The following is a 135,070-nucleotide window of genomic DNA, read 5'->3' as shown; positions in this document are numbered from 1 at the left end:
GAGGGCGCGAGGACTGGGCCAGAACTGGAACGAGGCAGGAAGGCCGAGTTTACACTGTGAGAGGCTTTGAATATCATAATAATAAGGATTTTACACTTTTTTTTTTTTTAATTTTTTTTTCAATGTTTTTTATTTATTTTTGGGACAGAGAGAGACAGAGCATGAAAGGGGGAGGGGCAGAGAGAGAGGGAGACACAGAATCGGAAACAGGCTCCAGGCTCTGAGCCATCAGCCCAGAGCCCGACGCGGGGCTCGAACTCACGGACCGCGAGATCGTGACCTGGCTGAAGTCGGAGGCTTAACCGACTGCGCCACCCAGGCGCCCCAGGATTTTACACTTTAATAGACGATTGGCAATAGGGAGCTACCAAAAAGTTGTTAAGCGAGTAGGTAACCTGATGTGATTTGTGTTTTAGGAAGATAACTTGGTGGCAGAATGGGAAGGAGACGGGAAGGGAGAGAGACCAAAGTCTGGGAGGCAATAGGAGGCTGTCATAACAGACAGTCCAGGCAAGGATAACGCGGCAAGAGCCGAGGGCGGGGCTGGGAGGATGCCGAGGAAGAAACAGATGGGAGAAGATACTTCCCATCTAGAAAGGATCACTGCCTTTTTTTTTTTTTAATGAAAATATTCAAACACATACAAGAGTACAGGAAATAGTTTAACAAACCCCCATCTACCGTCACCCAGCTCTAATCGTTCTCTGCACGTGGCCAATGTCGCTTCATCAATGCCCCAGACCCTGCTTCCCTCCACTATATGGGATTAAAGCAAATCCTAATCGCCAGAAATCTGTAATTTCTTCTGTATGTGTTCTAAAAGATAAATACTCTTGGGGTTCAGTCAGTCGAGTGTTTGACTTCAGCTCAGGTCATTCACAGCTCATGAGGCTCGTGAGTTCGAGCCCCACATCGGGCTCTGTGTAGACAGTTCAGAGCCTGGAGCCTACTTCAGATTCTATGTCTCTCTCTCTCTCTCTCTCTCTCTTTCTCTCTGCCCCTCCCCTACTCATGCTCTCTCTCTCTCTGTCAAAAATAAATAAGCATTAAAATGTTTTCAATAAAAAAAATGTAAACAATACTTTTTTAACCATAACCACAATATCATTATCACACCTAAAAAATTAACAGCAATTCCGTAACATTATCAAATATCCAGCCATTCACATAATTTCCTAATGGTCTCTTATTTTTTCCCAGTTGGTTTGTTTGAATCAGGATCCAAACAGGGTCCACACATTCCATGTGGTTCTCCCTCTTTCTCTGTCTTGTCACATACTAGTTGAAGATTCTGGATCATCTCTCCTCTGGAATTTCCCAAATTCTAGATTTTACCATTGGTATCCCCCTGCTATCATCTGACATGTTTGTCTTCCTCCTGCATTTCCTGTGAACTGCCTGGATCTGAAACTTCCCTTCTTTGAACAGAAACAGAGAGAGGACAAGGGAGGGGGAAGGTGGTCATTATTTATACACCATCTACTATATGCCAGGCACTGTGTGAATTTTTTTTTTTTTAAGTAGGCTCCACATCCAGCGTGGTGCCCAGCATGGGGCTTGAACCCACAACCCTGAGATCAAGACTGGAGCTGAGATCAAGAGTTGGATGCTTGGGGCACCTGGGTGGCTCAGTCAGCTAAGCATCCAACTTCAGTTCAGGTCATGCTCTCGTGGTTCATGAGTTTGAGCCCCACGTTGGGCTCTGTGCTGACTGCTCAGAGCCTGGAGCCTGCTTCGGATTCTGTGTCTCCTTCTCTATCTGCCTCTTCCCTACTCACACTCTCTCTCTCTCAAATAAATAAACATTAATTTTTTTTAACGTTTATTTATTTTTGAGACAGAGAGAGACAGAGCATGAACAGAGGAGGGGCAGAGAGAGAGGGAGACACAGAATCTGAAACAGGCTCCAGGCTCTGAGCTGTCAGCACAGAGCCCAACGCGGGGCTCAAACTCACGGACCATGAGATCATGACCTGAGCCGAAGTCGGACGCTTAACCGACCGAGCCACCCAGGCACCCCTCAAATAAATAAACATTAAAAAAAAATTTTTAAAGAGTTATATGCTTAACTACACCACGCAGGCACCCCTGTGTGGATTCTTTATAAAAATTATCTCATCTAATACTCACCACAACTCTTTGATGTGAGTGCTTATTATCACTGTGTTGTCAGATGAGGAAACCAGGATCAAGGAGGTTAAGCAACCTACCCATGTTCACAAAGCCAGAAAATGGTGGAGCTGGGGCTGGAACATGGCTCTGTCTGACCCCAAAGAACCTTCCCTTTCCACTGCTCCACGGGGGAGAAGGGACTTAACCCATGAGGGGCAATGCCAAGAAGGAAGCCTTGCTATTCTGACTCCAGTGACAACTTCACTATTAATAATAGACATTGTGGGGCACCTGGGAGGCTCAGTCGGTTGAGAGCCCCACTTCGGCTCAGGTCATGATCTCATGGTTCGTGGGTTTGAGCCCCACATGGGGCTCTGTGCTAACAGCTCAGAGCCTGGAGCCTGCTTCCGATTCTGTGTCTCCCTCTCTCTCTGCCCCTCCCCTGCTCATGCGCTCTCTCTCTCTCTCTCTCTCTCTCTCTCTCTCTCTCAAATAAACATTAAAAAAAATTTTTTTTTAAATAATAGACGTTGCAACTTCATATGTGGCAGGTACCTTACATACATCACAAGGACAATAAATGATGCATCATTATCCCCAATTTACAGGTGGGGAAACCAAAGTCCCAAAAGGGTAAGCAGTTTGCCCTGGGGACTACAGCTGGTGCACAGAGCCGGGATGAACCCCCAGGTTCGTGTGATGGCGAAGCCCATGCCTTGCACCACTGCCCTCCGTGGCCTCTCCTAGTGGATGGTTCCAATCTTCCTGGTGGCCATGGGGGGATGGAATTGGGTACAGAAATGGGAGTTAGCAGGCTGGCTTCTCTGGCTGAAGTCTGGGAAATGAGCTCTTGCTGTCGGCCCAGAGTGGATCTACTTCTTTCTACCACATTCCCCAACCGAAGACTGCATATACTCAGCTCAGAGCAGGGAGATGGTGGGGGAGGGCCAGCCCACGCCCAGCCCCATCAATCTTGGTGGCATGGACTCCCTCCTAGAGCTTTCTCAAGAGGCCGCACTCCCTGCTGCCACGGGGCAAGAATCCAGGAGGACCCCACTCAAAGGGGAGACAGAAGCAACGCTCTCCACATTAGGAAGCCCTTCTTCCTCAGAGCCGCGTGGACAATCGCAGAGAAAAACCAGGACATTTCCCCCCTACCAGGATATTTTGTATGCTTTGCACTTGCTGCTGTGTTTCCTTCATCTAAAAGCTCTAAAATTTCAAATAAAAAGGTACAATGAAAGCAGCAGCAGGATAAATAGCCCCAGTGATCTGAGCCGAAACCCTGGAAGCTTTATTCACATCTTTAGAAAAACTCTGAAGGCTCCTAGTAGCAGCTGCAGTACAAAGCCTCACACTTTAATTCTAAGGCTGCCAGAAATAGGTCTGTCAGGCCTGAAATATCACTGCATTTCATTACTCTTAAATGTGCATTACCATCTCTGCCTCATTACCAGCTGGGGGGGGGGGGGGGTGTATTCTCCAGACCAGCTCCAGAGAGAACCTGGGGCCTGTGGGGAAGGGGAGAGTGCTGAGGTGGGGCCAGAACATGGGGATGGGAGGGGAGACGGGAAAGCTCACCAGGACCGGGACTAGAGGGAGGCCCACAGAAGTGGGGGATCCTGTTATTAGCATGTCCCCAACAGACAGGCACTCAGGAGAGTCTGATGTCACCAGCTTGGGCGGTGAAGCCAGGAGGAGACGGGGGAAGAGGCAGGACGGCTGAGGTGGCGGTGAGGACAGTCCAGGAGCAAAGAATGGGGCCTGAAGAAGCCGAGGCTAAAGGGCACGGAGGCCTTCATTGCCTGGCGTCAGGTAGGAACCAGTCAAAGGCAAATTAGGCCGGCAAGACCTGGGGAGTCTAGAATCACAGGCACAAAGCAGCCAGTGAAAAATCCTGGAGGGAGCCGGTGCTGGAGGGTTGGAAGTTTGGAGCCCGGAGCAATCTGCATGTTTATAATAAAACTGACACTCAGGGCAGCGCTGAATAATTCAGTAGGCGCTGTGATCTCCTTACAGTGCGTGTCCCTGGGGTACAAAGGGAAGGGGCTGGCTCGCCCAGGCCGGCTGCCTTCGCCTGGCTCTCTGAAAGGGCGTGACAGATGGGCCAGTGCTGGCCACCACCCAGTCACGCTTTGCACGGTGATTGGTTTTCAAAGGAGGACAGGGTTTGTGAATGGAGCCAGCTTGTTGCTTGCTGCCTTCAAATGGACGCTGCTGGGTCGCGTGGCCAGCTTGGGCCCCCTTGTGAATGGGGCATCGCCAGTGGGTGGTGAACAAGCCAGAGGTGACTCCCCATTCCCTCCCCCTGTCACTGCCGAGGCTGAGGCGAGGGGAAGGGGGAAAAGTGCCCCTGACCCTTCTCTCTGCTGACAGGTTTAACCCTCCCTTAAACCATCCTCCTCTGTGCTAGCCCTGTTACCAGTTAGAATCAAATTTGGCTGTATAAACCAAAAAAAAAAAAAAAATTAAAACAAGATGGAAGTTTATTCTTCTCTCGCCTAAAGAAATCTGAAGATAATCAGCACAGACCTAGTTTGTGGGTTCCAAAACCATCAGAGACCCAGGCTTCTTTCATCTCGCTGCCATCCTTAGTCCTTACACGCCACTCCTGGCCCAACATGGCTGCTCACACTCCAGCATCATGTCCACATTCCAGCCATCAGGAAAAAAGATGGGAAGAAGGAGCCCGGGGAACATGCCAGCCATCTTTTGCAGTTTCCCTGAAGCTGCCACACCAAAGCTCACGCTTAATAGACCATGACTTAGATGGTTACACCTAGGTGCAAGAGAGGCTGGGAAATGTATCATTTGCTTTCTATGGCCATGTGTTTGCCGGCAGACTGTTCTCCACGGTTCTATTCCATTTCTTTATGTCTTAGAAGTGAAACACTGACTGTCCTTTGTTCCTGACTATCATTTCCAGGATAGTGAACACCCATAGAAGGTATATAGTGCCTTCCTCCAGAGCAAAGGACAGGCATGCTGCCCATTCTAAAAGATTTCATATCCCCAAGTTTGCCTTCCTCTCCTGAAATGCAACCCACGCGTGTCCAGGCATCACCTGGCCCTCTTTGTGAGGCCCTGTGGGAATTGAGGCTGACCCTGTTCTACTGCTATTGCTGTGAACAATAACATGTCCTCATCTCTGACCCAGGAGCCTCAGCTCCTGGGTCATATATATGTGGAGATATACATGTACATACATATATATATATATATATATATATATATACATACATATATATATATATATATATATATATATATATATATATATATACACACATACACACACACACACATGCACACACCTGCCAGCAGCTATGACATGGGCCAATTTGTTAGCTTCTAAATAGGATAAAATTGCAGATATTCATAATTTTTGACAGTGCCCAGCTAAGAATCAAGGTTTCTGCAGGGATGGTTACTAAAACTCTGCCACAAGTCCTTTCCTAGCTACTTGAACTATCCACATAGGTGCTTGGTTTTGTTTCGTTTTTTAATTAAGTATTTATTTAAGTAATCTCTATACCCATTGTGGGGTTTGAACTCACAACCCCGAGACCAAGAGGCACATGCTGCTCTTTACTGAGCCAGCCAAGCACCCCCACAGTGGTGTTTTCAGATGCCTCTGGCCCTTCCACAACCAGAGGGAGCAGTCTTCAGGTGAACTTCAGCCACTTCCAGAATTCCAGCAGGCCCTGAAATGCCCAAAGACAGGGGAGCCGCTGCACCTGCTAACCTCCTCAGCTCTGAGTGTTCTCTCGGGGCCCCGTGGACCACCTGGTCCCATCTAGTCAGTGCCCAGATTAGGGGAGGGCGCTGAGGCCTCCTCTGGCTTCTGAATCCGGAATGACTAGGTTTCCCGAACCAAACTGCTCCCCTTCTCATTCCCCACCCCATCTTCTCCAGACCCTGGCCTCCCCACTCCCCACTTCTCCACCAATGTCTCCCAGGCCAGTTCCCCCTAGAAATACAACCCTCACTTGCCTGTCCTGCAACTGCCTTCCTGCCCTAAGACCGTCCTCTGGGTGAGCAGGCTGGGGCCCAGCCACACCACGTGCACAATACCCATCCTCGCCCCTTCTCAGGATGCTCATGCGTGTGTAGAGAAAACAACTCTAGCTCACTCCACTTCCCCCTCAGTCTCTCTCCTCTTCATCCTCCAAATCAGAACTCCAAAGTCACCCTATCTCCTCTTACCCGTGACCCCACTCCACTATCCAATCACTAGGCCCTGCGTCTGAGTTTCTCTGGTGTCTGTCCCCTCTGCCCCAACCCCACCGCCCTGTTTCAGACCCCATTACTTCTCACCCGGAGCCCAGGCTCCCCCATCGGCTGAACACAGTTTAAACTCCTTTCTGTGGAACCTAAGACCTGACCAGTCTACTTATCCAGCACCGTCTCCCTCCCGCCATCTCCCACACGCCCCCAAGTCCCAGCCACACTGGGCCACCCTCCAGTTCCCCTAAATGCTCTGCTCTCAGATGTGCCTGCACTTTCACACCTGGTTTCCCTTCTGCTGGGAGAGCCCTCCTTCTCTCTTCTCCCTGCCCCCTTCCTGGGCACTTACCACTTCCTATCCATCTTTCAAGACCCAACTCAAGCATGACTTCAGGAGCTGTCCCAATGTTCCTCCACAGCCCAAACAAGCGGGCTCTGCCCCTTTGTGCTGCCACACAAGTGTGTGCCCACATTATCTCTATTAAAGGCTGTCCCCTGATTATTCGTTCACATTACCTGCCTCTTCCTCCACACGGTAAGACCTTGGAGAGCAAGGATCAGAATTGTTCGACTTTGTGACCCAAACAGGCTCAATAAATCCTCGCCAATTGCATAAGCAGGCTGTCCCTTACTTCACTCATCTCCACTCAATCCCAAGGCTAGCTCAATGGTGCGCTGTGAGCAAGTAACATCGCCCGAAATAGAAGTTGCTTCCCTGAGGATTTCAGGTTGGAGGATGATTCCAGAATGGAGTAAACAGAGAGTGAGGCAGGGGAGACGTGAATGGGGTTTGTCCCTTATGAAGATGAAGGAATGGGTGCCAGGTGATGAGGGGCACAGAGAAGAGTCAGGTCCCAAAGGAAATGCAGACCTGGGTCAGATCACCCGCAACGTCATATCCATCCCATTTCCAGTATAGGCATAGTGAGGGTACCAGGGCAGGGAGGGGAGACCCAGTGTCGGCCTCAGGGTCTGGATTCGTACCAGATGCTACCAGAACCAGTGAGCAGACCCAGGAGTGATCCCTTGATATCACTCTCAGGAGATCCAGGGCTCAAGGTGTTTCCCAGGCCCCCAGGACAGGAAGCTCAGTCCAGTGCCAGGGGCACCGCCTCCTGCGTCGCTGCCAATGACAGAGACTTTACACAGTGAGATCTGGATTACATATTAAAAGGCTTCCAGCCCTAAATGCAAGGAGATATCCCAGATCGGTCTCAGAACGGAAAAAAAGATACGAGTGGAAAAACAGGAAATCCAAATAAAGGGTGTCGTTTGGTTAATAGTATTGCACCAATGTTATTTCTTCATTTTGACAAATGTACCACAGTGACGTGACCTAAGATATTAACTTTGGGGGAAGCTGGGTGAGGAGTATGTGGAGACTCTCTATACTGTGTTTTCAACTTTTCCGTAAGTCTAAAATTATTCCAAATTAACTAAAAGAAAACACACAGAGCCTTTAAAACCTTTAGCTCAAGATTTAAAAGGCAGGAAGAGAAGGAAAGCATAAGTTTAAAGGTAAGGTAAAAGGGCAAGAGGAATTCTTAGGAATCTGAAGACCTGGACTATGGTCATTCATCCACTCAACAAATATTTATTGAGCATCTATTATGGGCCAAGCATTGTTTTCAGAGCCAAAGATAACCGCAGTAAACAAATGGCCAAATCCCTGCCCTCCTGGAGTTTATATTTTAGTGGGTAGACAGCTTGATATTATCTAATCCCACTCCACCCTCCTGGCCCCAGCACTCAGCTCCTGAGTGGAACAAGTGCGGCCAGTTCCCAGGCCCATGAGGGTGCAGGAAGGTCAGGAGACCTGAGGAGGCTCCAGGGAGGGTGCTCCCCGTTGGCCTGACTCCTTCTTGGCTCCTGGCTAGACATGGAACTACATGCCTGGGCTTTCCAGTTCCTGAAATAAGGGAAAGAGTAAGAAATCAACTTTATCCCTCCAGAGATACGTTGAAGTTCACTAGGCATGAGAGTGTATTTCAAGTGCCTGTATTAATATGATTGCTGTAAATATTTACATTCCGGCCAAGAACTGGGTTAGGAGCTCTCTTCTGTAGTTACTACAAACCCTCCTCCTTCCGCCGTCAAAGAATCCTCAGAAGGTGGAGCAGAACATCGAAGCAAACTTTGCATGCTCACCCCGCGCGGGCCACCAGACCGGGCGGGCAGCGGGGACCGCCAGCTCCACGATCAAGGCCAGGGTCAGGCCCACTCCCCCACCCGGGCGCTCGGGCAATCCGGCCACGGCCGCGGGGAGCTCGGCGCGGCACCACGGCCTCGCCCCCCGCCCCGCGGCGGCCTCGGCTCCCAGGGCAGGGAGTCGAGGCCGCGCTGCGCCGCGCTGCGCTCGCACCCGACCCGCGCGCTGGGGGTGCCGCCGGAGGAACCGAGGCCCGGGCCGCGCCCCTCCTGGCCCCGGCCCAGCCGCCCTCGGAGGGAAAGTTGTTGCTCAACCCTGAGGAATGCGGAGCCACAGCGGCGGCGGGAGGAAGCAGCGGGAGATTACGACGACAGCCGCCGGGGACCGCGCCGGGGCGGCGCGCGGCGAACTTCGCCCGAACGTAAACAGCGGCCCAGGCCCGGGAAGCGGCGCCGCCCGAGGCCCCCGCGGACCCGCAGCCTGGAGGTGACAACCACGGCGGGGGGGGGGGGGGAGGGGGCGGCGGCGGAAGACGGCCAAAGCCAGCACACCCCCCCCACCCCACCCCACCCCCGCCCGGCCGTTCGGGAATGCGGGGCAGAGGCAGGGCCCAAGGACCAGGCAAGAACCGCCCACCGAAAACAGGCGGCAGGGATTTTTGTCTTTTCTGTTCACGATTAATCTCCCACGCCAAACAGTGCCTTGTGAACATAGTAGGCCCTCAACAAACGTTTCCGAAAAGAGTGGCCTAACCCCATCCCCACGCCTGGCCTCAGTTTCCTCCCAGGTACAAGGAAAGGTTTGATCTCTGAGGCCCCTGGCAACTCTGAAACTCTAGGATGCTGAGATTAAATCCCATGTGTACTGCTGTGGTTTTGCTTTTAGTTTTTCAGGGACATTTTTAGTGCTACCCTTTATGATGTGCCAGGAGTGAATTTGACACCAGATGGCTTTTTTTTTTTTTTTTTTTTTTTTTTTTTTTAAATAAGAAAGAAGACAAAGGGAGGGAGAAAAATATTTTCCAACTGGCAGTGCTGACAGCATTTTGGAAGAGAATCCAGGGAGGCAAAGAGGAGCTGTTTCAGCTTGATTTTTTCCTCCTCCAGCGCACTCTGCCCCCCTGGCCTCCACCATAAATGGGGTAGATCATACTGGAGCTTTTTATAGACAGGCAAAGGGAACGTCATCACAGGAAACTCCACCCCGACTTGGGAGTTGCTTTGTCCTCCCTGGCTCTCAGGGAGGACTGGCCCCAGAGCTACAGGGTTATGGATTCCAGCTATAGGGAGGCTCTGACTAAAGGCGGACTCTGGTGTTAATTAGAAGAACAGACAGACACCTGGCAAATCAAAAGTTAGCGCTCCCTGCCTGGGGAACATGAGGGAAAAAATAGCCAAAATGGCAGTGTCTTTCCCGGAATTCCTCTTCTCTTGGATCCCAAAGCCCTCTCTTCGCGTTGCTCAGAATGGCCTCTAGCTCAGTTCTTAATGTTGTGGCAAGAAGGGAAATTCCTAGAATAAGCCAATTTGGCAGCGAGCACAATGGCGTCAACTCGGGATGCTTCAGTCAGACTGCTGGGGTTCAGATCTTGGCTGCATCACTTACTAGTTGTTTGACCAGGACAGGTGACTCTACCTCTCTGTAAAGTGGAATAAAGTCCTCACCTTGTAGGGCTGTTGTGTGGATATAATCAGATAATACAAGAAAAATGCTAGTGGCCTGCCTCTTCGACATACCGATATGGTAAGGAGTCAACATTTTCCTTATTTGTTCAGCTACAGGACCCCAAAACTAGGACCTTGTGCCGGGTAAGCCCACTGTGGCAATGTCACCTCTAGGCGAAGGAGTCCTAGTCCAGCTGACTGGCCCTCCCTCCTCCTCCTTCACATCCCCAGGAGACTGGAGGAAGGCATCACAGAATGAGCAGAAGTCATGCGTCGGGCTCTAACTTGATGAATTACTCTTAAAGGGATCTGGGAGGTTCAGTAAGACACAGGCGACCCTTAGCCCTAGGGGAAGAAGGGACCCGTGGGCTAGGAGAGGGCTATTGGTGCTAGGTTGGGAGGTTGTGACCAATGCAGTGACCAATGCAGTGAGAACGGCTTGTAATGGCCACCCATGGTCTCTAACCCTGTGGGGTGTCCTTGGGTTTTTTTTGCGGATAATTGTTTCAGATGCAGTACTCTTGAATCCTTGACCAGCAAGCTCCTTGAGGTCGGGTCTTATCTTTGTATCCACCCTACACAAACTCTGAGCAGAAGCCACACAAAAAGCCAACACTCTGGAGGTGCTTACTGATTTGGTTGAGCTGGGTTTTTTTGGACCGAATGTTTGTGTCCCCACAAGATTCATATGTTGAGATCCTAACCCCCAATGTGATGGTATTAGGAAGTTGGGACTTTGGGAGAAGTGATGAGGCCATGAGGCCTCATGAATGGAATGGAATGCTCTTATAAAAGAGACCCCAGAGCTCTCTTGTTCCTTCTTCTATGTGAGGACATGGCCAGAAGACAGCCATCTATGAACCAGGAAGCAAGACCTCACAAGACACTGAAGCTGCCAGCACCTTGATCTTGGACTTCCCAGCCTGCAGAACTGTGAGAAATATATTTCTCACCTAGTCTGTGGCATTCTGTTATAGCAGCCCACATCAAGACATGTTAAAACAGGGGAACAGGTTGGAAGTCCAGACTGGATGAGCAAGGGGAGACAGGAAGTAGCTGGGCACTCAGACACCAGAGGGTCATCTGCTGGCCCCAAGTGTCTTTCTTTCAACCCACAGGCTCTCCCTCCAAATACTCCATTCAAACTTTTCCAGCCTCTAGAAAGTCAATGACACTTAGCCTGTCCTGCCAGAGGGAGGTCTCCAGCTACTCGGTCACCCCTGGCCTGCCTGAGCCTCCAAGGCCAGCTTTGTTACCACCTCTTTCCCTTTCTGGAATGAGCACTGGACTCCCAGCCAGGACAGAGCCAACTTCTGCCCTGAGACATTTTGGGGGAATCTCCGTGTTGTTATTCACATGGCTGGCTCATTCTCCCTTTGGGTCTCTCAGAGGGGACTTCCTTGACTACCATCTACCAAAATTAACCACTCCCCTAAAATGACCTTCCATTATCTTATCCTGTTTATTTTGTTACTTGCATGCTCAATGTCTCCCCAACCCAGCCGGACTGAAAGTTCCAGGGAGCAGGGATCTTGTCTTCTGTCATCATTATGTCTTCGCCCCCTTCACAGTGCCTGGTATACAGCAAGTGTCTACTTAATGAATGGTGAGCTCCTCCCCGAGTTTTCCTCTTCTCGCTAGCATTTTCAGTCAATTATTATCTATGAGGTAATTCTTGTGTCTCCAAAAGATGCATCAGCCTCCTTTATTTTGAAATCTTATTAATGCTACCCTTTCAGCCGTCAGCTTATTTTCCCCTCCATCGCCCCACCAACCACCCACGGAAGATACTTGGCATTTATGTGATAGTTTCAACCTCTTGGTTGAAAGCAATAGAAAGCCAACTAAATGTGGCTTAAACAATCAGCAAGTATATCATTTTTTAAAAATTTTTTAAAATGTATTTATTTTTGAGAGAGAGAGAGAGCAGAAGAGAGGCAGAGAGAGAGGGAGACACAGAACCTGAAGCAGACTCCAGACTCTGAGCTGTCAGCACAGAGCCCGACACGGGGCTCGAACCCACAAACCGTGAGATGGTGACCTGAGCTGAAGTCGGAGGCTTAATGGACTGAGCCACCCAGGCGCCCCAGTATATCATTTTTCAGAGGCAAAGAGGGTTAATTCCGCCTTCAATAAAGTCGAGGCTCCACTCAAACTTCCAGGCAGCTTGTGACTGTGTCAGGATCCCTGGCCTAGTGGGCTTCCCCCGTGTCTCATTGGCTAGAGTAGCATCACATGTCTGGGCCTGAACCAGCTGCTGGCCAAGAGGCAGAAACACCCTGACTGGCTGCGTAGACTTATCAGCATTCCTCTCCTGTGGCCTGGATAGAGGACAGGTACTTTCAGGAATAAAATCAAAGCGTACCAGCACAGGACAAAAGGCAGGGAGTGCCGTCGCATCCATGAGCTGTCTGATAACCTTCCAATCAATTGTTTTCCTGCTTAAGTTAGCCAGCGTTAGTTTCTGCGGCCTGTAACCACAGAATTCTGGGGCAGCTGCAGATCTGGGGTTATGCAGTGAGGAGTGACAGGAGCAGCAAGCACGGCTAGGACAGCACATGTCCATGAGATGGAAGATGTGAAACAGCCCTAAAACCCGAGAAAATGTCTGGTGGGTTTTGAAAGCTAGGTCATCAGAGCTCAGAGTCAGAGGCTGTATGTTTCAGGCAACCTCACTATGACTGTACCCCGAGGCTCTGTGACCTGGGGAAGGTGCTTCAGTACCTTCAGTAGTTCAGTAGATACTGAAGTAGACTAAAGTGAGCACCCTCCCTTTTAAAAAACTTTTTTTTTTTTAATGTTTATTTATTTTCAAGACAGGGAGAGAGACAGAGTGTAAAGCGGGGGAGAGCCAGGGAGAGAGAGGGAGACACAGAATCCGAAGCAGGCTCCAGACTCTGAGCTGTCAGCACAGAGCCCGACGCGGGGGGTCGAACTCACAAACCACGAGATCATGATCTGAGTCAAAGTGGGACGCTCAACCGACTGAGCCACCCAGGCGCCCTGACCACCCTCCCTTTTAAAATTCTATCCTTCCTTGGTGTGCAGGGGGCCATGCATCTAGATGACCGGCCTGTCCCACCCGTTGCCTTCCCTTCAGAAGACTTGAGCGAGTGCACTGCCCTTTCCCCCACCTCCTCTTTCACTCTCTGCACAGACATGGCGGACACACATGCTGCTCTGTGCTTCTGTTCTTGAGCAGCAATCCCCCCTCTGGACATAAGACTCCTTCATCACTTCATCACTCCTGCCCCACCCTCCAATCTGAGAGTCAGACCTTCCTGCTGGGACCTTAAAACTCCTTCCCTTCCTCCTGTCCATTCCCTCCTCCCACCGTCCCCACCACTGAGCCTGCTTTGAAGAACTTGGTCCAGTTCCTGGCACACAACCAACATCTGACTAGTGGTTGTCGATCTCGTCTTATCCTCTTCTGCCTCACGGTGAATAGTCTGCCTCAAAGCCAGCCCCTTTGCTGCCCCTTTATCTTCTTCTAGAATGTCCCCCACCCTTCTCACTCTCTTCTTCTGAGCTGAGGCTTACTCCCCACTGCTCACTACCTCCATCCTTGTTCCATGCTGTCTCACCACTGATTCTCACTGTCTCACCTCAGCTAGACCTCCCTGACGCCCAGTAATCCTTGTCATCTCTGGGAGGTTTCCAGTCAAGTTCCTGAAGCAGCTCTCCTAAGCTCCTGAACCTCCCCTCCTCTCCCTGCCCGCCCTTCTCCTATAAATAACCCACGCCCTCTTTGTCAGCAGGAGCAAGAGTGTTGGGCACAGACATCACTATTATCTACCTCAAGAAGACATTCAGACCTCTGGTCACAAGATGGCGGAGTAAAGCTCTTTCCATCACCTTTTTCCTTCAAAAATCACCCCCTGGGGCACCTGGGTGGCTCAGTTGATTAAGCATCCGACTTCAGCTCAGGTCATGATCTCACGGTTCATGGGTTCGAGCCCTGCGTCAGGCTCTGTGCTGACAGCTCAAAGCCTGGAGCCTGTTTCAGATTCAGTGTTTCCTTCTCTCTGTGCCCCTCCCCTGCTGGCTCTCTCTCTCTCTCCTCCTCTCTCTCTCTCTCTCTCAAAAATAAATAAACATTTAAAAAAAGTTTTAAGTCTTAAAAAAAAAATCACCCCCCCAAATGACAAGGAGAATAAGAAATAGAAATCCAAACTCCATCTTTAACTAAACTAGGAGACATTTAAAATCCTGGACCACATCATATGGAAACAGTAAGTAGATGGGAAAGTGACAAATGACTAAGAAAGGCAGGCCCAAAACATCCAGAGTCATATACCTATAAGAAGCAAGCCAACTCTTCCCCCAGAACCCTAGAGAAGCTCGGGAATTGGAAGTTGCAGGTAAACTAGACGACAGGGGTCCAAAACCTGGGGGCCTGTTCCAAGATCTATTTAAAGAGCAATTCGATAGTCAGGAAAGTCAGCTGTACCCAACACAACCAAATGACTTATTGTGTCCCCTTCCCCACTCACGCAGGAAACAGGAAGATGGATCCTGGAGATACTGAACTTTCCTGGGGGAGGAGGTGGAGAAGGAGTGGGAACAAACACTGAGCGAAAGTCAGCATTCTGAATTGTGTTCCTCAGCCCGCTTGCCACATGCCGCTCCCCACTTCCAATGCTACACCCAGCTCTAGAACTCCGGGCAGGTGGTGGGCTTCCAGCTGGAGACTAGACTCAAGGACCTTTCCAGAAAAAAACCAAGCTTGCGCCATCGATACTGACCTTTGGGGCTCCCCAGTGAAAGAGTCCAGCCAGCCACCTAACTGCCCTACCGTAAGCCCACACGGAGCACTTCCAGATCCATCCAGTGCCTCCTTCTCAAATACGAAAGGACGGCCGAGGCAGACCAGACATCTGTGGAAAGGCTCCAGTGAGATACAAATCAAAACAGCAGAAAATGGGAAATCAGAGGAAACTGAGACAATATAGAGAGAAGAACAAATTAATATCCTCGGAGAGAGGGTACTGCACGTATCGAGAGAACCAAGAACAGGAAACCACGCAAAAAAGAAAAGAAGAGAAAAACCAGGGAACATGAAAGCACTCTTGAGAATTAAAAGAAAAGAAAAGGATTCGTGACAACATACTTAGTAAATGGATTGGAATATAGCATGGAGGAAATCTCCCAGAAAATAGAAAAAAGAGATGGCCAATAAGAGAGAAACAATAAGAAAATCAGAGGATCAATCCAAGAGGTCCAGTATCCAAATAGCAGGAGTTACAGACATTCCAAAGAAATAACAAAGAAATTCCCAGAACTAAAAGGCCTACCCTGTTAAAACAGAGGTTCTTAAACTTTAATATGCACAAAAATACCTGGAGGGATTGTTAAAACCCAGATTATATATATCACCTATCATGTATAAGTATATATTAATATATGATATTAATATAAAATATATAAACTATTCAGCCAATTCAACACATAGAGAGGGAAATCTTGCCATTTGTGACAACAGGGATGCACTCTGAGAGCATTATGCTAAGTAAAATAAGTCAGACAGAGAAAGACACACACTGTATGATCTCACTTATATGTGGAATCTAAACAACAAACAAAACACCAAGCTCAGAGACACAGAGGACAGACTGGTGGTTGCCAGAGGCAGGGGGTGGAGGTGAACAAAGTGCGGAAAGGGAGTCAAGAGAGACAAACTTCCAGTTGTAAAATAAATAAGTTGCAGGGGCACAATGTGCAGCATGGTGACTACAGTTAATAATACTGTACTGTATATTCGAAAGCTGCTAAGAGAGTAGATCTTAAGAGTTCACATCATAAGAGGAAAATGTGTAACTATGTAAGGTGGCAAATGTTAACTAGACATATTGGGGTGATCATTTCGCAGCATATACAAATATCAGATCATTACGTTGTACGCCTGAAACTAATACAATGTTCTATGTCGGTCATCTCTCAATAAAACAACAACAGCACAGATTGCTGGGACCTAACCAGAGTTTCTATTCACTAGATGGGGGGTGGGGCTCACAAGGTGCATAGCTAACATGTTCCCTCCCACGTGTGGTATTGATGCTGCTGGTCTGGGGACCACACTTTGAAAACCACTGTTCCATTAAAAAGGCCTATCAAGTGCCATGAAACATGACCCATGTCAATACATCATGATGTTTTCAAGTTTGTTTGTTTGTTTATTTGGAGGGAGACAGAAACAGTGTGAGTGGGGGAGGGGCAGAGAAAGAGAGAGAGAGGAAGAGAGAGAATCCCAAGCAGACTACTCCTGCCAGCACAGAGCCCGAAGTGGGGCCCGAACCCACGAAACCATGAAATCATGACCTGAGCGGAAACCAAGAGCCGGAGGCTTAACCAACTGAGCCACCCAGGTGCCCCTGTGATGTTTTAATGTATCAGGGATGAAAGAGAAAATCTGAGAAGGCAGGGTGGGGGAGGGAGATGAATTCAAAGTCTCAGGAATCAAAATAACCTGAGTCTTCTCAAATGCAACATTTTACTGATTTATTTTTTAATTTTTTTTTTCAACTGCAACATTTAGAAACTGCAAGACAAAGGAGCAAGGCCTTCAAAATTCTGATGGAAAACAATTTTCAACCTAAAATTCTATACCCAGCCAAAAATATTAATCAAAAATGAGGGTGAGTAAAACCATTTGACGTATGCAAAAGGCTCTAAAATATTATACCTCCCAGGCACTCTCTCAAGAAGCTACTGGAATATCTGGAAGATGTGTTTCATCCAAACAAGGAAGTAAACAGAGAAAGAGAAAGACATTGAGTCCCTGAAAGAGGAAAAGGGCAAAGGGAAGTCCAAGGGTGACAGATGTGCCACAGACCTGCAGAGCAATGCATCCAGAGAGAAGCGGAAGGATGGCGTGCCCCAGGACAAATGTCTCCAAGGAAAAACAAAACAGAACCGGTAAGATTATATGACAGCCTTGGCCATATGCAAAATTGTACTGAGAAGGCGTTTCACAGAACTGTTGAAGGGTGTGGGAAGACAGAGCCAGAGATTCAAAGAAAACCACGCGAAGAAAAAAATGAGGCAATTAACTCCAGGAAAAACAAAAAAGTTGTACAAGAAAGGAAATGTAAACACAGCATACAACAAAAAGTGATATTAGAAGAGGAAATGTAACCAGAATACTTGCCTCAAAAGTAAATAATATCTACAAACTCAATAATGAAATCACTGAACATGGATTTAACCATAAATTATGATATAAACATAAAGGGGGTGGGGTGGGAGCAGGGGAAGAGAAGACTTTAAGAGAATCAAAATCCTCATCTACCAAAACAAGAAGTCAACAAATTAGATAGATGAATCCAGAATGGCAGTGCGTATATTATTTAGAAATAAGGAAGGAAATAGCAGAAGAAACAGCTAAAACAGTTGACAGTGGTTGCCCCTAGGCGTAGGATAAAGATTGGGAAAAAGGCCAGGGGACTTCTGTTTTCGTACAGCCCTTTAGAACTATTTGATTTTTAAAGCTATGTGTATGTAGCATCTTGATAAAAATAAATATTGATTTCAGAAAGCAACTATAAAAGGAGGGCGTCACATCCTCCCCTACAGTATTCCTGCAGCACCCTGCGTGGACTCCAAGGACCATCTTCGCAGGTGGCATTATTTACCAGCTCAGCCCTCCTCCTCTCCCAGATGCAATCTCTCCATCTCCTCCTGTTCTGTCAGCCATCACCCAAGTGGCTGGCTGTATGCCAACCCTACTTAACTGGCAATTTCCAGAATGTGCCTCTGGGACTTTGCATGCGCTGTGCCTTTCTACCTGGAAGGCTATTCTTTCCTTCCCTACTCTCAGCCCAACAGATTAAAGATGGTTTATACTTCAGGCCTCAGTTTAGATAACACTTTCTCTTTAGGGAGCCTCCTCCCCCACCTAATCTGGGTGAAGTGTTCCTCTTCTACACAACCCTGCTCCTACGATGCTCCCAGCTCCAGAGAATGCCCCTCTCTTGCCTGCCTTTCCCACTGGACTGTAAGCTCTATGGGGACAGGAATCCTGTCTTACTCACAGTAGCCCCAGGACGGATTGCTGATTATGCAAGTCAATGATTTTGCAAATGATTGAATACATGACTCACATTTAGTAAGGGCTCAGTAAATAGTCGAATGAGTGAATTAATGATTCAAAAAATGCAGCCCTCTCCCTCCACCCAAAATATGCCTCCCTTTCTGCCATGTCCACTCTACCATCTACTCTCCTTCCTACAAGGTCATACGTCTCCAGCAGGTTGGCTGTGGCCAGTGCCCCACCTTCCAATCCACTCACTCCCCTCTCAACCTCAAAAGAAGCCAAGGTGCCTTGGTGTGACCAGGGTCAGCTCCAGTATAGGGCTTTCTATCTGAGTTGGCACTAGAATAGAGTGAACAGTTTAGGGACTATCTGCCCAGCCCATAAGGAAAGCCATCCCCTCTTAGTGTCCCTGTCCCCGGACCCAAAGGACAGCTCTCAGAGGTCTGGAACCCAGGCTAACCAGAGGGAACATGGTGAGCTCTTGACTTCGGCCTGCCTAACAAGGATAGAGAGTGCCCTAAACTCGGCGACTGGCTCGACCCAGCCTTCCTGCCTCCCTGTCCACTTTGCAGGCCAAGAGCTGAGACTCTAGCCCTTTGAGCTGGCTTCCCTTGGCGATTGCCTGCTAGTGTCTTCCAGTAGTAAAGATATGCGGCCAATGCCTGGGGTGCAGGGAGGGCTGGAGGTAAGAAACCTGAGTGCTCAGTGTGGCCCAGACACACAGTACACGCTGGAGGGTAAAAACCCGCCGTGCATCACTCACCGGGCTCTAGAAGCCAAAGCAAATCTGGCCTACGCTAGGTCCAGGGAGAAGGGACCAGAATCTGCAGCACTGGAAAGCCTCTAGGTCGCCGGGTTAGGGGCGTCCTGCCGCCCCACCCCCACTGCGCCACGTGACCTCAAAGGGCCGCCCGGGGTTTGGAATGTGGCGACCCTAGCTGTGCCCCCAGAGGGGCCGACCGAGGGACGGTGGAGGGAGGGGCGGTCCTCGGGCCGGAACGAGTGGAGGGGTGGGGGTGGGGCACAGGAGGGGCCCCTTCTTTCCTTTCCCCACCGCGCCAGGCGGGCTTGGGGCGGGGGGGGGGGGGGGGGGGGGGCCGAGTCGGGGGAGCAGCGAGGGAAGGAGGAGGTTTGGCTTCGTCTAGGGAACCTGTAAATGCGGGCCGAGAAACTCGATCTGCTTCAGTCCCTTCCCTATTTAGGAGGTCTGGAGCCAGGCGATCCGTGGCTGCTGGGGGCGCAGGTCACGTGGCCACCTAGGACTGAGTGATGGGGAAGGATGGGGGGAGGCTGTGCTCGGGAGGAACCTGGATTGAAGGAGGCGGGTGTCCAGGCTTGGCCGGCCCGCCCCCACCCCAAAGAGTACCATTTGTCTTTATTTTACACTCTTGCACACTGACCGTGGGGTGGGGAGGCCTAGGATCTGCCCTGCGGCAGGTCCGCCCACCCAACGAGCCCTTTTCCACTGCCTGGGCCAGGTGTGTCTGTCAGTCTCACCAAGCCTCCAGTTTTCAAATCCCGGGGCAAATAGGACTCCGAAGTCCTAGGCTCTTGTGTCTGTGCTGGTGGTCAGGCTCCCGGGCTCCACTCTGGGTCCGGGACTCCCACTTCCTGGGTGGTAGAGAAAGAGCCTAGGAGGCTAGCACCCTGCCTCCCCGCCTTCCTGGCTCAGTGCCCCAGGAGATAAGCAGTGCCCAAGGAGGAAGATGCCTACTGGCACTGGTTTGCCACCTAGCTTACTGTGGGCCAGGCTCAGTGAGAGTCATTAGGAGTGTAGAGGGGAAAAAAAAAAGACAGTACCTGCCCTCAAGGAACCTATACTGGAGGGGATGGGGGTGGGGGTGGGGGGACAATCCAGGATACCAGAATGGAAATATAGGAGCACAGAGAAGCATCTAGGACAGAACTGGGAGGATTTGGGGAAGCAAGGCATCTAGGCAGAGAGCTGCCCATGCAAAGGTATGGGGCAAAAGGTGTCACAAGTGTTTAGTTCCTCTGGACACAAGCACGAGTGGGTGTGTGGAAGGTGTAGGAGATGGGGTAGGAAAGCCACCAGGAGCCAGATCTTGAAGACCATTTGGAAGTGGCTTGTAGACAGGATGAGATTTGCATCTTCTAGCAGTGCTAGGGTTCAAATTTGGAACCGAGAGAGTTTGATTAGGAGCCTGTTGTCGGCCACGCTTGAGGTACCAGCAGGGAATGTAAGGAAGGCCTGGGGGGCCTGGTGGCTCAGTCGGTTAAGTGTCGAACTTCAGCTCAGGTCATGATCTTATAGTTGGTGGGTTGAAGCCCCGTGTCAGGCTCTGTGCTGACAGCTCAGAACCTGGAGCCTGCTTTGGATTCTGTGTCTCCCTCTCTCTCTGTCAAAAATAAATAAACGTTAAAAAAAAAAAACAAACTTTTTTGGGGCGCCTGGGTGGCTCAGTTGGTTGAGCATCCAACTTCAGCTCAGGTCATGATCTCGCGGTCCATGGGTTCGAGCCCCACATCGGGCTCTGTGCGAACAGCTCAGAGCCCGGAGCCTGCTTTAGATTCTGTCTCCCTCTCTCTCTGCCCCTCCCCTGCTAATGCTCTGTCTCTGTCTCAAGAATAAATAAAAGCATTAAAAAAATTAAAAAAAAAAACTTTTTTAATGTTTATTTATTATTGAGAGACAGAGAGAGGCAGAACATGAGCATGGGAGGGGCAGAGAGGGGGAGATGCAGAACCCAAAGCAGGCTCCAGGCTCTGAACTGTCAGTACAGAGTCCAATGCGGGGCTCGAACTCACAAAGCGTGAGATCATGACTTGAGCTGAAGTCGGACACTCAACCAACTGAGCCACCCAGGCACCCTAAAAAAATTTTTTAAACGAATCCTGACAAATACTTGGGAAGGGAAGAGTCACTGGTCCTCAGGACTGATTGGCGGGGACATGAATCCGGAGGAAGAGGCATGGGTGACGTCAGGTTTCTGGCTCGGGGAACTGGGCAGATGCAGGAGGAACAGTTCTGGAGGAAAGGTGGATGATGGTGAGAGTAATATTAAGCACTTCTAGTGTTTCAGGCACTAACACTTCACATATTATCTCATTTAATTTTCACAATGACCTATGAAGTAGGTACTACTGTTAGCCGCATTTTAATATGAGGAAGGTAGTCAAAAGTTTAAGTAACTAGGTGGTAGGGTTGGGATGTGAGCATGCCTGCACCTTGCAGAATTCATCTTCCCAAATCTGAAGCCCCAGTGAGGGGTCCCAGGTTACTTTGCAGAGAAGCTATGCCCACTACCGTTAGCTCCTCCCCAGCCCCCAGTACCTGGTACCCCCACCAACTGTTCAGTCACGGTAACTGGTTCTCCTTCCTTCATCCCAACCCACCCCACGTCCCCCTCGGGACTTTGCCCTGAGCAGCCAGGACAGGACTAAACAAGCCTTGCGACTGACCAGAGGGCACAGGGCTCTCAAACCCTGGTGCCGAGACCCCACCTTCCTAGTTACAACACAAAATGGAACTGAGACTCTGCGGGAACAGAGAAAACAAGAAAATGGATGTGTTCCGTTTGTAATAAAAATAAACATTTTTTTTTCAATGGAACATTTCGGTGACATCAGAAGGTCATGAAAGGTCTTCCTTGGCCCAATCCTGTGTTTATTTTCTGTGGTGAAGGGGGCAGGGTTCTGAAGCAGCAGGCATCTCCCTGAGAGGAGGCCCCTCCAGCTCTGTTTCCCTTTCCCAAACCTTGGCTCAGGAACACCCAGTCCAGGCCACCAGACAGGGACGGACAGGGACAGCCGCTCCTTGGAGCCCCACCCTCACCATGCCACTGTTCTGGCACTTGCTGGTGGTTGGGGGTGGGGGTGCTTCTGTTTTCACACTGCCTCTCACCAGCCCTCCCGGTGAGGTATAGGGATGGGACAGGTAGGTGAGCTTTCTTTTGGGAGAGCTGTGAGGCCCAGAGAGCCCTGGCTTCAACCCTCAACCTTGAACCTAATTAAACAGCCTACCCAAAGTCACATAGTCAGCAACTGGCCTAGAGGCAAGAGGTTTATTGAAGAGGCTGTTTTAGGCAGAAGTGGGAATGTCCACTTACCCCTCACTTCCCCCACCCCCTTAACAGAGAGCTTTCTGGAGTGGAGACCTATACTCTGGGGGCAGATCAATAAGAGTCCCATGGCCTATTCGTGTTTGGGGTTCCAGGCTCCAGTAAAGCTGGCACTGCCTTTTAGTCTCTGGAGGCACAAAGGTTCCCAGCAGGCCTCTCGGAGACCTTCCCTCATCTATCCCCTCCCCCTCCTCTGGCTTCTGTTTGCATCCTTGTGCCTCTCTCTAGTCTTGGAAGGGTTTCTGTTTTCTTATATATATAAACCTTTCCTTGACCTCATAACAATGGCTACCTGAGCACCATATCCTCTGCATCTATTAGGGACAGTTCAACAGTACACAGAGAAGGCATCTACAACAGACAGAAAATGACAGCAGTGTTGTGCCAACCAAAAGTCACAACCTGGTAGTGGGTCATGAAATCAAATTAGTGGGTCACGGACAGCACCTTAAAAACATGAAATAGAATACAATAGAAAATTGTTTTAGTTATCTTGTAGTATAAAATGTGCTTCTTGCCATGGGTCTCTGAACCCCTGTCCAAAAGAACACGGGTTAAGACATAGAGTAAAGACTCATACAGCAAACACATAAGGCTGCCTGCTCTGTGGCAGGTACTATGCTAGGTACAAGAGACACACTAATAAATAATACATTATTCATGAGTCTCAATTAATCTCAATCCATCTTCTGGGTGGGAAGCCAATAAGCAAACTGCCAGTTGCAAGACAAAATGTTAAGTGCTCGGAGTATGTAGGAAGCTGTAAAACCCTGATGTGAGAGTGGGTATCTGGGAGGACTTCCCAGAGGAGGTGATATAATTAGAGTTCTTAGCAAGAAAAGACAGTGACTAGGTTCTAGTATTTCCTCCATTCTACACATAGGAAATTATAAAAAAAGAAAAAAGAAAAAAAGAGTTTAGTGTTGCCTCCTCTTACTAAGCTTGTGAAAGACCTTGGGTAAGTCAATTAACCTTTCCAGACCCTGTTTCCTCCTCTACAACATGGGCATAAAACTGCTGTCAACCTCAAAGACATGAGAGATTAAAAGAGGCAGTGTCTGTGTGAGTACTTTATAAACTATAAATGAGGGAGGGATTGTCTCTACCGATGAGCAAATTGAAGTCTAGAGAGATGTAGTGTCCTGTCCACCACTACAGAGGTGGGGGTAGCAGGTCCCTCTGAATCCTCAATTCTCCCCTCCTCCCTGCACTCTCCCTCCTCCCATCAACTGAACTAACTTGCAAAGGTGTAGGGGGCAGGGCCCAAAAAGGCCCCATCATAACCTAACTAATGAAGATTTACCTTCGAGAATCCTATTGGTTTAGTGATCTTTTAATAATGATGGGAGATAAATACACAAGAACGCCTCCCTTTCCCCTTCCGTTAACAAATTAAGATCTACCCAAACTCAGTTTTTAAAGTTACATAAGCATCATTCAGATCTTCTGTAACAGCTCTCATTTTGGAAAAACAGCATTTCCATTAAAATAGTGTTATATAAAAAGGTTTTGTCAATGTGTGTGTAGGAACAGAAGAAACAAGCCCACACGAGCACTATTAAGGCACACAGGCTGATACACATCACAACCACACCTGTCCTCATGAAGGAGGGACTGTGGGGGTCAGGTATTTGATGGTACCTGGAGAGTTCAGATATGACCTACTTGTCCTCCACCTCCTAGTGAGACCTGGTGTAAGTTGGGCAATGGGAACTGCAGAGGGAAGGCCATCAGCTGCTCCCAGCTGCCAGAGACCAGAGAAGTCCTTACCTTCTGGAAGCCCCTTCCTTGGTCGGTGAGTTCCATTAAATCAGGTACTATTAGGGTTCGAATAGCTCATAAGTCACCCAGTGCAATCTCACCCTACATCACTCCTGCCAGTGTTGAATGGTTCCCTTCCTCCCAAGGCAGCCCACATCACCTGTGGACAGATGTAGCTCACTGGGAAGGATCTAATATGGAGTTAAAACTTGCTCTTCTGGAGCCTCTTGGGAACAAGTGTGTGTGTGTGTGTCCCTCACCTACAGCCTTGAAAGTCCAGGAGCCATAGCCAAGGGAGGGTGTCTGAGGCCTAAGAGCAAAGAGGGAGGGCAGCATTGAGGTCACTGAGAAAAGCTCTTCCCTTAGAGACCTCTATCCATCTAAACTGAGGCTGGGACTACCGGGTTAGGGGGGGGTGGGGGGAGGAGAGTAAGCCCTGAATGGGAATGAGTGAGGGGCTTTGAGCAAAGCCCTGCAACTCATGTCTCATTTGAAGGGGGGGGGGGGGGGGGGGGGGGGGGCTGAGACCGTCCCGAGATCAGTTCCAGTTCTGATATTCTGGGATCCTGAGTCCGCCTCCCCCTCACCGCCCCCCCCAACACATCCCTTTCGGTATTCAATGGTTGTACTCTTTTATGTGAAACTGAGGGTTCACGATTCGAGGGCCAAGCAGGAAGTAAGAAAACTGCCCCGAACCCTCCCATCCTGACCCAACCTGGGTTAGGCTTCGCGGCTTGCCCTGGTTACCCGAGAAGAGATGCACAGACGTGAACACACAAGCACCGAGTAGGGAAACGTGAGCTTTGGAGTGTCCTTTTAAGTAGTTGGGAAGGGGGTGTGGCCGAGGAGACTGGGAGGCCGCAGCGGGGCGAGGGGGGGAGTGGCCCGGGGGCGTGGCCGCAACGACTGGAATGTTGTTGGGTCCTCGCACCGCATAGTAAGGAGGGGCCACGCCCCTTTTCTCCAGGAGGGCCAATTGGAGCGCCGGAGCGGTTTCAAGTCTCCCCCGCCAGCCTGCCCGCCCGCCACCCCACCCCCCTCGGGGATTCGCTTTTTCCGTGATAAAATAGCAAAGCTCCGGATGTTCCGCAGCCCCAGCAGCTCACAGGTGAAGGGTCCTGGGGCCTAGGACTGTGCTCCGAAGCGGCAGGCACTGGCCGGCCGTGGAGAGGCCGGGTCCGGAGCCAGGAGGCGCGCGGGGGTGGGCGCTGCAGCCGCGGGTTGTTTATCCGGAGTACGGAGGGGAGGGGGGAGCCTGGAAACCGCCCCGTGTCCCATTTCCTCCTCTTGTTTTCGCTCCGGATTCTCCATGTTGGACCCAAACTGAGGAGCCCGGAGCTGCTGCCGGGGGATCGGGGCCGGGGGCAACCGGGGAGCCGCTGCCCGGGCCGCCCGCCCTCCGTACAGGCCGCCTCCCTTCCCGGCCCAGGGAGGGAACGAGAGCAGGGATGTGAACAGCTGTGGGAGTCCGAGTCTCGGGAGCCGGAGCCGGAGCGGGCCCCCGCCCAGGCCCCCCAGCCCAGCCCAGCCTGCGCGCCCGCCGGTCCTCCCGCCCAGCCAGCCCGGGCCCGCGGGATTGTTAGATGGAACACGGCTCCATCATCACCCAGGCGCGGAGGGAAGACGCCCTGGTGCTCACCAAGCAAGGTAGGGGCAGCAACTTCCCAAAACTTTGCGTCGCCCCCGGGCGGGTGGAGGGCTAGCACAAGCCCCGAACCCGAGTCCCGGCCCCTGACCTCCCGGGGATCAGAGCCTTAGATTCCGACCAGACTCCCTAGTCCATCCGCCCCCGCGTCTCTGTCCGCACTCAGACCCCCATGGGGGCGGTGCGGGGCCCGGGCTCCCGGCGCCCGAGGGGGAGGGGCGTCATCCGCGCAGCTGTCACCCCGTCCTGCACCCCCTCCCCCCGTATAGAGAGACTGAGGAGTAGCGCTCGAAGCGCGAGTCACCCGCGTCCGTCCCCTCCTGAGTTGGGAGGTGGGGTCGTCACTTTCCCGCACGACGGCGCGCAGCCGCCCCAGAACGGCGGGGAGAGGGGTGGGAAGGGGGACGGAGGGGTCCCGAGCTGGAATGGAGCCGGAACTGGAGTCCAGCACTTCCCAGCGGCTCCCTAAGCCCGAGGTCGCGGTGGCCGCGGGCGGTGACGGCGTCCTGCGGGACTTGGGACCAAGTTCACCGCCTGGGGGCGGGGGCGGCCGCGGTGGGGGAGGGGCCGAGCCTGCGGGACCTACTGGCCCGCCCGCGGCCCTGCGCTGGGCCCGGGACCTCGGCGGCGCGGCGCTCCGGCTGGGCTGCCTCCTGCCGCGTTTGCTGAGCCTACGAGCCCGACCCCGAGGCCCGGCCAGAGCCCCTCCCTGCCCCGGTGCGCTTCCCCGGGGCCGCCGCTGCACACACAGAGCCGCGTTTGTTTAGCCCGGGAGCGGTGTCCCTGGTTACATAATTCGCCGGATGGCATCAGACCCGGCGTGTTTCTGAATCGCGCAGCGAAAAAGTGCGAGTTCTCCGTGGGCAGCAGCTCGTGGCCCCCGCCTTCCTGAGGGTCAGGTGCAGACGCGAGGGGGTCGCGGGCCCTCTCTGGGGTGGTCTTGGCGATCGGAGCGGGGTAAGGCCTCGGCCTCTCCCGAGGGCGGGGAAAGGTCGGGCCCGAGGGTGGAATCTCTTAGTTCGGTCACTGGAAGCCCCGAAACTCTTTTTTCCCTCCCCCACGTTCCTCCTGGAGCCTTGAGGAATGTGTCTAAAATAGTGGACAGAATTTCTGCCGGGAGTAAGGACTAGCGTCGGTTTTTTGGGGTGTTTGTTTTTTTTGTGGGTTTTTTTTTTGTTTTTGTTTTTTTCTGGAGAACTTCCCGGACTGAGGCCACCTGGCCCTGAGACTGGGGAAAGCACGCTCTTGGTACCAAATCTGAAGCGTTCCTGCCCTTCCTCCGACCCCCCCAGAACAGGACGTGCAGGGCCAGTACTGCAATTGAACATATCGAGGCCTAGACCCTGGTGGGTGGCCAGCTGTGGTGCCTCGGTGTCGCCCACATCCCCCCTATTTGGAAACATTAGTCAGCAGGTCACTTATTCCTGGGGTTCACAGTCCCAAGGAGCTCCCCTAACTTGCCTAGGGGCAAGGGCTGCTAGTGTCAGCCTTTCCCTATTTCCTGGAGTGGAAGGGATTGGGGAGGGGGCACTGTGTGCTTCCTGAATTTCTGGCCTTCTTTAAATTAAGCTTGTCCTGGGGAGGGGGAGAGCTTTGCCTGTTCAGATCCCAACCCCAGAAAAACCCCTGCCTCCCTCTGCCCTGCTCTCCTGGCTGCATCACTAACTAGGCTGTGTGACCCCAGGGGCAACTTCACCTCTGCTGGCCGCCCAGCTGTGCTGAGGCCTGAAGAGTGGAGGCTTTCTGGGTTGAGAACTTGACTCCTGTCTGGTCCCAGTCTCATCCCAGGAGGTAGCCATAAGTGAAGAGCTTAGGCGTGGAAGGATTCCATAGGGGTCTGTGTTAATGACACTTGGGAAGAACCACCCTGTGCTTCCCTGCTCTGGTCCTCCTCTTGCAGAGGCTCTGGAGGGTGGGTGCCTTCCTGGTGAGGGAATCACACCAGGAGTGAGACAGAGCAGGACTGCTGAAGGGGCATCTTACATATCAGCTGGCCGTTTCAGCCACAAGGGCCTGTGTTGGGGAACAGAATAGATGACAGCAGGAAGCGGAGCAGCTGGCTTCTGTACAGTGTTGGGTTGCTGATGTTGGTTGGATTTTCTTGGAGTTACGTTTTTTGTTTTCCTTTTTGTGTGTGGTTTGTCCTTCAGACTTATCCCTGGAGGAATCTGAATTCCCAAGCCAGCAACCATGGGTCTTTCTCCATGTAATTGGACTGCATTCCAGAGAAGACATACTATTTTCCTGGGCTGCCTGGGCACCCAGCAACCAGCAAGCCAACTTTCTGAGTCTCTCCTTATTTACAAATCCTGCATCCCTTTTTTTTTAAGTAGGGGTGGGGAGAAGATGTTTTAATTTTCTCCTTTATGAGTTCCTTGCCCCTTTTCTGCCAGCATCCCATCTCTGTGCCCTCCTGCCTCCTTTGAAAAAAAGGGGAGGGGGTGTAATGCAGTTTATCAATAAGTAAATTTCTAGGAGAAAACTAAATTGCTCTCAGCTTGGGTGGCTTTTTAGTGAGGTTGTTTGCCATTACAGGATTTTAGGTTTGTGTGTGTGTGTGTGTGTGTGTGTGTGTGTGTGTGTGTGTTTTTCCTTTTTAGCATTCTGTTCTTGGAGCTTTAGGGCTGGCTGGGTGTGTTGATGATTCAAAAGTAATTACAGCAAGGGAAGTAGAAAAAAGTTACTGAAAGCATTGATGATAAAAGGACCAAAATTGGATCATCTTCCCAGCCAGATGGGTGAAATGGCTTCCTGGTACAGCAAGGACAGGGTTGTGTGTAACATCAAAAGTAAAAAGGAAAAGTTAATACCAGTTTGGCCAGAGAACAGCCATTTATTACAGCCCCATACGAGAGTGCAGGCCCTGCTGCTGGGAGGTTGTGCCATGGGGCTTTAGAGTTAGATGGGGGAAAAGCCCAGGAAACAGGACCAAACTTGTCACCTCTCCGTGTAAGAGGAGGGAGTGGAGGCAGCCTCTTCCAGGGCTCAAAGTGACCCACAGTTGGGGGGGGGGGGGGGCCAGGGAGGAATCAGGTCCTTTTTTTGTTTTCCATGAGACCTAATGACCCTTCCTCTCAGGGAGAGTGTGGGGATTGTCTTCTCACATGAGAAACTGCACAGGTTCTGGTAGCTGACCATCCCCCAGAATCAGGACGGTGGCACATTTTTCTAGCTCTTGCTTTCTCCCCATAAGGAGGAAATTCTGCCCTATTCTCTCATGAAAAAGCTCAAACACTTCTCATGTCGGAGGCAGGCCCTTCACTTGAAAAGCTCCGAACAAATGTCGTTGGGGCTTTCTTCCTCAGTTTGCTCTTTGTGGGTCCGGGATGCATGTGTCCCCATCCACTCTCAGTCTTGGCCTCTTTGAGGCTCTGAGGCTCCCTTTGGAGTTTTTCCTCCATCTTGGAGTGGGATAGGGGCCTGTGTGGTGACTTAAAGACTGTGTTTGCTCCCTCTGGAATAGCCCAGGAGAGTGCTGCTAACTCCGCAACCAAGTTTGTAAATTTTTAACATCCTGAGGCTGGGAGTTTGCCATTCTGCTGCTGCTTTTGACTGGCATAGCTCTCTGTGGAGAAGGACTTCGGAATTGCTGTGAAACACCCTTCAGAGATGGCACGGGTGGTGGTGTTTCTGTCTCCTCCCTTCTCCGCTATAGGGGTCTTACCGAAACTGGCAGTGGAGATGCTGTTTCGTCCTGTGTGGGAATGGCCACATCTTTTATGATCGTGGGCTTTGTCAAGATGGTGAATACTGTAGAAGTAACGTTTCTAGCCAAGGTGGATTGATGCTCCCAGCCCCTCGGTGGAGAATTAAATAATAGCAGTATTTATAAGAAAGGAAAAGGAAAGACAGACAATATGCAAAAGTATACATATCTATATGCAAATGTATATCCCTGCCTCTTCCTCGTCAGCTTTCTTCCTGCTAACTTTTGGGTCATTTAGGAATAGTGTCTTTTATTCCCATCTTGGGAAGTTTGCTTGTTGTGTTGGGTGAAATGGGAAGGGGTGGAGGGCAGGGGCAGCAAGGTGTTCATTGTTACTTCAAAGAATTGTTGGGGCGCCTGGGTGGCTCAGTTGGCTAAGCGTCCAACTTCAGCTCAGGTCATGATCTCACAGTTAGTGGGTTTGAGCCCTGCGTTGGGCTCTGTGCTGACAGCTCAGAGCCTGGAGCCTGCTTCAGATTCTGTGTCTCCCTCTCTGTCTGCCCCTCCCCTGCTCTCTCACACTCTCTATGTCAAGAATAAACAAACATTTTTTTTTTTTTTATTAAAAAAAAAAAAAAAGAATTGTTCCAGAAGCAGAGTTCCTTGCTTCAGGCCTGGGTGCACATCCCTGCTTTTCTTATTCACAGTGAGACTTAACAAATCACTTTAGTGTTCTGAGTGACTTATCTGTGAAATAGGAATATTGATATTTATACTTCTGTAATGCCTAGTACTTAGGAGATGATTGATAAACATTAATGTCCTTTTTTTTTACACAGCCAGACCACTACTCATTCCTCCTCCATTCCCCCAAGGACAGAGTGCAAACAGCACAGGGTCATGTGAGTTTTATTGTTAAAGACAGGTGGCTGGGGGTCAGAGGGGACACTGATGTGGGGGCTTGGGCCTTCTGGAAGGATCAACCTCTGAGGCTTGCAAACAGCCTTGCTGCATAGACCCCTTCTTTGTGCCTGTGTGACTTGGAATGGGATTTTATCTGCACTAATGCGAGTAGCGTGTGCCTTAGGGCATCTGCCGCTCTGCCTGGCGTCTGGGCATCTGGGGATGGGAGGCCAGGGAGCCATGCCCCTCCTGTGAAGAGTTTCTGAAGTCCAAGCCTTCTGAGCAGTTGCTCAGCCTCTCAGAAATGGATATAATGAACACTTAGGACAACTCTGTGCTGCGTTGTAGGAAGGTTAATGGACGCAGTGAGATTCACATTTCTTTTAGGGAATTCTAGTAACAAGGAGAGAAATAAAAACTGGGATTTCGGAAAGAAATAGATGCTCTTAAGCTGTGTCTTTGCTGCTGTGGTTTGGGGGTACAGCATTGAGAAAGCACAAAAAGCAGCCTTAAATTGCTTTTCATCCTATCTCAGGCCAGCCTGCTCGCAAAGCACAGAATTAACTCACTTGTCTTGGGGTCATGGGATTGGGTGTGGCCCTGACATAATTCCCTCCCTCTTCTGAAATGGAGGCATAGTTCCCAACTGGGAACTATAGATGAGCTTATTAATGTGCAACCCTTATGAAGGAACCAGTAGAAATCAAAGTGGAGACATTGACTTAGAACTAGAAGCCTCTCTGGACCAGAAACCAACTAGAACAGAGTTTCTTTGTCCAGCAAAGGGCCCAGCCCTTTCAGGTCTGTGTGCCTGCATCAGGTCTGTTATTACAGAATGAGTACTCCAGGGAGCACCCAGCCTCCCTCTAGGCAGTAGGTGTGTATGTCCTGTTTTATTGGTCACCTCTTCTAGGGGTCAGCCCTGAACCTGATCTCTGAGTACATCTCCTGACAGTTGCCTTCCCTTTCCAGGTGCCCCTAGTCCTTCTTTTGCCCCCTAAAATTGAGACTTTGCTCATACTCTGTCTTTATTGCTACTCTCGTTTCTTGAGGAACGAATAGCTTTTGCATCCTGTAGAATTTGCTCTTCCCCACCTGCACCGTTCTCGGGGAACAAGTGTAGCCCCATTCCCAGTGAGAGCCAGGCAGATTCATGGGAAGGCTCAAATGGCACAACACAGGCTGTGGGAGTGCCTTCCCAGTGTGGTGAGTCCCAGCTCCTCTGTTTCCATAGCAGAATGGGGTTGGGGCCCCTCCTTCACAGGAACAGGGGTCTGCAAAAAGAGATAGCAGGCTTTTTGACTCCATGATAGAGCAAGTACTCCTAGAGAGGAAAACCAGACCCCACTGGTACAAGTCCTCTGAGATAGCGGAGACACTGAGCCAGTGAGACATGGTGGGAAGAGGGACCAAGGGGCCGCTGGCTGAATCATCCTCCAGTCCTGGAAGGGTTAGTCAAGGACCACTGGCAACCTTTAGGTATTGTCCCTCAGCCAGGGACACACATCAGGATCTCCTGTGACACTTACTAAAAATATAGACCCCACCTGGGTCCTGCCGAATCAGAGCATGAGCAGGTGGGCCAGGCATGTGTGTGTTCCAAATGCTCCCTATGATTCTGACAAGTGTCCCTGGAGAAGAGCCAGGTAAACACAGCAATGGCCCCAACTGCCTGCTTAGCCCTGAGCAGGAAGAGTCCCCCGGAGGGATCCAGTTTTGCTGTTTGTTAAAGATCTGGTGGCTCGTAAAGGGGAATCCTAAAGTTTTCTGAGTGTGAACGGACAGAGTAATGATCCCAGATGAGATTTATAGAGCACTTACCATGGACCAGACACTGTTCCTGGTTTTTTATATCTAGCATCTCACTTAATCCTCACAATGACTTGGGAGATGAGAGATGGGAATTATCTCTACTTCACAGATGAGGAAAACTCCACTGAGAGCTGAAGCACCTTGTCCAAGGACACACAGCTAATGAGTGTCAGCCAGGACCCTGACTCCAGAGCCAAGCCTTAACCATGACCCGCACTGCCTCTCATTTATTTGCATTGTGCATTCCAGTTTCTAAAAGCACAAGCTTCAGGTAATCTGAAGCCACCTTGTAAGGGACCCTGTAGTGTCGACCTTTTCCCATTGACCTGGGAGAAAACTGAGCCAGAGAGGTTGCACCTCAGGCAAGACCACAAAGCTGGTTGAGAAGCGAAGTGGGGCGGGGTTTCTTGACTTCTAGCTCAGTGCTTTCTCAGTTGGACACACCTATACCGGTTGGCTGATCCCAGGTGAAGCCAAGGGGTGTGGTAGGAGCAGGTGAGTTTCCCTGGAGGCGGACAGACTCCCTGGCAGTCCTTCCCTGGCAGACTCCTTCCCGTCTTTCTGCAGAGGCCAAGCGACTAGAGGAAGGAAGGAACTGGTTGGTCAACCTCAGTGAGTGAGTGTGTGTGTGTATGTGAGAGAGACAGAGAGACTGATTGGTTTTTGTGGAGTCCCCAAGAAGGCCACTTCCCAGGCTTGGCCCTGTCACTACCTCTGTGTGACCTCTGGGATGAGAAGAAATCTCTATGGTCTGTGTCAGTGGGAACATTTTGAGATCGAGATTAGGATATGAAAGTGCCTTACCCTGAACGACTAGCAGCTGACACTAGAGCCAGGCCACACCCCAGGCTCCTTACAATTCTCACAGCTCGGTGGAATAGGTAGTTAGTTCCCATCTACAGATGAAGAGACTGAGGCCCAAGGCCACATACCTTATATGTGGTAGAGCCAGGATGTAAACCCAAGTCCGTGGCCCTTTGGGTAACCACTGTCTTTTTCACCCGTCGGAGGAAAGGTGGTTGAGGGTCCCTCGTTTTATCCTGTGCCTTCACTGCTCTTCAGCTCGCTCATGCGTATGTCACGGAAGGTGGGCTTACGGAGCTGGGGGGGAAGAGGCACCAGGTTCTTCGGGGCCTTCCACCAAATCCAGCATTCCAGGAGTCGGCCAGAGAGCCAAGACCAGGGCTGAAACAGCCACCAAGGTGTTTCTGTCCTGCTGGGCAGATTTCTCTTAGCTTCCCAGCCTCCCGCAGGGGCCTGCTCAGCACCTCCACGGGGAGAGAGAGGCTCAAGGTGGGCAAGGGTGGTTTCCAGGCCCCCACGATGACATCTCTGCCCTAGTTGGCATGCGTGGGGCGAGGCCTCCGGCAGAGGCAGGGGCAGAATCCAGCTCTCTGGGTTCTCCCGGATGGTATCTCTTGTCTGTCTCAGCTACCACTGTGGGCCATCGCTCGCTTGTCCACTGAGAGCCCTCTGGTGTGCGGCTGGGGGCTGAGCCTTCCGCTGACACCTATGTGAGGAAACGGCTTCTTCGGCCCTAGTCCAGGACCTGCTGCTGCTTCTGGGAACCCCAGCCCCACCCCAGTGTGGTTTTAAAGTATGTTAGAGCTGCCTAGGTGGGTGTCTTGGCCATGACTTGTATAAAGGTTGCTTGGTAGAGTATCTTGATCATGTTTGAGAAGTTACCAGGAATCCTCTGCTCCTAAGACGGTCTTTCTTGAGGGAGGTCCCTAAAATTGAGGCCCTGTGTTGAGATCGGTGACCAGATTGTTGGGGGTAAAAGGCAGGGGGAAGGGCAGGAGGTGAATAGCTAGTGACCTGTGACCCCCACCCTACAGGTGGCATTAAAGACCTGGGACTGAAAAAAGCTCTTCTTTCTTAGAAGAAACGGAGATACAAGGAGCTGTCCCGCTCAGAGAAGGGGACTAACAGAGACACCACATGAATAAATCAGCCTGGATACGGGAGGGCAGGGAGGGCACCAGCATAGAACATGCTGGTGTGAGCTAAAGAGCCTGGCTAAAACTACTTTTTTTTTTTTTTCTTTTTTAGCCTTTATTTATTTTTGAGACAGAGAGAGACAGAGCATGAACGGGGGAGGGTCAGAGAGAGGGAGACACAGAATCAAACAGGCTCCAGGCTCTGAGCTGTCAGCACAGAGCCCGACGCGGGGCTTGAACCCACGGACCGCGAGATCACGACCTGAGCTGAAGTCGGACACTTAACTGACTGAGCCACCCAGGCACCCCTAAAACAACTTTTAAAAATCTGTGCCGTCACAGTCACAGATGCTCTTTGGAACTTCGGGAGCTGGTGCTGAACTGCGTGAAACCCTGCCTGCCTTGTCACCTGCAGAAAACAGTGTCAGCAATTGACATTGTGAAAACTGGTATACCCTCCCCATTGTTTCCAGTCTTTTCTGTGTGGGGGATGTCTAGGCATCTCTCAGCCTCTTGTTCCCCTGCCGACTCATCTGCTGGTCCAAGGAGCCCTTCCGTCCACCTGGCACTTCAGGGCCTATCCCCAGCCAAGGCCCAGGAGCCCCTTGCTGTGGACCTGGGAGGACTCCTCTCCATGGGGAGCCCCAATCAGACGTGTCTTGGCTGCAGGGCCCAGGCAGCTGGCCAAGAAGGGCCGGAAATGCTCCAAATACTCTCCTTCCTCCAATAGCTAAGGGGAGGGAGGCCCCTCAGAGAGGCCATTTTATAGTGATAGCCAGACTAAATCCTTTGCTTATGGGGGGATGGGAAATGGTGGGGAAGGAAGTACTTCTGAGGGAACCAAGAAAGCATCCTTCTACGTGAATGGGCTTGTTAAAACCCGATTGCCTGAGAGCTTGCCTTCTGCCGACTCCTAGGCGGATGTGTGAGGAGTTCCTTTGCTGGGACACGAAGCTGTGTTGTTGGCAACGGTGATATCTGAACCTGACCTTCAGAAGAGGGTTATAAATAGTGTTGTCCTGGCAAAGCCAATCTTCATCTGTATGTGTGTGTGTGCGTGCGCGTGTGTGTGCGCACAGACCTGTACATGCACAAGCTTCTTAAGAGGCAGAGGCAAATAGTGTCCCCATCTGGTGCTTCTTGGGGGCAGCGGTGGTAGACAGACGGAGAGAGGGCACTGTTTATTTCAAGTGGAGCAGCCTCACCTGCTTTCCTGTTATTTGTAGAATATTAGCCAGGGTGTTTGCAAGCTGGGAAACAACTTTTGTAGTGGATTTGGAAGAAGGTAGGGGCTGTTTAGACTTCGTGAAACCTGCTCACGATCAGAGTCCTTTGGCACCTCGCTCACAAATCTCCTCTGGAGCTTCAGCCACATGCTGGGAGCGGGAGGGCCCCTGGTCCCCTGTTGTTGGTCTCCCGCAGTGAGGTCACAGTGTTGCTCACTAGTGGTCATCTCCCTTTAGATGATTAAAACGAGCACAGCATTGAGTTGTAGAGTTTGCGCGGCACGTTGCCGTGCGAAGGGCAGGTTTTGTTTCTCCCTTCACTCAGGAGGGAGGTCTCGGTGTTATCCCAGGTAGTGGATGAGGAAACTGAGAGTCAAAGAGACTGTACGTCAGAGTCAGTAACTGGCAGGGTCTGGCCTCCAGCCCAGGCGATACTCGGAGTGGGGGTCCCTGCCATACCCCACTTTCTCTTCACACCCTGCCTTGGCAGGAAGCCTTGCACCAGTGAACTGGAGGAGTGGCTTGGCTTCCCTGTTCCCAGCCACCTGCTCGCTTTCTTCTTAAGCCAGAGGTCCTCTCATTAGGTCTGTGCTGGTCCTCTCCGACGCTCAGGCCCGCACCAGATGTTTAGAGCAGGGAGAGCAGATGCGGGTCGGTGGCCGGGCAGGAGAGGAAGGCTGGGTGTCCACAAAGCAGGTAGCAGGAGGAATGAATGAGGGATAGCAGCTAGTTATGGGGCTCCATGGCACCCCCTGGAATCCTGCCCTCCCTGTTTGGGAGACCGTGTGCAATGAAATCCCCAGGGACCTGGAAGTCCTCTCGTGCCCCATCTTCCCGGCCCCGGAAAGGGGTTTAGGGGCCCCTGGCCGTCAGGGGCATAATACTGAGTGCCGGCTGAAAGGAGCTTCTGAAAGACTCTTTGACACAAGTTTCAGATCCCACTCTGATGAGTGTTCCCCCTTACCCTTAAACCCACTGAACAAAGCAGGTCTCAGTCCAGAGGCCCTGTCTCCAGCCCTTACCCTTCTCCCTCTGCCATTGTCCTCTTGATTTCCCAGAGGTATCTGTCAGCGCAGGTGCAGGACTGGGATGGGGGTGAAGCGAGCCCTGGGGTGGAATACCAGAGCCTTGCACCTTTCGTGGCCTGCCCAAGAGGACAGTGAAAGAGGGGCGTGGGCCCCAAACTAATCCTTTACCATCCTAGCCTAGAGAGGAGTAGAACAAACAAGCATCCCTGCTGTCATATGAATAAATGTACACGATGCCCCCTGTCAGGGGCCCTGTGGGGTAGTGGGTAAGAGCTCTGGCACTGGGTTAGCAGATCTAGGTTCAATGGCTCTGCTCTCATACTACCTGTGTAACCTGGAGTAGTTGCTTAACCTCTCTGCTTCAGTCTTGCTTCTGTAAAACGGGGCATTAGTGCCTACAAATGGGTTTGTAGTGAGGATTAAATGAAGTAATGGTGTCAAGTGTCCTAAGAAAGGGCTGGCACGTCATCAGTTCGTGGTAAACATGACTAAGGCACGGAACGACGAACGGGATTGCCTCAGGTGCTCCGCTCCTCCAGTGCCTGCCTCACTGTCCTCACATAGAGAATGCTTTTCTGTTTCTAAGTCTTCCGGGTTGTTGCAAACCAGCGAAGGCTTCCACGGGGCCGGGCTCCGTAGTAGTGACACCCAGGGCCCTGGAGTTCCCGCAGTCGTTCACTGAGCCAGTTACAGTTACTGAGTACCTGCTGTGCTGAGCTCCAGAGGCTGGTGAATGCTCTCGGCCAAGGCCATTACAGGCCCCGTCAGGAGGCAGCCATGTTGAGGGGAGGCTAAAGAGGCCCAGATAGATTCTCAGAGGCAGTGTTGGTAAATATAAGGAGGACAGACAGCCTGGAGAAGGATTGAGGGAGGTAGGGCCCCAACAGAGGGGCATGCAGGGTATTGACCTTGCTGCTGTTGGCCTGGGATACCCTCCCCAGGCGCCACAGCTCTGTGCTCTGCTCCAGGCGCCTGCCCCCGAGGTCAAGGCATTTGTGGTCCCTGAGGCCCAGGGGCTGCCTGGTCACATTGTGTTTTTGAGAAGACCTTCATCCCCTGCTGAGTCCAGATGAAGCTGAGGAGCCCTGCCCCCCACCCCACCAAGCTCTGCGTCTAAGGCCCAAGCGCCTCTGCCTGTTGGGCCTCCCACAGTGGGCACCGACCAGGCCTCTCTGTGGCCCCAGCCAGCTGCCCCTTTCACCCCCCTGCCTCTTAAGATTACTCAGCCTTCACATCGTCTGTCACTAAGATGCTGACTGCGTTCTTGACGGCCTCTCTTCAGGAAAGGCTCGGGCTGTGTGGCCTTTTAAGAAAGGCTCCGTGCCCGGGTTAAGCCTCTGAATGTGGTTCTGCGTGAAGAAACCATAAACCAAAGGAAAAGTGATGGTTCAGCTTTGGTCTTGGAGCTTTGTGTCAGCGTCTGCTGGAGTCCCCGGGCTCGGAATTGAATGTGGGCCATACAGGCAGGTGGAGAAGCCGCCCTTGCCCTCTGATTCCTGCATAGATTATTAAGAGTAGGAAAAAGTCCAAGGAGCCACGCATCCTGCTCTTTAGTACTGGGCTCTGCTCTGAGGTTTGTCTCTTTGATACAGGGGCCTTGGTGGGGGCGTGGTGAGGGGGCCCCAGTGCAATTTCTTCCTTTTATCACAGAATCCCCAGTCCCTGGAAATCTTGCTTTTTCCACTGGGGCCAAGAGCTCAAGAGTGATCCCCGGGTATGTAGGCGAATTGCCAGGGAGGCCTGGTCACTTACTGGAAGGTTTCTAATGATCATACCAGTGTCAGGGGGTCTGGCCTCACCCAGGGAGGGAGAGCGAGCTCTGAAGGGCAGAGATGCCAGCCTGCACCTGCAGGAAGCCCTCTGCTTCTGTTGAGTCGGAGGGAGTAGGTTGGCCGGGGCAGTGCTGGCTGCCACTTGACTGACTGCTGTTCAGCGGCCATTTCCTCACCCTGGGTCATGGGGAATAGAGTTTGGTTTTCTCTCCTCTGCAGGGTTCCAGGCAGCCGCAACTGGGTATTAAATGGCTGTCCCACCGCCTCTCTGCAAGGGCCTCTGTGCTCAGACGACTAACCCCTACCTTGCTTTGGGGTGGGCCCCACCTGCTTGCCTCCCCCTTCCCTTCATAAAGGGAACAGCCAGAGGAGGGTTGTCCTTGGTGCCACATTCTGTTTGCCTTTTTAACCCCCCACAAAGACAAGCGTTTCCAGATTCATTTTGTTTCCTGCACTGTAGTTTGCCCCATGCTTTATGGTGAAGTGGGCTGGGTTTAATCCTCAGCCCCTCCGGCCTAGGTGGAGACCTGTGGCTGGGGACCGGTCTGGCAGCAGTTATGTGGCGCCACCTCCTGGCCACAGGACCCACCGTGTCTTCCTATACTTGCTGAACAGTTGCCAGAATAGTTCCTGTAAAAGCAAGAGGCACTGGAAAGATACCCTGAAGTCCATTTCTGGTTGATCCTGTAATGCCCATAGCTTTTTGTATCAGCTTGGCTTTTCTGGGGCTGCCTTGCTGAGCGTCCTGTTAACATGGCTTTGTATATCCAAAGCCTGAGTTACAAAGGCAAGACTGACGGGCAGCTCTGGTCTAGAAGCAAGGCCGTCAGCTTAGAATACGACACCAGTTGTGTTTCCCAGGGGTCAGCGTGCCTGTGCTTACGGATCAGGCCTCGTGCCTTTGAGGGGAGAGCAGCAGGGACAGTGGCTGGGGCACTGAAGGAGGAGCACAGCTTCTTCCTTGGGCTGCAGCTGCTCTGTTTTCTAGCCTGTTGTTTCCAGTCTGGCCTCAGTCCTGCCACCACTGACCCAGCTTCTAGGGAAGCTGACCCTGAACAGAACCACAGCTCCACGGACTTGCAGGGGCCTAGGTTTCTCCCTCGTGTAGAACGGCTAGTTCTGCGAATTGGGGTTGGTCGAGGAGGATTTTTGTGCTGGTGAATTTTACTCCTGAGGGTTCCTTCAGTGTGCCGCTTCCAGAGTGCAGGACACCTGGACTCGATACCTGGTGCCCCTCCCCGACCAGGGAGTGAAGACCAAATCCTCTGCAGCTCATTTCCTAAACCAGAGAGTGGGGATTCCTGCTGCCTCTGCTTTAGAGAACCGTCAGAATAAGCGTGTGTGTTTCAGTGTTGACTGTATTTGGTGATCTGCCCAGCACGTGGCTTGTGCCCTGGTGGGGCTTCCGGACTGGAGGGGATACGGGCACGGGGCCACCTGTGGACAGAGCCACCCGGTAGCTAATGCCTCATCGTTCCCTCTGCCCTAGGCCTGGTCTCCAAGTCATCTCCTAAGAAACCTCGTGGACGGAACATCTTCAAGGCCTTTTTCTGCTGTTTTCGCGCCCAGCATGTTGGCCAGTCCAGCTCCTCCACTGAGCTCTCCGCATACAAGGAGGAAGCCAACACCATTGCTAAGGTAGCTAGATCAGGGTGGCGGGACGCCAGCAAGGAGGGGACTGCTAGTGGGGGCCCCTGCAGCCGTGGCATGTGGGCAAAGGTAGTCCTCCCTGAAGTCTCAAAGACCTCTGGCTCAGAGGCCCCTCCTCTGGCTTTCCTAGAGTGGCCCATTTTCTTTCTCCTGGCTCCCATTTGCGATGTGGGCCATGCAGATATCCCTGTGGTTTCTGAGAGCCCCTCTGGTCCAGATCCTCCCATGTTCCAGGAACCATACAAGGCGCTTTGCATACACTGTCTCATGTGGTGCAACCGGCAGCCCGGCAGGGAGGGTCACAGGCTCTTCCCACTTACACACCTGGAAACAGAGATCCAGAGGGTCTGTGTAGCCCCCGAAGAGTTAGTGGTTAATAAATAGTAAGTAGTATCAGAGTGCAAGCCCCCATCTCTCTGGCTGTGACACCTGTGTTTGTTGTTGTTGTTGTTTACTATGCAAAGCTGTCTTCCAAGTTACTTGACTTCTTGAAATTCTGCCACACTCCAGCACTCTCACCTGTCTTGGGGGGACATTGGGAAATTCATGGGTGTCTTTGAGCCTCCCAGTGAACAGAAGGTATGTCTGGCATTTCAAGGGTGGGCACAGCCCTGACCAAAAACCCATCTGCCCCCAATGCCATTGGTTACTTCTTTCTGACATAACCAAGGTCTAGCTGTCCCATTCCTCTCTAAAAACCAGGCTGAAGACATGCATCAGTACATTACTCAGTAGGCGGAAGTGCACTTAAATAAAGTGCAACGTGACAGTATTACTTAGCAATTGATTCTTACAAAGTTCACAGTAACACGGAAAAAGTATTGAGTCGCAACATTAAGTCTAAAAGCAGAATGTGAAATTACATATTATGGGGGGAAGGGCTGCTAAAATAGACTTGAAGGAAATACACTAAAATGCCAACGTGAATTTTTTCTAAATGCTAGGATTTTAATGTTGCCTCAAGGTATCACGTTTGACAGTCATAACAACATCTCTATTATTAGCAAAAGGCCAGGGAAGCCTTTCTGACCTTTCTGTACTCCACCCCCCCCCCTCACGTTTCAGGACCCACAGTGTGGGCTCACGTTGGCATACTTGATGTATCCTAGGGGCTCGGCGCCCTCCCCGCACCGTGTGTCACCCCCAGAAGAGAGTATAGAAAACACATGTTCTCAAAGAGAAGCCTGGGTTCCAGGACTCACAAAGACGCTGAACCACCACAGTGAGGAGTTCTGATTTTGGTTCTGTGTCTGATTCCCGTGTCCCTGCATCAGCCACTGAGTTCCCCGTCCCTCGGTTTGTCCAACTGAGACACTGCCTTCTCCATCCTTCATCAGACCTGATGTTGAAAGGCAGCTCTGGCCTTTCCCCTTTCCTGTGCAGCTCTTAAGAAAAGTCACTTTTGGGGCACCTGACTGACTTAGTGGCAGAGCATGTGACTCTTGACCTCAGGGTCATGAATTCAAGCCCCATGATGGGTGTAGAGCTTACTTTAAAAAAAAAAAAAAAGAGGTGCGCCTGGGTGGCTCAGTGGGTCAAGCGTCTGACTCTTAATTTCGGCTCAGGTCATGATCTCACCGTTGGGAGACTGAGCCCCCGGTAGGACTCTGTGCTGGGCGCAGAGTCTGCTTAAGATTCTCTCTCTGCCCCTCCCCCTACTCGTGCACACACTTGTTCTCTCAGAATAAATGGAAAGGGAAGGAAAGAAAAGTCACTTTTGTTATGCCCTACGTTCCAGGGGGCTGGGAACTTGAGGAGAATTTTACCCACCAGGCCTGAGGCAGAAGCAGTGGGCTTCAGGTAGGACGGCATTGGCCGGTCGGTACTGACTGCTTCCTTTCCTCCCACAGTCGGATCTGCTCCACTGTCTCCAGTACCAGTTTTATCAGGTATGGGAATCTGACAGGTACATGCCCAAAAGCCCCAGACCCTGTGATCACATTGGGTGACGCCCTTATTCCTCAGTGCCTGGCTGGCCCCACCCCGGGAAGCCATTTGTCCCAGAGATTTGCTGAGGGCCCACTCTGCAAAGACATTAGCTTTTGGGGGGGACAGCTGACATCCGTCCCACAGCCGCCCTGGCCTGCATCTCAGTGTCCAGATCATTCCATAGTCCAGTGGGAGGCTGGAGCCGAGGAGCTGACTCCATCTCTTTGTGTACTTCTTGGCCTTCAAACGGCACCTCTTCTGGGTCGAACTCGGGGGTCTTCTGTGTTCTCGATGAGCCTGGTTCTTCCCAGAGTTCTGCTGAAGAGAACACTTGGGCTTTCCTGGTGGCAGACCTCGGCAGCCTGGCTCTGGTTTCAGATCCCGGGGACCTGCCTGCTCCCAGAGGTGACAGAGGAAGATCAAGGAAGGATCTGCGTGGTCATCGACTTGGATGAAACCCTTGTGCATAGCTCCTTTAAGGTAACTCTGTATCTGGAGTCCTCCCTACGCCCATCTCGGGCTGTCTTGCCCGTCTAACTGAAGGTGCTCGGAGGCAGCATAAAGTTGATGAGTCAGGGGAGCTGGGTGAGGGATGGGGGCTCTGCCATTTTGGCCACACTGGCATCACACATACTCGGGGGCCACACGGAAGAATGTTGAATAGGAATCCCTGCTCCACCCAGTCACTGCCAACGGGCTTTGTCTGTCACACAGCCCAGAGAGCCACCAGGGCTCTGTACAGGGCAGGCCTACGTAAGAGGGTTTGAATCAGCCTTGGACCTTGCCCCCCCTCCATTTTGTCAGGATGTTCGTTAACTCAAGAAGGTCCTGAAATTCTGTCAGCTCGGGTAAAATTGGGGGTGGTGGCAGTAAGGAAAACCTGGAGGGGATACTGTGCGTGCTTCTTAGTAGGGTGGTGGGAGGAGCTTCCTGGAGTCTCTGAGACCTGTTTCTCCCCGCCCCTCCCAGGGGACAGCGCAGTGGTGCTGTGGCAGGGACCGTGTGCTCATGCGTGTGGGGGTGTGGCCGAGGCTTTTTGTCTCCCTCCTACCATGCTGACCTCATTAACTTTTCTGCTTTCCAGCCAATCAACAACGCCGATTTCATAGTGCCTGTCGAGATTGAGGGGACCACTCACCAGGTGAGCTGCCTGCCAGGCCACAGCCAGCCTAGAGGCCTCAGGGCCCCCACCCCTCTGGTGTGCTCCGTCACTGGTCCCTCTCTTGCAACTTCAGCCTCCTTTCTGTATCGGAACCTCTCACACTCCAGGCTTTCTGATCTTAAAAAAAAAAAATCCGCTTCTCATCTCCATCCAGCTGTCGTCTTTTTTTGCTTTGAAGCCAAGCTGTTTAAAATTAAAGTATCATTTAATAATAGTAATAGCTGTGATCTACTGAATACCACCTCCTGGCCAATGTGGCCAGTGCTATTAAACGATGATACTTCCTCTAATCCTGAAGAGGTGGTGTCTCTGCCTGTTAACAGGCAAGGAAGCCAGTACTAGCTGTTTCCTGTTCTCCCCGGGCCCACCCACTCCTCCTGGCTAAGGAATTTCTTCCTCCCCAGCCCTGGCTTCTCCACTTCCCTCTGTGAAGCTTTTCTACTCCCCCTCCCCTTGGGTCCCTACACTGGATTCTCCCCCAGTAAATGTTATTCAAAGAGCACTTAAATCCAAGTAAGCTTAGGCTCTGGCCCTGCATAGCCTACTCAGTCCAGGATCATGAGGTGTTGATAGCGAAAAAGCATTTACTCCAAATGCTTGCCCAGAAGACCTGCTTGAGCGTCAGGAAGCACCAGGAACAACGCCCGGGTTGCCCTGATACCTGCTCACATGGCCTGGTCAAATAGAAGACTTATGTGTAGAGAAGGAGGGGATTGAGGCTTCCCTGACAAGTCACCACTGTCCTCTGTCCCTTAGAGGCTTTCATCCCTAACACCACCTCTGCCCTTGGACTGGTCAGCCTCTGCCCAGCTACCCTTTACAGTCCATTTGCACGTGTGGAGATGTACAAAACCCACAGAGACCAGACGAAGGCATATTTGCAAACGGGCAGATATGCACTGTGAACTCCTGATTAACAAGAAGCAGCATGAATCGTGAAAAACAGCTGAGATTAAAATTGGCGCGCGGCTACCTGCAGAAGAGGGGCAGGGGGATGCCTGGCTTGATAAACAGCCAGGAAGAGGGAGGGACTTGTTGAAGTTTGAAGAAACGGCAAATCCAGGGGAACCTAGTTGTGGCTGCTCGGAGCCGAGGGTTCCTGTGGCAAAGCCACCAGCGGTGTGGTGAGTCAGTGGCCGGTTCGGGCCACCTCCAAGGAGGGAGAGTCATGGCAGGCACGTGCTCGTTGAGCAGGGAGTGCCGTGGATAACAAGAGCATTGAAGGAATGGTTCTGGTAGCATCAAGGCTAGGGGAGAGGGAGATCCCGGAGGCAGGGAAGCGGTAGATGCAGAGCGATGAGGTACATGTGGCCCATGAGACTTTCAGGCGGAAACGTGCGAGATGATGAAAGGTGGGCATGAGCGTTCAGGGTGGCTGGCTGGAGCAAGCACAGACAGGTGTGGGGCTTGAGCAAGACACAGAGCATCTGACCTGGTCACTGACGGAGAGAAGTCCCTTCTCCCTGGCGCATTTCAGAGAAGCTGTGTGAGGGCGTGTGATTTCAGCCTTGGTTTCCACCAAGGCTCGCATGATGGTGACCTGGACAGAGTGTCCCGCCAGAGCCAAGGACAGGAAGCTCCCACTGAGGCTGTGGCTGGATTCAAGTAATCCAGGATAGGCTGTTTCCGTCTGTGAGGCCTATTCTTGATTACTTGTTTCTGGAGGCAGCTGATGGTTCGCCGCCCGAAACAGAGATGGCTTCTGGGACAGAGGCACGTGCATTTCTTCCTGAGCTGGGTCAAGGTTGGGCCGCTAAGCCCGCAGAAGCCTGGTGAGGAGGTGATACAGTGCCCTTGTGTGTGTGTGGGGGGGGGGGGGGGGGTGGTGGGCAGAAGGTTTCCAGCCAGGTGGCCCCAGAGGTTGGGGCGGAGGGGCCGGACCAGGAATGGTGTGAACCTACCTGCCGGTCTTTGTGGACGTGGTGACGTTGACAGATGAGCAGTGCTTCACCCTCACGGGGCTGCCTCCAACAAGCCTCTCTGCTTTTCCTCAGGTGTATGTGCTCAAGAGGCCTTACGTGGATGAGTTCCTGAGACGAATGGGGGAGCTCTTTGAATGTGTTCTCTTCACTGCCAGCCTGGCCAAGGTAACTGAGGGCGGAAGGGAAGTCAGGCGCCAAGAGCGGCTGTGGCAGCCTCAGGGCGGGGGCGTCCCACAGCCCCTTGCTGGGCCACGGGAAGCCACGGTGGTGGGGGCGGGGGGAGCCAGGACTGCATCTGAGCAAAAGCACCTTCTCTTCTAGTATGCCGACCCAGTGACGGACCTGCTGGACAGGTGCGGGGTGTTCCGGGCCCGCCTGTTCCGGGAGTCCTGTGTGTTCCACCAAGGCTGCTATGTCAAGGACCTCAGCCGCCTGGGAAGGGATCTGAGGAAAACCCTCATTCTGGACAACTCTCCTGCTTCTTACATCTTCCACCCAGAAAACGCAGTGAGTGGTCCGGACACAGCCACACCGCAGGGACTGGGGAGCCCCAGTCCCGGGCAGAGGGGGGAGGGAGTGGGCATCGGAAGCCCGGGCTTCTCCAGAGGAGCATGGCACCCAGGTGCACCCAGCCAGCTTCCTGGGGCTTTGGGGCAAGGGAGGGAGGAACTGGCAGGAGATTTACGCTGCCTCTTCCCTGCCCTAGGTGCCCGTGCAGTCTTGGTTTGATGACATGGCAGACACTGAGTTGCTGAACCTAATCCCAATCTTTGAGGAATTGAGCGGAGCAGAGGATGTCTACACCAGCCTCGGGCAGCTGCGGGCCCCTTAGCCTTCCCTGCTTCCGAGCAATGGCCATCCCAGTAGGGGACTTTCCTACACCGTGCCTTTATGACCAGCCTGACAGAGCGGAAGCTGGAGCATCTCACCAAACGGGGCCTGGGAATAGAAGTGGTTGGAAAGAGCTTTAGGACAGGATAGATGCCAAGCAGGCACGTCCCAGACCGACGGCACTTAGAGCTGCCTGCTCCCTGAGTTGGGCTCCCAGATGTGAGTGTGTGTGTGTCTGTGTCTGTGTGTGTCTGTGTGTATATGTGTGTCTCCCCTTGAACTGCGGCCCCGGGATATAAGTGTTTCACGTTGAGGGAGAAACTGAAAGATGAAGACTCCCGGAGTTAGTCTGTCTCCTGTCTGGTCACCCTGGGAGCCACTGAGCTCGATAGGGATGAAGACGATTGAAGGCTTTTGCTGCCAAACCCAGCGCCTTTCCTCAGTGTTGTAAGGCTCGTGCCAAGGAGAAAGGGAGTCCAAGGCTGCCGTCTGGTGTCCCAGGCACACACCTTTCTGAAACCTTTCTCTAGCCAGCTTTCTGCATACAGAAAGACAACGTTTCTGGAAAGATGAAAGCTTGTTTCCAGAACCGGTAGCCCCAGTGGCCATCACGTCCTGTGGTCCGAGGGCTGCGCTCGCCTCCAGCCAAGTGCCTGGCACGGGCCCTTTCTGTGTCTCCCCAAGGCTCGGGCTCCGGGCCTGCCTTCCTCACCACCCAGCCATAGTCTTGAACCTGTGGGGAAGGAGGTCTTCTCCCTGCCCTGGAAGAGGACAGATAACTGATTTCCGTTCTTTCGACTCTGTTTTAAAATTCTTTCTAAACATGGAGTGTTGGGCCTGTTTTGTTTCTGACAGAGCTGCAGCCCTGGGCCTGTGATGAATGTGGGAGGCTCTGGGGGTGCAGGGAGGAGGAAGACCCCTCCCCCCCCCAAGCATGAATGTGTGTGTCCCCTTGGCTTGTAGATCAGCTGAGTATGGGACTGCGTCCCTAAGTCTGTGCTTCAGGGATTCTCTGCTGGTGCTGGTGCGAGGGCTTGTGTTCCAAAGTCCGGGAAGGGCGCTCCCGGCCCGGCCCCTCCCACTTCTTGGGCAGGGCTCTTTCCCATTGTGTCTTCCCCTGGGCCTGGCCTGTGCCTCTCTCAGTCTACTCCTGTCTTCCTCCCTTCTGGCTGTTGCTTTTTTTCCTCCAGGGCCACAGAGGCACTCCTGCTTTCCCTGGGCTGAGGGGAACGGGCGTTGTCGTCATTTCATTTGCCAACATAATGCACGCGCCGCTCGCCTCTCGTAACAGGTGTGAGTGAGCCCTTGACACACCTGCACTTTGCTTCCCCCCCCCCACCCCCCAGCTTTCAGACTTTCTCAGTAGTGAATGCTTTAAAAGACAAAAAATAGCCACAAAATGGAAGTTTCCTGAGGATGGAAAACAAAAGGGGAAGGAAGTACTGCTGGAATTGGGAGCACAAGGGGTTCCCCTCAGGAGCTGAGCCCCACCTCAGCATCACTGCCTTAATCACGGCCTCCCCTCCCTTCTCCTTCTAGGGCAGGAGGGAGTTCCTCTCCCCTCCCCAGTTCTGTTTTCCCTGGAGGCAGGTGTCACAGAGCCTTTGTGAGTTGCTTCAGGTGTGAGGACACCCCCCCCCCCCCCCCCCCCACTCAGGACTCTTAGCCCTGTTACCCTTTGCAGTGTCCACACTGGATCCACACGGGGTCCGGCCTGAGGAATTGACCAGTTTTGAGCAAAGCAGGCGGTAGGGCAGCAGCTTGGTGTCCTGAGTGGCACTGGGCTGACGAGCGTCTTTCTCCAGCATTGTTTGTTACCACCTCCCCTCCTCGTCCCGAGGCCAAAGGGCCTGGTCTTTCCCTTTGGTGTCACAGAAGTGGAACAGAGGTCCCCAAAGCTCATGTGGCCCTTTCCGTCAGTATCCTTCTCCGGGGCCCCCGGGGTCCTGCAAGCAGGGGAAGAGGGCTCCGGTGCTAGCCAGGGAGGGGTACCTCCTGAAGGAAGATGGGAGCTTCTGATTCTAAGGCCCTGGCTCGGCCTCTACCCTAATGCCTTGGGGTCTCTCTCCCAAGCCCCACCCTAAGTGTTAGCCCCTGGGCCACATCTGCCATCTGGGCCCAGCCAAGCTTTTCTGACTAAATAAGCAATAAGAGGCTCTAAGCTGATCCAGTTCTTCGGTCCCTCTCTGCCCTCCTTTGGGTCTCCCATGTTTCTCCAGGTGAAGGAAGAGCCTGTGCCTCCCCCTTTCCTACCAGGCCTATCCAAATGCCCCGAGTGTGACTCATGACCAGAGCCCCCGGTCAGCTTGGTGAGGGGTGTCCCTGCTGCTTCTATGTGAAGCCCCGCCCACCTGCAGTTCCTCAACAGAAATACCATATTCCCACTGTCCCCTTTCTCCTGCCGTCTGCGGAGAAGCAGCTCAGCCAAATAAGCCTAAACAGGGTCCGTCCGTGTGGACCAGAGCCAACCTGAAGTCCTTTGCTGTCTGGTTTCCAGTTCCACAGTGTGTTAGGGGCAAGTGATGATTGCAAAACTCGCTCCTTAGAGGAATCAGGCCAGACTCCATTTTGGAGGAGGGCAGGATTGGGAGGGAGCCAGTTCAGCCCAGGATGTGTTCTGGGGCTTCCCAGCAGCCCTTCCTGTCCGAGACTGTCTTCAGGAGTCAGTCGGCCGCTGTGCCTGGTCAGCCCCCGTCCAAGCCATGCCAGGAACCTGCCCAACTGCCAGGGTCAGTTCTTTAAGGTGCCTCTTCAGGGACACACTGTGTCTCTCTGATTGGGCTTCTAAATCAAAAGCCTGATGTTCGTGTCCCTCTCATAGGGGGAGCTTTGGACACAGGACCAGTCTGGAAACGGTCAAGGTAAGAGTTGTCACTCTGCACATTGTAGAGGGGACGCTCTGTAGAACCAGGGGTCCCTTACTATAGAGAGGTTGAGTACATTTGCCTTCAGTTAACCTGGGACCTTCCGTTTAGTTCCTCCTGCCTCCCAAAGATTTTGACCATTTTGTAAATGTATAAACTCACCTCTATAAACAGTGGCCCAGAAGCATCTTTGTGCTAAAAGCATGGGAAGTGTAGACAGGCAGTCATTCCCTGGGAAATGGATCCCATTTAAATCTGCTCCCCCTACCCTGTTCCTGAGGCCTCCTTCAGTAGGGCAGCCCCCAGGGAAGGCTGTCCTCCCTCCCATTCCCAGCCAGGCCAAGTGTCTGTGGAAGGTAAGCCTATTTCCCCCTTCAGGTCTTCAATCGGTTACCACTCTTGTTCCTCAGTCATTTTTTGTAAAATGGAGTTCGTTTTATCTTTTTCTTTTTTAAAATGCCAATAAATATTTGCATTCGAGCAGGGGAGGGAAGGCGGAGGTCTGACCCACTGTCCCGTGCCCGCTGTAGGGGTCGGCCCCAGAGCAGACCCTCTTTGGGCCCCTTGAGCTTTGCGTATAGTATCCCAAGTTTGACACATTCCAGGTCATGCCACTTTCCCCCTCAAGATGCCATTTGGAGGGCAGGGCATCTGCTCCCCACTGTGACTGGGCTATGGGACTCTGACTACCTTGCTTACAGATTCATGGTTTGATAAATTTGTTGTATTCAAAAACTTGAAATGTAGGACGCCATTAAGTGTCTGTTTATATTTTTGGAATATTTGTATTACTTACAATTAATTAATAAAAGCGGGTTTTAAAAAACCCATCCAGGAATGGGAGCTGCTTCTTGACCTTGCTGTTGTTCATTTGGGCACTTAGCAGGCACACTCGTCTTGCCTTGCAGCCCCTTCTGTCACGATGAAGCTGGCGCACCCAGGCTGGCCAAGCGGCTGCCTCCGGCTGGGAGACCAGCTGCAGACTCAGCACTGGGCTTCTGCTCAAGGTTACAGAAGTCGGGCTGCATTAGTTCTTTCTTGGCCCCTGTTTGGAACCAACTCCATTGCCATCCAGGTGCTTAATAATCATACACTTGGTGTCCTACCGACTTCTGAGGGCGAACCGGAAGCCCCGAGGGACTGGGAGTCATCACTCTCCCATGTTCCTTACTGATGCTCCCAAAGCGGGATCCCTAGAACTTGGGAGTCCAGCATGGTTCTTGGCACATAATAGGCACTCCAGTAATGTTTGGACCCCAAAGGAGACCCTAAGGAGCAAAACAGGATGACCTGATCGCCCCTCTCCTAGACTTCCCTCCCTCTGAGAAATGCCCAGAAGCTTCTCAGGGAGGCATTTGCTAGCCTGGACATCACAGGCACTCAGGGGGCAGCTCTGGCCCCTGCCTCCTGTCATCAGCATAATGCATCCATATCTACAATATGGCAAATTTCATATCCTCCCACCCTCTTCCCTGCATTATTGATGGGCGATGCACTTTAAAAAAAAAATCAATTAGATCAGGGCGTGGAGCTGGAGTTAAAAGAGAAAAGAAGCCTTTAAAAGTCTGCACTTCTTTCTGCTGTTTTGAATAGGAACAGATAAAGCTTCCCCTCTGGTTTGAATAAGTCAAGCCCAGGGCTAGGTTGGCGGTGATTGGCCAGGACTGGGAAAATGAGGTTAAGATGCAAACACAAGCAAATATAAGGCAGTGTCTGTGCAGCCATTACTAGGCTAAGGCAGCAGAACCTGGCACCTTCTGCTTTGGGTTGGTTCTCCGGAACTGCTGCTACTTTCTCGCCAGAAAACCAGGAAGACCGGTGGGAGAGAAGGCAAGGTAAGGTCTATTTGGTGTGTGGGTGTCCATCAGCAGAGCAATCCTACTGAGCAAGGAAGAAACAAGGGAAGAGGAGATCGACATTTCTGTGCCTTTGTCTTCTTGGATGAGGCTTTTAAAGGATTAAACCAGGAGTTTGTAACGAGTTGTGCAAACTTCCTGCTGCGAAGTTAAGGCCCTTGTTAGAAACCACTGAACAGATAGAGCACTGTTTTCAAAAGCTGGGAAGTGTGGAGACTACCCCTTTCACACGTCGCCTTGGGCCAAGGCGGAGGTTAGAACTGCTTCCTCTGCTTGGGCTCCGTTCACAGGGGGATCTGTGAGAATTAAGGGCCGCTGGCTTTTAGCCTGGGCCTCCAAAACACCCCACCCCAAGGGTTTCTGCAGGGGCCTCAAAAGTGCTGAATTAAGGACTTGGAGAAGAGGGAGGAAGAGATTGAGCTTTGGGGGACTTTGATGTCACAGCTGCCATCAACTTTTCTGGGTGTCCCAGGGAGGCAGGAAGTCCCTTCCTTGAGCATGTCCTCTCCTTAAGTGGGGGACCTTGGCCCAGTGAGCTCCTTCCCTGTTGCTAAGTCCCTGCTGGGAAATGGGACTGCTTTTGGCCTCTCAGACTCACAGCCCTGATGAATGCCGATTCTACCAGGTGGAAGCTTGTCTATTTTCAACGAATGAATTCACTGGCCCTTGTCCCCTTCCCCTATTTGGGTCATGGCATTTGCGTTTAATGAATGAAATCTAGGGTCTGAAGAGAACTTGAACAAATATTTCCTGGCAATTCTGAGCAGCACCAGGTAGGGTGGGGCAGCACGAGTTATCCAATGAAATCCTCAGACGCCGGCTACTCCGGGTCTGTGCCCTGCTTTAGTCTTGCTCCAGCAGTACACAAAGGGAGTCTGGGTTTTTTGTTGTTTTTTTTGTTTCTTTTGCGCTTTTTGCCAAAGTCCACACACTACATAATGGCACAAGCTCTCCAAACCTGGCTTCATCCACCAAGGCTCAAGGATAGAATGGGCAGACATGCTCTTAACAAGCACAGTATGCCTCCAAGTAGCAAAACTCCATACGGCCCTTTCTGGGTGGGTTGTTTCATGTTTTATTTTTTGTTTCTGTTTTTATTTTGTTGGGTTTTTTTTTGTTTGTTTTGGTTTGGGTTTTTTTTGCTTCTGTAAATCCATCAAGCACATCTTTTTTCCTTTGCCTCTTGAGAACATTCATCAGTTATCCGTATCGGAATGCAAGCTCCTTGAGAGCAAGAACCAGACAACAGGCAGGCATTTTATTTATACAAAGCCCCTAGGTGACCATGCATGTGTGTAAGTACTTGATAACCCTGGACACGCCCTGAATACAGATGGTGGGGCACCGGACTTCTCTTCACCACTTCCTCCCTCTCCCCACCCTGCCTCGTGGGCAGCCACTGAACCACTGGCTCCTGTGGATCTGTGTGAGAGGGGGAAGGAGGGCATCAGCCCCCAGGAAGACCCGGCCACCCAGCCTTTCCCTGCTGGCTCCCTGAACTCTGTTCCCCCTCTCCCTGCCCAGGCTCTGCCATTTTACTTTCCCTCTTCTGCGAGGCCCAGAGAACATATTAGTCATCAGACAAAAGCAAGACAAGCTGTTCAAGTTTTAGGATAGTTTAGTTAGAAAAGTCTGGAAAGTAAAAGCCCAATGAGAAAGAGAGTTGACCCCGCAGAGGACCTGGCAAGCAGGACCTCTGGAAAGAGCTGGAAGGAATGAGTGAGAGAAGGCAGCCCAGCTTGGAAATATTCCGACGTAAGCTTTTCTCCCCGTTAGCCACTGAAGGAAGGTGCGTTTAGGAAGGGTTACGCGACATCGAAGTGACTAAAAAGCACAGGCTTTAGGGTCAGATACGGATTTCGCTCTAGTGTGTGACCCTAGGCAAATTATTTAACCTCTCTGAACCTCAACTCGCCTGCAATGTAAGATAAAATATACTCCGTTTATAAGAATTAAGTGACATAACGTGAGCCAACACAGGGCTTGACATATTTATGATCCCTTCAGTAAATGACAGTGACTCTGACCAGAGCTCTTGACAAGGGAAGTGGCAAGGGGGGAGCAGACCTTCTGGGTGGGGACCCCCAGACCAGCCAGGCTTCCCTCGAGAACTCCGATGAGTCATTCCCCGCCCCCGCACCGTGGAGCCGCAGGGCGCACCACAAGGACGTGGCAGGATGGCTGATGAGAAGCTAGGAAATGACCTAGGAGAAAAGCTGGGTGGGTGCCTGCCCCCCGTGAGGGGCCTCGTCTCCCCTGCTCACTCTGTGCCGTGGCAGCCTTGCGAAGACCAGCACCATGTCTCTGAGCGGCGCCTTCAGGGCCGTGGGCGACGAGCCTGGGATCATCACCTGGCGGATCGAGGTGAGCTGGGCCGGAGGCACACCTTCCTCCCTGTACCGCGGGGCACGGCTCTGGCGGCCCTCTGGCACTCCCGAGCCTCCCGTCTTTGGGAACAGCAAGGGGCGGCTTCGGAGCCACCTTTTCCTATCCTTGACCCCTCCTGGGTGCTCAAAGCAGGTGGCGGCAGGTGGAAGAAACGCTTTTAGCCCTGGAGAGCAGGGCCCCAAGCAAAAATAAGCTTGCCCTTTATCCCGCCATCTGCTCCGTGAGTCTGCACTTCCCGTAAATGCCCTGGGGCGATGGGTGGGGCCTGGGCCCACCCTGGAGACCTGCGACTCCTGGCTGCTTCTGTGGGAAAACCAGAACCTGTCTTCCACAGGGCACTTTGGCTCCTGCCAAGTGGTAGTGGAGGTAGGGGGCGTGGTTGCCTCTGGGGGTGGGGGGGGGGCCTCTCCCGCCCAGCTCCAGCTCCAGCTCCAACAGTCTGTAGCTGGCAACAGCCCTGGCCCCGGGGCAGCTCCACCTGCCAGATGTAAAGACCCCCTCCCCAAGCCCCCACGTCCCTGCTCCGAGCCCAGAGAGGAGCTGCTGCAGAAAACCCAAAGCACTTAAGGCTACCTGTTCGTTTCAATTTAGGTACTAAACGTTACCAAAAGTATGGTCTATTTAGCATTTTTACATTTGACACGCACATTTTACATAGAACACACACAAGTATGACTCAGGTTTACCTCACTTGGCGAGAGTGATGGAAATGCACGTGTGAGTCCAGGTGCATGGCTCTCCTGGGGCAAGCCATGCGTGCAGGTGGCAGCTCAGGCCCCCACCCCAGGCTGCAATACAGAACACCGGGCATGGAGCCCCTTTGCACCTGCTGGCACTCGCCTCCCACAGCCCCATGGTATCCCCACGTCCCGTTTGCAGACCTTGGCCAGCGCTGGGCGGTCAGGGCTGGAGAACAGTGCTGGAGGCACTGGAGCGGCTGCTCCGACGTGGGATTTCACTTGTCAGCTTATATCCAGCTCTTTTGCCTGCAAAGCCTGCAAAGGCTCCTCACAGTGTCGTGAGACGAGACCATGCAGGTGGTGGGGAGGAGGACGGGGTGAAGATGGGGACCCAGATTCAGAGCTGGGACCATGCAGGCAGAGCCGAGCAAAAGCAAGGGGGGCGGCCCCCTGGATCCTGTGGCCGGCCGCTATGCCCCGTAGGATCAGTGGTGACATCTCCCCTACCTCTCCCCTGCCACATGTGCCAAAAGATGGAGAGGAGAGGGAGGCTGGAGGGGTGGGGTAGATTGCAGACTACACACACCCCTTGTCCTTCCAGAAACTGGAGCTGGCGCTGGTGCCCCTGAGTGCCCATGGCAACTTCTATGAGGGGGACTGCTACGTCATCCTCTCGGTGAGCACCGTCTCCTTATTCCCAAGAACTTCTCCCCTGAGAGCCAGTTCCCCGGTTCCGCTGAGATCTGCTGCTGACGCTAATCAGGTCCTTGGTATCCGTCTTGGTCTTTCCTCAGTGTTTTACAGAACAGGCCTCCAGCTTGAGTCTCAAAGGCCATTCTTAGGGGATGGAGCCCTCAGTCTGAACCTCAGCGGGTAGCCCGCAAGCATCACTTCTCCCTCCCGGGGCTCAGACCCCACATTAAAGTGGTGTGGAGGAAGGCCAGGTAAATACAAGGCCGTGCCTCAAAGTGCTCGTTCTAGTTGAGGAAACAATATCCCAAAGAACGATGCCAACAGAGCCACGCAGATAGACAGACCAGCGCTGTGCCAGCTGTGTAAGGGCAGGGGGCAGCAAGGTAAGTCTGCCCCCTGCCTTGGAAAGGATCCTCACTGGTCTCCATGTAGTTTGAGAACAGTAAGCTGTCAACTTGCCCCCAAGGTGGGAGGAATGTGGGCTGCTGGAGCTTGGGCCACACAGCAGGTCTGCACAGAGGCCACTGCCGCAAGGGAGAGAGGCCCCGAGCCCCCCTAGGGCGGGACACGAACCACCCTATGCTGTGTCCCTCCCACACCGGAGGGGCCAGCAGCAGAGCAGGGGCGGGGTGGGTGAGCCGGCCCCCGACCCGATCTCTCTGGACATCCCAGACACGAAGAGTGGGCAGCCTCCTCTCCCAGGACATCCACTTCTGGATCGGGAAGGACTCCTCCCAGGACGAGCAGAGCTGTGCGGCCATCTACACTACACAGCTGGACGACTACCTGGGGGGCAGCCCCGTGCAGCACCGAGAGGTCCAGTACCATGAGTCTGACACCTTCCACGGCTACTTCAAGCAGGGCATCGTGTGAGTAGTTACGCCAGAGCAAGGACATAAGTGGCAGCTTACCCAGCAGGAAACCACAAAGGCCAATAAATACGTGAAGGGTCTGAGAAATGCAAATCAAAACAAAGCTATCACTTCCACCTGTCGGAGTAGGCCGGATCAGAGGGCCGGGTGGTGGCAAGGCCGTGGGGAAACAGGAGCCCTCGTGCCGCCCTGGCAGGGGGACCGCCATAGCGTTCTGGAGAGCAGTCTGCTCCGCGGAGGCAAATCCCACTTCTGGGGGCATGACTCAGAGGACTTCTCATATACCCGGGTCTGCAAGAGCTCGTGAGCCAGAATGTCCACAGCAGTGCCATTAGTGGTGGCAGGAAGCTGTAGGCCAGGTAGAGTGCCCACCCCTGGGAGACTGGACAGGAGAAATACTCCAGGACGCCAAGGAGCACTGTGTGGCAGCTGGAGACAATGGGTCAGACACATGCCTAACATGTGGGCGGGTCTTACATCCATGGTGCTCCTGAACAAAGACACAGACTTGAACTACGTGACAATGCCAGTTTCTGTTTTTAAAAAATATATGCCCACCAAACAACAGGACACACTTATCAGAATGAAAAGAAAAAGATAGTTGTTCCACTGTTGGAAGGGATGCCTGTGGGAGGGAGAGGAATGGGCGAGCATATGCAGATAAAAGGGAATACATAAATACTGAAAACGAGTGAGGGGTCTTGTAAAGGACAGTACTGATAATGTCCCATGAACGGAGGAGTTTAATTAACTCCAAACTTTGCACTTGAGATCAAAAACAAGAGGAATTCAAACGAGCTGGAGAAATCTGAGGCTGGTCCAAGGCTCGCCTCTTGCAGGCTGGCAGTCCCCACTGACTGGGGACCTGCTGGGCACAGAGCACCACAAGGTGTCACCAGGAAGCCCAAAGACAAACCTTCGGCTCCGGGGTGGCTTTCTGCATGCCCTTCAGGTGGAGGACCCTGGGATGGAGGCCGGGTTGGGACAAACACCAGGGATAGGAGGGCTGATTCCTGGAGAGAGGATTTGTCTTAAGGCCCGAGTGTCATTGATGCTTCTGCTGCTTCCCGACTTGTGCCCCTTTCTTTGTCACACACTGATCTTCAGACAGTTGCTAGAACAAAGCAAGTTCATGCCACAGGGTCTTCCGCACTGACGATGAACCCTCTGGAACTCTAGCCCTCTGTCTGGCAGGTTCCTATCCCTCTTAATACATTAGCTTGATTGACATTCCTTTAGAGAAGACTGCTCTGACCACTCTGTCAAAAAGTCTGTCACTCAGTCTACTTCCGTGGCAGCCATGACCATCACTCATGTTTACCTGCTTATGTCCTGTCGTCGCCCCTACAGGCAGAGGCCGCAGCTGTGTAGTTTACAACAGTCCCCCCCAGTACCCAGCACGTGGCAGGTGCTCGGTAAATAACTGGCTGTTATTTGGATATTCCCACAGCTACAAGAAGGGGGGTGTGGCCTCCGGGATGAAGCATGTGGAGACCAACACCTATGATGTGAAGCGGCTGCTACACGTGAAGGGGAAAAGAAACATCAGGGCCACCGAGGTAAGTCCTCCCCACCGTCTGTCTGCTCCACCTGGCGCCTAAGAATTCCTCCTGAACGATGTCTGCTTCCCATCTGCAGGTGGAAATGAGCTGGGACAGTTTTAACCAAGGTGATGTCTTCTTGCTGGACCTTGGGAAGGTCATCATCCAATGGAATGGCCCAGAGAGCAACAGCGGAGAGCGCCTGAAGGTGTGGTTCATGGGGCTTGCAATCTCTCAGTTGCCTTTTCCTTTTTCTTTCTTCCACTGGCTCTTCCCTTGAGATGCAAGACAGACCTCTGCCTTTGAGTAGAATCTGTTTCAGAGACAGGCCAAGTGCGTGAGTGTGTGACTCACTCCAGGGTCCTAAGCATCAGAATAACCCCTATGTCTGGGACCCGGGTTGCTCCTCCCAAAGCCAGCAGGTGCAGAAGGGGCCCCGGTGGGGCTAACTGCTTCCTTGGGCTTCTTTGATAGGCTATGCTTCTGGCAAAGGATATTCGGGACAGAGAGCGAGGGGGCCGTGCTGAAATAGGTGTGATCGAGGGAGACAAGGAGGCAGCGAGTCCGGAGCTGATGAAGGTCCTTCAGGACACCCTCGGCCAACGCTCCATTATCAAGCCTGCAGTCCCCGATGAGATCATAGATCAGCAGCAGAAATCAAACATCATGTTGTATCAGTGAGTAACTAAACCTACATGCTGGCTGGAAGCCGGGGTAGGGGGACGATGTCTCCTGGAAAACCAAGCACCTGTGCTTGGCTCCTCATTTTGAGTACAGGCGTCTGGCTTTCTTTTAACCCTTTTCATATGCAGCTTCTAGACGGAGCTCAGTGTTCCCCACCCAAGGAGGCAGCTACTGTCTATTCTTGTCAGCAACCCTTCCTCGTCTCTTGAGGAAGGTCTTCCTTTACTTGAGTCTATACATGCCCCGGAAGGTGGAGGAGATAATGTTTGGGAGAGAGATGCACAGCAGTCTTCTAGAGAACAGAGTCCATTATATTCTTGTCTGCATTTAAGCCACCCCTGTCATAAGAAGTCAAAATTTATCCAGAAACTCCACACTAAAAGCCAGCAAAAATACCAAATTGACTACAAGATGCTTTGTAGAAGAGAAAGCACAGGCTAATTTCTCCCCTTTTCCAGTGTCTCAGACTCAGCTGGGCAGCTGGCGGTCACAGAGGTAGCAACAAGACCACTGGTCCAGGACTTACTGAACCATGATGTAAGTAGAGCTTGGGTGGGCTTGGCGTCTGGGGCCAGCCCTGGCTTTAGAGATCTTCCTTATGTTCCTCAGTGGCAGTAACCACTTTTATCCCCGACTGCTTCAGGACTGCTACATCTTAGACCAAAGTGGAACCAAGATCTACGTGTGGAAAGGAAGAGGGGCCACAAAGACTGAGAAACAGACAGCCATGTCTAAAGCCCTGGTAGGAGCCACAGGCATATGGTATTGTCCCCAAAATTCTGGTAGTAACACTTCAGACATGTAGCCATATTCGGAACCGGGGCATAGAACATCACAGTCACGTATGTGAACTTCAGTCTGATAGACAAACTGGGATTCAAATCCAGGTTTGCTATATATCTCCGGTATATTCGGAGGATTCTGAGGGTTCTGAGGATTAAATAACATTTGCAAAGCACTTAGAACAGTACCTGGCCCCTACCCCTGCTCAGAAAATACGGCTGCTGTTATCGAAGGGGATGTCCCATCACGCTTGACAGCCCTGTCCTCAAGAAGCTTATGATGCCGTGCAGGCCCATGCAGATGAGCCCAGCAGGATGCACTTACAAAGCAGTAAACGAGCAAACGAATTTGACACGAAACCAGTGGAGTACGTGAGTGCTGCAAGCACATAGTATAGACGATCTTGAAAAAAAAAAAAAATTAGTCATAATCATGACAGGCCAATCAAGAGATACTGGGACTGTTCCCTCTGTCCTTCCCTTGAGGCAGGTAACTTGGCCACTACACATAAGTGAGTTAGGATTTGATTCTGACTCCCAGCAGGGAGCAATCCTATCAACTGGCTTCAAAGGGGTGAGTCAGCAGCCGAGCAAAGAACCCAGTGTATTCCCTGATTGGCCTGCCTTCCGGGGTTGGGGGTGTCTGCAGAGCTTCATCCAGATGAAGGGCTACCCCAGCAGCACCAACGTGGAGACCGTCAACGATGGTGCCGAGTCGGCCATGTTTAAGCAGTTGTTCCAGAAGTGGTCAGTGAAGGACCAGACCACCGGCCTGGGGAAAACATTTGGCATTGGCAAAATCGGTGAGGCTGCTCCTCAGATTGCCTTCTCACGGCTGGGACTCTCTAGAAAGGCAGCCACGGGTGCCGTTCACTCACTCGGCTTCTCCCAACCCCTTCTCTGCAGCTAAAGTTTTCCAGGAGAAATTTGATGTGACCCTGCTGCACGCCAAGCCGGAGGTGGCTGCCCAGGAAAGGATGGTCGATGATGGCAATGGAAAAGTTGAGGTGAGTCAGCTATTCACACCTCGGGGGGGGGGGGGGGGGCAGGAGGCACCGGCCCTCCCAGCTGTCCTGCTGGAGAGGAGGGAGCAGGTGATTCCGTGTCTGCCTTGGCACCCCTCTGGCACCTCAGGAGCAGTCTCTAAGAGGTGTCTGAGTCTGCAAAGCTTTCCCACAGTTCCTCAGGGACGTGAAAGGCTGACAGCCCAGTGTGCTGTCAATAACTCACCTGGCAGATAGATTCAAATCATCCCCGAGCCGTGATGGGATGCACCTGAGCGGTAATGATCCGGTTCTCCTCGGGATTCAGATCCTGCAAGTGTGAAAAGCCCTCACAGCGAGGAAAGAAGAACCAGGGAGGGAAGGTGTACTTTTCAGTGGACGTTAGTGTCTTTCCTGCTGCGTTCTCTGCTGAGCACGGCCCAATCCCTTCCGCAGCTGTCCCTTCGAACAGGAGCCCCATCCCTGGGAAATTTCCCATCCCTGGGAAATTGTGTCTCCTTCTGCGCCCAGGTCTGGAGAATTGAAAACCTGGAGCTGGTCCCTGTGGAGCATCGGTGGTATGGCTTCTTTTATGGGGGAGACTGCTATCTGGTCCTCTACACGTACGAGGTGAATGGGAAGCCACATTACGTCTTGTACATCTGGCAGGTAGGCCTGAAGCAGGCTCTTAGCTCTGGCTGCTGATGCTTCCTCTGGCCCCTGAGTGGGGGCAAGGGGTGGTGGGGACCCATTTCTCCCCCTCTAACCACCGCAGGGCCGCCACGCCTCAAAGGATGAGCTGGCAGCCTCGGCATACCAGGCCGTGGAGGTGGATCAGGAGTTTGCTGGGGCCCCTGTGCAGGTTCGAGTTACCATGGGGAAGGAGCCACGCCACTTCATGGCCATCTTCAAAGGGAAGCTCGTTATCTTTGAGGTGAGACCCCCTCAGATAAGATTACACCATGAGCAGGAATGCCCAGAACTCGCAGGTCAGCAGGAGGCTACCGAATCGGAGAGGAGGGAGGGAGACCAGGGCTTGGGGCAGACACAGACAAGAAGCGGGTTAATCTCGGGGCACCTGGGTGGCTCAGCACAGTTCATGAGTTTGAGCCCCACGCCGGGCTCAGCACTGGCAATGAGTGCATGGAGCCTACCTGGGATTCCCTCTCTCCCTCTCTCTCTGCCCCTCCCCCGCTCGTGTTCTCTCTCTCTCCCTCTCTTTCTCTCTCAAAAATAAACATTTTTTACAAAGAAGAAGAAGGGGAAGAGGGTTAATCTCTCCAAGCCATTCAGGTGAATCCCAACTGCCTAGGACTTTAAGTCCAAACCACTGCCCAATTAATGTTCAAGGTCCTTCATAATCTGACCCATATTACCTCTGCAGGTGTATTACCCTCAGCTCCCTAACCTACACACTTCACTCTAGTGAGGTGAGTCTCCTCATGAGACCTCACGTGTGCCACGCGTCCAGCCCCGCCATGTCCAACCCTCCCTCCCCCACTGGATGTGCCCTTTCGAACTCAAGTCCTACTTCCTCCATGAAGCTCTGGCCGAAGCAACACCAGGAATGTGTAATGTCATTTGCTTGATATCACACAAGCCTGTGGTCAAGTCCTAGCCTTGTCATTTATTAACCAGATTGCTAAGCCTCAGTTTTCCCATCTGTACTGCAGGATAATCATACCTACTTCACATGGTTATTCTGAGGTTCCGTGAAATAATGTAGGTGAGGTGCTAACCACAGAGCCTAACAGACAATAAAAGTCTCAGAGTGGGAGCTAATATTATTGGCTCAGTGATGCCAGTTCACCTGACCTCTTCCAGTGTGCATGGCAGCTCCCAGTGGGCAAAAGCAGTGTTGAATTCATCCACAGTCTCTACAACGGCGACCCCAGAGCTCCGCTCACGTGGGGCTCCAGAGAACCAGATTCTGCTCTTCTCCTCTCTAGGGTGGGACTTCCAGAAAGGGAAACGCTGAGCCCGACCCTCCAGTGAGGCTCTTCCGGATTCAAGGAAATGACAAATCCAACACCAAAGCGGTGGAGGTTCCAGCCTTGGCCTCCTCCCTAAACTCCAATGATGTCTTTCTGCTGCGGACCCAAGCAGAACACTACCTGTGGTACGGCAAGGTAAGACGTCTGGCCCCGGTGGACACACCAGCCCCTGGGAGCCCTGCCCTGGGCCCTCCCTCCCGTCAGCGAGGCCAGAGGAACTAAACAGTAGGCCGGAGCAGTCCTCAAGAAGATGAGCCTTTCCCTAAAGGATCTTCAAAGGGACTGCGAGTGTTTTCTTGCAATTAGAAACTCACTGACCACATTGCTCACACCCAGGAGACACTCCATAAGCTTCTACACAGACGGAGGCTGGATAAGCCAATCTTTCCACACCAGTCTGGTGGAATGTAACAGGATAGGCATGAACATTGAGCAAAAGCGCTAGAACTGCGATTCTGTCCATTCAGATCGCATCTACGTTAAAAAGCACTAACACTTACAAAAGAGAACGGAGCTGGGAAAGATGCTCAATGCCACACTCACCGGGGAAGTGCAAGTGAAAACCACAGAGATGCTACTGTACAGCTAGGAGAGTGGCTAAAAAAAAAAGAAAAAAAAAAAAGTAGACAATATCAAGTGCAGATGAGGGCACAGAGCAACAGGAACTCGTGGGCATTGCTGCTGGCAGTGCAAATACGGCCTTTGGGAAACAATTTGACGGTTAATCTTATAAAACACACACATAAGATCCGGCAGCCCCACGCCCGGTTTTACCCATGTGAGATAAGAAAACTACCTTCACACAAATAGGCATAGCACCTTTATTCACTGGCACCCAAAATTGGAAGCAACTCAACTAGAAAATGAAAACAGTGGTATATTCATACTACTATTCATAGTAGAATACTTCTCGGCAACGCAAAGAAAAAAGCTGTCAATACTCACGACAAAGCTGAATCTCAAATGCGCTGTGCTAAGGAAGCCAGCCTCAAAGGCTACACAGTGCGTGATTCCATGTATAACATTCTGGAAAAGGCAACAGTGTAGTGATGGAGAACAGACGGTTGCCGGAGGTTAGGGACGTGGGGAGCATCCGACCACAGAGGGGTAGTCCGAGGGAATTTTTGGCGGGGCTGAGGCAAATGTTCTAGACCTTCCGTTTTGATGGTGGTAACATGATTCTGTGTGTTTGTCAAGGCTCATAGAAGTGTACACCAAAAAGAGTGAATTTTCTTGAATAAGTAACTTTTCAAATTTAAGTTTTTTTCTCTTAAAAAAGAATCCGAAGTCGGTGCTAAAATTCCAAGTGAAGCCAAAACCAAGGGGGCTCTTGCCGACTTCTGTGTGGGTTTCAGAGTCCAGTCCTGCTCTCTGCCACCACGCTGCTTTTTTCTCCCCCGCCCCTCCTCTCCCAGCACTAGAACAAACCCCTCTCCCCCTCCTGAGGTGCTGTGGCTTTGGTAGCTGATCCCAGGACACTCTCAGTGTGGCTTCGCCCCCTACATCAACGCATCTATGTATGACTAACCCCTGTGCTCTCCTCACCCCACTCAGGGGTCTAGTGGGGATGAGCGGGCAATGGCCAAGGAGCTGGCCAGCCTTCTCTGCGAGGGCACTGAGGACACTGTGGCCGAGGGCCAGGAGCCGGCTGAGTTCTGGGACCTGCTGGGAGGCAAGACTGCCTACGCCAATGACAAAAGGTAGGGGAACACAGCGCCCCCTCGTCTGGGCTCCCCCTGCCGCCCAGGCTTGGGAACTGCACAAACTCTAGGATGCCTTTCCGTTTTAAAAACCTGATTTCCACGTCGCTCAGTTCCTTCTGAACGGACTGTATTGCAGACTACAGCAGGAAATCCTAGACGCGCAGCCCCGTCTCTTTGAATGTTCCAATAAGACAGGGCGGTTCGTTGTCACTGAGATCACAGACTTCACCCAGGATGACCTGAACCCAGGTGATGTGATGCTCCTGGATACCTGGGACCAGGTAAGACGCAGCCAGAGAACGAGTGGCAGAGATCCCCACAGTTGAGGCTATTTTTTGTGTAGTGCCTCCCCTGTCAAGGATAAACCCAGGGTAGCTCTGGCCCACCCTCGAGTCAACCAAACATTCGTCAAGGGTAACCAAAGGAAGAGCCCACTCTTTGCCAGGGATGGAGAAATCAGAAGGTTGTTTAGAACTGCCACCTTGGGGATTTTCCCACTTTGCCCTGGGAAAATCAGGCCATCTTATCGTCATGCGCTCCTTTCTCTTCCGCCAACAGGCTCCACACTCGGAGATATGGGCCTTTTAGGGAATATAGGGGTGTAAAGGGGATATCTTCAGGGCAACCCCTCCCTGACATTCAGCTCAGCACACATACTCAGCCCCTCCTTCATGCCAGCCCCTGGGGTGGGTGTAGTGTCACCAAGGTGAAGGGCCCCTGCTCTCAGAGTTTACAGACCGATGGAGGAGCTGGACATAGAAACATCCTTTTGCTATGATGGGGGTGTGAGGTGCCGCGGGAGCACAAATTAGGGGCACGCAACACCGTTTAGGGGCTCAGAGAAGACTCCCTAGAAGAGATGGCTCCCAGGCTGAATCTCCAAGGACAAGTAGGCTCGGTAGAGAGGTAGAGGGAGCATCCTGGGCAAAGGAAACAGCACAAGTAAAAGCAAGGCACGGAAGAGTCTAATACACAGGGAACTACCATCGATATCCCATCAAGCCATAGAGTTAAGGAGTTAGAGATGAAGCTAAGAAGTAGATTACCTGCCGTACCCACCAGGCCCAGTTTGAATTTCATCCTGGAAAGCTAATGAAATTTAGGCAGGTGAGTGACATGGTCACTGTGCTTTCAACAGATCATTCTGGAAAGTAGGAGAGGAGGGATGGCGGCGGGGGGGACGGGACAACAGAACACTGCACACTGGGAAGCCAGCCAGGAGAGTATTGTAACAGTCAAGTAAGAGCCACCATAAGCTGCACAGGGGCAGTGGGATGGTGACAGATTTGCCAAATGCCGGATACAGGGGCATCTGGGATGACTCCCGGGGCACTGCCCGAGGTGACCCGATGGATGCCATTCACCAAGAATGGAGACACAGACCCAAGTCTAGAAGAGAAGAGCTGCCTTTGGGGGTGTTGTAGCTGAGGTGCTCGGAGACCACGATGAGGGGGGTCCTGCAAGAAGTTGGGTTCAGGAAGCTGAAGCTTAACGAGATCTAGGAGATACATGTACAATTAGAATTCTGGGAAAACTTTTCTCTCTGCTGAACAAATCAAGCTGGGAAAGTTCTCTGAGGCTGTGACTTGCTGAGGGGGCAAGATAGGGCAGGGTATATGGTCTGGTACCTTGTCCTTGATATAAGCACATGAATGTTCCACCTCTCCAACAGGTATTCTTGTGGATCGGGGCTGAGGCCAATGCCACAGAGAGGGAAAGAGCCCTCACGACGGCCGCGGAGTACCTGCACACTCACCCCAGTGGCCGAGATGCTGACACACCGATCCTGATCATTAAACAGGGGTTTGAGCCTCCCACCTTCACAGGATGGTTCTTGGCCTGGGACTCGCATATGTGGAGTGTAAGAACAGAGAGCATGGGCGAGATATCCCTACCGCCTGGGAGCTGAGCGCTGGTAGCTCAGGGGGAAAGTGGGGTCCCGACTTAAGGGCTGAGTAAATCCAGGACCACATTCCCCCCGCCCCCTCCCCACTCCCTGCTTTTTACTTTCCTTCTCTTTTCCACCCACCAGTTAGGGAAACTCACAGCTTGTCTCAGGAATAAGCAGTGCGTGGAGGCAATAGTTTATAATGTTTATCCACACACATCACCTTTTTGAGGTTCACAGCCACCCTGACAGCTGGGGCATTTGTAACCTGTTTCCCATGTTATGAATGAGGAGGCTTAGAGGAGAGGGGTTTTGTCTAAAGTCACTATTAACCAATAGGAAGAAGCCAGGATTTCTGACTCCTAGCCGACCTCTCTGTCTTCAGTCTCATACAGAGGATTAGGAAACACCAGCAAAGAGCGCAGATCATGTTTAAGTACCTTCCAGCCTGGCCTTGACCAGAAGGGGGAATTTTCATCTGTGCTCCCCCCGCCCCCCACAATGTCTTCTGATTCCCTGATTCTTTCACCTGTTTGCTCTCCTTGAGGGTACAGCCTAGGCCTGAGGTGTCACTCCCCGCAGAAACAGCACCGCGTCCTGTTTTGTATCTGTTTCAGGCAGGGAAATCGTATGAACAGTTAAAAGAAGAGCTGGGAGACACTGCTGCTATCACAAGAATCACCGCAGTGAGTTGGGTTTACTCTTGGAGAAGCAAGCAGAGCCCGAGAGAAACCGCAAATGCTACAGACGTCGTGTGGGCAAAACCCTATCTCGTCCTTCTTAGTATCGCTCTAGTGGTCCATTTTGATTTAAGATTGTTGGGGTGTTTTTTAAGTTTATTTATTTTGAGAGAGAGCACGAGGATGCAAGTGGGAGAGGGGCAGGAAGAGGGAGACAGAGAGAATCCCAGTTTCTGCACTGTAAGCGCAGAACCCAAAGTAGAACTCGAACCCACAAACCCAAGAGATCACAACCTGAGGGGAAATCAAGAGTCAGACGCTTAACTGACTGAACCACCCAGGTGCCCCCAGATTTAGGATTGTTTTAATCAACAGAAAAGCAGGTCTCAAAGCCAAGTCCCTCATTTTACTGCCTTCCAGAATTTAGAAGAGACTTGCTGCTTTAAAAAAAACAAACATATTTTTATTCATTTATTTTTTTTAATGCTTGTTTATTTTTGAGAGAGAGCGACACACACAGAATGCGAGCAGGGGAGGGGCAGAGAGAGAGAGAGAGAGAGAGAGAGAGAAAGAGGGAGACACAGAATCCAAAGCAGGCTTGAACTCACAAACTGTGAGATCATGACCTGAGCCAAAGCCGGACGCTCAACCGACTGAGCCACCCAGGCGCCCCTTTAATGCTTAGTTATTTTGAGAGAGAGACAGAAAGACAGAGCACAAGGCGGGGAGGGGCAGAAAGCGAGGGAGACACAGAGTCGGAAGCAGGATCCAGGCTCTGACCTGTCAGCACAGAGCCCGACAAGGGGTTCAAACTCACAAGTTGTGAGATCACGACCTGATCCAAAGTCAGGACGCTTAACTGACTGAGCCACCCAGGCGCCTCCCCCCCACCCCACCAAAAAAAAAAAAAAAAAAGCCGAACATATTTTTAAATATAAATACAAGGAATTACGACCTATGAACTACCTGGTATTATGAACCAAATTTTTTGTCCTCCAAAATACATAGGTTGAACTCCTAACCCCTAACATGATGGTACTGGGAGGTGGGGCCTTTAGGAGGTAATTAGGTCATGAGGGCGGGGCCTTCATGAATACGATTAGTGCCCTTAAAGGAAGAGCTATGAGGGCTTGCTCTCTGCTCTCTGCCATGTGAGGATACAATGGGAAGATGCCACCTGCAAGCCAGGAATCAGCCTCTCGCCTGACCTAGGATGCAGGCATCGTGGTCTTGGACTTCCTAGCCTCCACAAAGGTGAGAAATGTTTGCTGTTTAAGCTAAACAACAAACAAATGAAAACGACAAAAACAAAAACTAATTTTATTATTCAAGTCTGTTATTCAGGACAGATTACACTGGTGGTATTTTTCATAAACAATAAGCTTTTAACCTACGTGATATGCTTACCGATTTCTGACGGTCAGGTCCACAGAAACTCAGGCCATTACCCCCGTTTCAATGGCTACAGGAAGTGGAGCCTCTGGCCAGGAATCCAACATTTCTTTAACATCAGGATGAGTACATGGTACCAGGTGTCCAAACCATCTGCAATTCTATCCTTTGTGCTCTACAAACTCAAGATTCCAAAACTGATGGTGATGTAGTATCTTTAAAATATATGTAGGAATAGTATGACTTCAGGGCTCCTGGGTGGCTCAGTCAGTTAAGCGTCCTGACGTTGGTTCAGGTCATGATCTCACGACTCATGAGTTCGAGCCCCCTCATCGGGCTCTGTGCTGGCAGCTCAGAGACTGGAGCCTGCTTCGGATTCTGTCTCCCTCTCTCTGCCCCTCTCCCGCTCGCATCCTGTGTATGTGTCTCTCTCTCTCTCAAAAATAAATAAACTTTAAAAAAAAAAAAAAAAAAGAATAGTATGACTTCAATTGAGAGTCATTTAAAGGCTGGAAATGTAGAGCTTAAATACAAGTGCCAAAAGAAGGTACGTGATCACAGTATTTAAATGAGATGTAGGCACAGCGTTTATGCCAAAATGGCTATACAGGATTTACCCTAGACTTAATCAGTTTTCCCCAGGACCCCAAAATCTGAATATTTCAGCTTCCCAGATGATTCTGACATGCAGTCAGCTTTAGGGACCATTGTTCTAAAAGGTGATCACAAAGGGTGCAGTGGTATAAGCCGAAATATTAAATGTTATACATACAGAACTTCAATTGCACAGAACCTGAACAGTCTTTTATCCCGTCTACGTTCTTACCTTGCCCAGGACATGAGGAACGCAACCCTCTCCCTGAATTCTGAGCCAAAATATTACCCTATAGAAGTTCTGTTGAAAAATCAAAATCAGGAGCTGCCCGAGGATGTGAACCCTGCCAAAAAGGAGGTAAGTAGCTAAAGGAGCTGCGTCTAATGTGAGTGGAGCTCTCCATGAGGAAAGCACCTGTCTCAATCTACAGCCTAGGAGGACAGCTCTGGCACATTGTAGGCCCCTCAGCAGACATCTGAGCTACCCAGTAGCTCAAGACAAAACCCCAGGGCTCCTTTTTTTTTTTTTTAATCACCTCTCACAGCAACCCATCAGCCACCCTCTGCCCCCTCCCCTCCATCTCTCTGCTGTCCAGCCATCATGGATGACTGCAATAGTTCCCCAACTGATTTCCACCCTTGTCCCTACGATCAGTTCCCCACATAACAGCCAATAGGCTTTTAACACAGGTAACACTGTTCTGCTCGAAACACCTCACATGGCTTCCCACTGCAATTAGAACAGAATCCAAAATCCCTTCTGTGGCCTCCAAGGCTCTACACAGCCTGGCCCCTGCCCACCTCTCTGATTTCACCTCATCGACCACTGCCTCCTTCACTTCCCACCCACTCTGGCCTGTGGCTCCCTTTCTGTCTCAAACCTGCTCATCCCAGCCTTCGAGCCTTTACACTTGCTACTGCTCCCACCCAAAAATACTTTCTTCTCTCAGATCCTCACAGAGCCAGCTCCTCCACACTGTTTAGGCCTCAGCTTCAATGCCCACCCAGAAAGGCCTTCCCTGACCGCCCCGTCAAATACTGCTTAAGAGCAAGCTCCTTGTCTGTCTCATTCGCCACCACATTCTCCACTTTTCAGCGCCTGTAACAGTTCCTGCCACAAGTAGGCCCTCTTTAAGTTTTGGCTGAATGAATGAACACGTTGAATTAATTAACTCATTTTCCCCTTGAAGGAGTTGATTTGGGAAGGGCCTCTGGGTTTCCCCCAATGTCTTATCCAACCAACTCTTAAGTATCTGAACTACAACTTTCTTGAAAACAGAGGCCGTACCTTCATTCAGACAGAAAATATTCAGTAAGCATCAATAAATAAACGTTAGGAGAATTTTATGCGCTCAACAAGATCCACTTGATCATGCATTTGGAAATGTCTGGTTAGGGATGCCTGTGTGGCTCAGTCGGTTGAGCGTCCGACTCGATTTTGGCTCAGGTCATGATCTTGTGGTTCGTGGGATTGAGACCTACGTCGGGCTCTGTGCTGACAGTGAGGAGCCTGCTTGGGATTCTCTCCCCGCCCCCCCCCCCCCCCCGCCCTCTCTCTGCTCCTCCCCTGCTCACACACACGTGCACACGCTCTCAAAAATAAACATTAAAAAAAAAATGAAAACGTCTGGATAAAAATGGTAGATAGGGCATGAAGCACGGAAAACCATCACTCAATTCAGTTCTCCATTCAGCCAAAACCTAACGTCTAGAATTCATCATATATAACCCATTCTTGTTCTTCTGGAAAAAAACTGGTGCCAGGTGGGACCATGAGAGCAGCAAATCCAGTCAGCTTCTCCTCAGGCCAAAATGAGACCCCACAACCTAAGAACTCTTCAATGAGTAATTTAAGTCTATTACAGACTTTCTGAAAACTTCACTCTCTTTCCCCCTTCAAAGACACTCTCTGGCTCTACCCTCCCCACTTCTGCTGGCATTGATAGGTGCCATGTTTTCCTTCTAACTGGAGACTCTGTTTTCTCTCTTAGAATTACCTCTCTGAACAGGACTTTATTTCTGTGTTTGGCATCACAAGAGGGCAATTTGCTGCTCTGCCTGGCTGGAAGCAGCTCCAAATGAAGAAAGAAAAGGGGCTTTTCTAAGGCAAGAAGCTATATGCCTACTGCAAGACCACAGAAGAGAGCAGAGCGTGCCAATATCAGGAAAAGAATTTACCTGCCAATTTTTGCCTAATAGCCAGCTCCTTAAGTCAGATGCAAATCACAGCATGTTCTCCATTCTTCTCATCCCTGCATTCCTTGTTATATACCTAAAATGTTAAATACTCAGTTTTCGATTTTTGTGGCCTTCCGGCATCCCAGCAGAAAGCACTAAACCTGCATCATGAATCCACTGAAGTCAAAGTAAGAGAAAAAAAAAAACAAAGTTTAAAGCGTTTAATAATGGGGCAAGGACACACATTGGTCTTAAATGTTAAGATCAGGGGGCACCTGGGTGGCTCAGACGGTTAAGCGTCAGATTCTTGATTTCAGCTCAGGTCATGATCTCATAGTTCGTGAGCTGGAGCCCAAAGTCAGGCTCTGTGCTGACAGCGTGGAGCCTGCTTAGAATTCTCTCTCTCCCTGTCTGCCCCTCCCTCCCTCGCTTGTGCGTGCTCTAATAAGTAAACTTTAAAATAAATAAATTTTAAGATCCGTATTTCCGAAATCAGTTTAACCCACCAATCACCGAAGTTATTTGCATATATACCCCAAGTCAAAATCCAAATGCCCAGATCTGTATGTGCCAGAGATTTTTAACTTTTCAAGTAAAGATATCTGTATGAGAAAATAGTTCTTTTCAGTATTTGGGGTTTGCCTCTTACGGTGATTATTTTGTTATGTTGGGAGAAATGTCTCAGCCCTTGGGTATAAAGAGGCACTGCTGAGTGAGTTCTCGGGATAACTGGACCACTGTACGTCCTGTTTCTGGCACAAGAATGCCAAAATCTGCCTTCCAGCTGTCCAGGAAACCTCCGTCCCCACCCATCTACACTCCCATTATCCAAAAGACAAATAGAGCCATGTGGTACTGATTTTAGTAATGAGGCCAGCCCAGCATGTATACCACTGCAGACAGCCTTCAAAGCACACTACAGACATCAACAAAATGAACCACATTTTCCAGACAACTACAAGTTTGAGTCAACAATTCCCCAGGAATCCATGTGGCAGAAGTAATGTAACTGGGGAAGTTCCAGGATAGAAGCACAGTCTAAAGCAGAACAAGAGTCCCAGGTCACAGAAGCAGTAAGAGAAACTGAGTCAGACATTTTAGGGATAACGCTGGGGGGAGCAGCAGCATGACTACACCTGCCTGTCCCCGCAGACACTGTCGGTCACCTCAATAAAGCCCACCTGTTGTTTTCTACAACTTCCCACAAGTAAGGACAGAAAAGCTAAAGTCAGCATTATGCAAACAAGGAAAAGATTCTACTCTCATTATTATATAATTTTATTTAATAACTTTACCCTTTGAGTTTATCGCTTCATTATAAATGCAAATGAAAAACAAATTCTGGGTTTGAAGACGCTCAGGAAATAACTTCTCTTCATAACGATGTCCGGAGCTAAGAATAAGCATTTCCTCCCGGGCCAAGTCTCTGGAACCTATTCAGCTTCTGCTGCCTCTTCACCTTCTCCACATTCAAACCGCACAAAGTCTACTACAGACACCCCTTGAGGCTGCACGTACTGTCCCAATGTGATGGAGGGATCCAGCAAGTATGGCTGAGACAACATCTTGGTTTCCGCCTCTCCCCCAGGCTCATCATCCAAAGAACCGACAGAGAGAGGGGCCATGCCCACCACATGCTGCCCGAGGCGGCGGCCAAGGTCTTCGAGGTTTGCTCTCTGCTCAGATGTCTCGCAGATGACCAGGGCCCCGTACTTCCCCAGCACCAGGTTGTGGGGCGAGGGGCTGTGCATTGCTCCGTGGACATAAGAGCCAACATAGAACCCAGCTGGCACCTTCACCCATGCAGCTCGTTTAAGGGTCATGTTTTCTCCCAGTTTCCCTATAAGAAAGCAAAAGCAGATAACACACTTCCAGGAGATAATGACTGTGGTAGTACCAAAATATGGATAGAGATGGTCAAGTCTGGAAGACAGTCCTCTGCACGCATACTGTGGAAATGCTTTAAGATGGAAAGATACCATCTGCAGTTGAAAGAGGAAAAGGTGTGTAGGTGGGTGGGGGTGGGAGAAATAGAGAACACCTTTATGGAGCACCAACTATGTGCCACCCTGGGATTTAAAAACACAGGCTAGGGTGTCACACAGTTCTGCCTCTTACCAGCTATATGACCTTAGGCAACCACTTAAGGACATAACCCCATTTACTAATTTATCAAGCCTTGGTTTCCTCCTCTGTAAGATGGAGAGGACACTGCTTAAGATAACCGGAAAGGAAGGTTCTTAGGAGAAATACACAAAGAAACACATGTAAAAGCACATAACTACAGTATCTAGCACGCAGTGACACTCAAATGCGGGCTATTGTTACTACCTTAAACTTAGGCTTAGAGACCTCAAGCTACCCGCCCAAGGTCACACAGCAGAGCTGGAAGTAAAACCCACATCTCAGTCCAAAGCAAGTAAGAGTTTTCTTCCTCCCCAAGTTACCATCCCTTCCGAAAATCACCGTTAACTGACACAGACAACTCTTCATCATCGTCCACTGTATCAGGAAAAAGTCCACAACTCTAAAAGCCCCAGAAAATCCAAAACCCCAAGTCATCAGATAGTTTCAACTTCCTCCCATCAGAAACAAAAAGGCAACATTTTCAGAGTTGTTTTTAAGAACCAAAAATGGGGCATCCGGATTGTTCAGTTGGTTAAGCATCCAACTCCTGGTTTCAGCTCAGGTCATGGTTTCACAGTTCGTGAGTTTGAGCCCCACGTCAGGCTCTGCGCTGGCAGCATGGAGCCTGCTTGGGATTCTCTTTCTCCCTCTCTCTCTCTCTCTCTCTTTCTGCCCCTCCCCCACCCGTCTCTCTCAAAATAAAAAAAAAACTTTTAAAAAACTTATTAACAAAAAAAAACAAATAAACATGATTCCAGTTTTCCCTGTCTCTAACAGAAATTCAAATAAACTAAAAGGCAGGAAGGAGCAGAAGACCCCAAAGGGATCTGGGTATATATCCCTCCATTAGCCATAGTTCTATCTAAGAGTCTTCAACGGGGGAGTATCCAGAAATCAAAATAAATCTTAAAACTACTCAAAGCATCTCAGAGCGCCTGGGTGGCTCGGTTGGTTAAGTGTCCAACTTCAGCTCAGGTCATGATCTCATGGTTGTGAGTTCGAGCCCCACATCTGTGCTGACAGCTCAGAGCCTGGAGCCTGCTTCAGATTCTGTGTCTCCCTCTCTCTCTGTCCCAGCCCTGCTCATGCTCTCTCTCAAAAATAAACATTAAAAAAAAAAAAACAAAAAACAAAAAAAAACTACTCAAAGCATCCAAACAATAGTTAATTCTCAGAAATTGACATGGCTAAAACACCCAGTTCTTCCAGAATTTCTTAATAAGTCTCATTCACAGCTGTCTGCCTGGTTTCTCATCTATGACTCACTGAATTATACATACTTCAAGATAACCTGATAAAAAGAATTGATGTCTTGACTGGAAACGTCGGATGAGTAGTAAATTCCCAGCAAGCTCAACCCCATCCCTACTTCCCTGCTTCCATCAAGGACATGTAGAAAGAAAGCAAAATCCCCACCCGTTCTGGCACAATGACCCAGATGTGGTTCCTGCAGCCAGTGGGTTCTGAGAGAACGTACCTTCACAAATTCAGGATCAGATTGTTCTAAAAAAGAGATGAAATTCCTACACACGACACCCCAAAATATTCCTGGATCCCTCCATAAAGAAGGTGAGATGACTTCTGATGTACTGTTTCTCCCACAGTGTAGAGAGAGAAGTAGTCAACTGGAAGGTGCCAAAGGCCATCCCTGCCTGAAGACATGCTTATTAGTTTGGTCAGTAAAGTGAGGCCTGCAGTGCCGAAAATGATTGTGATTAGCAGCAAATAGCCAAAAAACTAAAATTTTTGCATACAAAGCTAAATTCTTTTAAAGGAATTTAAAAATTCTGACCACACTGGGACCCCGAGGTAACAAACGGCTGGGGCTTGGTAATGGTCTCGTTCAGCAGAGCGTGAGCTTTTCAGGGAGCCTACAGCTCACTAGTATCTAACACACAACACGACCCACTTCCCACATTCATAGCATCTGACCCATGTAGGCACATGAGTTTGTGATTCTTGATCTGGGTGTGGAGAATACCAAAGATACCATGAGATCCAGTTCTCAACTTCCAGCTCCCACAATGCTTACAAATACTTACCAATTGCTAAGGCTAGCTGATCCTTGAGAGAGCCTTCGGTCTCAGGCCCAGCGGGAAGTTCAGAGAGCTCGGAGGAATTCAAGAAGCCCTTAGCGCATAAAGAAAATGAATGAATCAGTTCTGTCCTATTTAAATGATCAAGAGTCTAGGCAAAAATAGCGTATTTCTCAAAAAATGATTTAAGACAACTACGTACAAATGAATGTTTTCAATAAGCCAAAGATGTAACAGTTCCATTTTTATAAATATTTTATTCTATCACCGCACCAGCCCCAATTCCATCCCAATCCCATCCTCTGGCCTAACTTTTTAAATTGTAATTTCCTAGATACCAAGAACAGTATTTTCAAACAATCATAAAACATTAAAGCTCAAAGACTGGTTGAATAAACCATGGCACGGCCACATAGTGGAAAACCATGCTGCTGGGAGAAAGGAAAAAGGAAAGAAAGATCTGCAAAGGCTGCTATGGATTATTTCCAGGATACAGTATTAAGCGAAAAAAGCAATTAAAAAGAGCACAAGTATAGTATACCACCATTTGTGTAAGAAAGTAGTATTTATAGAAATATGCTGAGTTTTGCAAAAAAAGGTAAAGGAAAACCAAAAACCGATGAAACTGGTTATCTACAGGAGTGGACAAGAATATGGTACAAAGGAGAGAAGTAGCGAGAGATCTGTGTGTGTGCATTACAGTTTTAACTTTCAGAATCTTGTGAATGTTTTACATATTTGCAAACAAAATTAGATTAAAGAGAATTCTTAGGTAAAACCGAAACTGACTAAACAGAAACATAAGACTAACTATATTTCAAATGAGTAACGTAACTTCACATAAAGGGGAAAAAAAACTAATCCAAGTAACTTTCAGAATAGTCCTTTGACCACATAAGTGTAAAGACAAAAAAAAGAAGATCAAAGAAATCTTGAACTCCTTAATAGGTTTGTTATTTGCAGCGGTCAGGTATAGAAACTCTAAAGCAATTTAGTGTGTATTATACCAATGGGTAAACAAGTAAACATACTGAAGTTGCTAAGAGCCAAGTGTACTAACTGTGAGAGAAGAAAGATACAAATATAGAATGGGGGAAGGAAAGGAAGAACCCTGTGATGGAGGATTAGGATACACATGGACACACACAGACCCACACATACTCTCTCTCTCTCTCTCTCTTCCTGGATCTGTCTGCTGAAAGAGCATAGCAGCAATGACATCTCAGTCGAAATAAGCATATGTAATGACCAGATCTTGGTTTCTAAAAACTACTTCCCCATTAAAAAGGATCAGGACTCCTTGGAGAAGTGGCCAATTCCACGGGTGGGGCAAGGAAAGTATGACATAGGCCCAAAGTATCTTGTTATGCCACAAAGTAAGGAAATATTCAGAAAATAATGAGCACATATTCAAACGGTCAGTACAGCCAGCTTGCACTGGCCAAATCCAGGGATAATTTGAGCATCAAACTAAATAATGGATCATATAATGAATTACGACATATTGTATAAAATAATACATGCATTGATGCTAGTACTAAGTAAATCACTAAACATAGGGAGAAGTCTTTCTTACGGTAGAATGCCAACTGATAAAACTAATACATGTAAAAGAAGCTGTAAGAGTTAAAAATATAACCATTATGCAACTATCATAGTAATAAACGACCCTGACATGGGGCGCATGGGCGGCTCAGTCAGTTAAATGTCCGACTTCTGCTCAGGTCATGATCTCACGGTTCGTGGGTTTGAGCCCCACGTCGGGCTCTGTGCTGACAGCTTGGAGCCTGGAGCCTGCTTCAGATTCTGTGTCTCCCTCTCTCTCTGCCCCTCCCCCATTCACACTCTCTCTCAAAAAAAGATAAAATAAAAACATTAAAAACAATTTTTTTTAATAAATTAAATAACTGACCCTGACAAGAGTCAGTGGATGCTAATACTTTCAGGTAAGTTTTTTGGGGAACTGGACATTTACATAGTCTCAAAGAATCTCCCACACAGATTACTTGTTAATTACAAAGAGGAACAGAATAACTTTACACCCTAACCAAGAAGAGATCAAAATTAACATCAATAATGGGACCAACAGTCATTACATGCTTCCTGATATGATATTCTGAGAAAAATTCAGGATAACTTATTAAATATTCATGCCAAGGGGCACCTGGGTGGCTCAGTCAGTTAAGTGTCCGACTTGGGCTCAGTTTGTGATCTCAGAGTTTGTGAGTTCAAGCCCTGCATCGGGCTCTGTGCTGACAGCTCAGAGCCTGAAGCCTGCTTCGGATTCTATGTCTCTCTCTCTCTCTGCCCCTTTCCCACTCACGTTCTGTGTCTCTCTCTCTCTCAAAAATAAATAAGCATTTAATATTCATGCTAAAAATCTATACTCTATGAAGAAACATCAGACAAACCCAAACTGAAGATTATTCTGCAGTACTGTCCTAAACCCTTCAAAAATGTCAATGGGGGCACCTGGCTGGCTCAGTCAGAAGAGCATGTTAACTCTTGATCTTGGGGTTGTAAGTTCAAGACCCGCCGTGGATGTGGAGATTATTTAAAAATAAAATCTTTTGGGGCGCCTGGGTGGCGCAGTCGGTTAAGCGTCCGACTTCAGCCAGGTTACGATCTCGCGGTCTGTGAGTTCGAGCCCCGCGTCGGGCTCTGGGCTGATGGCTCGGTGCCTGGAGCCTGTTTCCGATTCTGTGTCTCCCTCTCTCTCTGCTCCTCCCCCGTTCATGCTCTGTCTCTCTCTGTCCCAAAAATAAATTAAAAACGTTGAAAAAAAAAAAAATTTAAAAATAAAATCAAATAAAATAGTCATAATAATAATAAGATGTATATAAAGAGTAATAAAGCAGGGCGCCTGGGTGGCTCAGTTGGTTGAGTGTCTGACTCTTGATTTTGGCTCAGGTCATGATCTCATGATTTGTGATTCTGCTCTGACAGCATGGAGCCTGCTTGAGATTCTCTCTCTCCTCTCTCTCTGCTCCTCCCTTGTGCGTGCACTCTCTCTCACTCAAATAAATAAGCTTTAAAAAAAAAAAGGTGATAAAGCAAATGAGTCAAAATGTTAATAAATGGTGAATCTACATAAAAATACAAGTAGCTTATTGTAAAACACTGGCAACTTTTCTGTAAGTCCAAATGTTTTTCAAAATTAAAGTTAAAAATGGGTTGTCTGGGTAGCTCAATCAGTTGAGCATCCCACTTTGGCTCTGGTCATGATCTCATGGTTCATGAGTTTGAGCCCTGCATCAGGTTCTCTGCTGTCAGCTCAGAGCCCACTTCAGATCCTCTGTTCCCCTCTCTCTCTGCACCTTCCCCTGTTCATGCTCTCACTCTCAAAAATAAACATTAAAAAGGGGGGGGGGCACCTGGGTTGCTCAGTCAGTTAAGCATCCAACTCTTGGTTTCGGCTCAGGTCATGATCTCATGGTTCGTGAGCTTCAGGTTCTCTCTGTCCCTCTCTCCCTGCCCCTTCCCTGTGCACACTCTCTCTTCCTCTCAAAAATAAATACACTTTAAAAAAAATTAGAACTTGTAGCTCAAGTGGCTCATCTACTCAATACTCAATAATCACCACATGGTTTTCCATATAATGACTATTTAATGCCAGTAACAATTAACAGTTACTATGAGCTCTCAAGAGAAGGATAGATAGGAGGAAAAAGGTGGTACTAAACATAAAAAAACTATTTTGAGTAGTTGGGTTTGTTTTTGCCTTAATAGTAAGGATGAACCAAAGGTAGACTGATATAATTCCATCCTGATCCTCTTTGGACAAGAATATGCCTATTCTCCTAAATTGTGCCTCCTCCAATACCTGTATTTAGAAATCCTCTCTAGGCCATTCTAGATTTCGGAATACAAAGCTTCCCCTGACTTGACAGACTCTGCCCCACTGGCATTCATTCATTCAACACAGATTTAATGAGCCCGAACCAAATGCTGGGCCCACTCCTCTTTCACCAGACACACAGTAGTGAAAAGACAAGTTCTCACATTCTGTTGGGAAAGGCAATATATAAATAAATAAAAACATAATATGTAAGTATATAACAAAAAATCTCAAATGAAGCAAAATAAGGGACTAGAGCAACAGGAGGAACGATACTCCTCTCCAAAGAGAGAACATTTAAGCAGGGACAGGAAGCAAGGAAAGGACCCATGAGAACGTCTGAAAAAAGAGAACAGCAAAGACCCGAAGAAAGGGGTGTGTGTGCAAACCCAGCATGTTGACAGTCCCCACAACTCACTTTACTGTATGTGGAGAGCTGATCCTTTAGGTTCTGACAATGCAACAGGGTGCCCAGGGCTACTTGCTGGACCAACTGCTGAAATTTTATATTTCTGGAAACAAAATCTGTCTCACAGTTTACCTGTGGGAACAAAGTTATATGGCTGTGTAAGCTGTTCACTGATGGTTTCCCAAAGTGCCTTAAGATTGCAGAGTAAACCAAGGTACTGTAGAACAAGCTGCAGGCTCAAGAAGACAGAAATAAATGACCCCAGAATTTAATTTTTTTTCTCTGACTTATTTCACCCAGCATAATACCCTCCAGTTCCATCCAGTTCCATTTGCATCTTGCAAATGGCAAGATTTCATTCTTTTTCATTGTCAAGTAATATTACATTGTGTGTATGTATGTACACACACACACACACACACACACACACACACACACACACACACACAATCTTCTTTATCCATTCATCAGTCGATGGACATTTAATGACCCCAGAATTTTAAAGCTGCAGTTCCTCTCCTAGCTTGAAGTCAGAAACTGAATGAAGCGGTTCCTGCTCTGCCAGTGAATTAGCAATGACCCACACATTCAAAAGATGGTTCCATGGTGTCCCCAAAGGATTCATTACGAGTTCACTACTTGCCTGTGGCTGTAGGCCTTCATCACCTCATTCTCCAGCCTCCTCCAACACCAAACCACTTTGGCTGTCAGCGTGCTTATCTCCTTTTCTCACTCTATACTAATCCCCATCTGATTCTTCGCCAATTAAGGCCCCTAAACCTCCTCTAAAACAGCTACTTGGGCCGCCTGGTTGGCTCAGTCAGTTAAGTGTCCAACTTTGGTTCAGGTCATGATCTCATAGCACGTGAGTATGAGCCCCACATCGGGCTTTCTGTTGTCAGTACAGAGCCTGCTTCTGATCCTCTGTCTCCCTCTCTCTCTTCCCCTCCTCCACATGCTCTCTCTCTCAAAAATAAATGAACATTAAAAACAAACAAACAAAAAAAACAGCTACTTGCTATCCATCAACTAATTAATATAAATTCCTGGCTTTAAAATCTGTTCCAGGAAACAATCCATGAAAAGGTGTAAGGCTACAGGAGACTCACATTCAGAAGCACAAGTTTGCCCCACTATCCAAAAGTAGTGTTCCTATAAAACCTTTCGTAAGCTAAAATGGCACAAAGCGGAAAAATCAATTACCATTCATTTATATGGAAATGGATGCACAAAATAAATGCACATAAAGCACAGATGCTCACAAAGATCAAAGCTGTGGTGGCTGGAAGCTGAGTATAGTTCATGGGGGAAGAAGTTTGGCGGGGCAACTCTCACTGCTACAGTATCCCCTACCTCTTTAATGGCTCAGTGAAAATCCAACACTGAATGCTATTCTCACTTTTTGCCCTTTTTCATAAAAGTGAAAGTACTCTTTAGATTTTCTTTGGTTAACAAAAAACAAAAACAGGTACAAATATAGGTCTTTTGTAAAAGCAGGGTGTGTAACACAAGCTTTTGAAAACTGGGGGATATCTATAATATTCTTGACTGCTGGGCCTTTAATTGTCAACACACCTGTGCATTTCTACACTTATGTGAGTTCACAGTAACTGTGGTCTCACCAGTTTATTTTCCTTTTAAGGTTACTTATTTGAGAGAGAGAGAGCGAAAGACAGAGAGAGCACACACATGCATGTGGGGGAGGGGCAGTGAAAGAGGGAGAGAGAGAAAATCTCAAGCAGGCTCTGCTCCGTCAGTGTGGAGCCCGACTTGGGGCTCGAACCCACAAGATCATTGAGATCATGACCTGAGCTGAAATCGAGTCAGATGCTTAACCGACTAAGCCACCCAGGTGCCCCACAACAGTTTAATTCCAGCAACCTTTTAGATCTCTTATTTAAGAATGCAAAGTATCTGGACTTCAAGCTGCATTACAAAGCTGTAATCATCAATACAGTATGGTACCGGCACAAAATCAGACACTCAGATCAATGGAACAGAATAGAGAACCCAGAAATGGACCCACAAACATATGGCAAGCTAATCTTTGACAAAGCAGGAAGGAATACCCAATGAAATAAAGAAAGTCTCTTCAGCAAATGGTGCTGGGAAAACTGGACAGCGACATGCAGAAAAATGAACCTAGACCACTTTCTTACACCATACACAAAAATAAACTCAAAATGGATGAAAGACCTAAATGTAAAACAGGAAGCCATCAAAATCCTCAAGGAGAAAGCAGGCAAAAATCTCTTTGATCTTGGCCGCAGCATCTTTTTACTCAACACATGTCCAGAGGCAAGGGAAACAAAAGCAAAAATGAACTTCTGGGACATTATCGAAATAAAAAGCTTCTGCACAGCAAAGGAAACAATCAGCAAAACTAAAAGGCAACCGACAGAATGGAAGAAGATATTTGCAAACAACGTATCAGATAAAGGGTTAGTATCCAAAATCTATAAAGAACTTATCAAACTCAACACCTAAAAAACAAATAATCCAGTGAAGAAATGGGCAAAAGACATGAATAGGCACTTCTCCAAAGAAGACATCCAGATGGCCAACCGACACACGAAAAAATGCTCAACATCATCACTCATCATCAGGGAAATACAAATCAAAACCACACTGAGATACCATTTCACACCTGTCAGAATAGCTAACATTAAAAATTCAGGCAACAACACATGTTGGTGAGGATGCGGAGAAAGAGGATCTCCTTTGCATTGCTGGTGGGAATGCAAGCTAGTGCAGCCACTCTGGAAAACAGCATGGAGGTTCCTCAAAAAACTAAAACTAGAACTACCCTACGACCCAGCAATTGCACTACTATTTATCCAAGGGATACAGGTATGCTGTTTCAAAGGGACACATGCACCCCCAAGTTTATAGCAGCACTATCGACAATAACCAAATTATGGAAAGAGCCCAAATGTCCATCGATGGATGAATGGATAAAGAAGATGTGGTATATATATACAATGGAGTATTACTCGGCAATCAAAAAGAACAAAATCTTGCCATTTGCAACTACGTGGATGGAACTAGAGGGTATTATGCTAAGCGAAATTAGCCACTCAGAGGAAGACAAATATCATATGACTTCACTCATACGAGGACTTTAAGACACAGAACAGATGAACACAAGGGAAGGGAAGCAAAAATAATATAAAAACAGGGAGGGGGACAAAACATAAGAGACTCTTAAATATGGAGAACAACAGAGGGTTACTAGAGGGGTCATGGGAGGGCGGATGGGCTATGTGGGCAAGGGGCATTAAGGAATCTACTCCTGAAATCCCTGTTGCACTATATGCTAACTAACTTGGATGTAAATTAGAAAAACAAAACAAAATAAAATAATAAAAAAAGAATGCAAAGTATCTACCACAAAGCTTCACACCCAAGAGGTAAGTGCTCCTGGTCTCTGGAATTCGGACAACTCACCTCTACTAATACAGTTGTGTTTCCTTCCTGAAGTAGCCCAATCAGACCTTCTTTAGTTTTTCTGCCGTGGAGTTTGGCAGCTCTGCTCCAGCCTTCCTTCTGGGCCTGCTTGTGGAGCCAGCTCTCTGCCTATAAATTGAAAACAGGGCAGATGACGGAGTCACAGAATTTAGAACTGAAAGGGGCTCTACAGTATGTTCAGGTTCCCTGATTCTTTCTGCTTCTCTTTAATCCTATAACGGAAACTAAAGTAGTCTATCATTTACTGGCAGCCTACCGACTGCCAAATACCAGCACCAGCGCCTGGTGCTCTGGATAAATTTAATCTTCACAACAACCCTATGGAGCAGACAATAGCATTTTTATTATACAGACAAGAACAATGCAACTCTGAAAGACTAAGTAAGGTGTCCAAGATCACGGTTTAAGTCCTGGTGGGTCTGACTCCCAAAGCCCACACAAGCCCTGTCGGCTCCAAGCAGCAGGAAACAGCACAGCAGTCGTGCTTGGAATACGGTTTGTTAACCGTGGGATCCTGAGCTCATTGCTTCTAGGGCCAAAACACAGTAAAAGGGTGAGGTTGTCATTTTAAGCCAGAATCCTATCTAGAGCTGTGCCGTTTCGGGCCACTGGGCAGCAGGTCTGATTTACTGCTCCCTGGCAGCACCTCTCTGAGACACTGAGGTCAGGCCCTACTACCCCGCCCCGCTCCCCTCGTCCCCCTCCCCCACACCTGTTTGAGATCCCCGCTACAAGCCTCCAGAGCTTTCTTGCAGTTCACAAAGGAGTAGCCTGTTTTTCGTCGCAGCTTCAGGAGAAGCTCCTTGCTGGAGGCCGAGGAAGCCAACCTGGGCCCAGTGTGAAATGTGTGCCTGGGCTGAGACGACTGAAGCTGAAGGGGCCCCACCTGCAGGGGTGAGAAGAAAGGTATGAGAAGCAGGAAGCAGCCAGCAGCACTGGGAGGCCGAAAGCACGTCAGCAGGGACGCCACCTTAGGAGAGACTGGGGCTCCGGGGGGTGGGGAAAGGCAGCCAACCGGGGACTGGACCGCGAAGAAACACTGAGGTCGGAAGAAGGATGGGACGGAGTCGAACGGGGGGACAGAGGAAGGGAAGGGTGCGTTCCAAGCGCACGGGAGATGTGCAAGGAGAGCGGGACGGTGCCGAGGCCAAGACCCCTCACCGGGCAGGTCCCGGCCCGTGCGACCAGGCAGAGGCGCAACGACCGCAGCAGCGACATCTCTCTGGCCCCCGAGCACACTTCCGGCGGCTGGCTCATCGGTGAGGCCACAGGCCTACGGCGTGGCGGCGGGGCCAAACTTCTCCACTTCAACGCGACAAGCGAGGGCAGCGCCACCTGCTGACCGGGGGTGGGCACGCTCGTCAACTCGGCTTCACTTTCCGCAACTGCATTTCGCAAGGAAATTACCGCGCCCCCCCTCCCCGCTCTCGGTGAAAATAACGCAAACCGTGAGACAAAGTCGTCGCAAAATAACAATCCAAGACATGCGGCAACACTTTATGCTTCTTTATTTACATTCATCTTTCACAGTCATTATATATTTAAGACACGACAAACTGCAAGGTAGGCGGGTGGGTTCAGAAATTTGGCCAAGGTGGCCTAGGGAGGAGGTAGGGGTGGAGTCCCTTCAACAAACCCTGTGAATGCTTGTTGAATGAGCAAAATAGTTGTTGAACATCTACCGTATGCCGCGAGGTGTGCTACGCTTCACGGAATTAGAGAGGAGTAAACCCCAGCCCTACCCTCCAAGGTAATCTAATGGCGAGAAAATAGGGAACCGGTACCAATGACCACCCAAGACATACCCATAAGAGGAACAGTGACAGGGTCTCTAGAGAGAAAGAAATCACATCCAAACAAGAGGCTCAGTAAAATCTTTTTTTCAGGAAAGAGGCTAAGAGTAATAAAGATTTTGACAGGTAGAAATAGCCCTTCCAGGCAGGGAATCATCAAAAAGAATGAAGAAAGCAGGAAGTTTGGGTGTGGATTTAGGGAACAGAGTAGACATCTGTAATTTGCCCAGGGGTTGCAGTACATGTAGGAAACCAGTTGAAAATGCAATGGAAGGGTGGTTTGGGGTCACACAGGATAGACTGAGCACCAAGCCAAGGCGCTTATTCTTGCTGTAGGCAGCAGAAGCCAGTCACAGCTGATTTTGGAAGATCACAAGAGTTTGATAAATGGCTTGAAGGGGAGAGAATGAAGGCCAGGAGGCCGGAGGAGGTGTTATGTGGCCCAAGGAGTATGTAAAGAGAGCCCCAAGCAGAGACACCGCAGCAGGGAGAGAATAGAGGTGAAGACAAAACATGCTGGGAAGGAAGGACCGACAGCACTTGGAAACCTAAAGAAAAATCAAAGATGAGAAGAACCTAGTACTTAGTGGTCAGGGCTCTAGCTCAAAAATAGATGAAAGAAGCTAGAGTCCAAAGGACAACTTTGCTGCCTATCCCTGGCTTCAGGGCAGGGAGGACTTGACCCAGTTAGGGCCATGGTCCCACCAGACTCTAGAAGCAAGAAGTGGCTGGTCTGAGGCTTCTTCCTTCCTAGCGCCCACCCCCACCCCAGCAAAAGCCAGAGTTCTTTGGATGCAGAAATGATCTTCTTTCCCTTTAAAAGAAATTCCATTAGAATCTGGAATCCATCCGCCTGGAGCAGGAGCAGAAAGGTTCAGTGACAGTCTCTCTGCAGCCACTGCTCTCACCTCCCATTTGCCTCCCCTGCCCCTAGAAATCCTGGACACCTTCCTATCTTCCTCCTCTGAGAACAAGAGCTGGGGACTTCCTTTGTGCTCTAACCCAGTGCTGTTAGGGCTCTGAGACTCCTAGCAAGCAGGCACCTTCCTGCGCTTGCCTAAGAGCATCTGGGGGGCGGGGGGGCCAAAAAAGGAGGAAAGAGAGAGGTGAGGGAAACCCATACTTTTCTTCCTTGTGTTTATGGCTTTGGAGATATGGCAGTTTCTTTCTTAGGACAAGGGGTTCAGAGGAACAGAAGGGTGATGTCAAGCAGGTCTTGGTTCCCTGTGCCTGGCCCTATAGATGTTGACATTTTCATCCTCATCCCGCTGGGCCAGCTCCAGTTGGAAATGCTGGGGGAGGAGATGCTGAAAGAAGCTCTCTGTCCCGTGCTCCTCTCTCATCTTGGAGGCCAGATAGATGGTGCCATGGGGCCCGCATAGGTGCTGAAGGGTGCCCAGCAGCAGCGGGAAGGTGGGCTCCAGGTACACGATATCGGCCCCCAGCACCAGGTCATAGTCTCCGGGGAAGACATGCTGGTCAATCCCCCAGGACAAGGCGCGGACCTGGGCCCGGCCTCCAGCCGGCACATTGGCCTGGACGTTGCCCCGGATCTGCTCTAGGGCCAGGGGCAGGTCAGTGATGGTAACATCCCCCCCTGAGAGAGAGGAAGGAGGAGAAATGCAAGTCAGAGGGACCAATCGAGGGGTCTTGGCTCCTGCCCAGAAGATCCAGAGACCTCAGGGCCTAGAGGACAGTGTCTTGACAGCCCAAAGTGAACATTTTGGCTTTTAGTTACCCTCACCTCCATCTCACCCACTGCCGCTCTCATTACATTCTATAACATCAGCGTTCCCTCTGAGCTAATCTTCAACCTCTCTGCCCAACACACAACAATCAGCTGTCAGCAGAAGCCTGGGCAGGACCAAGCTGGACATGGGCTGCGCACCCAGCCTCTACTGACCGAAACCAAACTTCATGGGTCGGGAAAAGCTTCCCAGAAGCTTGATCTCAGCAAGCCTTAAAGAACAAGTAGGAGTTAGTTAGTCAGGTGGAGCCTTCCAAGCAGAGAACAGAAAGTACAAAGGCCTGGTGGTGAGAGGCATGCATATTCAAGGAAGGCTGAATCTTAGGGCATGTGGAAGGGAGGAGAAAAGTGTCAAGACAAGAGAATAATGACGACATGCTGAAGAGACTCAGGCTTGATCCTGAGGGTGGTGGGTTTTATAGGTAGAGGCAGAGAGTGAAGATAATCAGATTAGCACTTCAGAAATCTTCATTCATGCAAGAAATAACAGGTATCGAGCACCCACTAAGTTCTGGCAGTATAGTGGTGCGCAAGATAAAACCTCAGCCTTCCTTGGGTTTTATTTCAGAGGTTTTGAGTTTTATTTTACACTAGGTACTGCAAAACTAACCATGATCATGATGACTGTTACAGAACAGGAAGTACTAAGGATTCCTTTCTTCGTTAATATTTGTTAGGTGCCTATATGCCAGGTGCTGAGAATACAGCAGTGAACCAATCAGCCAAGAATCCCTCCGCTCATGGGAATTATGGTCTAGTGGCAAAAAGTGGACAATGAACGAAACAAGTAAAAGGAATGACACTGTTCATCAAATGGTAATAGGCGCTATGGTGAAGCGTTAAGCAGAGAAAGGGGAGAACTGCTTATGGGAGGGGGCAGGGAGTGTGATTTTAAATTGAGTGGTTAGGAAAAGCCTCACTACACAGATTATGTTTGGGCAAAGACCTGAAGGAAATGATGGAGCAAACCATGTGGACCTCTCAGGCTAAATGAGGGACTGGCAAGTGCAAAGACCTTGCACCAGAAGTGTGTCCACAGGAAGGCCGGTGGCTGGAGCAGAGTAGTTGAGGAGGAAAGCATGGGTCAGATCCTCACCAGGGCCTTGTAAGGAGGCTGTGAGAAATTTGGCATTTACTGAGACAGGAAGCTATTGGAGAATTTTAAGTGGAAGAATGGCATAAACTGACTTCAGCTTTAAAAGGATCACTCTGGGGGCGCCTGGGTGGCGCAGTCGGTTAAGCGTCCGACTTCAGCCAGGTCACGATCTCACGGTCCATGAGTTCGAGCCCCGCGTCAGGCTCTGGGCTGATGGCTCGGAGCCTGGAGCCTGTTTCTGATTCTGTGTCTCCCTCTCTCTCTGCCCCTCCCCCGTTCATGCTATGTCTCTCTCTGTCCCAAAAATAAATAAAAAACGTTGAAAAAAAAATTTAAAAAAAATAAAAATAAAAGGATCACTCTGGGGGTGCCCGGGTGGCTCAGTTGGTTAAGCATCCGAAATCAGCTCAGGTCACGATCTCGCGGTCCATGAGTTCGAGCCCCGCATCAGGCTCTGAACTGTCAGCACAGATTGAACCTGTTTCAGATTGTGTCTCCCTCTCTCTCTCTCTCTCTCTCTCTCTCTCTCTCTCTGCCCCTCCCCTGCTTATGGTATCTCTCTCTCAAAAAAGAAATAAGCATTAAAAATAAATATCTTTTAAAAGGATCACTCTAGCTGCTATGATGAGAAAGGACCACAGAGGGGTAAGGCCAGAACCAGAGACCAGTTAGGAGGCAGCTACAGTGACCCAGGTGAGAGGTGATGGTGGTTTAAACCAGGGCAATAGCAACATCTAAGAAGTGGTCAGATCCTGAATGATTTTGAAGGTACAGTCAACAGGATTTGCTGACAGATTGGATACGAAATACTACAGAGAGAGAGACAGAAGTTGAGGACGGGTCCAAGATGTTTGACCTGACTGGCTAGAAGACCGAATTGCTATGTACTCAGAGAAGGAAGGCTGTAGGAGGAGCAGGACCAGACATGAAGATCATGGGTTCCTTTCTGAACACACTAAGCATGAGATGCCCCCCCAGACAACCACATGAAGATATCAGTAGGCAGGAGGTTCTATAAACAAGTCTGGAGATGGAAAGGAGGGAATTATAGAGTCATCAGCACAGAAAGGTTATTTAAACCCATGAGGTGATGGGATTGCTCAGGAGTGAGTGTAGACTGAAAACAGAAGGGGTCAAAGGACTGCTCCTGAGCCCTGGGACACTCAAACTTCCATTTGTCAAGATAAAAAGAAACCAAAGGAGATTGGAAAAGAGTGCCAGTAAGGTAAGCAGAAGGCAGAGGTGTGGTACTCTAGAAACAAAAGGAAGCATCTCAAGGAGGAAGGGCAGTCATATGCTGCAAAGTCAAGTAAGGTGGTTTTCATGGCCGACTCTGGTTGGAAATAAAGTTGGAAATGAAACTCACAACCTTGACTCCTGCAACTGGGGGTGGAAGTGTGGAACAGATGGAGGGAAGAATAGTAAGACAGGTACTACAGACAATGACAAGTAACTCTTTTGAGGAGTTTTGTTGTAAGCAGAACAAAGAAATGAGGTGGTAACTGAAGGAATATGGACAACCAACAGTTTCCTTCTGAGATAGGAGAAAATATACCATATAGATAGATAGATAGATAGATATAGATATAGATGTGTATGCATGCATACACACACACACATAGAATGTTCCAGAGACAAGGAAAAACTGATAATGCAGGGGGACTGGGAGTGGGGAGGAGGTTTGCTGGAACAATGTCTTTGAGCAGATGAGAAGTTTCGGGGTCTTGTGAGAAGTGGAGGGCTTGACCTTAACTAGGGGCACAATGTGTTCATCCATGGTAACAGGGGAGAAGGCAACCCTTAAAAAAGATATAGACAGGTGAGGAGACGTTGTGATAAGAACATGTGGACATTTTCTATGAGAAAATAGAAGCAATCAGAAGAGATGGGCAAGAAAGTCATCAGCTGAGGGTGAAGACGGGGGAGGAGGCATTGGCAGGTTTGAAGGCGAAAAGGTAAGCAAGGGAAGTGTAATAGACTAGCTGGGTGGCAGGTAAGGACTCACCTGAGGTTAATAACAATAAATTTAAAATGAAACCAGTCAGCACAGTTGTGTATACGCTACGAGGGCCCACCTTAGCCTGGAGGTGGGGATATCAAAGAGGCCTTCCCTTGGAAGGGATGTTTGAGCTGAGCATTGAAGGATGAGTATGAATTAACCAGGTGATCCAAGCACTGCAGACAGAGCGTAGTCTGTGTGAAGGCTCCAAGGATGGGAACATCAAGATGGACTTGAGGCACAGACAGAAGGCCAAGATGTAGCACGAGGAGTACAAGAAGGGAGGGAGGGCACAAAAAGAGTCCAGAGAGGGAGGCAGGACCTTGGAGGCCATGCTACAGGTGTTGGTTTGATCTTGAAAGAACAAGAAGTCATTGAAAGATGGAGGTGAAAGGTAAGTACAACTGCATTCTTGAAGAGATCACTCTGACTGCTGGGTAGAGTGGGCAGAGGTCTAGGTGGGGGCAAGGATTCAAAGCAGAAAGACAAGTTTGACTAAATGTAGTAATCCAAGCAAGTGACGGTGGAGGCATGGACTGAGGAACCATCAGTGTCGATGGAAAAACATGAAGTTCAAGAGGCTTTTAGGACATAAAATCAGTAGGAGTTGAGTAATGGATATGGGGGTGAGAAAAAGGGGCATGCATGTCAAAGGTGATGTCTAGGTTTCCCACTGGGGAGATGATGGTTTGATTAACTGGGATGGGGAAGCCTGGGTTCAGGAGGATCACAAGATCTAATTTAGGCATGCTAAACTTCCCAGGGGAAAGCTGGAAGACACTTGTGAAAACCCAGGGAAGTGGCCTGAACTAGAGATGGGAGGAAGAGGAGCAGACAGTAGGGGAAATATTAAGGACATATGACCCCCAGGATTGACTGATTGCAGGGATGTGAGTGGGAGAGGGCAAGGGACAAGATGACACCCGGATTTCTTACTTGGCAGCTGAATCAGGGGCAAAGGAGGTGAAGCCAGTCTTCGAGCATATAGAAACAGGTGTTCCCATCCATATTCCACACTTTTCTCCCATTTTAGCATAACTGCACACCTCTCGTCTGCTCATCCGTTGTGGAAAATTGCTCTTAACACTCCCTTGGTTCTTTCTGAGCCTGCTGTGTTCACACTGTTCACCTTCTCATTGGACAGAGCTTTCCCTTGATGAATTCCCAGGGAGTCAAGGGAGACATAGCCAGAGCATGCCCACTGGCTCTGTGCATACATCACCATAATTCCAGTACTGGAACATCTTCCTCTACCTTCCCCACTAGACCATAAGCTCTTCAGGAACAGGAAATCTGTCTTACTCACTGTTGTATCCCAATACCTGGCATGATTCTTGGAACATAGAAGACTCCAAGTACATACTGATTGAGTGAAGAGAAGAATGAATGCCTGCCTCTGGGAAGACCTCCCTGAAAGTGACCTAGTTGTATTCCCATGAACGAAGAAATTTGCATTGACATCATAAGTGTTTTAAATGAGTGTGTTGGGTGTGAGGTTTTGCCTGTCCGTTAGATTATAAATTAAGGAAATGTTTCCTTTGTAGTTTCGGGTTCTTGACAAAAGTGAAGCAAAACTTCCCTTCCCTTTTCCTTTCCCAAGTCTGTGGTGCCTAATTCCTACCCCACTTCCCACAAAACACACCCTAACCCTCAGAAACTCAAGCTTATTTCTCTCAAGCAGTCAAAGCCTTACAAATCTAAAATATATTCATGATAAAATTATAAAGCACTCCTGAGGTTTAATACATGCAGATTGCTCCCCCTACAGAGTCCCCCCCCCCCACATATGCATTTTGACAAAAACCGCAAAGGCGGTTTTAAGTGACAGCATTGTCCACGAAAGCACAAAGAGCAAAAAGGTGGAAACAACTCCTTCCTCTAAAGCCTGCCCGATTTTTATTTCCGGCCCCCAAATCAACTACCCTGGGTGCTTTCTCTGGCGCGCGCGCGCGCGCACGCACACACACACACACACACACACACACACTGTGCTAAAAAGAGACTGATCTGGTTGCAAACCACTCCCTTCTCCCAAGAATCCAGGGAGTGACTATTCCTCCACCACCCAGTCCCCGCCACTCCCTCCTGCCACGAAGTTCACGCACCCTGCAGCGCAGCCAAGATCCCCACGATGCCCGTCCCCGCGCCCAGTTCGATCACTTTCTTGCCTCGGAAATCCACATTTTGACTTTCGAAATAGTTGCACAGGCTCAGAGCCTACGGGGGAAAAAGGGGAGAGAGAAAAAAACTGTTGCGGGGACGGCTCCATATGGGAGAGGGGGAGTCGGGGATCTGGACCTCCCTGGGACCCTCGTCCAGAGCCGCCCACTCCTCACCGCGTCCCACACTCGCGCGGCCACTCCAAGGCGGGAGCCGAAGTTCTGTGTGATGCTCAGCACGTGCCCACAGAAAGAGAAGCTGCTCTTCTCCGAGTAAGAGTCGGCAAAGAGCCCCACCTCCCTCGGGAACACGGATTCGGACTCTGATTCAGGATCTGCGCGGGGGTCCGCCATCTGGCCGAGAGAGCGCGCGGACACCGCGTCCAGCTCTGGGATCCCGGATCTGAGGCGGGGTAGGGGTGGGGGGCTGCGGGTCCACTCGGCTCCTCGGTGGCACCGAGCCCCGCCTCCCCGAGTCCGCCCTCCCTCCTGCACTTTGACTTCCTGGAGGTGGGATGAGGAGCTGCCCCTCCCGCTCCGGTCCCCAGCAGACACCCGACGGGGCCCACGTCGAACCACGGGGGGCAGGCCCTGGCGGACTGGTCCGAGACCCGGGTACGGGGTGGGGGCGGTGGAGCGAGGATCAATTGTGTAGGAAGCGGGGTCCTGGGACCCCTCTCACTTGCGGGGTGCATAGGTGCCTGCAACTAGGATGGTAACCCAGACCACGCAGAAGCGGGCTAAGCAAAGAGGCAAGGTGCCAAGTCAAGCCTTGCCAGCCCAGCAGGAGACCGGTGCCTCAAAGGCGCCCTCGGGCTCTGACCCCCTCCGGCCCTCCGCGCCGAGGGCCACCGAATTCACTCTGGGTCTTTAAAAGGCGGGGTCTGCTCACAACCTGCCTGACTGTGTCATTATCGTGCGACTCGGGCCTTGGTCTCCACGTGGGTTCAGTGGAGTAACCCGGAGCCGGGATCATGGCGGGAGCCGAGACTGGGGACGCGGCAGGAGCCGAGGCCCCGCAGCCCCAGAAGCGCTACTATCGGCAACGTGCTCACTCCAACCCCATGGCAGACCACACGCTGCGGTAGTGAGTGAGGGGGACGGGAGCAGCGGGAGGCAAAGGAGGGAGGAATGCTCGCAGCAGCTCGCAGCAGCCGGGAAAGACTACTGTGCTGGGACGGTCAGCAGGGTCTCAGACAAGGGATAATAGGCAGAGTGACGTCAGCTTTAGGGGTGGGACGCGGAGATTTGGCGGGGGCGGAGTTGGAGGGTTGGGAGGGGGCGTGGCTTCTGGCGGTAGTCTCAGTGGCGGCCCAAGTCTGGGGAGAGAGAGTAACTTGCTGAGACTGGAGTGATGCAGGCAGAATAGCGTTTCCATCTTTCGGTTTCGTTGATCGGATTTAATAAAAAGACAAACGTATACATGAATCCCGCCCACCCCTTACTCTGTCCTCTTACCACAAAGCACATAAAAAAGAGTAAGGTCCCAGTGCCTTAGTCAGTCAGTCTCCGGGGGAAGGGGAACTTGTGCCCCAGAAAGGAGAGCTGCCTGACCGGAGTCACATCAACTCCTAGAAGTGGAGGATGGACAGGTCAGCAATCATGAGCCTCATGATGGGCCTATGATTCACACTGGGGGTTAAGGGTGGTTTCCATTGTGTCTCCTAGAGACCACAGGGCCCACTGTTAACAGAATTTTTGAGAAATGCTCTTTCCATTTACCTCCCACCCTTACATATTCGCCCACACACATGTAGTACCATTTCTGCAATGGCATGACCCACCTTCTCATGTCTCTCCTGTCTTCTCTCCAATAGCCCTGTGAAGCCAGAGGATATGGACTGGTCTGAGCTATACCCAGAGTTCTTCACTCCACTGACTCAAAATAAGAGCCATGATGACCCAAAGGATAAGAATGAAGAGAGAGCTCCGGCCCAAGTAGAGTTTGCAGACATAGGCTGTGGCTATGGTGGCCTGTTAGGTAATATTCTGGCCTTTTCTCTAGGGCAAGGAGAGGCAATGCCTGGGTTCTGCTACCTCAGCAGGTTTGGTGGGGGCCATAGTTGGCCTTTCCCCTTCGGACCAGACACCAGTGCTGTGACATCAGTGTGGAGAGCCTCTACCTTCCCTGTACTCGGGGTCTGTGGCCTTTGCCCTGGAGAAGGGAGGGTGTTGTCTCAAATGCTTCTTAGAACTTGGGTTGTTGTCCTGTCTGGCCCCACCCCGGCCTCACTCCCTACTTGAGCCACTTCACCTGCAAGGTGCCGGGTCAGTGAGCTGGTCAGCACAAGCGTCAGAGATTAGTCACTGTGGCCAGTGATCCTGAACTGTCTTTCTCAGGGATTCCACCACTCTTCCTCCCCTCCCCCCTTATTCACCAGAACTCATTCTTTCTGCTCTACTCCCATGTTTTCAGGTTACTCTTGTATTGTCTGTATCGTCCCAGTCGTGCATGCCCGGCCACTTCTCTATTTTTATTTTTAACGTTTATTTATTTATTTTGAGAGAGAGACAGAGAGTGTGAGCAGAGGAGGGAGAGAAAGACACAGAATCCAAAACACGCTCCAGGCTCTGTGTCACAGAGCCTGATGCCAGGCCCGAACCCATGAACCGTGAGATCATGACCTGAGCCAAAGTTGGATGCTTAACCGACTGAGCCACCCAGGCATCCCTATTTTTAGTTCTTCCCATAGAGGTAACAGCATGACAGAGAGAGGAAAAGCATGGTACTTGGTGGCAGAAAACCTTGGTTCAAGTTCCAGTTCTGCCTCTTCTTAGCTCTAAGATCTTGGGCATTTCTGACCCTCAGTTTTGTCATCTTCACAATTTACCACAGAGTGTTACGAGGATTAAATGAGACAGTGTGTGAAAACCCTGCACATGTATGAGGTGTATGGAAACCAGTGTATGAAAACCAGTATGAGGTTGACGATTCCATTCTTATTTCTGTGCCCAGTGGAACTATCACCATTGTTCCCAGACACACTGATTCTGGGTCTGGAGATCCGGGTGAAAGTCTCAGACTATGTACAGGACCGGATTCGGGCCCTACGAGCAGCTCCTGGAGGTGGCTTCCAGAACATCGCCTGTCTCCGTAGCAATGCCATGAAACATCTTCCTAACTTCTTCCGCAAGGGCCAGGTGGGGAGGGGCCCCCATGGGTTAGGTTGGTAGGCAGGTGAGGCACGGAGGCCAGGTTTTCAACCCTGTCGATGCATGTCTGTCTCACAGCTGACAAAGATGTTCTTCCTCTTCCCTGACCCACATTTCAAGCGGACGAAGCACAAGTGGCGAATCATCAGTCCCACACTGCTGGCAGAATATGCCTACGTGCTTAGAGTCGGGGTGAGTCGGGAGTAGGAGGGAGGGTGGGGTGAGTGGCCTATTCAGAGACCTTCCACTAAGGATTCAGTGGGGGTGCATGTAGGACTCACACCACCTCTCCCATCAGCTCCCCGCTCAATTGCATGCAGCCCCCTGTCTAGAGTGATTTTGCCTGTGCAGGGGCTGGTGTATACCATAACGGATGTGCTGGAGCTACACGACTGGATGTGTACCCATTTTGAAAGGCACCCCCTGTTTGAGCGTGTGCCTCTGGAGGAACTGGTAAGTAGGGGGCCTAAAGGAAATGGCAAAGATGCAGGCCTTTTCCAGAGTGGTTCTGTAGTCTTTGAACCCAGCTCAGTGCCAGGGGGATGAGATAGGAGTCTCAGGGCCAGGGGCAACCTGAAAGGTGGGCAAGGATTTATTGGATTCTTCCTTTTCCCAGACTGAAGACCCCATTGTGGGACACCTGGGCACCTCAACCGAAGAGGGAAAGAAAGTCTTACGCAATGGAGGCAAGAATTTCCCAGCCATCTTCCGAAGAATACAGGATCCCACCCTCCAGACAGTGACTCCTAATCCCCCCTCTCTTGGCCACTGACTGCTTACCTTGCCTTAGCTTGACCCCTGGACCTTCCGAGCTGAGACTGCCAGGACCAAGAGGCGACAGTCTTTCAAAGAAGTTGGGAAACTGCCCAGGGCAGAAACCTGGGATTCACAACTACCCCTGACCTCACCTTGTTGCCCCTCTACCACCAGCAGAAAGCAAAAGAAACTGACTAGGAAGGTCAAAAGACCTTGAACCAGAAGGGATGTTTGGAAGGATGTGGGGTCTTGCTCTCCCTTAGCACTTCCTTCTCCTTCTGGGATCTCTCCTTCTCAGCTGGAGTGATGAATGGAATTCTCCACTGTCCATCTAAACTGCTTGCTAGACTCAGATCGCCTGTCCACTTGTGTTACTTTGCAGTCCTGGGGATAACATGTATACGTGGGTTGCTATTTCTCAGGAAAGACCAGAGCGTGTGTCCCGTGCCTTCTCCCATTCCCCCATCCTCTCCCTGCCTGAGACTTGACCTGAGGAATCTGCTGCCTTTATTGTTGCTGTCTCAGGAGAGTCAGGGCGGGGGGCACAGAGACCCTCTCCTTTTTCATGTTGACCTTCGGTTCCAGAACTTCAGAGCTAACTGACTGGCACAGATCCCAGTAGGGGCAGGGTGGGGGAGTGAGGAGCAGAGAACTAAACTATGCTGGCTTCTGAGGCTAAAAGTGAAAATCAGCTGCTGACTAGAAATCCCCCCCCAAAGAGGACTGAGTCAGCTGGAGGTTCAGAGCAAACACTTAGCCCTTGCTCCATCCAGGAGCCCAGAGAAATCTCTGAACTTTTCTAACTTGCAAAAGTTCCTTTGTTTCTGCTCGTCAAGCCCCAGACTCCCATGGCTGGAAGGACAGAGTTTGTTGACCTAAAACACCACCCCCTTCCTCCTGAGGAACAAAGATGAAGGCTCCTGGAGCCACTTTAAGCCATTAACTCACCCACCCTCTGCCCAGAGTCAGGTATGGGAGGGGGGAGGGAGAGATGTGGTAGTGTGGGAAAGTTCTGCTTATATCCAGAAAAGGTGCAGCCCCAGAAGCCAAGACTGTGGAGACAGCTACAGTAGTCCGGAAGGAGCTGGAGGACGGGGAATTCCTGAGGATGGGCCCAAGGGGGCCTGGCTCCCTGGGGACGTGGGAATACTAGGGGCTGACCCTGTACCTCGGTATCCTAAACCTCACCAAATAGCCTTTCCCAGGAAGAGATCTTCAGGCTGCTGGGTTGGGGCACCAGCCCAGAAGGGGAAACTAAGGCAGGCCTCACCTCCCAAGAGGGTCATTGCAACATGAGACCCAAGAGAGCTGCCAGGCAACTCCAGCTCCGCCTACTGTTCCTGGGTATTAATCCCCAATCCCCAACTTGACCACTCAGGGGAGGAGATTGGCTGAGGAGCTTGAAGAGGGGGCGTCACCACTATCCCTCCCAAAGCTTAAATAGGGGTTCAAACAAGAAAGCTAGGTGCTTGGGAAAAGCGCTTTCTTTCACGGGCTCCCTGAACCAGACCATGACCCAGACTCTCAAGCTCGCCTCCAGAGTGTTTCATCGCGTCCACCGTGCTCCCAAGCTGAGCGCCTCACTGGGTTCCAGAGGCTCCGACTCCGCGCCCAGGAGCTTGGCGGACATCCCAGGCCCATCCACGCCGGTCTTCCTTGCTGAACTTTTCTGCAAGGGAGGTCTGTCGCGGCTACACGAGCTGCAGGTAGAGGGGGGACATTGTTCCTGGAAATTAATGCTGGAGAAATTGGCTTTGACGACGCTAGAAAGGACAGACTAGTGCAGAAAGTAGGAAGAGGTCCAGTGAGAACAGATGCCCATGAACTATAGAGAAATTGGGGCTGCCGGCAGTGGCTTGACCTGCTCGGAGTCCATCCCTATACCCAGCAGAAGAGTGCGCTCAAAAAGCGCCTTCTTGCTCTGTAGAAGTTGGGGCCGAGTTAAGTCCAGAACAAGTGCTCGGGAGGCAGAAACGCACAGTACCTTAGCCGCGTTTCCAGCTTAAAGCTACAGGCTCTCCTATTTAGTCGCTGGGGGCTCGTCCAGAGAGAGTCCACGTGAGGAACCTTTGGGATCTCTCCGCCTCGGTTTACCCCGGGCGACCTAAGAGAGAACCTGAATGTCCGTCCGCTTTGTGCAAAGTTCCTCCGTCGTGCCCATCACACTCAAACTTCCTAGGGATGTGAAGCGAGGAAAAGAGAAGGAGGAGAGGTTTGAAGCGTCAGGGCTACATACCAGCTGGGAGCTCGTGAAGAGACTGAAGCCCCCCCTTGCACAGCCCAGCGAACACCCTTGGAGTTGGTACGGACCGAGCTGGATGCCGGCGGCCCACGTCTCCAGTGTCCGCCTCCCCTTCTCCCAGGTGCAGGGCGTCGCGCGCTTCGGTCCCGTGTGGTTGGCCAGCTTCGGGAAGGTGCGCACTGTGTACGTGGCGGCCCCTACACTCATCGAGCAGCTCTTGCGACAGGAGGGTCCCCGGCCCGAGCGCTGCAGCTTCTCACCCTGGGCAGAGCACCGTCGCCGCCGCCAGCGGGCTTGCGGACTGCTCACCGCGTGAGTCCTCTCTGGCCTCAAAGCCCAAACGTCCTGCTGCGCCCCTCTCCTGTGGCTGGTCTGGAGACAGTCTGTCTCGGGGTGTGGAGGGAGGTCGGCCTTTTCCCTCAACCTTCTGGTAAATGGGGCTTCCCACCCCTGCCATTTTCGCTCAAGCTCAGGTAAAGCCCCGCCCTTGCCCCACCGCCCATCTCTTTGTCTTTTGAAGCCAAAAGCCTGGGAATCCGCCGAAGGGGCGAAGGTACCAGGACCTAGGTGGAATGTCAGATTCTGTGACTCAAGTTACCCAGGAACCCAGGCCCCTCCGGGGCAGGAAATGAGTAACGAAGTAGGGGAATGGAAAGCGGGCACAGGCAGGGGCAGGTTTTGGTACCCCAGGGGAGCGGCGGCAGTCTCTTTCTGGCCACCCCGGCCGAACACGCTCCATCTTCGCTGCAGCCAGCTCCGTCCAACCACCCCCACACACCCCCATCCGCTCTGATGCGCCCCCTCTCTGCACACCCGTAGGGAAGGCGAAGAATGGCAGAGGCTCCGCAGCCTCCTGGCCCCGCTGCTCCTCCGGCCTCAAGCTGCCGCCCGCTACGCCGGAACCCTAGACGACGTGGTCCATGACCTTGTGCGGCGTCTTCGGCGCCAGCGGGGACGCGGCGCTGGGCCGCCCGCTCTGGTTCGGGATGTGGCAGGAGAGTTTTACAAGTTTGGACTAGAAGGTGAGTCCCAAGGCAGGGGCAAGTGTAGGAGGCACCCGCCTGGGCTTCTCAGTGCCCTGACAGCGCCCCCTCGCGCCCAGGGATAGCCGCCGTGCTCCTGGGTTCACGCCTGGGCTGCCTGGAGGCCGAAGTGCCTCCAGACACAGAGACCTTCATCCGCGCGGTGGGATCGGTATTTGTGTCCACGCTGCTGACCATGGCGATGCCTAGCTGGCTTCACCGCCTCGTGCCCGGACCCTGGGGCCGCCTCTGCCGAGACTGGGACCACATGTTTGCATTTGGTAAGGCATGGAAATGAAGTGAGGATAGGGGAACATAAAGCTGTTCGGGGATGGTGAGGCACCCCTGTACCTTCTCCCCACACAGCCCAGCAGCACGTGGAGCGGCGAGAGGCCGAGGTAGCCTTGAGGAGCAAGGGAAAGCCTGAGGAGGACGTGGGATCTGGGGCACACCTGACCTACTTCCTGTTCCAGGAAGAGTTGCCTGCCCCGTCCATCCTGGGCAATGTGACAGAGCTGCTACTGGCCGGAGTGGACACAGTGAGGTTCTCCTCCCTGTTGGGAGCCCAACTTCCAGAGCTTATCCTCTCCAGTTTCAGGGGCCACCCTGCTGCTGCAGGGGATCCACTATGGCCCTTTAGGCCAGCTTGGCTTAACACCTCCTGAGCTCCAGACTACTTCATATTCTGCCCTCTTCACTGGGTCTCCACTCGTAACGCCTCTGATGCTCTCACCTGTCCTCTCAGGTATCCAATACACTCTCCTGGGCTCTATATGAACTCTCTCGGCACCCAGAAGTCCAGACAGCACTCCACTCTGAGATCACAGCTGCCCTGGGCCCTGGCTCCAATGCCCATCCTTCAGCTACTGCTCTATCCCAGCTACCCCTGCTGAAGGCGGTGGTCAAGGAAGTGCTAAGGTGAGGGAACAGGACAGGAGGAGCTAGAGAAAATGCTGGGAAGGCCTGGGGAAGCAGATAGTGAGTGGGAGTAGGGAGAGAGAGCAGAGGAAAATGGTACTCTACTCCTGGCCAAGAATGGGTTTGGACGTTGTGGGCTGAGGGATGAGAGGGAGGCTACAAGTCCTGGCCTCACCTTGCTGTTTCCCTCTGGCTCTGCAATCCAGACTATACCCTGTGGTGCCTGGAAATTCCCGTGTCCCAGACAAAGACATTTGTGTGGGTGACTATATTATCCCCAAAAATGTGAGTAGAGCCTATGGATCCCTTTTGCTAAGCCATCCCCTCACTCTCTTGGGCCCCGTCCTCTTCTCAAACATTCCACATAAGCCCTTCACCCTCCCTTTGGCCTGAATGCCTCTCTCTAGGATAAAATGGGACAGTGGAGAAATCATTCCAAAAGTAGCCCCAGAAAACTTCACCATAACCAACCAGAGCCTGCCTTTGCTCCAATCCATGTATCCTCTTTTCCATGTCCCTCCCTGCATTCATGGGCCCAAACTGACAAGTTTATGTTCCTTTCCCACCAGACGCTGGTCACACTGTGTCATTATGCCACTTCAAGGGATCCTGCCCAGTTCCCAGAGCCAAATTCTTTTCGTCCAGCTCGCTGGCTGGGGGAAGGTCCAGCCCCCCACCCATTCGCATCTCTTCCCTTTGGCTTTGGCAAACGCAGCTGCATGGGGAGACGCCTCGCAGAGCTTGAACTGCAAATGGCTTTGGCTCAGGTGAGTGATCTAGACATGAGAGACTCTAACCCTCTAAAGCCATGAACTCTTCTGACAAGCATAGCAAAATATATGACTTGGTAAACCTAATCCTCTGAAATATCGCAATCCTGTTATAGATCTAGAAGGTGAGCAAAGGTATTTAGACTATCTTTTTCCCTGCCATAATCCCTCACCCTCATTAACCAAGAAATTCTCTACTGACCACAGGTGCCATTTCAACATCGACCAACCTAACACTAATAACGCCCTTTGCCAATCACACCCACCATTGTAGACCCCTCCCATACTGATAGCCTTCTTCCTCCCCTTTCCAGATCTTGACCCACTTTGAGGTGCAGCCTGAGCCCGGTGCTGCCCCAGTCAGACCCATGACCCGGACTGTCCTGGTACCGGAGAGGAGCATTAACCTACAGTTTGTGGACAGATAGTCCTGTGGATGGAGGCTGTCATCATCACACTTTCTCTCATTGCAGGGATCTATCAGGCACAAGACCAAGAGATATGTATTCCCCCTGAAACCTGTCTATCTGACCAGACTGGTTAAAGGGACCATAGCAAACTGTTTGAGGCAGCCCTGACCAAGGTGTGAAGTAGGCATTGGCCTCACCCATCAGGCCCTGAGAAAACCATGATCCTTGTGTCTGCTCAGCCTTTCTTCTGGTCATATCATAGGTATCCTTCAAGCGCCAACTCAAATTTTAACTAATAATGTTGGGTGGCCTGGGGAAGGACTCAACCACTGCCCTTTTGGGGCTTCTACAGTGTTTAGGAGCTGCTGGCTAAGCACTTATCACCATGTGAGCTAAGTGATTGTGCATCTGGTCTGCACCTGGCTCCTTGCATGTGAGCTCTTTGAGAGGAAGAATGAGACCTTATTCAGTCTTTATATCCCCTGCCAAGGCCTATCCCTGATTGGGTGACTCCATACAGGTTCTCAGATTGAATCTGGACCATGTGGCAGAAGGGATAAGCAGCTTATCAGGCTCTGTCTACTCTCTTCCTTCCTCATCTTGCCCCTACCAAGGAGAGTGTGCCCTCACCTGGTTTATGATGTTTTAAAACTCTCCTTGACTCTCTAATCACTATTAGGAGTTGGCTTGTCCCACCAGTTAGTTCCCAGACAGAGACGTCTTTGGGCCTGTACCTGCCTACACCTTCCTATCATATGTGGAATTTTTCAATATTCACAGTTTTGAAATAAAAGAATCGAATGTTTCATCCTTGACTTTTGATTTACTTCTCTTCCACTTCTACTTCCTACAAGTCCTAGAGGCAAGGCCCTCAACCAAATCCCCTACTTTGATTTCTCTGGTCCTGGGAGTGACCTCCATAACAATGGGAGGTCTAGACACCTGGAAGAGTGGTTTGCATCACAAACCCAACACGTTTCTGTCTGTACAGGGAATAGCTAAGTCTGGCTCCCTAGAAGAGATTTAAGGGGGTGGTGGTGAAAAGTACCTGCAAGGGCTAGGCTATAAAAGTGGGTTGGGGAGCACAGGATTTGCAGAGATGGCCAGAGGCAACTGACTCTGGTGGAAGTGCTTTTGGAACCTGGACTGCCAGGACTGGAGGATGTCTGCCCTCTCTGGAAAAGTTGCTCCAAGCTAATTTCCTTCAGAGAAAGACAGGGGTACATGCACAGAAATGAATTCAGACAGGATGAAACCTGAGTGTGGGGGTGGCCAGAAGCCCTGGGGCACTGAGGCAGAAGGGGGGTGGGCAGAAGGAGCCTCTGTTTCCCTGAATCAGCATTCTCTGGCCCCCCGAGAGGCTGGGCACAGTTCTCCCCTTGTGATGTATACAGATTAACTCATCTTCCATACAAATAAATCTCTCAGCACACTCCCAGCAGCCCCTCTGTAGCCTAGATTCCCCTCCCCATGTCAAGACTTGCCCCCCTTCTTCCTGCTCCTCTCCATTCCGATTAGCTGGATAGAGATGGAGATTTCTTCACTTCACACTTCCTCCTCCTCCCCTACCACATCGGCCCCCTGCCCTAGACATGGCTACCTGACCACAGACATTGTCTGCTACTGGGCCTTCTGGGGGTATCCATTTTTGTAAGATCTACAGAGGGGCACAATATACCCAAGGCACTGTGCAGAGACTAAGGTTTGTGTGCCTTTACTGCCCCTCCTCTCAACTCTCTATTGTATTCTCCATCTCCACCCCCACTCCTCTATCACTAAGCTTAACTTGAACCTAAGTGACCTGATTTTTAGCAGATCTGAGCTTTGAGGGAGAATAAAGCCCAGCTTCCTCTCACACCCTGTCCCCTGGAATCAGTGATGAGAACTCTGTACACCCACATTCCTCATTGGGTAAGTAGGACTGCTCACTTGAGGGCAGCAGTCCCATGACCCCTTTTCTAGACTAGAATTTCTTTAAGTTGGAAAAAAGGAAGGAGAGAGGACCATACTGGTTGCTGGTCCCAACCCCCATACCAAGCAAGACCTCCAATGGTACTGAAAGGGAGGGAAACATACTGTCTCAACTGACCTAATTTTAGGACCCAGAATGAAACTGGAGAGAGTGTATTTGTGTGTATATGTTCTTTGGTGTGTCTAAGCTTCCAAGGAGGGCCATCATCATGAACAGCCCAGGTTTGGCACAAGAAACCCCACCTATGTCATACCTACCTGTCATATTTGCCAGGATAGGTACTAGTAGTCACTCTGATTTGCTGTCTTCCTTCTGGTCCCCACCAGCTATTTTGTGAATAGCAAATCAGGAAAGTCTGACCCTTCTGTCTTCCCAGGTGAAGAATGTGGAGGGTTATCTCTCTAGGCAAACAATTTCCCACCGGAAAAATCGGCCTCTGTCCCCTCTCTTTGATCTCTCTCCCTCTCTTTTGTTAGAAGAGATACACTCCAGTACTTCCAGATGACTCAAACCTGCCTTTAGCTTCAGTTCCTCCATTCCCAGGAGAGTCTGGGTGCCAGCACCATGGACAGCAGCCAAGACCCCCCCCCCCCCCCCCCCCCCACACACCCCTTTTACAGAAGGATGGAGAAGACCATTTCCAAGGCAAGGATGTGACCTTTAGTAGAACTTTAGTAGAGAAGCATTTCCCCAAAAAACATCCCCAGGGAGGAGGCAAAACAGAATCTTCCTGAGGAAAGGACCAATAATAGGAAAGGCGTCTGGATCTGACTTAACAATGTATGAAGTAATTATTTTAATTGCTGATGAATAGTTCACTTAAAAGACACCATCATTCATATAATACACAGCCCCAAGGCCTCAGGAGAAAGGGAGGAGGCCTCAGGCTGACCCACATTTTAACCAGTCCTTCCCAAACCTTTTCTCTATAAACAACAGCTCTCTATGCTGCTGCCTCCAAGCGCAATACCTTCCAGTTAATACCACTAGCTGGGGCACGGGATCAGACCTGTGACCCTGAACTTCCATAGGAATAGCTTAAACTGGGGTTGGAGATTCATAACATTGGGACATTCTGTCTGTCTCACTCCAAATGAGTCCAAATTCATTTCACGCCACTTCTCTGGGTGAGCACATTACCTGGGAAGGACCAATAGAACCCACAAGATCCCCAGAAGAAGAAGGACAGCTCCATCCTTCCCCAGTCCCCAATGTTTAGGGGGTTGGGGAGCTCTCATTCTTGCAAATAACCACCATCCTTCACACTTGCGTATCTATTTCCCCTCATATTTCCGTATCTATTATGACACTCGACACGTATTTCCAAGGCTCTGTGCAACCCCAGATGAAAAAACACATTTTGGAATTTGTTAACCAGCTACTATTTGAAATAAATGGACCATCAGCTAGTCTAGAAATCTTTTTATGCCATCACTAATTTTCTTTGTGATGGCATTCAACCTGTCCCTCATTTATCCTCATTCCAACCCTATGAGGTAGACAGGAAAACCACGGCGGAGAGATTTTTTTTCTGGATCATACAACTTGCAGGTGGCAGGCCCACCCCTTAGGTCCCTCTGAGCACTGCCACCTAGCAGCCAATGTGAATTATTCACCAACAAGTGGGAGTTACAGCTCCAACTCAGAACCCACTGTTGCATTGGGGATTCACAACCTCTGCAGAGAAACCTCCCCACACCTCCCAACCCTCCAGAAAAGCCCCAGATGAGAAAGGAGTCTCCACGTGCATATAAATGATTCTTTATGCCCTCCCCCCATGCAATGGGGGGTGGAGCAGGGGGAGGTCCCTCCCGCCCTCATGCAGGGAACGGAAGGTCAATGTATACTAGTCTTATTGCCAGCTGCCCTGTGGCCATGGGGTGGGGAATGGGGCGTCTACAACCCCTTTCTTCTGGCATTGGTCCCCCTTCACCAAGTCACTATGGTGGAGCTGGGGGGGCTGGAGGCCCTAGGAGCTGAGGTAAGGACGGTTCTCTAGGGAAGAAAAGATGCTCTTCCCACCTGCCCACTGGTTGCCCCAGGATAAGCATGAGGAACTATCAGTGGGGGCTGGAATGTCATCCAGGTGTCTCTACCCAAGGGGCAGTAGAGGCCAGACAATGTCTCCAGCTTGAGGCTGCCCACAGAGATCCTCAGTGGTGGGGGCAGTGCACCCCAAGCACCTTGTCCAGGTGGTACCTCCAGCAGCCATGACAGCTTATCTCTGGCCGATGCACTGATGCAAGATCCCCGCTCCTGGAGTTCAATTTCAGACCGTGGTGACCCTCATGACAACCTCTCGGCCAGAATGGGAACTGGAACGGGCATCTGGCGGCCGCAGCTGTCCAAGGAGGTGCAGGATTGTGTAACCACAGCGCTGAGGCAAGAGCGTCCGCATGCGCTGGGCAGCCGGGGGGCGGCTGGTGGCCCCAGAGGGGGGGCCCGTCCTTGAGGTCCTGGGGCCCGGCTTCCCTGCCGTCCCTCCCCCTGTGTCTCCTCCTATGTCCTTGGTCTTGTCATAATTCAGGACCTTCCACTGCTGGTTCACTGCCTGCCAGCGCTTGAAGATGCGGTAGACAGAGGAGCCTTCGTGCACGATGAGGCCTGAGCGAAAGGGAGAAGAGATCCAGGGTCACCTGCTGCCCAGACCTAGGCCAGGGGTACTTAAGCAAATATAGGCCAGAGTGAGGAGATAGGGTATGCAAAAGACCTGAAGAGGCAGGGAAGGGAGGGGCACCAAGATAGCCCTAAAGGCTCCCAGTGGTAGAAAATTGTGGCTATGGAGCTAAGGGAATGGGCAGGGAAAGTTAAGTCTGTGAGTTGGAGGAAACCACTGAGTAGGTAAGGGAGAGAGGGGTGCCCTCACCTATGCAGACGACATCCATGAAGCCATACATGCCGTAGCAGATCTGAAAGAGCAGATCTTGCCGTTGCCACTTGGCTGAAGGGCTGAGTGAGGACCAGATGAGCCAGGAGATGCTGGCAACGAGGAAGAGAGAGCCCAGAACTATGGCTGCAATCTGGACCTTCTCGATGACCGTCAGGGAGATGGCCTGCCACTGTGTGGGAAAAAGGGCTCCAAAAAGTCACAGAAAGAAAAAGAGGGCCAGGTGGTGAGTGGCCCTGAAGAGGAAGATGCTCCAGAGCCTTCCTGAAACCCTTCAGGCAGGATTAACAATCTGTCTCCTGTGTGTCCTGATCAAACCTCGTATGGGGTACTTTTCACACCGTCTGAGACCACTTGTCTGTCTTATGTTAGAAAGACAGGATCAGGCAAGTGCTCTGAACCCAGACCATTTAGGTTTGAATTCCAAATCCTAACTCCATCACTTACTGGCTGAGTAACTTTGGGCAAGTTTTTAAATATCTCTGTGCATCAGTGTTCTCATCTCTAAAATGGGGAAAGTAAGGGGCGCCTGGGTGGCTCAGTCGGTTAAGCATCCAACTTCAGCTCAGGTCATGATCTCACGGTTGGTGAGTTCGAGCCCCATGTCAGGCTCTGTACTGACAGCTCAGAGCCTGGAGCCTGCTTCGGATTCTGTGTCTCCCTCTCTCTCTCTCTCTCCCCCTCCCTGCTGGTGCTCTGTCTCTCTTTCTCTCAAAAATGAACAAACGCTAAAACGAACTTTTTTAAATAATAAAAAAATAAAATAAAATGGGGATAATAATGGCAGATAACTAATAGGATTATTATGAAGATTAAATGAGTTGCTACACACCAACAGTGTGACACATAGAACAAACTACACGTCTGCTATCATCATCACCTTCAGCATTATCGTCTTTTGCCTTTTCGTTGTCCCAGTGCCTAGGACAGTACCTGGAATACAGATGGTTCCCAATAAATGTGAATAAATGAAGGAAGGACTTACAGACAGACGGGAGATTATGGTAATGGTGGGCAGGGGTGCTTTGAGGAAAAAGTAAGCGGTTAAAATAGGCTCCCTGGAGAGTCCCTAATTCTGCTGCTGAAAGCCCTTGCCCCCCTCTGGAAGTTCCTTCCTAGCATCTCACCTGCAGTGGGTTCTTGGTGCTGATTGCCAGGACCTGGTACTTGAAGTAGCAGAGCTCACAGCTCCAGGAGCCCCTCTCACTGATCCAGCGAATGAGGCAGGGCTGGTGTGTGCAGCGCACTGAGCCGTCGCAGCGGCAGGGGCTCAGGAGCTCCCCCTGGAGGAAGAGTGAGGAGGGTCCGGTCAGCTGTCTCCAAGACCCCACTCCTCTCCAATCCAAGAGAGGGAAACCTCTCCAGGTCAGTCATTCTCCAACCTTAAAAAAATTCAGGCCTCTCACCCAAAACAGGGCAAGAAGGCTGAGGCCTCCGAAAAAAAAGAAAAAAGTTAGAGCTCAGGGTAAACTTCCCTGACCAAATAGGTGAAGAACGAACCGAAATGGGGCTAGGAGAGGACTGAGTTTTCTCCTTTCCTAAAATTTGGGGAGGGTGCTCTTTATTAAGGCTTCCCAGATGGAAAGCTACCCCTTAGGTTCCAGAGAGGCAGGAGGGTCAGAGCTTCTGATCCATGCTTTCCTCCTCCATCCCATCGCTGTAAAGTGTTTCACAGATGTGGTACAGACTGGGATGGGTTATCGTCTTCAGTTTCCAAGTATCAAAAGGGGGGGGGGGGAGTTCCTGGGAGTGGGAATATGTTCCCCTTAATCAAGGAATCATTTCTCATAACAAAGGTACACCCCCCCCCCCCCCGCCCCATCCCAGGACAACTTTGTCCATAGCATTGAACAAAGAGTACTCTTTGGAATGAGATGGAAAGTTATGGAATGGGAAGAAGAAAAGTGCCCCACGGAGAGAAATATTGAATGAGGCAAGGGCACCCGGCTGGGCCCCTCCCTTCAAGGGGGGTTATAGAAGTACTCTGCCAACCTCCGAGAATAGGCCCCTCGGCCTACAGAGACCCTGGGGTGAGAGAAGTGGGACAGAAAGGCTGTCCCCGTTAGTGGGTGTGAGGGATTTTGAGCCCTCCCATGAGAAAGCCCCACCCTTTCCCGGGAGCCTCTGACCCCCCTCTACCCCAAACGTGCGCTCGGGGACTCTCCAGTCAGCCCCCCAACCTCACCCAGTACCCACTCTGGGTCCTGGGTCCCGCCCAGCCTCCTCAGGCCCCGCCCCCTGTTCGTGGTCCGCCCGGGCGCCCCAGGTACGCGCCCCCACCCCTCCCGCCCGGCCGGGTGCCCAGGCCTGACCTGCTCCGGGCCCTGGAAGCAGATTCGGCACTGGGGGGTTCGGAGCCCGCTGTCCAGGCTGCTGCTGAGCGACAGGGCGTCCAGCGCGCCCGGGGGCGGCGGCGGCGGCGCGGGCGGCGGCGGGGGTCCGGCCCGCGTCTCCTTGTCGCCGGCCAGGCCCCGGGCCCGCGGCTCCGACCCGTAGTACTCCTCTTCGTCGCCGTCGCCGTCCCGGGTCGAGCAGCCGGCGAAGGGCGCCCAGCCGCAGCCGCCTCCCCCGCCCCCCCGGGGCTGCGGCTCGGCCCGGGGCCGCCCCCCGCCCGTCAGCACCAGCAGCTTCAGCTCGTTCAGGAACATGCGGAGCCGAGACTTGAGCATCGTCCGGGCGCCGGAGGGGGGGGGGGGCGGGAGGCGGCGTGCAAGGGGGGCTCTCGGGCGGCGGGGGGAAGGGAGAGGACAAGGCCGGGAAGGGGGCGCGCGCAGGAGAGCCGAGCCGGGCCGGGGTCTTCGGGGCCTGAGAGCGCAGTTCACTGCTGCCACAGCCGGGGTTCCGGGGCTTTCGGGGCCGAGAGGGCTGGCGGCCCGGGGGCGGCGGGGCGGGCAGCCATGGCCGGGGCAGGGGGCGGGGAGGGGGGCTCAAGGTGCCGCGCCCCGCGGGTCCGGGTCTGGAGCGGGCCGGGCTCCCGGGGTTACGCGCCCCGGGCCTCCTGCGGCGGGGCCGCCCCCCATCGCCGTCCAGCTGGCTCCAGCCCCGCTCGGGTTCCCGGCTCCGGCTCGGCTCGGCCCGTGCGCTCGGCGGTGGCAAATGGCGGCTCCTTCCGGCGGCGGCGGCGGCGGAGACCCCCCCGGAGCGGCGGGCGGGCGGGGCGGGCGGGGCGGGAGCCGGGGAGCCGGTGAGGGATGGAGGGAGGGGCGGGGCGGGGAGCGGGAGAGAAGTGGCCGCGGCTGCGCATCCCCGCCCTGCCCCGCACGAGCAGGTGTCCCCAGAGGCGGGGGCGAGTGTGCGAGCCCGGGGGAGGGTGGAGGGAGGGGAGTGGCCAAGGAAGGGGAGTGTGCACACGGGTAGGAGAATAGGTGTGTTAATGGGGGTCGGGTGCTGGTGAGCGGGTGAGGAAGCAAGGTGAGTGGTCAAAGACGCAGGTGCACCCGGGAGGGAGAAGCTTGTGCAAGATAGGAGTGTGCAAAGAAAGAGCTATGCAAGGGTCTGAGGTGTGAGGAAGGTGAACAAGAGATGGACTCAAGCAATAAACACTTTTACACAAAAGACGGGAGTGTGCATGGTGTGGGGCAGTGGAAAACATATTAGTAAGAGATGCATTTGGATGGTATGAGAAACAGAAGTGTGTAATTGTAACGTGTGAGGAGGTGAGTGAGGAAGAGAGACAAGAGTACTAAAGGGATTAAAGTGTCTTTCCTGGTACTCTCCTGCCCCACAACACTACACTGAAGTGAATACTACAAGCGCAGTCGCGCGCGCGCGCGCGCGCACACACACACACACACACACACACACAGCTCTGCTTTTGCTTTTATGGAGGCCTTGACCCTGAGAACCAGTTCTACCCTCTCATCACATCATTTCTGCTTTACACTTAACATCTCCCCTCTCCAACGCTGAGGGAAAAGGGATTCCAGGGGAACCCATTGGGTCAAACGCACTGGAAAAAAAATTAATTAGCAAAAGAGTAATTAACAGGAGAAGGGAGGGTATGGAACCAGAGACAGACTGCCAAACTAAGTCTCCTCAATAAAAGTGATTAAGGAGAGTAATGCTTTTATGAAGCATTCAAATGCTTTGCATGGATGAATGCATGAATCAGAAAGGGGGCTGGAACCCAAGGCAACATAGAGGATGACTTCTATTCTAAAGACAGTAAGCTGTGGAAGGTGAAGCTGAAGTGGACCCTGCCGGCATAGGAAAGAAATTCGACACACTCAGAGACACTTTGTCTGCCAGAAGGTTTATGAACCAACCAGTCCTGGCAAGGTAGCCAATAAAACATTCCCCTCCGAAGCCCCTTACCCAATTCAGACCTTGAGGACTTTCTTTCCTGTGTCCCAGCTGCCCTTGCCAGCAAGGGCCCAGAGCTACAACTACCAGAATGCAAAGAGGGGGAATCTGTACTGACCTGTATTCCATTTTGCCCTGGAGCATAGTTTATATTCATCTCAAGCCTGAACTCTTACATCCTCTGCAGGATGGTTGAGGAGAATAGAAGTTAAGATGGAAAGAGTGGCAAACAGAGTTATAAAATGGTTTCAGATTTTAGACAATTTCTCACAAATGAGACACTGATCCTTTCCCTCCTTATTCCCATTCCCCTGAAGGGTTAAGAGATAAATAAGGAAGTTAAAGCCAGTAAGACAAGGAAAGTCAGAGAAACCTGTCTGTTGTCTACCTAGGTGTCTGCGAATAGAGGCCATTTGGAAAAGTCTGTGTTCTGGGTGGGAGCAAGGGCTAAGAAAACTTGCATTGGGGAAAAGAGAGAAGCAGAATGACCCCAAACAAGGAATCGCAAGGTTTGTAGACAAGCACAAATCATGTCTTAGGTGGTGGTAGTGGTGACTCCTTCACACATGCCCACTGCTGTATCTATCTATATAAAATGTATAAAATGTATACATATGTATACACATATACAAACACATATATATCCTAGCATCTTAGTGCTAGAAAGAACCTTAAAGGTTAAACATTCCTGTCTCTTGCTCATTGATAACTTATCTGCCAGAAAGCACTCCCAATTTTAACACTCCCAAGAAAGGGTAGAAGTTGGGAGGAGAGGAGGGCATTACCTTGCCACTCTTCCTGTTGGATCACTGCATTAATCTGTCTTCCATCAATTATTTAACACTAGTTTTGCCCTCGGATGGGTATTGTCTACTCTGTTTTATACGACCACACTGTTGGCTACATCTTTACAGACAGCCTCATCATTACTTTAAAGGGCTAGTGACTGAGACACCAAAAAACCCACACACAAACAAAAACCCTGCATACACACACAGGAAGCAAGCACTCAGTAAAAATTTGTTGAATGAGTGAATGAATGAAACAAAGCCGCAAATGAGAGTATGTTTTACGTTGGCTTCAAAGCAGAAAGGCGACCGCGCCACGTCTCGCCCCCTCCCCGCCAGACCACCATATAGTGAGATGTGCAGTGAGACTGGAGAAGTGCTCAGGCTCGGCCTGCAGCCCCGAGTTGGGATCTGGGTGGCCCAGGTTGCCATGGCACCGCATTGGACTCCACCCTCTCTTGTCTTCCTCTCACCCTCCCCCCCGCCAGGGTCTGGCAGTCAGTCACGTGCCCTGCCGCGTAACCACACCTCTGCTCCTCAGAGCTAAGTCAAGCGGTCACGTGTGATAGCAACAGATCACGTGGCTGCCATTGCTCCTCCGCCCCTTTCTCCTCCCCGCCCCCTTCCCGGTCAAAGCCTCTCCTGGCTGCTCCTCTGCGCATGAGTGTCTCGTACGTGCCCCGAACGTCCGGCGTTCGCCCCGCCCCTCCAGTTTCCGCGCGCCTCTTTGGCAGCTGGTCACATGGTGAGGGTGGGGGTAAGGGGGCCGCTCTAGCTTGCGGGCTGTGTCTATGGTCGGGCCCGTAGCGTCCAGCTGCACCGGACAGAGCTCGAGTGTATGGCGCCTCAGGATCTGGCTCCGGGGCCCCGATAACGGGCCGCCCCCGCAGCTCCAGGCACAGAGTGAGGTAAGTATAGACCCTTCCCAGGAATGGGGACCATTTTCGTCCTGCACGGCTTCCTACACGAGCAAGTTATGGAAGGATGGCTCGAGGGCGGGAAGTGGGGCAGGGTGTAATTTGTTCCTTTGTGGTCATATGGAGGTGTCATTTTAGGGACTGGATGTCGGATCTTCGACGCAGGGGGTGTGTCGTGTGAGATCAACCTTGTGCGGGGCGCGATGGTCTGTCCCAAAGGAAGAGGAATTTTTTATTTTAGGGCTTCACGTGGCTGGAGGGGTTGGAGTTAGGGTCATTGTGTTACCTGAGGGGCCAGCCTCGTGGAAGATTGGGGAAGGGACGGGATGCTGATGGTGGTGTCTTTGTAATGTCTTTTGTGGGAGTCACTTTATTGCTGCAGGCTTACACCATCTGAACTTTGGAAGGGATTTTCAGTGGCAGGAGTCTCTGTGATTGTAGGGTCTCCTCTGATCTGAGAATGGCTACTCCTCGATATGAGCCAGTGGCCGAGATTGGTGTTGGTGCTTATGGAACTGTGTACAAGGCCCGTGATCCCCACAGTGGCCACTTTGTGGCCCTCAAGAGTGTGAGAGTCCCTAACGGAGGAGGTGCTAGCGGGGGCCTTCCCATCAGCACAGTTCGTGAGGTGGCCTTACTGAGGCGGCTGGAGGCTTTTGAACATCCCAATGTTGTCCGGTAAGAAGAGGTGGAGGGTTGGGAGTGGGTAGTAAAGGGGAAAAGGTAACCTAAAGGTGGGGAGTGATGGTCAGAAGGGAAGTGGGGACCCTGAGGAAATAGGGGAGGCCATCGGGTACAAAGGGATTGATCAGTGAGTGACCATTTGTTCTGGCCAGGCTGATGGATGTCTGTGCCACTGCCCGAACTGACCGAGAGACCAAAGTGACCCTGGTGTTTGAGCATGTGGACCAAGACCTAAGGACATATCTGGACAAGGCACCCCCACCAGGCTTGCCAGTGGAGACTATCAAGGTGGGTAGGGTGGGTAGACACTGAGAGGTACATCGAGACCTTTGTGGTAGAACCTGTTGTGATTTCAGGTATGGTGTCTAGTTTCCAGTTCCTGTGTGTTTCCCCCTTCCAAACTAGGATCTGATGCGCCAGTTTCTAAGAGGCCTAGATTTCCTCCATGCCAACTGCATTGTTCATCGAGATCTGAAGCCAGAGAATATTCTGGTGACAAGTGGTGGGACAGTCAAGCTGGCTGACTTTGGCCTGGCCAGAATCTACAGCTATCAGATGGCACTTACACCCGTGGTCAGTAGAAAGGTGGGGGTAGGGGAGTGGCTGACCATAGCAATTGAGAAGTCATGTGTTTTGTGACTTTAATTAACCAGTTGTGGTTCATGGTAACCCATACAATCCTCATCCGCTTTTCTTATTCCCATTAGGTTGTTACACTCTGGTACCGTGCTCCGGAAGTTCTTCTGCAGTCTACGTATGCAACACCTGTGGACATGTGGAGCGTTGGCTGTATCTTTGCAGAGATGTTTCGTCGCAAGTATGAGACCCAAGTATCCTGAACTATCTTGAGTTTCCCAAATCTCTTAGTCGTAAACCGCATCCACTCCCTGCCCATTGTTTCACTTAAGTACTCTTGACCATTTTGTCCCTAACCAGGAACTCTCAAATGGCCTGGAATTAGGAACTTCATAGCCCCATATTCTCTATACCCTCTGTTTTGAGCCACTAGCAATAATTATTCCACTACCAGATCTTTGAAAATGACTGCTCCCTGTGTCCTTTCTCACCTTAGGCCTCTCTTCTGTGGAAACTCTGAAGCTGACCAGTTAGGCAAAATCTTTGAGTAAGTGACCAGCATGGGGGAAAAGAATTTTCCATTTTGAATCTTTCTGCTAAGCCCTGGATGGCAACTGGCTCTGCCCCTGGAAATGGGGGCTGGAGAAGGACCCTCTTGACCAGAGTTCTCCTGCTCCCCATAGCCTGATCGGGCTGCCCCCAGAGGATGACTGGCCCCGAGATGTGTCTCTGCCCCGAGGAGCCTTTTCCCCCAGAGGACCCCGTCCAGTGCAGTCAGTGGTACCTGAGTTGGAGGAGTCTGGAGCACAGCTGTTGCTGGTACTGGGCTTGCACATGGGCACGGGCACAGGGGAGGTTGGGGAGGAAAACAGAGCAGTATAAAAGGGACTTAAACTGTCATGGCAACTAAGACTTGGTTGGAGGATGGGCTAGTTTTTAATGTTGCCGTGAATAGACCATCCACAAAGAGGGATGTAGAATATACGCCATCCTAGGTATTATTGGGGGTGAGCAAAAGTCTTTTTGTTTTATTTCATTTCTTTTTTTTTTGTTTTCACGGTCTTTTGATTTTTGCCTCCACTTCTCAGGAGATGCTGACTTTTAACCCACACAAGCGAATCTCTGCCTTCCGAGCCCTGCAGCACTCTTATCTACAAAAGGCAGAAGGTAACCCAGAGTGAGCGGTGGAGTGGCTGCAACAGGACCAAGAGAAGAAAAGCCGTCGTCTCCCTTCCTTTGAACACTTGAGTGGAGAGCCCCCCAACTGAGAAGGCGACCTCAGCTTCATCGCTGAGGCTGTGGAAACTCCTCCCAGCTCTTCAGAGAGTATTTTGCTGCCTTAATGACATTCCCCTCCCATCCCATCCCTCCTTTTGAACCTTATCCTTCCCCTGCCCGCCCCCCCCCCCCGATTTCCATACACCAAGGGGTATCTTCCTTGTTCTCCCCCTTCCTATCTTGATATTGGGATCTTTTTTTATACAGGAAAAACAAAACAAAACAAAGAAATACGGTCTTTTTTTTTTTTTTAAATATTTCATCTTCTGAGGGGCTTTGTCATTTGGGGATTTGGAAAAACCATTTGGAAGATGGAACTTCACTATAGAACCTTGAAAGATTCTCCCCAGGTCAGTCACAGAGCCTGTGTAGGCAGTGGAGCCCAACCGGCAAGAGAGAAAAAAAGGCACTTAAGTTGCTTCTTTGAATGTGGAGTTTAAATGGCTTTTATTTTTATATTCACTGAATTCCCCACACTGGGTCCTACTTATTGTAAGAAAGAGTTCTTGATGGTTTTTCCTGGCTGTCCCTGATTTACCCTTGGAGCCAGCCATGCCAAGATGTGTTGAGGTGGTCCAGCATGTGGAAGGGAAAAGAGGGGAAGTAGAGCCAGGAAGGACTCCAATCCCCATCCCATTTCATGCACTCCTAGGAGCTTCCCATATCCACTTAGAGAGAGAGGAAGTTGCTCTTTATTCCTTATAATCTTGCTCCCCCTAAACATGTCAAGGCACACAGCCTGGCTGTTCAGTCATCTTTGGGGGATGTGACAAAGGGCCTTTCCTTTTTCTCAAAAAGGGCTATAGGCCCTAGGTTTTCCCTAAGGGCGGAAAAGCTTAGGGAGAACAGAGAGCAGGAGAGAAGTCAGAAGGATCCAGAGTCTCATAGAAAGGCACTGGGGTTAGCTCGAGGATCCTTCTGATTCCGAAATCGCATTGCTAGCCAAACACCAAGGATCTGTAAAAAGCAAAGGGAAAGAAATTATCACCAATTCTGAATCTCTGGAGCTAAGACCTACAGGTATAGAGAAAGACAGACACATAAGAGAGAAGTGGAGAATGTTACCTCTGTAAAGCTAAAGAAGAGTCCAACACCCCCCAGGATTTTCAGGGCTTCGTCTGAATGCTTAAGAAACTTTTCTCCACACATCTGGCACGTGGAGCTCCGGCTCTTGCAGATCTGAGGGTAAAACGTGTGTGTGTGTGTGTGTGTGTGTGTAGGACGCACAGTTGCTAGGCTGCCCTATCCCAACACTAATGGTGAAGGGCCCCAGAAATTTTTACTAGTTTCTGATTATTCTCCTACAGCCTGAAATCTCACTTGACTAATTCTCTACCCTTTGTATCCATCCCTTCCCCCCCAGCACACAGCAAAAGAGCTGCTAGAGAGAGACAATCCCATTCAAACTCTTAAATCTGCCAATTTGGGCATTGTCCTTAACCAGCTTTCCTACCAACACCGCCCCTCCCCCCAGCACAACTCACTGCAGTGCAGAAAGCATAGTCCTGTTGATACAGGGTTGTGAGGTTGAACAAGCCACAACAATCAAAACTTCTTTCCAGTTCATCCCGGGTCTTGTTGCTCATGACCCACCAAGACGCATTGATGACATCTGTCTGGAGAATATAGGCAGAGGGAAATTATTGGATGCTCCTAACCTGAAGGATCCTCCTACATCCTGACCTCAAATACCTCAATTTCCCTATTCCAGCAAAGGGAGTCAACATCCCTCAGAAATAAGGGTTTATTATACAGAAAATGATAAAAATCCACCTCAGGTTTTGGGAAATTAGCCAGATTTCCCAGAGGAAGCAAATGGCTCAAGAGTCTGGAAATGGGCCTACTAAGAGGTCCAGACTTAGGGGAGGGGAGGAGGGGAGAGGGGGAGAGGAGAGGGGAGAGGGGGAAAGAAAGCAAGTACTTGAAAGGGCATCCACTTACCTGTTTGCTTCGGTTAATAGCAAGACATGAGCAAGAGATCCCAAACTGGAAGATGAAGACCAAACCGAGGATGATCATGTACTGAGAGGAAGAGTTACAGGAAAAAAAAAAGGCCTAGATTCCTTTATGTTGCACCTACAATAACCATCTGATCTCACCTGTTCGTAGAACTTCTATAACCACGTTAGTTGAAAACAATAAAATCAGCTCTGGTTTCATAAAGTATGGCATAAGGCAGGGCAAGGAGACACGTCCCCAAGATCATTCAAGTCTACCCTTTCCAACATTCCTCCTAGCGGATTCAGCCCTCCCCAAAGCCCGGGTGCTCCCATCACTTAAGGTCAGGATACAAAGAATAGCAGTACTTGGTGGTGGTTGACAGCACCCACCAGTCCAGCCACCGCGATGAGAAGAAGGAAGACTCCCACAGCAATGACTCCTCCGATGATGTGGATGCTGGACACCAGACCCAGGCCCTTACCCCAAGCAGCCACTCCAATGAGCAACAAGCCTACCAGCTACAGGAAACAGAGCACGTTACATCTCAAAAGAATTCTAGCGTGCAGCACAGCCAAAAGCCTTAAAGGGAGTCTTGGACAAAGAAGAACTGGGCTTGCGTGAACGAAGGAGAGGAGGTGTATGCTCCCACTGGAGATCAGAATGACTGGGACAGGGGTGGGGGCAGCAGGCAGAGAGTCTATGCATATAAAAAGGAACCTGTAGTTTCATCCATCACTTCTATTTTGAGAGAAACAAATTCACAGGAAGGAGGGATTGGCCTTTATACCCACAGCCTTCAGTTCATTCCCCCCACCCCCAGACAAACCCTCAGATCACCGGAAGTCTCCCCTCTTCCCACGGAAGTCCCCTGGAATTCCCTCTTCGCCGGAAGTTCCCGGGAATTTTCCCGGAACCCCCAGTACACCCCTCTTCCCACCGGAAGTCCCCTAGAGATTCTTCCCACTCCTCTTTCCGCCCTGAAGCTTCTCCCCCCACCCCCCTCCAAAACCTCACCATGTAGACCACGTTCAGCGCGCACAGCGCATTCTTGGAGCAGGCAAAGCCACCGCAAACCATCTCCCCAGCTTTGGGGATCCAAGTGGTCCCAAGGACTTGGGGGGAGGGTCTTGGGGACCGTCTTCTTGGACCCCGACAGCTTCTGTCTCTTTAAATCGAGTCCAGCCAAACCCAATTCTCTGCGCCTGCACCGTCCCACCCCTGCCTCTGGATTGGAGAAACTCGGGGCTAATCCAGGACGTCGATGGTCTGAATGCCAATCAGTCTGCATTGCGTCACTAATCCGCCTGCCGGCCCCTCCTTTAGGTTCTTTATTGGCTGAAACTTAAAACTGGGGGTAGGGCTTCCATAGATTCTCATAGGGACCCGAGCCTAAACTTCAAAACCCCGGATTGAAAGCGGAGCTTTCTGTGGCCGCAGCTGGAAGAGGGCTAATGCGAGGAAGGAGGCCCAGGAGAAACCCAGTGGAAGAGCGAGTAGGTGCGGCTTGGAGGGCAGGGCCCAAAGGCTCCTCCCCTCGAGGGAGCGCCCTTCCCCGCCCCTTTCCCCTTGTCCCGCAGTGATCTCATGATGACGACATTGTCGGTTGTTATTGCATCACACTCGAGAACACCCAGAGGAGCAAAACATCGAGCTATTTAGCCCGGCCACAGAAGCCCTGGGTTCGGCACAGCAACATCCAGCAAATCGTCACGCGTTTGCAGGTGTGTCCACTAGTACACATATCCTCTTCCATATCCTCTCGTAGCTGGGTGTGAATATGCTATAAATACAGTGTGCAAAACAGCCGCCTCGGGCCAGAACATTTCTGTAGTGATAAAGCCACAAGTGCAGATATGAGTGTACTCGGTGTCGGTGTCTTCAGAACACATGCCTGATCCATGGCTTGCAAAAAAAAAAAAAAAAAAAAAAAAAAAAAAAAAAGCCAAAGGGAGGGGTCTGGAATATGAATAAATATGAGAGGAAGGAGGAGTCTCCACATTTTCACTCTGAAGGTGGGCATAGAGGTTGATCAATATGTTTATTACTGAATAAATGCTTTTCACGGAGATGAGAAAAGGCATAATTCTTCTTTTCCAAGAGAAACAGTGGTAATGGGAACACAAACGAAAAACCTCCCTTCAACCCCACGGGATGATTTCAGTTTGTATGTACTTAGATTCTAGGACTGCATGAGCAGTAAATCTTAACTGCTATAGTCAGATTGCACGGGTTCCAACTTTGCCACTTACTGGCTGTGTAACCTTTGGCCCATTACTTAAGCTCTCTTTGCACGTTTCCTCATCTGTAAATGGGGATAAATAACAATACACCTGTCTCTTGGGTTGTTAGGAGAATTGAATGAGTTAATATATGCAGAATGCTTATGACATTACCTGGCATATAGTAAACACTCAATGTTCGCTATTATAATCAGGCTGTTTTATAAGTTCCAGTAGATAAACCCAACTCCGATTCCCTTGTCTTTAACTATACAATAAAGAATCCATAGTTATAATCTGCTATCCTTCACAAATTAATGTCAAGAAGGTATGCAGGCGAAGAGACATTTGGCAGGCCCAGAAAGGTTTGAGTCCTGAAGCAAAGCGATTAGATCACACTAGCCACTGTTTTCTCCCAATATCTCCCCTTCATTCTGTTCTTCAATTCCTCATCCACCCTCTTCTCTTTCAGGTCCTACATCAAGGGCAAGACAGTGGTATTAGGGATAAGGGAAACTGACTGGCAAGCATCTTGGTTGGGGGAGTATAGTGAAAAGAGTATTGGAGTTATAATCAGAAGACCTAGACCCATGGGGCGCCTGGCTGGCTCAGTCAGTGGAACGTGCGGTGCTTGATCTCAGGGCCGTGAGTTCGAGCCCCATGTTGGGTGTAGAGATTGCTTAAAAATAAAACCTTGAAAAAAGAAGGAGACCTAGACCCACAGATTTGTTTCACCTCACACTGGCCTCTCAGAACTTCGATTTCCTTTCCTGCACCCCTGGGGCCTGTCATGAAGACAACATATTTGAAAGTGTGTCGTAAACTATTAAGTGTTATAGATAATTATTATGAAAGTAATTGAGCAGAGAGCCTGGTGGTTTTGTCTGGTTAGAATTACTGTTCTCCTCCATAACCTGTTCTCCCCATAACTACTTGGCCTTTTAAAAGGTGCTTACCATGGGGTGGCTGACTAAGGAAGGGTTATGGAGCAAACTGTAGGTATGCAAGCTCTTTGGATGTGTGGGGTGGGTGGTGGGTACAATCGTAAGCTGGAATGAAGGGCTGTAAGAGTGAGACCGAGTGTGTACGCGTTCCTGTCAGAGTTTGAGACTGAACACAAATCTGTTGGTCACCAAGAGTTTGGGATTGCACCCAGGGCCTGGCTTGCCACATTCTCCTAGCACCAACACCCATCTTAATTAGCTACCTCCCACAGGAGGCCCTAGGATCCTTGTTAAGGTCTCTCCATCCACCTGGCTGGGGGAATCATAGCAGGGGCTGGCTGGCAAAGTTGATGAGCCAACGCTAGAGGGGGTGGGAGGTGCAGGAGGTAGTGCTGTCCCGGGCTGTGGGTTTGAAACTCACCAGTCAGGAAGTGAGGCCGACAGACGGAAGGGCGGGCAGGAGCGGTGAGCTCTGAGGCACAGCAGAAGGGGCCTTCTGGGGTTTGGGGACTGCAGGGCCATGGGCTTCAGGACCAGAAGTTGCTGTTAGCCTGCCAAGACAGGTCTGGGCAACATGCATGCCCAGAGGCAGTTGGCTGTTGCTGCAGTGAGAGCAGAAGTCAGACGACACGAGGTGGCCAAGCAGTCTCTAAGCCGCCTCAGGAAGCTGGCAGAGAGGGTGGGCGACCCTGAACTTCGAAACAGCATCCAGGCCTCACTGGACAGTGTGCGAGGTAAGAGGAGGGTTAGCTCCAAACTTGGGTGTCTCCGGGACCAGCAGGGGGATAGAAGGGCTTGCTGTGTCACACGTCACTTCCCAATCAGCCACTTCCTAGTCCTCTAGATGGAGCTGGGACTCGGGGGAAGAACACATTTGGACACGATGGAAAAAGATATGGGAGGTGTCATTCTCCCTCTTTCCCCAATTCTGATCCTTCTCCCAGGGGATCAAAATACAAGTCACTGCTGAGCTGACCTTCTTGGCAATGGAGAAGTGGGTGAGCATGGGGAAGAGAGGCTGTGACAGACCCATGGTAGACTTGGACCCTGTCTGGGGAGTCCAGGGCAGGAAGCAGTATGGGGCAGGAGGTTCTGGGACTGGATAATGTGTCCATTCCCAGGACCCACAAAGGATCGGTGACCTCTTGTTCTCCAGCTGTAGAGAGAAACACACACACATTGAAAATACACCACACAGAGAATCTCAGGCCCCCAGGCACACACTGCCACTCCTACTACATGCTTTGCACAGCTAAAGTGCAAAGAAGTCCCCAGGACTCTTTTCGGTCCCCTCTCTTCCCTATGCCCCTGTTCCTGTCCTCCCCACCACCCCCAGCACACACACCTTCCGCTCTACCTCCTTAGTGCCATTAGAACAAGTGATGACAACACAGGGAGGAAGTGCTGCCATGGCAACACCATCCGCCACATCCTCCTGCCCACCCCAACCTTCAATCCTGTGGTGGGGCCCCAGCAGGAACAGCTACTCCATATCCACAAGGCCCCACCACTAGGGAACTGGTGGAACTGAAAGTGGTCTCCAGCCTGTTGTCATCCCATTTACCTCTGAGGTGGCAAAGAACGACAAAAGCCAGCTATGTTGTCCGTGAAAGGTGTCTGGGAAGAGCACATCCTTCATCATATCCTGGTCTCTCCCACCTGCTCCATTCTTAGCGGCCTACTTGGGGTGGGGGTGGGGGGTCGAGAGGCCATTCTTTCCATCAGGGATACCTCCTGCCAGACTTCTCTGACTGCAGAGGCCACCAGACCGTAACTTGGAGAAGGAACATTTGATTCGGGTTCCTCAGGGGACAGTCTGATCCCCTTCCCGTTGCCTTTCTGAGGCTAGTGCCCCTCTCATCTCCTGTCCCCCCCACCGTTTGCTGAGAACAACCACTGGCAGGTGCCTTACCTACAGCCTCAGTGGTGGAAAGACCACATGGAGGGAGTGGCCCCATGGGGCCTCCCAGGGGAGGAACTCCAAGCCCCATCCCAGTAGAAAAGAAAGAGGGGGAGGAAAAAGGTTTAGTCCAGGTAGAGAAGCTCCACTTAGCTCTGGAGAAGGAGGGAGTGAGGAGGGGTGGAGGCTGAAATCTCCCAGAAGACTCCGCTCTTCATTAGCGAGTTGTTCAACTCCTCTAAGAGTCAGGATTCTGTTCCCACTGAACATAAAGGAAAACTGAGGCCACCAAAGGAAGGAAGGAAAATTAAGGCAGAATCAACAAAACTCCCTCACCCTCTCAGAAAATTCAGAAAAGGCTACTGAAGAGTCTCCTGTCCTGGGAATGGTGTCATCCCAGAGTGGGGTGGAGAGAGGGGGTGCTGACCTCAGGACTGGACCCAAGAGGGATTGGGTACAGGTCTCAGGGAGAACAAAGGGCATCCAGCATCCTGGTACCGCCCCCCCCCCTCACCCCCTACCAGGCCAAGCACGCTGTCGGCTCCTGCCTCCTAGAGCCGCCCACGCCAGCACTTATTATAGTCTCAGCTGCGTCAGGAGGGTGGGACGCCAAATTAGGGGAACACTGAGACTCCCCGAGTGGGGGGGGAGGTGAGGGGGGTGAAGGGGAGTGGGTTGGGGGGGGTGTCTCCAAGCCTGTGGGAAGGCCTCCCACCACTCAGGCCCATTCCTGCCAAGTCTCACTCAGCCTCTGTTCCCCATGGGCCTAACGCCTTCAGCCTTCTCCCCCGGGTAGAGGACAGTGAGTCGAACTCCAGGGTCCCTGGAAGGGTGGTAGACACAAAGCCGACAGACGTTTTCCATTCTATCTCCTCTTTAACCTTCTAAAAGAGCTCCACCTTGAAAACCTCAGGAGACTGAATGGGAACCCAAAAGATGCCGCCTCCCACCTCAACTGAAGGGGTCCTTGTATTCAGGGGTGCTAAAAACCTCACATGTGGGTAATCAGGTTTGAGGATGGTGCCTTCCTTAACCCCAATCCCCTGGCAGATCCCCCCCACCCGCCATACACACCGATTCTCCTCTCTGCTTATCCCCGCTGATTCGGAGGCACTCTTGGAGCTACGGTTGCTATGGAGACTGGATGCATTTTGGTATGGGGGGTGTCAATCTGTAGACATATTCCTTCTCCTTACACCTCAAGCTGGAGACTTTGACTCACTTTTTGGCCTGGGGTCCTGGAGCCCTTAGATCTCTCCCCTCCTAAGGCACCCCCCTCCTTCCTACCCTGCTAAATTCCATGTTTGTCCCCATCCCCAGGGAACACTTTACAAGTTCACTTTGGGACAGTTGGGCTCAAGTCGTGGCCCGACCAATGCATCGCCCTGCGGAGGGTGGGGGTGGGCGAGGCGGCTGGGTGATGGGGAAAGGAACAGCGTGCAATTACCTGGGGGAGACAAGGGCTACTGGGAAAGGGATTTCAGGCCTCCCCATTTCCCTACTTCAACTTCCCCCAAATTGGCAGTGACCCCCTAAATTCGCTCCGTTTCCCCCTCGGACTGTCCACCCACGAACTGATTTTTTACCCTGGTCCCTAAATGACGCACCCAACAGTCGCGCTCCCTAACCGTGGTGTGCTAGGGGAGGGGGCTAGATTGTTGGAGTAGGTGAGTCCAAGTTCTAGGAAATCCAGCCCAGGATTTGGGAGGGAAATCCAGTCCTGGATTTTGTACCGCCTTCTCAGACAGCGGAGCTGGTGGAGAGAAGGTTGGGGGGGAGATAGGGTGGGGGGGGGGCGGGGGGCCGCCTCCTCCTCAATGTGAGGGGAGCGCCCGGACACAGCGCGCATCCGGACCGAGCCGAGCCCCGGCGAGCCCCCCGGACCCTTCGCCGGGATCTCACGCCCCTTCCTTCCCAGACCCCAGACCCGTGGGTTCCCACCCCCTAAGGCTTCCCTCCTTCCTCCCCCGCCGGCGCCTGTATCTCCATCCCCAGCATCCTCCCCGCGCCCCTGCGAATCCCCCGCACGACCAGCCCATTAGCTTCCCACCTTCCTACAGACCCCCCTCCCCGACCCCCATCCCCGGCCCCTGTCCCCTGAGTCCCCATTCCCCGCCCCTGCCTCCCCCGCAGCGGCTCTTCTTCTTCCCCAGCCTCGGGTCCCCCTTTTCTGCCCCCTTTTCCTCCCTCTCCGCTATTTGCCCCCACTACTGTCCTCCCCGCCCTCCTCCGCCCATCTCGGCGCCCCCACCCAGGCCGGGGTGCAAGGTCCGGCGCGCCTCCCTGGAGCAGCACCAAGGTCCCGGGGCTCCAACGGGGTGGGGGCGCAGGGCGGGGAGCATGGGGAGGGGGTGCCCCGTGTGATGGGAGGGGGGCGCAAGCGGAGGCGGCGGAGGCGGCGGCGACAGCGGAGCCGGGCTGGGGGCTCAGCGGGGTCCGGGGGCTGGGGGCAGCGAGCAGGGCGGCCCCATGGCCGGGCCCCCCTGAGGCAGTCCGGGGGAGTCCCCTCCCCTCCCCAGCTCGGGGGTCTCGGGGCCCCATGAGCCGGGGCGCGGGCGCTCTTCAGCGCCGGACAACGACCTACCTCATCTCGCTGACCCTGGTCAAGCTCGAGTCGGTGCCTCCGCCGCCGCCTTCTCCGTCTGCGGCCGCAGCCGGCGCCCCCGGGACCAGAGGTGCCGAGACCGGGGATCCTGGCAGCCCCCGAGGCGCGGAGGAGCCGGGCAAGAAGCGGCACGAGCGTCTCTTCCACCGGCAGGATGCGCTGTGGATCAGCACGAGCAGCGCGGGCGCCGGGGGCGCCGAGCCCCCCGCCCTGTCCCCGGCTCCGGCCAGTCCGGCCCGCCCCGTCTCCCCCGCTCCCGGCCGCCGCCTCTCCCTTTGGGCCGCCCCTCCGGGGCCCCCGCTCTCCGGGGGGCTGAGCCCTGACCCCAAGCCCGGGGGCGCCCCCACCTCCCGGCGCCCCTTGCTCAGCAGCCCGAGCTGGGGGGGGCCGGAACCTGAAGGCCGGGCTGGCGGCGGCGTCCCAGGCTCGTCCTCCCCGCACCCGGGCACCGGCAGTCGGAGGCTCAAGGTGGCGCCTCCTCCGCCGGCTCCCAAGCCTTGCAAGACCGTGACCACGAGTGGCGCCAAAGCCGGCGGGGGCAAGGGCGCGGGTAGCCGCCTGTCATGGCCCGAAAGCGAAGGCAAGCCCAGGGTCAAGGGGTCAAAGAGCAGCGCGGGGACTGGAGCTTCTGCCGCCGCCGCTACCACCAACGCCGCGGCCGCCGCCGCCGCCGGGGGAGGGGGAGCGGCAGCCACGACCTCTGGTGGGGTCGGGGCTGGGTCCGGAGCCCGAGGGAAGCTGTCCCCTCGGAAAGGCAAGAGTAAGACCTTGGACAACAGTGACTTGCACCCGGGACCGCCTGCTGGTTCTCCTCCTCCGCTAACCCTCCCAGCAACCCCGGCTCCAGCCGCTGCTGTCACCGCCGCCTCCGCGCAGCCCACTGGGCCTGCACCTCCAATCACTCTAGAGCCTCCAGCTCCAGGGCTGAAACGGGGCCGGGAGGGGGGCCGAGCATCCACTCGAGATCGCAAGATGCTCAAGTTTATCAGCGGCATCTTCACCAAGAGCACAGGGGGGCCTCCTGGCTCCGGGCCCCCTCCCGGACCCCCGGGCCTATCTTCTGGCAGCGGGTCCAGGGAGCTGCTGGGCGCAGAGCTCCGCGCCTCCCCTAGTGAGTAGGACCAGGGCCTGAGAACAGGGAGGGGAGGGCATGTGGAATGAATGCTCAGCTTGGGGTGGAGGAGAGGTGTGCAAGATTGAACTAAGGAAGCTTCTCTCTTGGGTGGGGGGATGAACCAAATTCACTCCACTTCCAAAGACTAAGGGGTCCTGAAAGGAGGTGGGTAGCTATCTTGTGCGACCTGAGAGATGCCTGGATTTCAGAGGGACTCAGAACGCCTCAGAGTTTTTTGGGAAAATAATGCCCTTGGTCGGAGTGACTGTAGGAAATCGCTCCCAGAGAAGGCTCAGACCCCACTTCCAGTCTCAGCTGGACTCTGGGAGCGTGGGAACAGAGCTTTGCCTTGCCCGGAGGGATATTGAAGGGGAAGGGAATAAAGCAGCCTCAGTTTCTCTTGAGCGCTTGGGGCAGGTGGCTGGAGAGTGACCTTGCAGGCAGCTGCTCGCCAGGGATAGGTCTTCCCTGGGCTGAGACCAGGCTAGTGAGGCAGCAGGGAGGGACTCTAGTTTCTTTCCGTGCAGTAAAGGTGGATTGGGCAGTACGGGAGTGCGTGGGGGCTGGAACGTGATGAATACTTGAACATGAAGTGAGAGGGGGCGGATGGGAGGCCTCACTTCCCACAGCCCACCCTGTCCCCAGAGCGGCGTTGAAACCCCCAGGGGGCTGCCCTGGAGTGACTCAGGGGGACGGAACTGCAGCAAAGGCAATTTTTACCCCCCAGAGACTTGGGAGGGGGTACCGAGAAGGTACTGGTTTTTTTCGGGGGAAGGGTGTCTTTATTTATTTATTTTTATTTTTTTCTGGAAGAAACAGGCTAGGGACTCTTGGTGCGGCTCACACTCCCCGGAGGGAAGGCGGGTTCGGGAGCGGGGGCGGCCCCCGAGGTTTGGCTCTGGAGCGGGTGGGAGCAGATGGCTCCGGATCCCAGAGTTCCCGCCGCAGCTGCGGCGCCCCGGGAACGTCCGGCCAGTGTCAGGCGCGGGGGCTGGACCGGCGGGCGGAAGGAGCATCGTACCCCCGCCCCCAGGCCTGTGGCTTCTCCCGGCCAGGAAACTGAGCCCTTCCCCACACTTCTTTCAGATGGTGCTTGTAGGGAAGGTGTGGGAGAGGGAAGCATAGACAAATCCAAGCTCCACTGCTCGGGCTGTAGGAAGCGGTCTGGGCCACCATGCTGTTGACCTTGAAAAGGGGGAGGGACATCCCTCAGTTTCTCTCTTGTGAAGTGGAGATTGAGGAAGACCCACTCCCTTCCATGTCCCAGCCCCTCCTCCCAGGATCTGCCCGGGAATCCAAGTCAGGCCGGCAGGGAGGAGACCCTCTTCCGTGCTTCCACAGGGAAAAACCCACCACTGTCAGAACCCTGGTCCCCCATCTGGGGCAGGGACTTACGTTTGGGGATGTGCTTTAAGGGAGATGCCAACTGAAGTATTTTTGTCTAGCTGGCTCCGTTGCTAAGCAACCACTGAGCGGCAGCAACAGCTGTGGGGAGAGCAGCGGCTAGGATGGGAGGACTGGGGACCACTCTTAAACCTAGCCTTTCTACATAGTTCTCCGGCCCAGCCAGAGTCCTGGGGGTTAAGGGAAGCTGAAAAAGGAGGAGGGGTGGCTGAGGGGTGGGGATGCTCCTGGGCCTGCAACATCCTCTCTTATGGCTCCTTTCCTATTACAGAAGCTGTGGTCAATAGCCAGGAATGGACTTTGAGCCGCTCCATTCCTGAACTGCGCCTGGTAGGTAACCTAGTCCCTTAGTCTGTCTGAGGGCCAACATCCCACCCACCTCACTCAAGTCTCTCCCCTTCATCTCTTCCCTTCCCTGTCTCTGTGGGAATGGGGAATAGTTTTCCAGTTCTCCTGAGATCCTGCCTTCGTAGCACTTTCCTGGGGCTTGATCTATCCTTACAACTTTTTCTTCTCTAGTATCTTTTTTCTTGTTTGTCCATGGTCCTCCTCCAGCCTTCTCCTCATTTCTGGCATCTCCCCTTTAGCTTTTCATGTTCTGTTGCACAGAATTGGGTAAAACTTTCCAACCAGTGTCTAGGGCTATGACGTGACCACCGCCCCCCCCCCCCCCCCCCCACACACACATACACAGTACTGGGTTGCTGAAAATCTTCAGCCTGTGGTCCACTTTGAGCTTGGGATCCTTTCTTACCATGCTCATCTGATCTTCCCGAACGCCCTCACCTGACCCACCATCATCTGGTCCCTGCTGGCTCCTGCTTGGATGATTTAACACTGCCAGTCTTTGAGTTCTCTGGAGCGTTCAGGCCCAAGCATTTGGCCTCCTTTTAATCCTCACCATCTCTACTCCACAATCTTGTTCTCAGGGCGTGCTGGGCGACGCCAGGAGCGGGAAGTCATCGCTCATCCACCGATTCTTGACTGGCTCATACCAGGTGCTGGAGAAGACAGAAAGTGAGTTCTCAGGAGCCATAGGAAGCTAAGGCTTTGGGTCAGGAATCCAGGATCAATGACTAGGCAGCTTTGGAGACCTCTGGAGGAAAGGATGCAGCCATAATAGCTAAAGTACAAGAAGCATGGGGAAGCTTCGTGACCTGTGACCCCTGACCTACTACCACTTCCAACCCTCCTGGACAGGTGAACAACACAAGAAAGAGATGTTGGTGGATGGACAGACTCATCTGGTGTTGATCCGAGAGGAAGCCGGGGCACCTGATGCCAAGGTGAGAGCTAAGGTGTTGGGGTAGGCAGGCTGACTGGGGTCGGCAGGGGCAGAGAGAGAAAGCTCTAGTTCCCCAGACCTCCCTGGGCATCATGTCCAGAGGAGTGGACTTGTCTGACCCTCCCTTTGCTCCCTCACGCCCCGCAAGTTCTCAGGCTGGGCAGATGCTGTCATTTTGGTCTTCAGCCTGGAGGATGAAAACAGCTTCCAGGCCGTGAGCCGTCTCCATGGGCAGCTGAGCTCCCTTCGGGGGGAAGGACGAGGAGGCCTGGCACTGGCACTGGTGGGGACACAAGGTAAGGAGGGTCTGGGGAAGCACGGCTTTCAGGGGAGTCCTTGAGACGGCTGCTGAGGTGCTGCCCAACATAGGTGAGAGCATGGTGAGGTGTGCAAATGGCCCCTGGGACTGCAGTAACCCCCTGGAAGGAGGCTGGTCTCCAAATAAGGGAGCCATTAAACCAAAAAACCAAAGCAAACAAACAAAAACAAAAACAAAAACATCCCCGGGTCTGAGCAAAGAGGACTCTTCAGGAAGGAAGGGACAGCTGTCACAGCAATCTCCATTCCTCTGAGATGTCACTCACCTTGTGTTCTCACACTGTCATTTCCTGTCACCACCCTGGGAAACAGAAAATCTCAGGCTCCGGTGTGGACAGGAGCCTTCCACCTTTCCCTTGCTTCAGCTGGGTCAGGCGGACACCTTTCAGAGGAACGTATCTAACAAAGAGAAAGCACGAATGAAATGATGGCGAAAATAAAGGGGGCAGAGAATTTTTATAGAATTGTAAAATTCTCACAGAAGTGATTCAGAGGCGCTCAGATGCCACCATGGCCCCTTACCCACCGGTATTGAGCTGGCAGGACTTTCTGTCTGGAGGTCTATGCTGCAGGGGCCTGTTTCCACCTGCCGCTTGCCTCCTGGTTCCTTGCTGCTGAGGGAACAGTCTACCTGTTGCCCGTGGACATTCAGCCTTTTCCTAGTTCACACACCAGATGACCTCCCACTCAGGTCAGGGCTCACTGGGTTTGCAGGGCAGGGCGATGGTCACTTGTGAGTCTCAGCCACTTCAGACCTTGTCAGGAAACTCTGCTCACCTCTCGAGTATTCTTTGAAGACACGTGCACAGAGCTCACCCAGCCTTCTCATACCGCAGCTGGGCTTGTGAGCCAGGCCCCGCATTCGAAGAGGAGGGAATATTCTCTCATAACCTGTCCTTAGTGGGCCCAGACTGGGACTGGAGCCAAAGGGAAAAGAAAGTAGGAAAAGTGGCGGGAAGGCTCCCTCGTCCGATCCTGCCCCTTTCCTGTCCCCTCAGACAGGATTAGTGCTTCCTCCCCTCGAGTGGTGGGCGATGCCCGGGCCAGGGCTCTGTGCGCGGACATGAAACGCTGCAGCTACTACGAGACGTGCGCCACCTACGGGCTCAATGTGGACCGGGTCTTCCAGGAGGGTGAGCACGGTGACTCCCTGGACACGTGGGAAGCCAGGAGCTGAGGGCCTGGGGTATTCTTTGGGCATCGAGGCCGCTCCCAGTGAGTGACGGGAAATTAGCCTGCATGGGAGGGAGGAGGGATCAGAGAGGTCAGAGAAGGTGTGCTTAATACCCACATGGTCTTTCTGGGCTGAATGAGCTGCTCAGGCTACAGGTGGCATGAAGGCCATGGTAAAGTTGGCGCCGGTGTTATCTCCTGGGGAGTTCTCAAAACTGGGCAACAGAGGCAGGGGGTCTTGGGTATCTGCCCCGTTCATGCATCCTTCCTCTCCCCCTTCCTTCAGTGGCCCAGAAGGTGGTGACCTTACGAAAACAGCAACAGCTTCTGGCTGCCTGTAAGTCCCTGCCCAGCTCCCCAAGCCACTCAGCTGCTTCCACTCCTGTAGCTGGACAGGTGAGTTGGGGTTTCAGGGTCCACAGATGGTAAGATGCAGAGGAGGGGCTGGTGATCCAAGAACAGGTACAGAGGACCTAAGGAGGTGGGGGAGGGGGACAAATGGATATGGCAGTGACACCATTTTTTAAAAAGGGCACTGGGCTGGAAATCAACCAGGTTTGAAACGCTGTAATGTCCTCGAGCACCCATACCTCCCAAGGTTTCAGGAAGATCATACGGCATGATACTTGCAAAACCTAAGGCACTATGACAGTGAGGAGTTTTATTATTAATAATAATACAAGTCAACAGTGATGAGATCAAGGAGTGTCTCAAATCCCTCGTAACTAGATGTAACTCTAGCTTGGTGGGGCGGGAGCATCTCAACTGTTCTGCTGACTCCTTCATCGATCCCCAGGCTAGCAATGGGGGCCACACTAGCGACTACTCTTCCTCCCTCCCATCCTCACCCAATGTTGGTCACCGGGAGCTCCGAGCTGAGGCAGCTGCAGTGGCCGGATTGAGCACTCCAGGGTCCCTGCACCGGGCAGCCAAGCGCAGGACCAGCCTTTTTGCGGTATTGGACATGATGACTCCCCCATCCTCCTGTTCCCTGTTCCCTGCCCATCTTCCCTGGTCCCTAGACTCCTCTGTCGGGCCCATTTTCATCGTCTTCCCCATCCTTCCATCAGTGGATCCCTCTATCCGTTCTCTAACTGATGCCAATAACCATTCCAGAATCGTCGGGGCAGTGACTCTGAGAAGCGCAGTTTGGACAGTCGGGGAGAGACAACAGGGAGTGGGCGAGCCATCCCCATCAAACAGGTGGGTGGTCTAGGGCCTGGGGGCAGGCTGGGGCAGGTAGCTGGTCTTGACTGGCTTTCCTCCCACATGTCTCTTTCCGTACTCCAGAGCTTCCTACTGAAGCGAAGTGGCAACTCCTTGAACAAAGAATGGAAGAAGAAATACGTGACCCTGTCCAGTAATGGCTTCCTACTCTACCACCCCAGTATTAATGTGAGTGGCAAAGATTGGCTGGACCACACTGGCTGGCCTTGGACACCCTTCCGCCTCTACCGGTCTGCGCTCTCACACATGTAAATGTCATTTCTGGGCAAGCCCGGGTCCTGTTCTCTTAAGTTCAGCAGCCATGTGTGAGGCATCCACCGTGCACCCATGCTGGAGATGGGAAAGTAAAGACATCTCCCCAGGGACTTGCAGTCTAGTGGGAGAGCATGGAGGAAGGACCTCCACCGGGTCTGCCATCCAGGGAATACTTTCTGGAGGAGATAGTCACAGGCCAGATCTGTTGGGCCCATCCCCTAGAAGCTCGTCCCAACACAGGCAGCCCCCAACACGGTGTCCCCTCTCTAGGACCTCTCCAGCCCATACTCTTGGCCACTTCCCAACAGCACCAAGGACCTCAGCCTTTCCGTACTCTCAACCCCTGTCCCCCTCCAGGATTACATCCACAGTACCCATGGCAAGGAGATGGACTTGCTACGAACGACAGTCAAAGTCCCTGGTAAAAGGCCCCCAAGAGCCATCTCTGCTTTTGGCCCCTCAGCCAGCATCAACGGGTTGGTCAAGGACATGAGCACTGTGCAGATGGGTGAAGGTCCTGGTGAGTGGTTCTCATGACAAAGAAGCAGGAGAGGGGCCAGAGCTGGGGGAGAAGGAGGAGGAAAGTGGGGGCTGGGACTGGGTAAGCGGGAGGGTAGGTGATAAAGAGGGACTACATAAGGAGTGGGGCCCAAAGACAGAGGGGCTCGCTGAAGCTTTATCTCGTTCCCCTTCCTACAGAAGCCACCACTCCCACCCCAAGCCCCAGCCCCAGCCCCAGTTCCTTGCAGCCACCACCAGACCAGACATCCAAGCACCTGCTGAAGCCAGACCGGAATTTGGCCCGAGCCCTCAGCACTGGTCAGTGAGGACCCACCCTCCATCCACTGTCTTCCAGATCTGAATGGGATGTGGGTGGGAAATGAACTTGGGGTAGAAGCTGGGAGGCTGGAATCAGTGCATGAGTGGATACACTGAGCATCTGCTGGGTGCCAGGCACCAGCTCAGTCATACTATGATTATCATAGTGGTTAAACACAAGTGGGTTCTAGAGCTAAATTGCCTGAACTTAAATCCTGGCTTGCCACTGGGGCAAGTTGCTTGACCTCTCCATGCCTCAGTTTCCTCATCTGTAAAATGGGGATAATAGATTCTATCTCAGAACTTGCTTTGAGGCTTAAACAAACTGAGAACGTTGTTCAGCACATAGCCAGCCATCAGTATTTGGAATGTTTGGAGGTATAATATATGTACGTATATATGTGACAAGTAAATGGTAACAAATCATCCTCACAACAACCTTGTCAGGTCAAGATTGTTATCCCCATTCTAGGGATGAAGAAACTGAGGCTCAGAAGATTAAGTGACTTGCTCAAGGTCTCAAGGCCAGTCAGTGGCAGAGCCAGGATCTGAGTGCAGGTCTGACTCTAAACCACTCATCTGCCCACCTCCCCAGGAATGATCAAGGGGGACCTCCTGGAGAGGAGGGGGACCAAAGCTAGTTCAGGGGAGGAGACAGGCTATGGAGAAATCAGGAAATCTGTGGAGGGGGCAACTGAGGTAGCTGTGTCCCCCTCCCTAAGACTGTACCCCATCTGGAGACCTGAGCCCCCTGAGTCGGGAACCCCCTCCTTCTCCCATGGTGAAGAAGCAGAGGAGGAAAAAGTTGACAACACCGTCCAAGACCGAAGGCTCAGCTGGGCAGGCTGAAGGTGAGGCCCTGGTGGGCAGCTCCACTCCCACCCTGGACCCTCACCCCCAACTCCAGATCCCCGGCCTAGCTCCTTCAGGAGGAGGAAAAGTGCCTGAGCTGAATGCTTGACTATCATAACCACTTTGCACATAACTTAGTAAGAAATGGATAAAGACCACTCAGCTCCTGTCCCTCCTCCCGTTCGCCAGATGATGCCTTTTACCCAGTAGTTCCCAGCCCTGCCACTCCCCATCCCAATGTCCCCCATTAGTCTGTAGCTCCTGTCACCTCTCTTAATGACCCTCTGGTTTCTGTTCCTGCCCTCAACTCCACTTGCCATCCCAGTCCCTGCACCCAGAACCCCCTATGGTCCCCAGTGACTCATCACCTGACTTCAGTGTCCCCCAGTGACTCCTCAGCTCCTGGACTCTGCGCCCACCCAGCCCCTGTTCCCCATAACTTCTCATGGTCACCAAACTCTGCCAACAGCCCTTGACCACAGTGATCCACATTCCTGCTCCCGGTGACCTCCCCAGACCCCTGAGACTCCTCTGGAACCCCAGGACCTCCTTGTCCCAGGCCCATGACTCCGCTTCTGCCCCCTCTCCCTGTGTTCACTCAGATCCCTTCCCTTCCCAGAGACCTGGCTCCTCATTGGTCATGATAACTGGTCCCCACGCCCTGCTCTCTGCTGGGTGCTCAGACCCAGGTTCCAGATCTGCCTACTCTCATGGCTCTTGGCTTCTGCTCTACTCTGCTCCGGGGCCACTGACTTTAGTTCTGCTTTCTCTCCCCATCTGTCTGTCCTGCTTTGTCTCTGGCACTCTGTCACTATTTCTCTCCATCTCTCCATCTGCCTCTCTTTTTCTCCTTTCTTGGTCTCTTTCTCTGTTCTGCTCTCCATTCTATCTCTATCTCCTTCGCTTCGGGAAACCAGCCAAGCGCAAAATGTGGAAACTAAAATCCTTTGGTAGTTTAAGAAATATTTATAAAGCAGGTAACAAGCGGGGAGCTGGGAGGGGTGCTCAGCTGGGGTGCAGATGGGTGGGGGTGCCCTTGCCTTCCCCTGCATGTGCTCGGGCTTCCTGCTCTCCCCCACCTTCTGCTTCCCCAACCCCTCTGCCCCACTCCCAGGGGCTTGGGATGGACATCAGGGAGGAAGGGTTTGGGGAAGGCAACCCCTGTTTGAACCCTGTCCCTCATGACCCTCATCCCATCCCCCCACCCAGAGGAAAACTTCGAATTCCTGATCGTGTCCAGCACTGGTCAGACGTGGCACTTTGAGGCAGCCAGTTTTGAGGAGCGGGATGCCTGGGTCCAGGCCATCGAAAGTCAGATCCTAGCCAGTCTGCAATGCTGTGAGAGCAGCAAGGTCAAGGTAATGGTCGGGGTGAGGGTTGCGGGAGAGCAGAGATGAGTGTCTCAAGAGTCTGGAGAAGGGCTCAGATACAAACCCCAACCCTTTCTGCAGCTACGCACAGACAGCCAAAGTGAAGCGGTGGCCATCCAGGCGATCCGGAACGCCAAGGGCAACTCTACCTGCGTGGACTGCGGGGCCCCCAGTGAGCGCAAGGGGGCAGCGGAGGGGTCTGGGAGGGAATGTGATTCGCTGGAGTTGGCGAATGCTGCCTGTCCGGCCAGAAGCCAACCTCTGCCCTCCCTCCCCAGACCCCACGTGGGCCAGTTTGAACCTGGGCGCACTCATCTGCATCGAGTGTTCTGGCATTCACCGGAACCTGGGCACACACCTGTCCCGAGTTCGTTCGCTGGACTTGGACGATTGGCCTCGGGAGCTGACCCTGGTGCTGACGGCCATTGGCAATGACATGGCCAACCGCGTGTGGGAGAGCGACACGCGGGGCCGCACCAAACCCACGCGGGACTCTTCGCGGTACGTGTGAGGGAAGGGGGTCGCTTAGGGTGTGCGGATCCCGAGAGGTTTCGCCGAGGAAGGGGCAGAGGTCCTGGGTGACGGTCCCTAGAGCCCTTCCCGTTCATCCTTGGTCTTGCAGGGAGGAGCGGGAGTCATGGATTCGCGCCAAGTACGAGCAGCTGCTATTCCTGGCGCCGCTGGGCACTCCAGAGGAGCCTCTGGGCCGCCAGCTGTGGGCCGCGGTGCAGGCCCAGGACGTGGCCACCGTTCTCCTGCTTCTGGCCCATGCGCGACACGGGCCCCTCGACACCAGCGTAGAGGACCCGCAGCTCCGCTCCCCCCTTCACCTGGCAGCCGAGCTCGCCCACGTGGTCATCACGCAACTGCTGTTGTGGGTACGTGGGGGTGCTGGGGTGGGGAAAGGGGTCTTTGAGAGCTCCGCCTAGGAACAGCCAGGCGCGGGGGATCCTGGAAGCGGGCCTGGAAATTGTGGCGAGAATGTCTGCGAGTGTAGGCCCTACGGGGACGCTTGGTGACGCGGCCGTTTCTGTCCTCTAGTACGGCGCCGACGTGGCCGCCCGCGACGCACAGGGCCACACGGCGCTGTTCTACGCCCGCCAGGCTGGAAGCCAGCTGTGCGCCGACATCCTTCTCCAGCACGGCTGCCCGGGTGAGGGCGGCAGCACAGCCACCACCCCCAGCGCAGCCACCACCCCCAGCATCACCGCCACGCCCAGCCCCCGCCGCAGGAGCAGCGCCGCCAGCATGGGCCGTGCCGACGCCCCCGTCGCGCTGGTATAGTTGCCCAGCGGGAGAGACACCCCCACTCCCACGCGGGCCGGGCACGACCACACCGGGTGGACCGCTGGACAGATGCACCCACTCACCTCTCTAAACCGCACCCCGCCCCACGGGAGCACTTCTTTCCCCCACGAGGGCACAGCCCCCACGCCTCCCAGAAGACACAAACTCACCTCCCTCTCCCCAAAAAGGCATGGAGACCCCAGCTCAACACGCCCCCTTTCCACCGTTTCCACACTTGGATTGCGCTGGGTCTACCCACTGGGTGTCTGCGGAAGCAGACGCCCTGTCGCGGTACCTGCAGCAGGGAGCTTGGCTATGCCCGCTCGCGCCCCCTAGGGGTGGAGGGGGGAAGACCCAGTCCTGCTTGTGCTCGACAATCCCAAGGCTGGAGCACAAACCCAGGCTGGCTCCTGGGGCGACGCCACGCCAGGGGGAGGGGTTAGTACGTGGGAGGGCTAGCCCCGGGACTTGGGGCCAATACCCGGGCCCCCACCTCTTCCATGCTAATCTCACTGCCCAGTGAAGGGGGAAGGGCAGCGAGGGGCAGGACCCCTGCTGCCCAAGGGGGTAGGGGGGTCCCAAACCCTTTCCGTGAAAGGGACCATGAGGAGTGGAAATCAGGACGTCCCCCCACACCCACCCATGGATGGAAGCTAAAGGGCCGGGGGAGCCAAGAGCTTGGGTCCCTCCTCACTACTATCTTGGGAGGGAGAAGAGAAGGAGCAGAGCGGGCTAAGGGGACTGGGGAGGGACCTTGTAATTTATTGCTTTGTTCCCCAACAAGGGGGCAGGGGCGGGCAGGGGCTCGGGGAGGGCGTTTCCGGGTAGGGGAAGCCAAGGGTGGGCAGAGGGTGGGGTGGGGTGGGGGTGCTCTCGGGTTGTGAGTGTCTGTGACCGTGACTGCGTACCTGTGACTGTGCAGCGCCCGTGGTGATCTGGGGTAGGGGGCACCCCTACAGTGGGACCCCTCCCCCACTATTCTTCCTGTCCAGTCCCTCCCTTCCACTGGAGCAGCTCCAGACCCGTCCCTCAACCCCATGATCCCTCCCAGCCAGGGCTAAGAGGATGTGAAGTGGCTGGGAGGGTTACCAGGCCTCCTTCCCCATCCCCAGAAAGGGGGTGGTGGAGTGGATTTACCTGGCCCAGCCCTGCCTCCTTTAATCAATCCAGCCCTTGGGCCGTCTGTGTCAGTGGTTTCCGGTCTTTTTTCTTTTCTTTCTCTCTCTCTCTCTCTCTCTCTCTCTCTCTCTCTCTCGGCTAAAATATTTTTCAAAGGACCAGGTAATTTTGGGGAGGGGAGAGGGATGGGGGCAGGGGGAAAGGCCCCCATCTCCTCTGAGGCAGGTGGTGTGAATCTTCTTCAACAGCAATTAAAGAGGAAGTGATTTTGTCTAGGGGTTGAGCTGCTGGTTTGTTCTCTAAGAGGCGGGTCAGGGAACGGTCTTGGTCAAGGTTGGGGAACTGGAGGCGGGAGTGGCCCAGCGGAGGGTGCCTCTGCCAGGGCTGGTGACAGGGCAACATCCAGGCACGAGGTGGCAGGTCAGATACTTCATCATGTGGTGGAAGGAAACAGGCAGGGCAGAGCCACAGTGGGGATCCAGGGAGCAGAAAAGTCAATGACTCCCAAGATGACCCTGTTTCTGGGAAGGAGCTGCCGTGTGGAACTTAGGGGACTCTGAGGACAGGGGAGAGGCTGCTTGGAGAGGCGAGCAGAAGGGGTAGCTTTGGTTGAGAGCAGGAACCTT

At 51.8% G+C, this 135,070-nt stretch overlaps 10 protein-coding genes and 2 long non-coding RNA genes across 20 annotated transcripts; 7 read left to right on the top strand and 5 right to left on the bottom strand.

Moving 5' to 3' along the window:
- Positions 1-8,364: 8,364 nt before the first annotated feature.
- Positions 8,365-16,299, top strand: LOC132694144 (uncharacterized). Its single transcript, XR_013556738.2, has 2 exons — positions 8,365-8,974; positions 14,650-16,299. It is a non-coding gene; the product is annotated as an uncharacterized LOC132694144 (long non-coding RNA).
- Positions 16,300-25,093: 8,794 nt separating this feature from the next.
- CTDSP2 (CTD small phosphatase 2) lies at positions 25,094-49,200 on the top strand. Of its 2 annotated transcripts, none has more exons than XM_081796197.1 (8): positions 25,094-25,674; positions 39,489-39,637; positions 41,500-41,538; positions 41,930-42,058; positions 42,663-42,719; positions 44,735-44,827; positions 44,984-45,169; positions 45,369-49,200. In XM_081796197.1, the coding sequence occupies exons 1-8, from the start codon at positions 25,611-25,613 to the stop codon at positions 45,492-45,494; spliced, it is 843 nt and encodes a 280-aa protein (XP_081652323.1). In that variant the 5' UTR covers positions 25,094-25,610; the 3' UTR covers positions 45,495-49,200. The 2 variants fall into 2 exon arrangements, with proteins under 2 accessions (XP_081652323.1, XP_060513101.1); XM_060657118.3 differs by having other exon boundaries at positions 25,098-25,674; positions 41,957-42,058.
- Positions 49,201-49,315: 115 nt separating this feature from the next.
- On the top strand, positions 49,316-69,485 carry AVIL (advillin). Its single transcript, XM_060657112.3, has 20 exons — positions 49,316-50,192; positions 52,493-52,577; positions 53,883-53,957; positions 54,647-54,843; positions 56,297-56,405; positions 56,485-56,595; positions 56,862-57,064; positions 57,530-57,608; positions 57,715-57,813; positions 58,503-58,656; positions 58,760-58,860; positions 59,368-59,505; positions 59,612-59,770; positions 60,786-60,965; positions 62,385-62,530; positions 62,670-62,814; positions 64,206-64,394; positions 65,039-65,107; positions 67,329-67,445; positions 69,079-69,485. The coding sequence occupies exons 2-20, from the start codon at positions 52,512-52,514 to the stop codon at positions 69,190-69,192; spliced, it is 2,451 nt and encodes an 816-aa protein (XP_060513095.2). The 5' UTR covers positions 49,316-50,192; positions 52,493-52,511; the 3' UTR covers positions 69,193-69,485.
- Positions 69,486-70,527: 1,042 nt separating this feature from the next.
- On the bottom strand, positions 70,528-82,428 carry TSFM (Ts translation elongation factor, mitochondrial). 2 transcript variants are annotated; one of them, XM_060657115.2, is made up of 6 exons: positions 82,305-82,428; positions 81,856-82,029; positions 81,123-81,251; positions 77,685-77,807; positions 73,435-73,522; positions 70,528-71,105 (listed from the first exon to the last, which is right to left on the bottom strand). In XM_060657115.2, exons 1-6 carry the CDS (start codon positions 82,398-82,400, stop codon positions 70,699-70,701), a joined length of 1,017 nt encoding a protein of 338 aa, XP_060513098.1. In that variant the 5' UTR covers positions 82,401-82,428; the 3' UTR covers positions 70,528-70,698. The 2 variants fall into 2 exon arrangements, with proteins under 2 accessions (XP_060513098.1, XP_078305873.1); XM_078449747.1 differs by lacking the exon at positions 77,685-77,807.
- A 76-nt stretch (positions 82,429-82,504) lies between these two features.
- Positions 82,505-90,548, bottom strand: EEF1AKMT3 (EEF1A lysine methyltransferase 3). Of its 2 annotated transcripts, none has more exons than XM_078449748.1 (3): positions 90,235-90,548; positions 89,884-89,995; positions 82,505-84,533 (listed from the first exon to the last, which is right to left on the bottom strand). In XM_078449748.1, the coding sequence occupies exons 1-3, from the start codon at positions 90,289-90,291 to the stop codon at positions 84,142-84,144; spliced, it is 561 nt and encodes a 186-aa protein (XP_078305874.1). In that variant the 5' UTR covers positions 90,292-90,548; the 3' UTR covers positions 82,505-84,141. The 2 variants fall into 2 exon arrangements, with proteins under 2 accessions (XP_078305874.1, XP_060513104.1); XM_060657121.2 differs by having other exon boundaries at positions 82,508-84,533; positions 90,115-90,548.
- A 12-nt stretch (positions 90,549-90,560) lies between these two features.
- METTL1 (methyltransferase 1, tRNA methylguanosine) lies at positions 90,561-94,198 on the top strand. Of its 2 annotated transcripts, none has more exons than XM_060657120.3 (6): positions 90,561-91,021; positions 91,755-91,918; positions 92,894-93,078; positions 93,169-93,282; positions 93,442-93,543; positions 93,707-94,198. In XM_060657120.3, exons 1-6 carry the CDS (start codon positions 90,912-90,914, stop codon positions 93,860-93,862), a joined length of 831 nt encoding a protein of 276 aa, XP_060513103.1. In that variant the 5' UTR covers positions 90,561-90,911; the 3' UTR covers positions 93,863-94,198. The 2 variants fall into 2 exon arrangements, with proteins under 2 accessions (XP_060513103.1, XP_060513102.1); XM_060657119.3 differs by having other exon boundaries at positions 90,564-91,024.
- A 113-nt stretch (positions 94,199-94,311) lies between these two features.
- On the top strand, positions 94,312-100,014 carry CYP27B1 (cytochrome P450 family 27 subfamily B member 1). Its single transcript, XM_060657114.2, has 9 exons — positions 94,312-95,552; positions 96,210-96,400; positions 96,908-97,110; positions 97,191-97,391; positions 97,477-97,649; positions 97,856-98,028; positions 98,235-98,313; positions 98,598-98,795; positions 99,113-100,014. The coding sequence occupies exons 1-9, from the start codon at positions 95,358-95,360 to the stop codon at positions 99,224-99,226; spliced, it is 1,527 nt and encodes a 508-aa protein (XP_060513097.1). The 5' UTR covers positions 94,312-95,357; the 3' UTR covers positions 99,227-100,014.
- Positions 100,015-101,948: 1,934 nt separating this feature from the next.
- Positions 101,949-108,220, bottom strand: MARCHF9 (membrane associated ring-CH-type finger 9). The gene is made up of 4 exons (XM_078449749.2): positions 106,380-108,220; positions 105,195-105,350; positions 104,047-104,239; positions 101,949-103,784 (listed from the first exon to the last, which is right to left on the bottom strand). The coding sequence occupies exons 1-4, from the start codon at positions 106,734-106,736 to the stop codon at positions 103,450-103,452; spliced, it is 1,041 nt and encodes a 346-aa protein (XP_078305875.1). The 5' UTR covers positions 106,737-108,220; the 3' UTR covers positions 101,949-103,449.
- A 1,624-nt stretch (positions 108,221-109,844) lies between these two features.
- CDK4 (cyclin dependent kinase 4) lies at positions 109,845-112,843 on the top strand. Of its 2 annotated transcripts, none has more exons than XM_060657131.3 (8): positions 109,845-110,065; positions 110,516-110,752; positions 110,911-111,046; positions 111,164-111,343; positions 111,466-111,575; positions 111,831-111,881; positions 112,018-112,153; positions 112,423-112,843. In XM_060657131.3, exons 2-8 carry the CDS (start codon positions 110,535-110,537, stop codon positions 112,513-112,515), a joined length of 924 nt encoding a protein of 307 aa, XP_060513114.1. In that variant the 5' UTR covers positions 109,845-110,065; positions 110,516-110,534; the 3' UTR covers positions 112,516-112,843. The 2 variants fall into 2 exon arrangements, with proteins under 2 accessions (XP_060513114.1, XP_060513115.1); XM_060657132.3 differs by having other exon boundaries at positions 109,854-110,065; positions 111,164-111,331.
- A 199-nt stretch (positions 112,844-113,042) lies between these two features.
- On the bottom strand, positions 113,043-115,950 carry TSPAN31 (tetraspanin 31). The gene is made up of 6 exons (XM_060657133.3): positions 115,568-115,950; positions 114,904-115,071; positions 114,554-114,634; positions 114,097-114,228; positions 113,678-113,791; positions 113,043-113,569 (listed from the first exon to the last, which is right to left on the bottom strand). The coding sequence occupies exons 1-6, from the start codon at positions 115,628-115,630 to the stop codon at positions 113,495-113,497; spliced, it is 633 nt and encodes a 210-aa protein (XP_060513116.1). The 5' UTR covers positions 115,631-115,950; the 3' UTR covers positions 113,043-113,494.
- A 1,025-nt stretch (positions 115,951-116,975) lies between these two features.
- LOC144616900 (uncharacterized) lies at positions 116,976-122,310 on the bottom strand. Its single transcript, XR_013556740.2, has 5 exons — positions 122,201-122,310; positions 119,629-119,895; positions 119,281-119,490; positions 118,138-118,872; positions 116,976-117,247 (listed from the first exon to the last, which is right to left on the bottom strand). It is a non-coding gene; the product is annotated as an uncharacterized LOC144616900 (long non-coding RNA).
- AGAP2 (ArfGAP with GTPase domain, ankyrin repeat and PH domain 2) lies at positions 118,262-134,715 on the top strand. Of its 4 annotated transcripts, none has more exons than XM_060657124.3 (19): positions 118,262-118,450; positions 125,011-125,069; positions 125,669-125,756; positions 125,940-126,025; positions 126,173-126,320; positions 127,341-127,475; positions 127,802-127,911; positions 128,312-128,470; positions 128,632-128,718; positions 128,806-128,910; positions 129,355-129,517; positions 129,697-129,816; positions 130,539-130,667; positions 131,586-131,645; positions 131,878-132,026; positions 132,120-132,210; positions 132,317-132,539; positions 132,661-132,916; positions 133,080-134,715. In XM_060657124.3, the coding sequence occupies exons 1-19, from the start codon at positions 118,291-118,293 to the stop codon at positions 133,320-133,322; spliced, it is 2,571 nt and encodes an 856-aa protein (XP_060513107.1). In that variant the 5' UTR covers positions 118,262-118,290; the 3' UTR covers positions 133,323-134,715. The 4 variants fall into 4 exon arrangements, with proteins under 4 accessions (XP_060513107.1, XP_060513108.1, XP_060513105.1 ...); XM_060657122.3 differs by lacking the exon at positions 118,262-118,450 and adding an exon at positions 120,308-123,332; XM_060657125.3 differs by lacking the exon at positions 131,586-131,645.
- Positions 134,716-135,070: the final 355 nt, after the last annotated feature.

Source organism: Panthera onca, chromosome B4 (assembly GCF_046562875.1).
Source record: "Panthera onca isolate mPanOnc1 chromosome B4, mPanOnc1 haplotype 2, whole genome shotgun sequence".
Classification (NCBI taxonomy): domain Eukaryota; kingdom Metazoa; phylum Chordata; class Mammalia; order Carnivora; family Felidae; genus Panthera; species Panthera onca.
This window is presented reverse-complemented; position numbering and strand designations above follow the sequence as displayed.

What these genes read in the sequence shown, in the direction of transcription:
- CTDSP2 (XM_081796197.1), top strand. Translation starts at nt 25,611, where the DNA reads ATGGAACACGGCTCCATCATCACCCAGGCGCGGAGGGAAGACGCCCTG. An exon ending in TCCAGTACCAGTTTTATCAG is followed by an intron (nt 41,539 to 41,929) that starts GTATGGGAATCT and finishes TCCTGGTGGCAG; the next exon opens with ACCTCGGCAGCCTGGCTCTG. An exon ending in TCTTCCACCCAGAAAACGCA is followed by an intron (nt 45,170 to 45,368) that starts GTGAGTGGTCCG and finishes TCCCTGCCCTAG; the next exon opens with GTGCCCGTGCAGTCTTGGTT.
- AVIL (XM_060657112.3), top strand. Translation starts at nt 52,512, where the DNA reads ATGTCTCTGAGCGGCGCCTTCAGGGCCGTGGGCGACGAGCCTGGGATC. An exon ending in GGAAGCTCGTTATCTTTGAG is followed by an intron (nt 59,771 to 60,785) that starts GTGAGACCCCCT and finishes TCTCCTCTCTAG; the next exon opens with GGTGGGACTTCCAGAAAGGG. An exon ending in TGAACCCTGCCAAAAAGGAG is followed by an intron (nt 67,446 to 69,078) that starts GTAAGTAGCTAA and finishes TTTCTCTCTTAG; the next exon opens with AATTACCTCTCTGAACAGGA.
- TSFM (XM_060657115.2), bottom strand. Translation starts at nt 82,400, where the DNA reads ATGAGCCAGCCGCCGGAAGTGTGCTCGGGGGCCAGAGAGATGTCGCTG. An exon ending in GTAGCGGGGATCTCAAACAG is followed by an intron (nt 81,252 to 81,855) that starts GTGTGGGGGAGG and finishes TTCAATTTATAG; the next exon opens with GCAGAGAGCTGGCTCCACAA. An exon ending in TCAGCTAGCCTTAGCAATTG is followed by an intron (nt 71,106 to 73,434) that starts GTAAGTATTTGT and finishes GCTTTCTTATAG; the next exon opens with GGAAACTGGGAGAAAACATG.
- EEF1AKMT3 (XM_060657121.2), bottom strand. Translation starts at nt 90,291, where the DNA reads ATGGCGGACCCCCGCGCAGATCCTGAATCAGAGTCCGAATCCGTGTTC. An exon ending in CCGCGCGAGTGTGGGACGCG is followed by an intron (nt 89,996 to 90,114) that starts GTGAGGAGTGGG and finishes TTTCCCCCGTAG; the next exon opens with GCTCTGAGCCTGTGCAACTA. An exon ending in GATCTTGGCTGCGCTGCAGG is followed by an intron (nt 84,534 to 89,883) that starts GTGCGTGAACTT and finishes CCTCTCTCTCAG; the next exon opens with GGGGGGATGTTACCATCACT.
- METTL1 (XM_060657119.3), top strand. Translation starts at nt 90,912, where the DNA reads ATGGCGGGAGCCGAGACTGGGGACGCGGCAGGAGCCGAGGCCCCGCAG. An exon ending in GCAGACCACACGCTGCGGTA is followed by an intron (nt 91,025 to 91,754) that starts GTGAGTGAGGGG and finishes TCTCTCCAATAG; the next exon opens with CCCTGTGAAGCCAGAGGATA. An exon ending in CCTACGTGCTTAGAGTCGGG is followed by an intron (nt 93,283 to 93,441) that starts GTGAGTCGGGAG and finishes TTGCCTGTGCAG; the next exon opens with GGGCTGGTGTATACCATAAC.
- CYP27B1 (XM_060657114.2), top strand. Translation starts at nt 95,358, where the DNA reads ATGACCCAGACTCTCAAGCTCGCCTCCAGAGTGTTTCATCGCGTCCAC. An exon ending in TACTGGCCGGAGTGGACACA is followed by an intron (nt 97,650 to 97,855) that starts GTGAGGTTCTCC and finishes CTGTCCTCTCAG; the next exon opens with GTATCCAATACACTCTCCTG. An exon ending in ACTATATTATCCCCAAAAAT is followed by an intron (nt 98,314 to 98,597) that starts GTGAGTAGAGCC and finishes CTTTCCCACCAG; the next exon opens with ACGCTGGTCACACTGTGTCA.
- MARCHF9 (XM_078449749.2), bottom strand. Translation starts at nt 106,736, where the DNA reads ATGCTCAAGTCTCGGCTCCGCATGTTCCTGAACGAGCTGAAGCTGCTG. An exon ending in GCTTCCAGGGCCCGGAGCAG is followed by an intron (nt 105,351 to 106,379) that starts GTCAGGCCTGGG and finishes CTCTTCCTCCAG; the next exon opens with GGGGAGCTCCTGAGCCCCTG. An exon ending in GCACCAAGAACCCACTGCAG is followed by an intron (nt 104,240 to 105,194) that starts GTGAGATGCTAG and finishes TTTCCCACACAG; the next exon opens with TGGCAGGCCATCTCCCTGAC.
- CDK4 (XM_060657131.3), top strand. Translation starts at nt 110,535, where the DNA reads ATGGCTACTCCTCGATATGAGCCAGTGGCCGAGATTGGTGTTGGTGCT. An exon ending in GAACATCCCAATGTTGTCCG is followed by an intron (nt 110,753 to 110,910) that starts GTAAGAAGAGGT and finishes TGTTCTGGCCAG; the next exon opens with GCTGATGGATGTCTGTGCCA. An exon ending in CACCCGTGGTCAGTAGAAAG is followed by an intron (nt 111,344 to 111,465) that starts GTGGGGGTAGGG and finishes TATTCCCATTAG; the next exon opens with GTTGTTACACTCTGGTACCG.
- TSPAN31 (XM_060657133.3), bottom strand. Translation starts at nt 115,630, where the DNA reads ATGGTTTGCGGTGGCTTTGCCTGCTCCAAGAATGCGCTGTGCGCGCTG. An exon ending in CTATTAACCGAAGCAAACAG is followed by an intron (nt 114,229 to 114,553) that starts GTAAGTGGATGC and finishes TATATTCTCCAG; the next exon opens with ACAGATGTCATCAATGCGTC. An exon ending in TCTTCTTTAGCTTTACAGAG is followed by an intron (nt 113,570 to 113,677) that starts GTAACATTCTCC and finishes TGCTTTTTACAG; the next exon opens with ATCCTTGGTGTTTGGCTAGC.
- AGAP2 (XM_060657122.3), top strand. Translation starts at nt 122,156, where the DNA reads ATGAGCCGGGGCGCGGGCGCTCTTCAGCGCCGGACAACGACCTACCTC. An exon ending in CCGGGGCACCTGATGCCAAG is followed by an intron (nt 126,026 to 126,172) that starts GTGAGAGCTAAG and finishes ACGCCCCGCAAG; the next exon opens with TTCTCAGGCTGGGCAGATGC. An exon ending in GGCCCGAGCCCTCAGCACTG is followed by an intron (nt 129,817 to 130,538) that starts GTCAGTGAGGAC and finishes CCCCTCCCTAAG; the next exon opens with ACTGTACCCCATCTGGAGAC.